At 33.1% G+C, this 112,638-nt stretch overlaps 1 protein-coding gene across 2 annotated transcripts; it reads right to left on the minus strand.

Annotated features, from left to right (window-relative positions):
- Positions 1 to 1,051: 1,051 nt before the first annotated feature.
- Nrx-IV (neurexin-4) lies at positions 1,052 to 101,482 on the minus strand. 2 transcript variants are annotated; one of them, XM_072534489.1, is made up of 20 exons: positions 101,323 to 101,482; positions 100,888 to 100,992; positions 70,652 to 70,851; positions 47,969 to 48,110; positions 46,551 to 46,754; positions 44,143 to 44,309; positions 43,913 to 44,089; positions 43,675 to 43,836; positions 43,290 to 43,587; positions 38,162 to 38,322; positions 34,731 to 34,958; positions 30,726 to 30,836; positions 30,426 to 30,639; positions 26,230 to 26,487; positions 25,841 to 26,125; positions 24,568 to 24,885; positions 22,809 to 23,050; positions 20,872 to 21,040; positions 18,012 to 18,149; positions 1,052 to 5,965 (listed from the first exon to the last, which is right to left on the minus strand). In XM_072534489.1, the coding sequence occupies exons 1-20, from the start codon at positions 101,378 to 101,380 to the stop codon at positions 5,775 to 5,777; spliced, it is 3,828 nt and encodes a 1,275-aa protein (XP_072390590.1). In that variant the 5' UTR covers positions 101,381 to 101,482; the 3' UTR covers positions 1,052 to 5,774. The 2 variants fall into 2 exon arrangements, with proteins under 2 accessions (XP_072390590.1, XP_072390591.1); XM_072534490.1 differs by lacking the exon at positions 70,652 to 70,851 and adding an exon at positions 82,994 to 83,190.
- Between the last annotated feature and the right edge of the window lie 11,156 nt (positions 101,483 to 112,638).

Here is a 112,638-nt window from a genome sequence, read left to right on the forward strand (position 1 = left end):
ATAGCAGATTATTTTAAGTTGTTTTTCTCCCATTTGGTATCCCTTTTTTATTATTTCATCCACAATCAGGTTGAATAAAGGACTCAGGGATCTCCCTGTGTTATCCCATTGTCAGTTTTACTAGGGTCAGTTAGTTCTTCTTCTACTTTTACTGTGTTATTTTGGTAGATATTTTCGATCGTTTTGATTATTCTTAGAGGTATCTCTCTTGCGTATAATAAGTGGATAACGTCCTTTAATTTGACCCGGTCAAATGCCTTTTTAAGGTTCACAAAACATAGATATGCTGGTTTTTTGTATTCTGATTTCTCTTGCATTTGCCTCATTATAAATATAGCGTCGGTTCATGAATTTCCCTACCTAAAACCTTGTTCTTCTGCTAATGTTATAATTTTATTCAGTTTATTTTTTATCACTTTGGTTGTTAATTTTAGTTTTGTGTTTAATAAACTAATTTCTCAGTATTCGGGTCCAATTTGTCTCCATTTTTGAAGAGAGAGGAAAGAGAAGAGGGATGCTTGATGTCCATTCTTCAGGAATTCTGTTTTGTTCTATTATTTTTTGGATTCGTTTTCTATTTTTAAATTTCCTTAATGCTTCCTTTACCTCCTCCTCAATACTTATTTCTTCGTTTGTCGTCACCTCTGGTGTTAGTGGTTCATTATCGTCACCTTTAGCAAATAGGAATCGAAAGTAGTCTACCCATATTTCTTTCTGAATGTGTTTCGTTTTTATTAGTTCGTTCATCTCTTTTTTTTGTCCTCTGATCATTCTCCATATTTATTTTTGTGTTCCGTAGAAGTCGCGTTCGATCTGTTTTGAGAAGCTTTGCCAGTATTCTCTTTTTATTTGTCTACTAAAGTATTCGTTTCATTTCTGATGCGTTTATAGTGGTTGTAAACCTAATTTCTAAAACACAGGAAACAATTTGCACATTCTACAATTACCTTAGCGGTATTACTCCAAATTTGTCGTATTGCGCATCACAACGATATTGTCAGCCCATGACCGGTGAAACAGAGGGTAGGGGTAAAAAATATCAAGACAATAATTCACAACTTTAGAATAACACTTTATTTGTAAAAAAGTTCTTAATATACAAGTATAATTTCTATTTACCATACGCTAGTGTAAAAACTAAAATAAAAACAGGAAAATGATTCCTTCTTTGCTTCCATTTAAACAAAATGCCAAAGGCACTTATTTTTAAAACTAATATGATTCGTAGATTTTTAGGTCTAGTCCGTTACTTTGGAAGAACGTATAATTGTAAAAATCATATAAAAAATAAATAATACAAAATAAAATTGGACGGAAAACAATTACAAACATAATACTCAAAGTTACACGGATAATTATTGATACCACAATGGATTTTGTTTAGGAATAGTCTGCAAGTCAAGTTAATCTACCTAGAGATGATTCTCCAGGTGAATTTAAAATATGGTAAGATTCGTTTCTGTTGTCATATCTAGTTCGATGAGGAAGTGCGTGTAGTTCTTTAACAAGTAAAGAAATAGAACATTTTTAAAAAAGCAGGTTTCAGAACAAATAGAAGAAACGATTGGATAATAAATATCACAACAGAAAGAAATAAAACTATTATTGTTTTAGTTCATTTAGGCATACGGGATTCCTGAGAACTTATATTGGCAGATGCACATAAAAATAATGCTGAGATCAACAATTGTAAAACAGGCCATTGCCAGACTAAAACTAAGAAGTAAAAATGCAAAAAAAAGACATTTTTAGCAAGTAAACAATGATCAAATATGAGAAGCAATTTTGTAAAGAAATATAATTTACTAATAAACTCTTTTCGAGAGTTCCTGAATTATGGAGTTACCAATAATATAACATTTATCCAATCTCTCCTTCAATATAATCAAAATCTATAAAAAAGGAAGTTAAAAAGCATTACTTTATGAACCAAGGATTATAGGAGAAGTCATTTAGATAAAAAATATCCTAATTGTCTCCAAAAAAATAGATGACATCTGGTTATCTTCAACATGGACATCTCTTCTCAATCAATAAAACATCGTCCATTTCTTACGTCAAATTCAAGCAATAATCTTGGTAGCACCCCATAATCAAACACGAAAGCGTCGATGGTATTTAAGTATCCCGGCATCGAACCAGCAGTAGTGCGGAGCATTCCTTAACTAACATGTGACAAATAATTGGGCTGTTAAATGCTTGAACTTATTAAACTGGCATCTTAAAATGCGCGAAGCTATAGCACCTTCCTCATCATCAAATTTTAAAAATAAAAATTAAAATCAAGAAAAGGACAATTAACTTTTGGCTGATTCCTCTTCACATTTATATGAACTAAAATCCATTGTGACATAAAATATCCCATACAATCTCATTAACTATTATTTGAACTTTATCAAACAATATAACTTAAAATGGATATACAGAGTGAGCCACCAGTAGTCAACTTTTCCGCTATTTGCAAATCTTATTATGTATTGAAGATACAAACAAAATCCAGTGACTTTCTCTATACATCTGGAATAAAATAATATCAAATATGTTTTACATAGATGACCCAAGTTTTTAATATTAGATGAAGTCTATCAAAATCTCGATTTTTGCGATAAATATTATATCTATGACAAGCTACTTTTGATAAGCCTAAACATTACAAAAAAACTACACACAAACATAAAAAATTGTCACTTTACTTCAAGAGATTCTAAATATTGAGATTCAAATGATCACTACTCAAACCATAAATGTTTTTTAATAATCAATGTAACAGTTTGCTTAAACATAATCAGTGTCATTCATAAATCATTGCTTTGGTTGGACAAGCTTTTCACCAACCAGGTTTCCCAACATAAATAGCTTCTGGAAAAAATCGTTTAAAGTGAAAATATGTAGGCTAAGCAATGTTTTTGTTTCAAAGTTTTATATACATCTTTCTACACCAATCAAATAACTAAAAAGCTTTAGTTTTAAAAGAAATTAAGTGAAGACAGAGCAACAAAAAAAAAAGTAAAAACCCAAAAAAGTGTTTTCTGGTTTTAAATATACAATATTTGGTTACTTTTTTTTGTTTCAGTACTTTGCTATCAAAATAGATAATGGTCTGAAATGTGCAACATTTAGACTTTTGTGATGCTATTTTTGTTCTTGTTTAATCGTTTCTACTTGTACCTTTATGATGAAATCCCTACAAGCTGGAATTCATACAGTTACACAGTCGTTCGCAGGACTGAGATTCCATTAAAGGGAGGGATCCGATAATTCGTGGTGAAAATACGAAGAGAATACAAATATAATCGGATCCGAATCGAATAAAATAAAAAATGAATTAAATTAAAAACCATCGATTCGATTCTAGAGATTCGACATCGCCCCATTCGTAGACGATAAGAAAGCTGTTTCCCCTTCTCGGCTACTCCAGGAGTGCTACATCCCCTTTTTCTTTTAACTAATTAATTTAGTCGACAAATTTAAGTGATACTACATAAAAAATTACTAAAACCGTAAAATGTATTATTTTTTAATGTTCTCAAAATGTTTTTAATTAGTAGTTGTAGTAATCTTGGTGAGTCTTGACTCGGTCATATTTGGTACTGTTCAATTTACAAATTGTTTAAATTTTGTGATGTTCACACCGCAGTTCTATAACCAGTTGATTCTATTATGAGGATTAGAATTTATTTTCATCGAAGACCAGCCACTTCTTCATCCTTATGAGCTCCTAATCACCACTTATCGAACCTGGAGATAAAAAGAACCTCAAACCCCACAAACACGTACAATCTTTCACTACGTCCATCCTGAAGTTGATATAAATATTATTATTACCATTATTATATTGAAGCAGAGGGCGTCCACTAACACCTTGGACTGACGATCTAAAACGCTGCCATATGAAAATTATGAGTGTGATCCATGTCCAGCAGTGGACAAGCGAATATTGAATAATGATGATAATTCCACGGCTGTCGCAAGTATTATGTGGTATATTCTATTCAGGAACATTGTCCCAGGCAGATTTATACGGTGGAAGTTAAGTAAAATTTATATAGAGCTGGTTTACATTTACAAAAGCGAATGAGATTGCACAAAAAATATTGAGAGAATTAAAGAATTACTTAGAAAATGAAAATTGTCTAAAAAAGTTTTTTGCATTTCCTACTAGTGCCGTTGAAAGCCAGCGTTGCTCTCTAACATTAAACAAAACTTTTTTTAGAAACACAATGGATAAAGGGCGGTTGTGAGCTTTGGCTGCTACGCTTAGAAAGGCAACTAATAGAAAAACATTCAAGACTTGAATGAAAAAGTACTTAAAATTTTGCATCACAAAAACAAAAAAAAAAGATAGAAGAATACTTGGTATGAAAATTGTACAAAGTAAGTTTTTTTATTAATTAAACAAGATGTATGTATATGAAACAAACTCACTTAACAATCAATATCGTCGTTATGAGCTGTGTAATTAAGTATGTAACTAACAAAAAAAGGGATTTATTTTAGAGTCCATTACGTTATTTAAACATTGTATAGCCTATATTCACTTACTTAACCGAGGGAAATTCCAGAAACAGCCTAAAATATTATTTAAAAATTACCGTGTGTTGCTAGGAAACTTGAATAACCAAATTAAAATACTCAATAATTATGTCTCACAACAAGAATATGAATACAGTAATAAAACTGCACAATTTTTTAATACTGTAAAACGTTACTACCAATTGCTTTAAAATTTTTGAGCTCTACAAATGACCTGAACATACACAGTACACAAGACAGAACAAACTTAAATTTATACCATATTTTTAATTCATTACGAAAGATATATTCCTAAATCTGTTTCAAAACATTAAAACAATATAAATAGCACAAAATTGGAAGAATAACGAATAGAGCAAAAATGCAGAAGTGATTTACTGGTGATATTCATTAGGAACTAAAATAATCTGAGTTATATACTCTTACAGCTTACCGATTGTGACGTGTCTCCTTCTGAGCATGTGCACACTTGGCGAAGATACGATTTTCCCACCGGCCACACTACAATAGATAAATACTTGGTACTTGGTATTACCCAAAACCGATATCAGGAGTCATTTAGAATCCCAACATAAATAATAGCAAAAGCAGTGAAGGATGGCGTCATTTGCAGTAAAAGAAGACATGACATACAAAGTGTAGCCAAGAAGGAAAAATGAAGTATCACCTTGTATGAGGAATGTATGAAACCGGACTGCCAAGAATAGTATTGGAAACAATAATGTATACCACAATAAATGCTGCTAAAGTATTTAATATATACAAAATAAGAGAAAAAAATTAATAATTCCTCAAAAAACTATTTATAAACGGTTTTTTTGGCTATTATGCGAACTATTAAACGTACTTTATTTATGTACGTCTGTGTGATTTTACGTAATTTTATTTTGAAATGTTTTTAATCATTACGCTAAGATTTAGGAAACACATCTTCGTAAAGTCCAGTACAGTACTTTACCTAATAACCACTTTAACTTTATAGGTCGTCAAATGTATACATAACTGTATGATAAAGTGTTCAGCTATCAGAAATAAAGCAAAATGCGCGTATCTAGTGTGGATAAAGTGGCATAAATTATTTTGACTATTAATTTTAAGGTGTAAAGTACGGCACTTGTTCATATTGCAACCATTATCGATAAAATATTACTTAAATCGAATACAAAACTATATTACAGCGGTACTTGTACTATTTAGGCCAATTTTCAATAAAAACATCTTAAACATAATCGATATCGGTTCTATATAAACCATTCTTTCTTCTTTTGAACGTGATGTCCGGTGGCGCCGTGCACGACGGCCGTGTCGGGATCTAAAGCAGTGTCCGCACCGGCGTCTTCTTGGGTCAAATATTCTCCTTTGTGTCGGTGTAAGTATCTGCCGATGATTACTAGAAGAAATACGAGGGCGAGGAACACGATAGCCAGAACACCTAAAATACAAAAATATGTTAAAATATGGATTGTTACATTACATGGAAAATACGTAGATAAGCAAAAAAGCACGTAAACAAAAAAGTGTAAGTAATTTTAAAATCAGAAATTTGTAATAACATTAATGTGTAATATATACAGGGTGGACCAAAAGTTTGGAAACGCCTAATTATCTCTTAAATGGCCTGAATTGTAAAAAACGGGATAGCCTATTCATCAATAGGGAGATTTCAAATTTGATGTTTACGATGTTGCCAGATTTACCATTTTTCTGATATCAATAGTCACTTTGATCCCAAGACAATCTCAAGTAAAAAGTGATGCTTCGAAGAATCTAGACAAAAATATGCTAATAGGGGAATTATAAAAGTTCCTCTGTGTAATAGCAAGAATGAAATTTCAAAGATAAAGGAAACACATTACAATCAACTGCTAATATGTAAAGAATGCAACTGCACATCATGGCAAGTAATTAGTACAGTCATTAGTAACCATTTTCCAAAACTTTCGTCTAAACTAATAAAATCCGATTTGTAGAACGTGAAAACACTCGCTACTACGTGGGGCGAATTCTCGCTGCACATACATTTCCGCGAAATCCGACGAGAATATTTAATTTTCTGTTCGCGGTATTTTGGGTTTTACTACTTTTTTGTGCTCTTAATACATCAACTACCAATGTCCTAAACCGTCAAAGCGATTGATTAAACTTAATTACAGATATTAATAAAAACATTAGACCTGGGGCGAGAATTCGTCCCACCCGGTATTAGGAAGATTAATCATATTTACCGATTAAATAATTAATAAAAAACACAGAATTCCGAGCAGAATTCCTTAAAAAGTAAAATTACATATTTTTTCTTAGGTCTTCTTTAGACGATGGTTAAATCAGAAGCGATCAAAAAGACGATTTTTTTGACACAAGTGCCACGATCCACTGTGTACGAACTTATAAAAGATGGTCCAGTGTTGCAAAAAAAAAGAAAGGATTCTGGTGCTCATCGAGTATTAAGGAATTTTCATTTATCAGCTATACGGGAAACAATATATCATATGTATTCAGTGAATAACTTACCAACTTTAAATAAACTTTTGAGTGAATGAAGAAACAAAGAAATAATCCCAGAGTGTCATAAAACTACTTTTTGGAGGTTTTTAAAATCTAATGGTTTTATGTTTAAAACAGTGAATAAACGCCAGGCAATTATGGAATGCAGCCGTTTAACAAAGTGGAGGTTCGATTAATTAGAGAGTCTAAGGTCTTTTAGGAGTGAAGGGAAGAACTTGTATTATTTGGATGAAACTTGGTTCGACACCCCCGATATAGTTAAAAAATGTTGGACCGATGGTAGTAAAAATTGCGTCACCAATGTTTCTCCCTCTAGAGGGAAGAGAATTTGTATTTTACATTGTGGAGGAGAATCAGGATGGGTAGAAGATGCTTTATTACTCTCTGCTAAGAGTGTAAGTGATTGTCGCTTAGATTGTCATCAAGATATGGACAGTACTTCGTTTGAAAAGTGGTTTGAGCAGCAATTACTACCTAAATTAAAAGGAAATAGCATTATTATTTTTGGATAATGCTCCGTATCATTGTAGACTAAAGAGTAAAATTCCAAACATTAATTCAAGCAAAGCTGGAATTCAAGAATTTTTATCAAAACATGAAATATATTTTATGGATTCTTACACAAAAAAAACAACTTGTAGAACTATTAAAATTAGTTAAATGTGAAAAAAATTATGTTATCGACAGGCTAGCTGAGAATTATAGCCATAAAGTATTAAGATTACCTCCTTACTATTGTGTACTGAAGCCAATATAGTTGTTGTGGTCTCAAATAAAAAGTAATGTGAGGAAAAATAATAATTCTCCTAAATCATTTTCAATTGTTGTAGATTTAATTAAGACCGAATGTCATAATACTTTCGTCTTTCGTCAAAGACGAAAATACAATATATATGAATCTCTCATAAAAACCAGCTTAACCTATGGTACAGAGACATGGAGACTAACAGAAAGCAATAAAAGAAAACTCGAAGCAACAGAAATGGATGTATTTAGACGATCACTTCGAATATCTAGGGCAGACAGAATTAGAAACGATGAACTAAGGAATCGGATGGGGGTAGATGGATCACTTGCAACAGACATAGAAAGGAAACAACTTATATGGTATGGCCATGTTCAAAGAATGCCAGAAACAAGACTACCAAAACTCGCCATGAAATGGATACCACCAAATCGTAAGAAACAAGGAAGACCAAAAAGAACATGGAAGGAGGGAATAACAAAGGCAATGAGCTCCCGAGACTTGACCGAAGAACAATGGAATGATAGAAATTCGTGGAAATTAGGCATCGGACAACGACGCAAGACGTTTTGAAACCGATATATATATATATATATATATATATATATATATATATATATATATATATATATATATATATATATATATATATATATATGTCATAATACTACAGTGGATAATTGGAAAAAATATATAGAGCATGTCAAAAAACTAGAAGAAAAATACTTACAGTTCCAAAATATTATAAATAGAGTAGTTATAGATTTAAACGATAGCGGTGATAGTGATACCAATTTAAATATAGACGATAGTTAAGTTAAAAAAATTATTTTTTTTTGTATTTTTTCACTATGTTAAATATATATTTTAATATAAAAGTATTACTTATATGTATTTTTCTTTTACTTTGTGGGATTGCCGTAATTTTGATAAAATGTATCAGTATAAAAGTCCTACCCTGTATACAACTATACCTAACCGATTAAATTCGAAATATCTTGCAACGAATAGTAACCATAAAAGATTCTCATATAATAATAATAATAATAATAACAGTGGGACAAGCTATACAGAAAAGAAGGTACCGAAATAAAGCAAACTATTAATTTTGAATTAGATTATAGAGAGATACAGAGAAGTTGTGAAAATCGTAATGGATAATAATATAGTAAATTTTAAAAGAAGAAAAAACTAAATAATTGAAATTATATAATGGAGTATATTAATACGTATATCATTTTAACTGAATAATAATCTCTTTCGTGTCTTGTTTTGTGCAAATTCTTTCATGCATACTAACATACAACTGCAGCTAAAATAAAAACACGCAACAAAATCATTCACAAGCTTGTAAGCACTTCTTGGGGAGTCACTGCAGATATACTCAGGACAAGCGATCTGACATCAGCCTATTCAACAGCCAAATATTGTGCTCCACTCTAACTAAGCAGTCACCACATTAATGCCCTATATGCACAATTAAATCAAACCATGATATATTACGGGGACCATAAAGAACGCGTCAACTCAACAGCTTCCGGTTTTAAGCAACATTGCACCACCCAAAACATGACGGTTAGCTGCCCTATCATTACCAATAAATACCGACATCGACCAGCTAAACCAGGACCAACTATGGCTGAAATAATAAACCCTCCAGCAAAAACAGCTAACAATTTCACGCCTCGATGAGCATTGTATAGGCGAATGGAACGAAGAAACTAACAACGCACACCAAATAGAAAATCCCACAGTCAAACCCAGTGGATTCTCCCTTCCGTGCCGAGAACTGATACCGTGTAATCTGAACTGAATCAGAGTAGGTCATAGAGTATGCAATAAATCACTTAACCAATGGGGCATTACCGACAGCCTGCGATGGAACAAATGCAAGGCTGCTAAACAAAAAGTCCACAACATCATCCAAGAATGTCACACGATTCGAAGGTAGTTTAACGAAATTAACAAACTAACTGCTGAGGCAATGCAATAATGTCTTGGACTTTTTTGTATAATGTTAAGCAATGTGTAAAGTTCATACGAATATACAGGGTGGTCCTTAAGTAATTGTACAAACGAAAACCGTAAATTCTACACTTTAAAATATTACGATTTAAGCCAACTTGCTTTAATAAAATGTTGATATTAAGAAAGATACAGGGTGTTAAAGTGGAAATTTTAAATTCTATTTTTCGCTATAACTTTTATGTTTGTAAATATTTTTGGACAAAAATTTATATTTAAATGCTTTAAAGCAGGATAATTTATAATTTTATACAAACTTTAATGTAACTGATAGAGGGCGCCACATATGCCACATGTGTGGCATAGATTTGCGCTTAACTTTTTTGCTCTTAAAGTTAGCTCTATTTGTGTTAGAAAATATTAAAGATATTATTTTTACAAGGAAAAGGTATACTTGTTGATAACCTCAAAATTTAACCGTTTTCGAGATACTCGCATTTTATAAGTCAGCTGCATAATAATTCTTAATATTGTTCTGAAGCTATTTTCTTGTGGCATTTTAAATTAATTACTATTTAACTGGGAATAAGCCACAATTAAAGGTTAAAATACGTTTATTGACGTTTCAATTTCCACTTCGGAAATCGTTCTCAAAATTCGTCCATGTTTGTATTTTGAGAACGATTTCCGAAGTGGAAATTGAAACGTCAATAAACGTATTTTAACCTTTAATTGTGGCTTATTCCCAGTTAAATAGTAATTAATAATAATTCTTAGTTGTAATATTTGTGCGGTGAAGCACTGAATACCTGTAGATAACCATAATTTACAGTTTATTCTTATTACAACAACTCAAAGATGATAATGTAACATTACAAAATTTTTGTTATGGCTGCTAAATGTCTCATGAAAATATTCTTCATCTTCTTTAGGTGCCGTATCCATATTCAGACGTTGGCCGTCATCATGTTTACATTTTCCCTTTTATATCGCTTCTTAAGTTTCTATACCTACTGGAGTTGTATTACTTTTTCCCTATTGTAAAATGCTGAAAACCCAAAATATGTGGTTTATGTAAGATGGTACACCACCACATTCTAGAGAGAAGGCAGTGAGAACATACTTAAATATAACTGTTCTGAAAATTGGATTTAACGTGGCAGTCATATTCCTTTGCAATGTGGTGAGATATTGATATAATTATTTATAATTATAATATATAATTATTTAATTTATAAAAAATCCCAAAAGAATACTTATCATTCATTACGTAAATTATTTAACCATTTTTATTAGAACAATTAGAAACTAAAGCCCATGTATTGAATAACACATACGTGTCTTGTTTCATAATACTTTTGCTACCAATCTAACCTTAAAGACTCAGCATTTTTACAAAAATATCATCGTTGGCCTAATAACCGATATTGTTATAAATATAATAAACAAACAGGTAATTTAGTTCGGCATAATAATAGTTCGTTAGTTAATCATAATAGACCATTTGTTTGAGATGTAATTATAGTGACTCGTAAGCTGTAACGTAATCATATAAATAAGTAATGACATCTATAGGTTATTCCGTGTTTATAGAAGTAACCAATGAATCAAATACATCACAGTTTAACCTCTGCCACACATAAGATGTAGTTCCATAATATACCATAAGGTTTGGATATGTATCCAAAAGAATATATTCATCCATTATACATTATAGCCACCACGTAGCCCAGAATTTAATCCGCTTGATTTTGGTGTATGGGGCGTATTAAAACAACGTGTCTATAAGAATCCCATAAACATTCGCAACCAACTATGGGAAGAAATAAATACCGCAGCAGTTTCTTTAGAACCAATGATGCTATTTAACATGAGACGATCTTTTATGTAATATATTGACAAATAAATTAAAGAAAATAGTGGACAGTTAAACTAAATAACATAACAAAAAGTTATGTTATTTAGTTTAACTATTTCTTAATTTGGTTTGTAAACAAAATGTTTTGATTATGACTTTAATTTAACATAAAACGTAAAATGTTTTATGTAAAATCCCTATTATTCTGTTTTTGTCAAATCCTATTATTAATTATCCTGCTGATATATTTATTTTATTTATTATTTCGTTAACTATTGACTTTAGTTAAAGGTATTTTATACCAAAATTTAGATTTATTAATGTTTTTGTCTATTTTTCCTTCGTTGCTTGGAGTAATTGCCTTAAATCAGAATTATGCAGCTGATTTGTAAAATGCGATTATCACGAAATCTGTTAAGTTTTGAAGTTATTAAGAAGTATACCTTTTTTTTGTTAAAATAATGTATCCTTAATATTTTTTATCAAAAATACAGGTAACTCAAACAGCAAAAAAGTTAAGTGCAAATTTATGCCACATATGTGGCATATGTGGCGCCCTCTATCAGCTACATCAAAGTGTGCATCAAATTATAATTTCTGATATTTAAAAGTAACCAGTTGTAAATTTTTATGCACAAATCTTTACAAACATGAAAGTTATAGCGAAAAATAGAATTTTAAATTTGCACTTTAACACCCTGTATCTTTCTTAATATCAACATTTTATTAAAGCAACTTGGCTTAAATCGTAATATTTTAAAGTGTAGAATTTACGGTTTTCGTTTGTACAATTACTTAAGGACCACCCTGTATACACTTAGTTGTATTAAATTAAATAGAAAGATGTTTTAGGACATGTAATAAAATTCCTTAACTTTTAATACATTTATATCTCTTTAAAGCTTAAGACACGTGATAACTAGTCACTTGGATAAAAATATTTAATTTTACTAACAAATAATATGACCTAACGATAACCCGATGTCAAAAGGTGAAATAGATTAATAATAAAAACATGAGAATGTAACATAGTTTTAATTTCTTCATTTCTTTCTTCAGTTAATCTCATTTTATATTGAAAATCAGTACATCCACGAAAATTGTTTAAGGTCAACATATATAAGACATATAAGCGACTTGGAAGGAAGCAACCCCGGCGAAAGACTAGGATAATGACGAAACATATATGTAGCAAAACAGTTAGAAAGAATATGGTTTTGAAAAGGCTTAACAGAATCTGGAACAAACTGAATAAACGGTAGCCATGATGAACACGTACATACACAATGAATGTGTGGTAAAAGTGATTATATATTAATAAACCCATTAGATTAGAAACACAACTCATGGAGATATATCGCAAAAATACCAAATCTGATCTGTAATGTGTAAGTACTGAATGTTAAGTGCTCAATATAAAAACGGTACACCATTTTGAATAATTACGTAAGTTCGTAAGTTTTCTATTTCTTATATTTTTCATGAAGTACAAGATTTGTTCATTATAATATTTACATACGTAGATGTGCGAATATATAGAAGTAAGAGTGAGCCAAATCTGGAGAATAGGGTGGATGTTACATGCAATTCGTATCTACTTTTTCATAAAACATCTAATTAAATAAGCTATTATTAATTTTCCACCACAATACATTTTACACCACATTTTACACCACAACAATTAATTCAAATTTTTAAAGTTTAATGCCTTTCATTCGTTGAAACGCTTCATCATGCATCATTCAATTCATACAACATTCATATTTTCATACAGTTTATAATACTCTTTAAAGACACTCCCATCTGGGTATGCAACCCTTTTTGTTTTAATTGCAGGTCTTTTTAGTTTATTTACAAAGGACTAGATGATGACAAGAGTTCTGACAAATCGATAAAAAAAAAACTTTTTTTTTTATTTAGAAAATCGCAAAAAATAGAAAAAAATAGAAAAAAAAAATTTAGAAAAAAAAAACTTTCTTAAACAACTATGTTACATAAAAATACAGACTTTACGATTAAGAAGAAGCAATTATGTATAGTTTATCAAATAAAAATAAGGATCGTATGCGTTTTATTTCAACCATTTATATATACATACTTTCCCACCTAATCTCATATTTCTCACATGTGTTTTTCCGTATTAACAGCCCTATCCCGATATTCCTCTATCAGTTGTCTTGACTTGTATTCTAGGTCCCCTTTCTTTTGAGCGATCACTACCTGATCGTCTGCATATCGCCCCTTTGAGATTTGTGCCCCCAATAGGCAAATCCATAACACCAGATTTTTATTCCAAGTGCTCAGAGTTTCGTTAGTAGCGTCATACTCTATTGGCTGTTTTTATCAATATCTCTATGTAATTCTTTAATAGCGTTAATTCTTCTTCTCATTGCGCCGTCTCCTTTCGAAGGTTGGCGATCCAAATGGCAATTGTAGTTTTGGAAACTGCTGCGCGAAAGATCTCTGCGGTGAGCGGTCGAACCATCTCCTCAGGTCTTTCAGCCACGAGTTCTGGCGTCTTCTGGCTAATAGCGTTGATTACGGTCACCTTTCATCATCAGTGGCATCACAGCTCGTTATGAGCCAAAGCCTACTTCAGAACAATACTTACTCCATTCGACCCTGGCTCTGACAACACTTCTCCATAACTCACAATAGATTTGAAATCATTCGCTAGGTTGTGTTGATACCTAAGTGTCGGTTTTCTCCTGGTTCGTTGTCTCATCGTCCAAAAACTTTTCCTGATAGTTGCACCTTCCCCTCGCCTGATTACATGCCCTCCATCAAAGGCGTGCTACCTTAATGACTTTTACAACGTCAGGTTTCCCAAAACCCCTGTTTAACTCAAAGTTGTAACGCCTGCGTCACAAACCTTGTTTATTCCTCCATATTATACTCTTATTAGGATTTTTCTGTCGAAACGTTTAAGCAGTTTTTGGTTATTATGTGTAAGTGTGACATTTATGTTACTTTTTTAAATATCGGAACAGTATCATATGCTTTTTTCAGATTTACCAGTTACATATGAACTTCTTGCTATCTTGCGGTCTATTTTTCTATTATTTGAGATAGGCAGAATATGCTATCAATAGTTGATCCGCCTGCTCTAAAAGCCATCTTGCTCTTCTGATTCATACGGGTGCTATTCGTGGCATATAATTTCCTTTATTATTTTTCGACATAATCTACTGAGCGTGATTGTTACTGTTGTGCCTCTGTAATTATTTATTGCTGTTTGTCCTGATATTTGAGCAGTTTTATTTGTTTGTTTTCTTAGTTTCTTTAAGGTTTTCGTAGGTGGATATTTCTTTTCTCAGTTACTCAAATCTGAAAACTTAATTATTTCCACAAAGTAACAGTTAATTCCCTGTAGTGCAATTTTACTAAAAAACCCTTTATAAAAGGTATGTATATTTATTTAAAAAGAACCCTTACGGGCTAAATCACAGAACGTTTTCGGAATAAATATTCCATCTTCAGTGCTGCTACTAGGTATACATTTTTAAGTCACTAAATATATGGGTGAAAATCCTTTAAAGCTATTTGATTGGTATTAGATTACATCTTCTTCTTTTTCTTGTAGTGCCTATCCGTTTCAGATGTTGACGATCATCATGGCAATCTGTATTTTGCAAACTGCTGATCTGAAAAGATTTGTGGTTGTTGTGTTAAACCACGTACAAAGGTTTTTCAGCCAGGAAATAATTCTACTTTTCCTTGTAGAATTAATTGAAGCAACCCATATCTTTCAGTGTTCCTCATGGTGTGACCGAGGTATTCGATTTTGGGTGTTTTTATTGCGGTTAACAACCCTTTCTGTCGGTCAGATAGCCAAGCGAGCTGGGCGGCCGGCTCTCACTCGCTTCACTGCGAGTGGTTCAGTGGTTCGATTCCCAGCTCGGTGTACAGAAAACAAAAAGTCTAACGCAGCAGTTTAAAATTCTAAATGAATCTGCGGCTTAGACTAGAATATGCTGGTGTCTGATCGTTCTATGGTGGAGCAGTACGGCAAGGCGCCTAAAAATACCGGGTATATATATACATATATATATATATATATATATATATATATATATATATATATATATATATATATATATATATATATATATATATATACAACTCTTCCTTTTTGCATTCTTAATAAAACGTCCTGGTTAGCGTTGTCGGTATAGGATATTTTCATTATTCATTATTCGACGATAAAGCCACATTTCGAAAGCCTCAATTTTCTTGCAGGTAGCACCTGTGAGAGTCCATGACTCAACTCCGTACAACAGCATATAAAAGATGTAACATCTTAGTAACCTGATTTTTATAGGTACTGATAAACCGTGGCATTTGAATAGCTTAGCCATTTTTTGAAAGGCAGATCTTGCTTTCTCTATTCTGCATTTGATTTCTAGGGAATATGTAGGAATATGAAGGCAGGTATATGTTTTTACTCTTTTTAATGGTTGGCCATTCACACCGATTCTTTTAATTTGCTGTTCCGTCTTAGAGATCATCATATATTTTGTTTTCTTAATGTTCAGTGAAAGTCCATATCTGACTCACTTCTGTGATTATATAGCTTCATCATCATCCAGCTCCATTTTCACATCCATTGTTGTATATAGGCCTCCTCCAAACGTCTCCAGTTCTCTCTATCTTTAGCTGCTGCAATCCAGTTCTATTCTCTTTAGGTCGTCGGTCCATCGGGTGGGTGGTCTGTCTCGACTTCGCTTGTCGGCTCTTGGTCTTCACTCCAATAATCTCTTCGTCCATCTTCCGTCTTCCATTCTAGCAACATGTCCAGCCCACCTCCACTTTTGTTTATTGATTCGCAGTATAATATCGTCTACGCCAGTTCGTCGGCGTATCTCCTCATTTCTCACGCGATCTTTCAAGGTCAGGCCCAGCATTGATCTCTCCATTCGCTTTTGTGTTACACTCAGTTTTTCGGCAGTAGCTTTCGTTAAAGTTAGGGTCTCTGTTCCGTAGGTCAAGACTGGTAAGATGCATTGGTTAAATGCCTTCCTTTTCAGGTGAATTGAGGTATTTGTTTTAAAAATGTCTCTCATCCTTCCATATGCCGCCCATCCCAACGTGATTCGTCTATTTAGCTGGCAGGTTTGGTTGTCTCTGGTTATTCTAATTTCATGACCTAAGTATGTGTATTTATCGATTAATTCTACCTTGTTGTTATTGATCTGTATCTCTTCGCTGGGAACCATATTGGTCATCATTTTGGTTTTTCTCGAAATTTATCTCCAGCCCAGTTTCTTGTAGTATGTCATTCAGTTCTTGGAGCATGTCTTTGATCTCTCCCAGATTATCTGACAGAAGCACGATATCGTCTGCAAAACGTAGATGGTTTAATCTTTCTCCATCGATGGATATTCCTTTCTGTTGCCATGTTAGTCTTTTAAATGCATACTCAAGAACGGTAATCAACAGCTTTGGTGACATGGAATCACCTTGCCTGACTCCCCTTTTTATCTTTATTTTATTAGTTGCTGAATGTAGACTTATGGCATTTTCATATATATATTTTTAACTATATTACAATATCTGTGGTCGACCCTGCAATCTTGTAGTGCTCTTAAGATGGCCGGTAGTTCCACTGTATCAAACGCCTTTTTAAAGTCTACAAATATCAATGCCAAGGGACGGTTATATTTGTTAGTTTTTTCTATCAGGGTTTTTAGGCACTGCAGGTGATCGTTTGTGCCGTAATTAGGGCGGAAACCGGCTTGTTCCCGAGGTTGGTAAAAATCCAGCTTTGTCTCTAATCTGTTCGTTATTATTCGGGTGTATAATTTATAAAGATGGTTAAGGAGACTGATTGGTCTGTATCTTTCCAGGTCTGCTATATAGCAGACCTGGAAAGATTATATAGCTTACTTTAGCGAATACCACCGTGTCATCCACGTATCTGATGTTATTGCGTATCTTATATAATTCGAATTCCGTCTTCAACATCCTCTACTGCTTCTTGAAAGATTCCCTCAGAGTATATGTTGAACAGCAGGGATATACATCCCTGCTGTTCAACATATACATCCCTGTCGGATCCCACGTTTGATTTTGATATTATCGGATTCTCCTGCTTCTGTACGGATAACGATATTTGATTTCAGTAAAGATTGCTAATAATTCTTAGATCACAGGTGTTTACCAGGTAATCAATGAAGTATGCATAAATACATGCAGACTACATGGTTGCTGATAATTATGCAGGATGTTAACATTTTAAGTAAAACGGGTATCTAAACGGACTTTAGGTGGCAACTACCAAATTTTTTAATCAAACAACAATTAATGACAACTAAGTACTACTACTACAGAATTGTTACATATGTAACAACTATTGAATAGTTTTTATTAGTGACAAACACATCATAACAAGAGGTAGATACTCACTTCCTAATACAGCCGAGTTAACTTGGTTGTAGGCTCTCCTTAATTTTTCTTCATCTAAAATGGGTGGTGGTCTAGTTTGAATGATATCGGGTGGATGAGTAATGGGTTCCACACCACAATAATCTTCAGTCAGATTAGCTAAAAGTTAAAGAAATAGGGTTTCCTTAATACGTTTAAAATTATAGGAATTATATAGTGTTATTAGAACACTACTAGGAGCTATTAGTGTTATCATAATAGAAATTTAACTCTTCTACATCAGTGTCAAGACTTAGGTCTCAACAAGAAAGATATTCGAACATTTTGATTGCCCCCCCCCCCCATAAAAAACATATTAGATAGGAGGAGTGATATAAAGTGCCTCTTTCAAAAGGCAGAATTAAGGACCTCCAATAGTAAAAGTGACTAGTGACAACTAGTCAACATAAGTAAGGGTGTGAGACAGGGCTACATGCCCCCCTCTCTGCTTTTTAACATTAATGTAGAAAAGATCTTCCAACTTGCACAGCAGAATGAAAAAGGTATCAAAATAAATAGAATTCCCATAAATAATTTGCTATATGCCTATGATATAGCTATCATAGCAGACAACATTAAAGAATTACAAGAAATAGTAAATAATAATAATACAGTGGGAGAGGAATATGGTCTCAACATTAACATCATAAAATCGAAATTATTGATAATCACCAGACAGTCCCATATGCAAGCACAGTTGAAAATAAACAACTAACTTATAGAGAGAAGTTGAGAAGAGAAGAACAAGAGTTGAGAAATTTAAATATATACCTTATATTTAAATTTCTCCTTATTAAAATCATGAATGTGTTGCTTATGTGAGTCCATTTTAAAAAGGTAAAAAAGAAATAATTAGACTTACTCACAATCAGTTTAATTTTACTACCAAAACGACCGGTTTCGCTTTCTAAAATTTGCAAAGCATCATCAGGTCGGTGGTACAAAGTAAATTAAATGCTGAAATTATAAAAAACCCATATTAGGGTGCTGTCTTATAAGGATATAGATCAAAAAGTTATAGATAAAAAAAAAGTTATAGTAATTATGCCAATATTATATGTCTGTGTTAATTAATATGCATAAATTGCATTAGCAGACAGAGTAACAACCCACAAATTGGTAATAGAAAAAGTCTGTTGAATTGTGATACATTAGAAATAAACAAAATACTACTTACATTCCGGCACAAGAATTACTATATAGTGATTTTTGATTAATAGTTCAAACTATCCCTTATTACTGATAATGAGTGATCTTCGGTCAATGTTGTAACTGTCTAACAACTTAGGAGGAAGTTTCTTGAGGGGATGGGTGTTAACAGATGATGTAGGAGTAAGATATATGTTATTGTTTGTTGAAAGAAAATGTGATGTTTTATATTATTTAAATTATTATAGTTATTTATATTTATTGAAGAGATATATTTTGAAATGTGTGTTAAATTATTGAAATTTATTTATAAAGAAAGAGGACAGTTATATGACGATTAATGAAAGTACTTGTACTGTTTTGTGGGTGTGCAATTGGGCAAAGGGATAGTTTGAACTATGAATCACCAATCACTATATAGTAATTCCTGTGCCGGAATGTAAGTAGTATTTTGTTTGTATTTTGTAAATATATCACAATTCAACAGACTTTTTCTATTACCAATTTGTGGGTTGTTACTCTGTCTGCTAATGCAATTTATGCATATTAATTAACACAGACATGTAATATTGGCATAATTACTAAAACTTTTTTTTTTTTGATCTATAACTTTTTGATCTATATCCTTATAAGACAGCACCCTAATATGGGCTTTTTATAATTTCAGCATTTAATTTACTTTGTACCACCGACCTGATGATGCTTTGCAAATTTTAGAAAGCGAAACCGGTTGTCTGAGGTAGTAAAATTAAACTGATTGTGAGTAAGTCTAATTATTTCTTTTTTTCTCCTTATTAAATTTAAAATATACCTTAAACAGTAAATGTGACTGCAGCAAAGAAGTGAAGATACGAGTAGCAATAGCTAGAAATACTTTTACCAAATTCAATAACCACTTAAGGTTGCTTAAAATTCCATGGGTCGACCATATTACAAATGAAGAGGTCTTAAGAAGAACTAATACCCAAAGAATGCGTCTAAACATCGTTAAATAGCGAAAGATCTCATATTTAAGCCATATTTTAAGAGGCGACATATATAATCTTTTAAAAATCATTTTAATATGCACAATTGAAGGTTGGAGAGAGGACCAGGTCGCAAAGGTTACTCATGGCTCGGAGAAATAAGAAACTGGTACTACATACCTACATAATATCAATACAATCATAAGATGAGCAGCATAAAGATCCTTACGCATAATTCAACCAGCATGAACGCCTGCATCGCGTACGGCACCAGCAAAAGAAGATATTGAAAAGAGACAAGTAAACATATGATGAATAAATGAACAAGAAATACACATAGCTATACACAAAATAGAAGATAGGAGTATGTGAGAAAAAGAAACGCGGTAAACAAACTAATAATAAGGTACCAACGCGAAACAATCGATATAGCAAACCGACCAGGAAATATGTCTCAGCTTAGAAATGCCGGATACGAGAAGTTATCATGAATGATAACCAACCCATTTTACAAATGCCTTAATATGAGAAAAACACCAGAAAAATGGAAAATAGAATGGAGAAATTCGGTAAAATTATAATCTGCCGAAAGTTCTTTGCAACTCCAGATATACCGACGTTGGAATACTATAACGAGACCATCATTGACAAACTGTATCTGTAGTCACATAAACAATATATTAAATATTTGCCAAAAACTTTCGGAACATACTATATTATATACTTACTTCCTAACGATCTGACGTTTCCAGGTCCTTGTTGTTGGAATAGCAATTTCAACGGATATATATCATCAAATTCTACCCTAGAAACACAACCGATGAAACCTTCTGTCATAGATTCGTTCTTTCCAATGTACATGTATTGAATATTGTTGAATTGAGCGTCAGCAGATGCCTACAAAAACAAATTATATTAACCAATTTCAATATTAGCCTTTTTAACAAAAGTAGTGAACTTTTGTTTTTGTGCATTCAGTATTGTTTTTTTTTTAATATAACCCGGTTTACTAGACATTACTTCTACTGTAAAGAAAGGAAATAAATAAAAAAAAAACGGATGTGGCACTCCAGTGGGACTGCCGGTAGAAGTTATACTTCTATACACGCGTTCGTCGTTACAAATTTATATGGGAGTCAATCTGCACAATCATTACATATGTAATGCTATAGGTAAGAGAGAGCAGAAAGAGAAGAAGAATTAGGTATACAGGTATATGGTGCATCGTTTGCTGTATACAAACATTTGACCTGTAATAGGAGTATAGTAAATAAATAAAGGATTAAATCAATATTTTAATGAAAATATGTATTTTTATTTTCATATATGTATAAAAGGAGTTGAATGCAAAAAAATTTTTTTAAACATACTCAGTATGTGTAAAATAATACAGTAAAATTCATTGTTAATTTTGTTATTAATAGAAAAATACAATACAATACACTGCCACATAATTCAATATTATAATACAATACAAATTAAAATGCAATAAAGTATTTAAAAATGACAATATACATAACTTACGCATATGTTTAATTTACCATGATAATAATATTAATAAAAAAATAATATTAATAAATATTAAATATGTTAACAAAGGAACATTTTTATTCCCGAGAGTGAAAGAGAGAGAAAATATATTTTCTGTCTCTCTCTTACCTATATCATACATATGTAATGATTTTGCCGATTCACTCAATATATACGAATACACACAAATCTCCAACGTCGAACGCGCGTATAGAAGTATAACTTCAAAAATTGTTTGTGGAAGATAAAAATAAAAAATCAACAACTCGGATTATGTTGTAAATTTTCATTTAATTTTAAAATTTAATTTTAAAATTTTTGCGTATATTACATATATTTAATAAGACTAACGTGAGGTTTTTAAATGTTTCAAAAATAAAAAAGAAAATTCATATTGGGATTCGAACTCACATACACCAGCGTATGAACCAAACACGTAAAATATTTGCCAATTAGACATGACACAAATGTATTTCAAAATTGACAGTTCTCGGTCATACAGTGATTTATTGAGATTATTATTTTTAAATACAAAAGACTAAAATAATTATGAACATTTAATAAATAATACAAAACATATTACATAAATAATAATATTAATAGATATTATATTATATATATGTACATATAATATCATATATATATATATATATATATATATATATATATATATATATATAAATACATATATTATTAGATATATATACAAAAAGGAACATTTTTATTCTCGAGAGAGGAAGAGAGAAAAAATACATCTGCTGTCTCTCTCTTACTCATTATCTTACATATGTAATGATTTCACCGATTCACTCCCGTACAAATTTCCAACGTGGAGCGCGCATATAGAAGTATCAACTTCAAAATCTTCAAAACTAATTACCGACCAATTACTTTTTTGCACTTAATTTTGCTACCAATCATATCATTACTCGGAGATTTCATAAAATTCAAGTTCTGATTTCTTGGATTACATGGACAGGAAATTTTGGAAGACATGGTCTACAAAAACGCTATTATTTCTTCACGGTTAAAATAAAAAAAAATACTGAATGTAACACAACCACCTTTGGATTTTTGGATTGCTTTATAAAATGCAATAAAAAACTCGAAGATAACGGTGATAATAAAACTTTACCTTAATATTGAAATTAAACTCTTTCGCGTCATATCCATCAACCTGCATCACCAATGTTGATCCTCCGTTCTTCCTGGAAACTAACAGATCGTGATATTGGCCCAGAGCAAAGTGCTTTTCTGGGTAAATGACTTCTTGACGTTCGAATCCGAAGTCGAAAACAATACGTAAATGTCCAGAATTTGATACCATGATGGTCATGTATTCGCCGGTCAAATTTGAAAATAATCCCAAAAGGAAACCTAAAAATGAATGTATAATATATCAGAAATTTTAGATACAGAAATTTTCTGAATATTATTATAAACAAAATGTTTTCGGCCATAGTTCACTTTAGGAGTGAAATATTTCTTTATATTTTTACTACTTCCTTGTCATTTTCCTCTTCTAATGTTTGTATATGTTATTAAATGTATGTATAATGAATCTGCTTGTGTGATACGGCTTAGAGAAAATCTATAACATCCTAGAATAAACACAACTATCAGAAATATCGAAAAGAATAAACAGAGGGTTAAGTAAATTCTAGAAATGATATAAAAGTATATAATTAGGTTCCCTTATATTTTGGAGTTAGTCTGAAGTTTGAGTTCGGTCTGACGGTGACGTTTTAAAGGTGATTACCATTGATGATAAAAATTGCAAATGATAATAACGCTCAACATACAAGCTTATTTTTGCTAAGTATTTCTTAAGAAATCATTTTATTCTTAAAATTTCCATTATATTTTTATCACCCAGGGTCGCTTAACTACGCGCAAATAATATCCTTAAAAACTTTTACCGAAATGCCTCCAAAGATCCCGTTAAGTTTTGTTTGCAAATATGCTAACTCATCCCTTCCAGCAAGTCGCTTGTAGGTTTTACCGAAGTACCGCAAAAATTCCGTTAGGTCAAATAGATTAGATAGCTAACAGTACTTTTTTCCGTAAATATTCTGTATAACAAAAAGACCACATTTTCAATTCTTTTTTTATTTTCCGTTTTGAAATCAAAATGTGAACGACGATTCTACGTGTGTTCCAGATTCCTGTTAGGTTGGCCCTAGTTTATTCTAAAACAGAGACCACTTTTATCCTAAGAAGGAGACCACTTTCATCCTAAAGTTCATTCGTTTAGCAAATTCCCATCTGTCAACTTAAGCACGTTTTGATATTCGCCGTCTCATTCGTCAAGAGGCTATTAAATATAATTTATTGCCTTAAGCCAGACAGATTCTCATGTTACAGATCCACACTTGCCGGCATGTTTAAATTCAAATTGTATCGTGTTGATTTTTAAGTTAATATATTGTGTTATATTTATGTTATAGTTATTGTTAAGTTATTTACTGGTCGTGTTATTTTTTAGAGTTTAGTTTAATTGTGATTTAATGATTAAATTTCAAGAAATTCTTACACTAATAGTTTCAAAAGTAAATATTTTTAAAAATCATATGATACACATCAGTACGACCCTGTTTGGCTTTCACGTGCTTCTATTGACAATTGGGAATTTGTTAAGTGAATACGGTTTAGTTTGGAGGCCTTTCGCATCCTAGTTTCGAGGCCTTCTTCCATTCTAGTAGGGGCCTCATTTTATTTATGATTTGACAGTGCTGAAGCCCACCTTCCAGCTTTAATCCGATCAACAGATTACCTAATTTATTGTAAGCACAATTCTATTCTAAGCCAAGTAAAGTGATGTTGCTTTCACGTTAAAAAAGTTTATTTATTTTAGAGACTGAACATGTGATGTTAATATAACAGTAATTATTTACCTTTAGGATTGGTAGTAGTGAATCCAACTCGTATATGTTCTGCAATAGTACTCCTAAATGAACCTTCAAAATCATACCGAATGATAGAACTTTGTCTCATATTAACACCGATCTCATCTGCGCAAATTGGTCCTTTGAATGCGGTCCAACGACAATCGCACATATAGGAATCGTATCTCTCATGACATGTACCGTTGTTTAAACATGGATCGCTCTGGCATTTTCCTACACAGCCCTCTTGTATACCGTATAGACCCATTCTTGCGTATTGACGAAGATCAATGTGAAGACCGTTAATGAGTAAAGCTCGGATGCAACCTAAAAAAATAAAAAAATGTTAACACAATATAATATGACAACTATTTTGAGTAAAAAAACTGTTTTACTGCTTATTAATGTTTCTAGTGAGTATCTGAATTTTTTAAGCAAAAATGAAGATTTTAACTTTTGTAGATTTTAAAATGTAGATTTTATTCCGCGTATAAAAGACCAATAAATTTACCATAGTAAAATATATAACAAAATTCATAAACCTTGTCTAAACCAAAAAACTTCAATTATTGGCTGAAATAATGAAGCTTTATTATATTATCAACTTGATTATAGGGATTGTCAGACAATATATAGTAGCTTGATTGTCAACCATAAACTATAGAATGTCTGTAAGATTATTTTTGTATTCGTTTTTAAAGTTGTAATGGATAATTTTCCTGCTTAAATACCCCTGCTATTATCTTTTTATGTTCTCTTACTAAGGCGTTTCAACCATGGATATAAAGTGAGGCTATTCCTGATAGGACGTGAAGCCATTGGAGTGGGGTGCATCTCAATGATACGCTTACCATATGCATGGTGCTGCTAAGTTGGATATCGACATATCGTGGGCTGTTTAGTTAGACGTGAGCACAATACTCCACAGCAAAATACACCAATACGAGAGCTGAATATCGCGTGATAGGAGCTAGAGATCCCCAAGATATTACAGAAAGTTTTTTAATGATACAGACTTTTGCAGAGGTGTTGAGAAAGAACAAAGATACTTAGAAACTTATTAAATGGAAGTATTTTGTCTTGGAGCATAACATTTAATTTCCTATGTGCCATTTTTTTCGACTGATTATTTTTAAACAAAAAATATAGATTTAAACTTGACCAATTAATTACTTTTGTTCGACAAATATAATAATATTTTATGTAACTTCTGCAATATCGAACAATTTTCTATAGAAACCAGACTAAAATATATAAACAACATAGAATGTATACTACTTACCAGTAAAACCATCCCTATAGTCTGTAGACGCTCCAATAAAGAGTTCAGATGTCAGATGCAATGCCCTTACTGGCCCTGGTGGTTCTCTTACTTCACCTTTTAGGGCGCCATCGATTACAATCATAGCTTCTTTTCTATTACGTTCCACCGATACAGAATGCCATTGGTCGTCATTTAATCTATAAGAAACCTCTCGAATCACAGCAATAGGACCTGAACCTGCTTGGTATTGGAACTGAAGTTGATTTCCGTTAACTATACTCAATTTAATATAATCTGAAGGTCCTGTAATTCAAAATTAAAATATTTAAGCTCACTGTTCTGTTATTTGTTCTAACGATTATATTCCTTGATTATAAAGTAAAAAAGACACTAGCAAAATAATTTACCCGTGGAATGGAAGAGTACGGCACTGGCTGAAGCAGTTCGGAATTCGAAATATATATCACCGCTGTGACCCATGTCGAACGTAGGTAAGTTAATGGTGGCATCTGCCACCCGGAATGTAACTACGTTGTTAAACAAATCATCTCCTTCACAAATCAGTGGTCCCAAAGTGTAACGTCCTTCCTTTTGATCGAGAGCACTGCCTGTGTCACCAAAACGAAGTTGCTTCACCGGAAGGGTCTCTTTGTCAGTTAAGTCACCTAAAAGGAAAGACAAAATTAATATACAACCAAAATTTTTTAAAAAGCTTCCTATTGTATTGTGTAGAAGTGTTTCATTGAAAAATTTTTTCATCGAATTTAATATGTTTTTTAGTAAGCCAATCCGCAATCTCGACTTTTTTCCATTTAATGGCTGATAATTGTTCTACATGACGGAATGATATGGAGCGTTATCCATAACAATAATCGATCCTGGTTCGATTTTTAACAGAATATCTAAAACCCATTTTTCATAATGATCTGCATTCATTTCCTCATGGTAATCTCCAGTCTTTTTACAAACAAATGCATTTAAACCTCCTTCAACAAATCCTGAGTCGCTATCAATATGGCTAATAATAAGGCGTTTTCCCTTTCCAGATGGGGCTTTTAAACCTGTCGACAAACCAGTTAGGAAAGCTTGTCGTTTGCTTTTCACATTTAAATCCTGCCATATTTTTGTCACAGTATGTCCTTCATTTAACCATATTTCATCTGTATATGTTTTTTTCCATCTCTTCGAAATTCTGTTATTTGTTTCAGATACTTTCTGCACCATAAAATAGTAGATTGAAGACAAGAAGCAATTGTTTTATAGTTGGTAATTCTTTTTTGAAATAAAATTCATGTACAGCAAGACGAATGGCCTGTTTGGTTGTATCATCCAATTTTATTTGTTTCCTTCCTCTTGTCTCAACCTTCACAGTATTGTGCACACACACTAGCTTCGGAAACTTTTGTCTAAATACTACATAATGTAACGACATTGCTTACATTCATATTTTGTTCTCTGGCTCGAAGTCCTTCAAACACAATTCCAATCATAGTTTTTTCTTCGCGTGTTAAATTGTGAAGTTTCTTTTTGATACAGGGTTCTCTATACTGCTGTCACTAATATTTATTATTTGTCACCAAATTTAATCAAACTAAATTGCTCGTAATTCACTCAAAGTAAACGTAAAAGCTCCTTCACTAGTAATAATACTACAAACAATTCTATTCTTCGCTTTATGAAACTCCTGTTAGTACGCTTATGAAACCGACGTACAGATAACAGACAATAAAATCGCTACCCGAAGAATGGCGTTGTTATCAGTTACATCGCCGTAATTTGCGATGTTGTTGTTGATCGCAGACATTATCTACCGTTAAAGAAAGATATTAACTACAAAATTGCAGATAACTTCAAGTTGAATAATACACGCTGACAACCTTACATTTTTCTTCTTCTTCTTCTTCGGCTTTTCCCATTATGAGTTCGCCGTTTTCGTCCTCCACAGCACTCTATTCTCCCAGTCACCTTCTCTGAGGTCTCTATCTATCATAGCATTTGACGTATGTTTTCCATCTTGTAGTAGGTCTTCCTCTCCGTCTTCTTCCCGGCGGGTTCCAGTTTAATATTCTTTTCGGCGACCTATGCTCTGGCATTCTTTATACATGCCCGTACCACTGCAGGGCTCTGTTTTCCAACTTTTTTGTAATTGAGCACTTTACTTCCATTCTGTTCCATATTTCCTCCGTTCTTATTCTTTCCGCTCTTGTGATTTGTAGACATCTTCTCATAAAGTCCAGCTCAACTGTTTTTATTTTATTTCGTATTGTTGTTGTCATTGGCCATACTTCCGCTCCATATAGGGTAATATTCATCACTATTCTTTGAAAGATTCTCTTTTTGTTTTCTTTGGTTAGAGTGTTGTTCCATATCACTCCATGAAGTGCTCTTGTGGCTTGTTTTCCCCGTGCTATTTTCATTTCTATATCTTTCATACAAGTACCATCTCGGCTAATCATTGACCCTAAATACTTAAAAGCCTTACAACTCTTAATAGTCTCTTCTTCTAAACTTAAGTTTAAATCTGCAACCTCGGGTCCAATACATAAGTATTCGGTCTTGCACATATTTATCTTGAGTCCCCAAAGTTCATATTCTTCCTTTAACTTCCTTATCATATATTCCATATCCTCCCTGTCTTGTGCAAAAATGACTTGATCATCTGCGAAAAGTAGTGAATGTAATATATTCTCTTGTACTGGTATGCCCATTGTTCCGCGTTTTCTATACCATCTTTTCAAAGCCTGATCTATATATATGTTAAAAAGTGTAGGTGAGAGACCACATCCCTGTTTGAGGCCTTTTGTTGTGGTGATTGTTTTTGTTATTTCATTACCTAACTTTATTTGCACTTGTGTTTCTTTATACAGTCTTTGTGTTATATTCACCCATTTCTCTCTAACGCGCATTCTTTTCATTGCTTCCCATAGTTGTTTCCTGGGCACGCTATCGTATGCTTTCTCTAAGTCGATAAAGGTCATATGTGTTTCAATGTTTTTTTCTTTGTTCTTTTCAATCACCTGTCTCATAATGAATATATTATCTAAACATGATCTGGCTTTTCGGAATCCGGCTTGTTCTTCGCTATAATGGTCCATGTGTTGTTCTAGTTTTTCTTTTATAACTGATGAAAAGATTCTTGCTATTGAAGGCATTATACTGATCCCTCTGTAGTTATTTGGTGACCTTTTGTCACCTTTTTTGAAAATGGAGGACATGTATGATAAATTCCACTCATCGGGAATCTTCTCTCCTGCTTCGATTTTATTGAACAACATTCATATAAAGGATACTATCCTTGCGCCTCCATATTTCAGCAGTACTATTTTCGAACTAAAATCCTTGCCAAAACATTTGAACAGTTTAAAAATAGACCAGTCAAATTATTGAAATTGATTTTATATAAAATGAGATTTCTTCTAGCTCAACGCATATTCTTTGAACAGTCAGAAAGTTTTTGTCAATTTTAAGAGATTAAACAGATTCTGCAATGATCCTCTAATTTGTTTATTAAATAATAATTAAATTTTCTCCTTTTGTCGGAACAAGAATATTTTTAAAAGGGTGAACGTCCAATTTTACTGGCCTACAAAAAATAATTAAAACATGAGTCACTTTCTACAATTTTGATCTTTGATTGTAATACTACCTCACATTGCCAACCCTTGGACCAAGGCATTATCAAGAATTTTAAAACGATTTATAGAAGCTACTTTATTGAGAGGTTTTCAACTTGTATCGACAGGGGTTGTTCTCCTCAAGAAATAGAGAAAAACATTACCATAAACAACGCCTTGATATGGGTTATAGTACTTTGTCACAAAAAATGCTTTGCTACAGCCGGATTTATGTGTAATATAGATGCGAATACTTTTGAAGAAGAGGATACTATTTCACTTGCACAACTATTTCCCATCAAAGACACATTAGTGGATTTAGATCAATTTGCCTTGATTAATAGTGATGAGTCAACAGAAAGTGGAGAATTGACCATTAACTACTGTATTGAAGAAATACAAGAAATAAATGAAACTATCCCTAAGTCTGAACATGAAATTTTTTCAGTGTCGAATATAACAAACCTATCTGAAGCCTGTGTAAGTCTCAGAGATTTAGAAAACTTAATAAGAATAATTTTGACATGTCCACAAATATTTATAAAACGCGAATCTCAATTTTTTAAAAATAAATTAAAAAGTATGAAACAATAATTAATTCCGATTATTTGAAAAAATAAAAATTTTACTATACAGTGTGTCCAAAAAAGTATGCAACCTATTCTTAAATTGATGTGATTGTGCTCTTTATGTTTTTAACAAAATGGAATTACAAATATATTTAATGTGTAAATAAACAACGTAAAATGCAGATTAGTTGTTTTGATTTTCTTATGTTCTTTCTTAAACGAAAACTACTCTTTGGCGACCAGCTTTTGATTCCCCGAGAATGGCCGCTATTGGTAAGATTTTACTGTAGTTAGCTTTATTATTTTTCGTTATTTAATTGCGCCATCTTGAGGTAGACTTGTATATAAAAGTAACTCATAAAATAACCATTCAAAAGTTTTTTTTTTATTTGGAGTTTTATCCAACATGTTACTACTAACCTGCATCCACTTGCCAAATATCGGCATTTTGAACACCATCACAGTTACACCATTTCGTGGAATCCGTACAAGTGCTTAAAATTCCACACTCGCATTTTCTTGAACCTGCTAAAGCCCCTCCCCAATAATCCATCTTTTGATTGTGTCTCGACACCCACCAGGAGAAAGGAATGAACTCGTTTTCCTGTGACGGTGAATTCATCAAACGCGCGCCCTACGAAAAGACAAATGTAATTTCATTAGACTACATTATTAAAAATTGTTTTTGACCTTGATAACTTCGACTAAAATGTTACTTACCTTGCACGCATACTGTATGTGTTGCCTACAAGTACTGCTTCTGTTGATCAAGGCAGCTATCTGGTCGTCGTTAGCTTCGTAGTGAATATCTTGTATAAAACTTCCAGGTTCCTGAAACAGATATTACTACATTAGTGTTTAGCTGCAGACATTATGACACTATAAGTGCCATTTCTGATACTCATGTTAGACATCGTTATGGTCATTTTAATTGTTGGCGTTCTTGCCCGGAAGAGGTGAACAGTACTGCAAGAGAATCATTATCTTTTTGTTTCAGAGAGCTTGGTGTAATTCTTGCTCAAAGAAGGCTTACTACTCAATATAGCACTTAAATTCTTAATGTCCGCTCTTTTGTTCAAGGTGTTCTGTGTAGATTTAATTAAACACATTTCTAAAAACAGTCTTTTGTTGTGATTTCTTTCCCTTACCAACATTTTTGCTTAATGGAGTGTGACCTATGGTGACTGAATGTTCACTTAATGCACAGGCTTGTACTTTATTCAGATTAATGTAGCTCCTGTGCGATGTTAATCTTCCCGACATATTCCTGGAAGTTTCTCCAATATATACTTTTTTGCAATTATTACAAGGTAGAAAATACACCACATTGGAGGTTTCTGTAATATTGTAAGGGTGTTTTTAGTTTGGTGTATAACTTCGATACCGTTTTTATATTTCTGCTTCAAATTTTGGTATTAATATTTAGGAATAATTAGGAATTAATTTATTGAACACAACACTGAACTTAACAACCAAAGTGATAAAAAATAACCTGAATGAAATTATATAACACTAGCAGAAGAATAACAAGGTTTTAGGTCTGGAAGATCATGCATCGACGCTATATTTAAAATGAGGCAAGTGCAAGAGAAATCATTAGAATACAAGAAACCGAAATATCTATGTTTCGTGGACCTTAAGAAGGCATTTCATAGGGTCATTAAAAGATGTTATCCACTTACTGTACGCAAGAAAGATACCTCTACGAATAATCAAAACGATCGAAAATATCTACCAAAACAACACAATAAAAGTAAAAGTAGAAGAAGGACCCTATTGAAGCTGGCAATGGGATAAAACAGGGAGATTCCCTTAGTCCTCTATTGTTTAACCTGATTATGGATGAAATAATAAAAAAAGTAAGAACTAAAAAAGGATACCAAATGGAAGAAAAACAACTTAAAATAATATGCTAGGCAAACGATGCAATACTACTCTCTCAAAGTGAAGATGATTTACAACGTATGCTGCACCAATTTAATATAACCGTCAGAAAATTTAACATGTTAATTTCCCCAAAAACGACAAAATGCATGATTACAACAGCAAATTTACTAAGATGTAAATTGGAGCTGGAAGATCAGATAATAGAACAAGTTGGAGTTTAAATATCTAGGCACCATGATCTCTAGCTACGGAATGCTCGAAACTGAAGTGGAAGATCAAGTGAATACAGCAAACAGAGCCGCAGGCTGCCGGAATGAAACAATACGGAGAAATAAAAATATCGGAAAAGGAAACGAAATTCAGAAACAAGACCTAACACAGAGAGGACAAAAAGGATGTTAGAAACAGCAGAGATAAAAACACAGAAAAATTGATGGTAAGACACTATGGGACAGAGCTAGAAGTACAGATATACGACGTGGATGCAAGGTGGAGAACATCAAGAACTGGGTAAGAAATAGAAGAGCAGAGTGGAACGATTTATAAGCCGAATGAAAACAGATAAAGTAGTAAAGACGGCAAGAGACAGTTCCCCAATAAGAAGACGATCAGTAGGAAGACCACGAAAACGATGGAACGACTACTTACTGGAGGCACATTGAAAAACAGACAAAGTCATGTCTATATAAAAAGAAGAATAATTTTGGTATTCGGTACTTCTCTAAATGTATTTAGAAGTCTATTTGTAAGCCCGGAATATATGGTATAGAGTGGTACACCGTTCGTTGGTTGTTTGTTGAGACCTCTGTTTAATCTGTCGATTTAACTTTTGAGACTGCAAAAATAAGTCTGTTCAGAAGAATTGCTGGAAATGAATTCTCCAACATGATCGTTTTTAATTTTGTGAGACCAGATGTTCTATAGACAGGATGTCACAAAGTCAGACACTACACTTCATATTTAATACTAAGTTGGTCTTCATTGTTGATGAGTAGTTGGTCTTCATCGTGCTGAAAAGTAAATAATAAACCTGTTACTGTACATGGACTTTCCTTACCATTCTGTTGTTTGTATCACGGTGCACCATCATGTCCAGAAATGGTAGGCAGTTGTTGTTCTAATTCTAATTGTGATTCTAATTAGACTTTAAATTACAAGTCTTGACAATGCTGTTAAAAATGTGTAGTGTGTCTATGATCTTGTCTTTTGGGAGTGCAATAATTGGTTCTTTAAAAATGGGTTACTAAACGGTAACCTGCTAATAGAGCTTTCAATTAAGTTATCTAATACAAAGTGGCATAGATTGGTCATATTGCGGATGCGAACATGATCAAAGGTGATGCGGAAGTGAACGAAGACGTGATTTCGTCGTTTTTTTCTTTTTTCTCTCGAAGCCCAATGATTGTTGGGTCTTTGGGACCTATTTGAGACAAAGACAGAGTTGGCGATATTTGTTCCCTTTATATTTTCATTTGTAGACCTAAAAGAGTCACTTATTTCTGAGTCCTCTTCTGAACCTTCCTTTTTGGTCTTTGTGCCAATTTTATGCCCAAAAGTTGGGATGAAATGATGTACGAAACAGCAGTGCATTCACGAACATGCTCCTCAGAGAGTTTCTGAGGCATAGCTTTTGCTTTGTACCATGCATCTGCTCAAATCTCTCATCTTTCCTATCAACGACTCATGATCTTTATCGAGTATTTGCGCTATACGTAGCCATTGTATCAGCTGCGCTATATGTAGTCGTGGTGAAAACACTTGAAACATCAATCGGGCGGTTTTGAATTTCGATGGCCTCCCTGAACATCCGTGGATAGTAGTATTAGTATAAGTGCTATTAAACATATGTGTTTCTTCGTACAACATTCGGCTGTTATCTTGCATGACAGTTCTGCTATCACTGACTTTTTGAAGTAGCCAAGGCATCAGTTCCTCTTGTTTCCAACGTTTTGTTGTTTCCAATATACACTGAACTGCAACTACAGAGAATGCGGTAAATTCTTGGAGTGGATAACGGTTTTCTCGGATCATTGGTCGGTCTTAGAGTTTCTTGTATCATCTTCGTTTGTTTGATGTTTAGTACCTTATGTTTTGCGAAGATTATGTCGATTTAATATTTACCATTTTAAAGATACGGTAAGGAAGCTATCTATACCTTTTACTACCCTTTAATTTTCGTTATTATGGTTGGTTTTTTTGAACGTATAGATCGCTTGATGTGTCATGGAGTACAATAATTCTGTTTAAACACTTTTTCTAGATATTCCAATTGTTCTCATAAATATCAGGTTCATATATTGGACTCGCACGATTCGTTAATATTTTTTCACTCTTCACTGTTGTTTAGGACGCTGATTCGAATTTTTGTTTAAAGAATTGTCATGTACGTTGGTATATACTGTTCCAAATTTTTTCTTTTGTTATTGGTGCTCTTTTCCATGGTGAACTTGTGTTATAAACTTAGCTGTATCTCAAATCTTAGGGCTCAAATCTATTTGACATAACAAAGTTAATGGAAAAATGGAAAATCTGACAACAATATAAATAAGATTCCATAAGATTTGTTGGATTGCGGAACTCTCACCAACCAAATTTATATACATTATACAAGCCGTTTCCGAGATAATTGAGGAATTACATACTTAAACATCTCTATGTAACATATTATTCTGACTGATGTAAAGATCAGAAGATAAAAAATATTAAATTTTTAGAAAAAAAAATCTGAACCTTAAGGGGATAACAAAGTCATTAAGACGAAAATGAAATGAAACTTAACCATTTATCATAGTCGCGAATTTTATAATTGTATAGAGGTATATTAATTATATTAATTACCTGGAATCCATCCACCGAAGTGGTTTCTTGGTTACTGTGATGTAATACAGTTCCTACACGGCCATCAGCATAGAACTCGCACGTTACCGGGAAAGGAGCTAGAGGTCCGCTACCGTCGACGTCAATCTTAATTTCTGCACGTTGGCCCACCGCCTGCACATTTTTGTAAGCCACACAAGAAAGTGAATTAATGGAACTGTGACACACTGCTCCTCCATAGCCGGTACCCTAAAATAAACAAATATTATCAAACCTTTTTAGTTGCCAGATAGCTCATACGAAACAATGTCTTACAAAAGACCTGTTTTAAAGAAGATGTGACAATAAGCTTTGACGTTCAGATATCCATGTGGTAACCTTGTATGCCCAATTCGTAATTTCATTACTGCACTCGATTTTCTGCACACCTGCGGAGTGGTTGTATTTCTTTTAATTTGCTTATTCCAGTAAGTTTGCCAGCAAATAAGTGTTTGCGGATACCCAGATGGTTGTAAAGACAATTCTTTAGGGAGGTAACAAAAAGAGTAGAGTTATGGATAGATTGAAAAATTGGATTTTTGATGATGAAACTCTCATAATTCGATTTGACAGATGTTAGAGTCAGCGCAGATAGCTGGAAAAATGTTATAGTTTATTTTTATGAACGAGAGAGTAATTAGCATAATTTTAACTGGTACCTCCGACCACTCCATGGGCGTGCTCAAGATTAATTGAAAAATTACTTTGAATAATTGTAAAAAATAAATGAATTATTTCAGTGTTATAAAGTGTTATGTGTATGTAAACAAAAGTGACCTCTTTTATCACACACTATATTAGAACTGACTGGCCTACATTAAAAAGGGTTTTAAAAAATTCACATTTTTTTTTAATTTTTAAAAATTACAAAAGAGAAAAAGATTTTTTAAAACCGTCTAAGGTATGTTAAATAGATGAATAAAAATATTAATATAAAACTTACAGCTACTTGTTACAAATCCAAATCAGATTCAGAAGATGAACTTTCAGAACCAAGATTTATAATAACTGGCTCGATCATTTTATCAGTAATATTGTCCAGCTTCCACATTTTTTCCTCTTCTTTAATAGTGAGATTTACTGCCTTTTCCCAGTTTTCAGGTTTTACATTATTTACGGCCTCCAAAAACAACTGTTTAACATCATGAATTTTAAAAGTGGTATTTTTTCTTGAAACTTCACTCTTTATCTGTGCCCATACCAGTTCAATAGGGTTTAATTCCCAAAGATATGGTGGGGATCTAAGTACTGTCATTCCACGATTTTTGGCAATTTCATCAATTTCGTATTTTTTAAATTTTTCTTTATGAAGGGCACACAACGAATAAAGTTCCTTTCTTATAGATCCGGGATGGTACGTAATATTTTTTGAACTCAGCCAATTCTGCAAGTCTTTTTTTAACCACTTGGTTGTGGGCAGTCCTTCTATAAGTCTGGAGTGATAACTTGCATTGTCCATTACTATTACACAGTTCTTAGGAAGAAGATCTATCATTTGTTCGAACCATTCTTGAAAGACATCAGCGTTCATGTCTTCATGGTAGTCACCGGTACGAGTTGATTCAAAAGTTAATAAACCACCTTCAACAAAACCGTCTGAACTGCCAATGTGTACTATTATCAGCCTGCGTCCCTTTCCTGATGGTGGGTTTAAACCAGTAGATAAGTTATTTACAAAAGCGTGCCTTTGGCTTGTAACAGTTTCATCCTGCCAAAATTTATTTGGTGTATGACCCTCGTTGATCCATGTTTCATCAAGATAAAATATTTTTCTTTTTTGGTTTCTCATTTCCTTTATGGTTCTTAGAAAATGTCTTCTCCATATGACAATATCGCTTCTTTCTAATAAAATAGACTTTCTGGGATTCTTTTTCCATCGGAAGCCTATTTCTTTTAAAAGTTTCCATAACTTACTTCGACTCATTTCTGGGTAATCCTTATCATCTCGAACTGAGACAAGAACTTTATCCAATGTTGGAAATTCTTGTCTAAAGAAGAATTCATGCACTTTCCGTCGAAGTCCTTCTTTAAAATGATATTCTATTTGAAATTTTGGTTTCCCTGGAGCATTACGTGGCATTTGAAAACTACCACATTTCTCTTCTTTAATAACTCTGTAAATCGTAGATTTCCCAACACCAAGTGTACTGCTAACTAACTCAACGGTCTCATCAACACTTTCACATAAACGTTTGTCTGTAAATGATTTAAAACAATTAAATATTAATGTTTTTTCATTAACTGTTAAAAGACCAATTTTTCGGCGTTTACACGGCACTTCCAAATTTTCCATAACACTAGTATACACAATAAACTGCACCTTGCAACTGAAGTACCTACTTTTAGTGAACTATTAAGAATTTTGAATACGCCACTTGGACCTTCCTACAAAATGGAAAAACCCACTATCACATTTTCTGTGGAATAAGTTTAGAAGGTAATTATCTAGTCAATTATTGTCGTAGATTCCTGGAATTAAAGAATTAAATGTTTGATTGTTGAAACCCTTACTTCGTGGAATGCACTCATTTCAGATAAAATAAAACGTTTTATTTTATCTAAAGAATTAAACTTTATTTTGCAAATAGGTAGGTACTTATTAAACTTTTATTGGTTATATATAACCAATAAAATAAACATCTTACATTTCTTGCAAATTCATTAGTACCTCTTAACCTCCATCACTCCGACACTGGCAACCTTATTTAGGGATTAGTAACCCTCACAACTATTGTATTCTATTCTGCTCCAACCTTTATACCTGGTGGTCATAGTCAATTTAAAATTGTTTTCCTATATACTTCTGTAAACTTGTTGACAAATATCTGTTTTTCATTGAGTCACCCGTATCAACAGTTTAGGGATTTGCATACATAATTTATTGTTTTATTACTCTCTCATACATAAAAATACACTATAGTGAGTTTATGGCGTGCATATCCAGTGTGTGGATTGCAAATTGATGGAAGTATCAAGAACTTGATGATATTTTTCGAAGACGTGATGGTTTATTTACTTTTATATTATCCAATAAAAGTGGGATTCGTAAACAATATTGAGAAAAAAGTGTTTAAAATAGATTTAAGAAAAAATAGATTTAAACAGTGCGTATGTGCATTGGATATTAAGTTTCAGTGGTGTTTATTTTTCGCATTACGAACTCCCGTTTCTAATCAGTAGCGCACCTTAGAATTTGCCTCTGGGGGGGTTTTGGTTGGTCATCGAATTTTTTTTTATGATGTTACCTCCATTTTGTGTCCTTAAAATGGGTGAGTAACAGTGTCGAAATAGGGCCCTGGGGGGGGGGGGTTAACCCCCCCCTGGGTGCGCCACTGTTTCTAATAAGAATTAGTTTATTCGGACAAAAAAAAAATAAATCAAAGAAATTTTGTAGGTAACATAATCTCACTAACCTTACAACGACAGAAAAATTCCATTGAATTCTGTTTACAAACACCTCCATGTTGACAAGGATTTGGATTGCATCTATCTGTCATACGACACGAGTCAAACACTACTTCCTCGCCGCAACAATATTCTTCTTGAGTCCAATCTGTAGGCAATTTACTGTTACCTGCAAAATACAGTAATAAAGAAGTAAATAAGGCATATTCATTTTAAGATTAATTAAAGTGTATTATGAAATTTATAGATGAATTAAGTTGCCCATTTTCGAGAAATATTTTCACTGGGAAGTCGAAAATTTTTATCTTCGGATGTTAAACCATTATTGGCTAGCTTTACCGTATAGTGCCAGTTGTACTTATAAGTAACTATTGTTTAGAATTGTGCTATAACCCCTACAAGAGTGATCTCATTTAATGGCCAAATACTATTGCAAGTAATACCTTTCTAAATATAATTTCTTTTGTTCAATTTGTATGTATTATTCCAAGGCACAAGAACGTTATAATATAACATTCCAGAAATCATCATTATCTCATTATTCCAGAAAAGAAACTAAACGTTTGTACCTCGACCCTCAACTTGGCATTACGAAAATGTACAATGTATATAAACAAGAATGTTTAAATGAAAATGTAAAACATGTAAGCGAAATTACTTATATAAGGATTTTTTGTACCAATTACAACTTGTCCTTCTATAAGCCAAAAAAAGATCAATGCCAGCTTTCCACTAAATATAATTCCTTAAAAGTGGGCCCGGAGAAGCAGCTGTTAGAAAATGACTACGTACAACACACTATACGGAAGAAAGAGTGTATGAATGCGAAAGCAGATGATAAGGAGAAATGTCAGCAGCATAAAGAATTTATGTGTTGTACCTTTGATTTGCAATCAGTGTTACAAATACATTCGAGTGACGTCAGTTCTATGTATTACAGTCTTAAAGTATGCATGTATAATTTTACCATTTATGAGCTACGTGAACCAAATGATGCCTTTTGCTATGGATGGACAGAGTTACAAGGAAAAAGAGGCAGTTGAAACCAAATGAAACCTGAAATAAAGCAGCTCTGTTTGTATTCTGATACCTGTGGCGGACAAAACCGCAACCAAAATATTGCAGCACTATTTTTATATTTGGTCCAAACTTCAAACCTAGAAATCATAGAGCACAAGATTCTCGAAAGTGGCCACACCTTTATGGAGGTGGACAGCGTGCACAGTGCTATAGAGAAAGCAAAGAAATACGTTCCAGTTTATACCATTCAGGATTGGTTTAATATTTTTAGAATCGCAAGATCAAGACGTGTCCGAAACAAAAAAAGTACGGGCTATAATGTTCGACAGATGAATTTTTCTGATTTCAGAGACCTTACAGATTTATCAACAAAATTAATAAAAAACAGGAACAAAAATACAGAAGGAAGCACAGTAAATTGGCTAAAAAGCAAGTGTCTAAAATATGAAAAAAAAAAACAAACCAGGAGTAATTCAGTATAGGTATGACCATACTTCAGAGTTCAAAGTAATTCAAGTATTTGGTAAAACTCCTCCAAACTCTTTTGAAAAAATAACCCTTCAAAATTTATATTCAAAAATAATTCCAATAACAGGGAAGAAAAAAAATAGCCTGCTGCAACTGTGTCGTAAAGGAGACATCCCAGAAGAATTTCACGGTTGGTACAAATCTTTGCCAACATCGAAATCAGCTGTAGACGAAGTTCCTTCCTCAACCAACAGTGATGAAGATATTGAAGACTGAAGGAATTTGTTGTTAATAGGCGAGCGGTTTACCCCTATAAGCAGAGCATCAACCGACTAAAATTCTTTTTGCATTTCTAATGCACCAAACGTTTCTTATTCGATTCTATATATTTTTCCAAGATGAAATGTATTTTTTTTTAAATTTTTACAAGTGGGCCGGCAATTGTTATTAACAAATAACTTATACAAAAAAGCAATTTCACCGAATTGTTTCAGAATCAATTTTTTGAGGTGTATCTCATCAAAATAAACACTTTTTCTCTCTTGATAATTTTTCGAAAAATGCCTCCTTTTCGAGTTATTTGCATTTTTTTGTTGAAAAAATGCCGTAATTAGTGATTTTTGGGATTTTTTTTCTAAAAAACTACTAAATGAATTGCAATTTTACAAATAGCTTTATAATCTTTAAACCGTCGTGTACAAGTTAGAATATTTTGACAAGGATAAATGGTTTCTATCTCGCTAACAACGTGGACCCAAATAATTCGAATATGCCTTTCGAGAGTATCCCGCTAAGCGTGTATAGCGGTTGAGGTGCTGTAGGCGCAAAAAAAAATGCATCTAATGAAAAATTACCACCTTCGAAACCAGCATTATTACAACATTACTTAAGAGCAAAGTGGCAAATAAATGAATGGATTCAAGCAAAAAACAATATTACTTCATCTCTTGATCCATTAACCCATGGTTGGACAATGAAAAATAATTGTTTCGATTTTAATTATTTTGAAGGCGAAACTAGTTTAGATATGCTACAAAAGTATTTCTGCTCATGTACCGGAAAATGTTCTACGAAAAATTGTAATTGTATTTCCTATAATTTAGAATGCTGCGCAGTATGTGCATGTACACCAGAGAATTGTAAAAATGTTAAAGACGACTCTATTGAAGACAATGAAATCAGCTTATTAGATGGAAATCCGGTTGCTGTTGACGAAAATTTTCAAATTATTGACAATGAAAACGATGTATAATTAATATTATATTTCAATTTTATTATATTTTTCAATGAAAATTAATTATATATTGCTTAATGTATTTCACTGTAATAAAACATTCAATAATATAGTCACGTATATTAAAAGAAAAATTACATTATTATAGCATTGTAAAAAATTAATTTTAATTGTTTTAATTATAATATGTCTATATAAAAATAATTAGAAATATCTTTTTTTTTAATCAATTGTAAGTACGTAATATTTGTATTGAATTATTTTTTAAAATTTAAACAAATATTTCTACGTGCCGCATGCCTGTATCGCCGCAACCGCTGTACACACTTAGCGGTAGACTGCTCGAAAGGCATATTCGAAATATTTGGGTCCACGTTTTTAGCAAGATAGAAAAAAATAATCCTTGTCAAAATATTCTAACTTATACTCGACGGTTTAAAGATTATAAAGCTATTTGTAGAATTGCAATTCATTTAGTAGTTTTTTAGAAAAAAAATCTCAAAAATCACTAATTAAGGCATTTTTTCAACAAAAAACTGCAAATAACTCGAAAAGGAAGCATTTTTCGAAAAACTGTCAAGAGAGAAAAAGTGTTTATTTTGATGAGATACACCTAAAAAAATTGATTCCGAAGCAATTCGGTGAAATTGCTTTTTTGTATTAGTTATTTGTTAATAACAATTGCCGGCCCACTTGTAAAAATTAAAAAAAAATACATTTCATCTTGGAAAAATATATAGAATCGAATAAGAAACGTTTGGTGCATTAGAAATGCAAAAAGAATTTTAGTCGGTATATTGTGTTTCTAAGCGTCTTTTGAGGGGTAAACCGCTCGCCTATAATACATGCTTTAAAATTGTTTTTGTGTTAGTTTAAGATTAAACTATTAAATACATTTTTGCTATTTTTATTCTGCCAAAATCATTTAAGTCCTATATTTTTTTTTTAGCATCCTCTATAAACAATAATAATATTGCGAGCAAAACATGTATTGCCGAAATATATCAACTTTCAAACTTTAATTTTTTAACATAATAATCATAAGAAATTAATAGTTTAGTATTAATGAGACAGTAAACATTAAAAGTTAATTTTCTCGAAACAAACAATTACGGACTTAACCGATTTTTGCAGTAAGCCCACGATATGTTAACGTCACTGCCACGCAGTGGAGGATCTAGATGTCTACCTGGGGGGGGGGGACTTCCAACGAAGTACATACCAACCAAAAGACATAAAAAGATAAACCCAAACCCAAACTATATAAAAGACGATAAGTTCACTTAATTTTCCTAACTAGAGAGATTATTGGGTTGAATTTGTCTGTCTGTAGTTTAAGTTTCATATCAGCTAATATATTTTTATGTTTCAACAATTTTTTCTTTCATTTTGGCCCTTGTTAGGGGGGAGGAGTTTCCCCATTACCCCGTGCACCCACCATCGCTACGGTGTGAAGTTATTCTAGCTTTCAGTGAGCACCCAGTCTGTCCTATGTAACAAGTGTTACATTCTGTACAAGTTTTAGTTTTTGAAAACACATTTATGACAGTGTTGGCATTCTTTATAGCTACTTTAAATGGTAAAATTTTAAACAATTTGATAAGTTTATCTGTAAGTTAAGGAAAGTAAGGCAGGGATGAATAAAGGGGAGTTGACGAAGTCAAAGTAGCCCCAAGTATAACTTGCAGAACAGTATTATTTGAAATTGACCTTAGTTGGTCACCATTGGGTAAATCATTAGGTAAAGTACCATAACTTAAAAAAAAATTATTTATTAATTAGGGAAAGTTGATAGGAGTTTTCAAGAATACTTTTAACAAAAGAAGAGATTCCCTTCAATGAAACGCATGTTTCAACCTGTGTAACCTAAAACTAAGGGTTTGCATTAGGTTGATTTTACATTTAAATGGATGAAAAGAATGGGAATCAAGAAATCTGTTGGAAGCCATTGGTTTTCTACACCAAATTGTAATCAAACTGTTATCGGCCCTCCTGATGACTCGCATATCCAACCATTACCTTTACCTTATCATTAGTAAGAACTAGAGGATTAGGATGGTTTTTTAAAAAGAAATCCATTTTCTTATAAATTCTATCTATCTTAGATAAAGGGTGAGTAGGAAGATCTGTATAATTGAGCAAAATATTGTTGGGAGATGACCAAAGATCAAGATCCTCATTTTTTCGATATATATATATATATATATATATATATATATATATATATATATATATATATATATTTATTTATTTATTTTAAATAGAATAGTAGTTTCTACGTAATTTAGGAATAAAAACATTTTGGAATTGAATACCATAACACGTTATGTGTTAAGGTGTAAATCAAACTTTTAAAACCGGTATTACTTTCGACAGTTACTTAGTTTAACACACTTAACACTCCTTAAGCTTACCATCGATCCTTATATTCCTCATACATCCAACAAATCCCGGGAAAATAGTATTGGTATATCCTAAAGCAGCACTAACTCCACCAGCGATGAAATAGATGCTACCCGTCACAATCTTCAACACACGCGTTGTCACCATTGGCCTATAATCGACACTGAAGATAATTTTGTTGGTTGATATCGTAAGGACCACTGTATGCCATCTTCCGTCGTTAAATTGTTCTTCATAGTTGTCAAAGGTCACTTTCGGATTGTTGGGAGACACTAGCTCCACTTTCAGTTTGCCAGCTTCTAAATATATCTATAAAAATTGTTTAATGACGTTAATTTAAAACACTCGAAATAAAAATATGTTATGTTAACAAAATATTTATTGTCTTATACTCACAGCAACATAACCGCTTGTTGAAAATGCGTGATAAAGCATAAGGCCGTTATCTTCGTAAGTCCTAAAGGCAAAAGAGGAATTCATGTTTGCCATTCCTTCATATCCCTTCAACTTCGCAAACGAATGCTGAGTCTTAAAAGTAACTGGAACAATTTGTGGTTCCTAAAAATATCAATGTTAGAAACACAAAACATATTATGTATATTGCAGCAGGGAGTATACAAAATTCAATACATACCGGGCAGTTATAAAGGACGTTGAATTTTTCAAATTTGAAACTCTGTCCGTAACTATAAGCCGCTTTAACTTCCTTGAAAAGATTCGTTGAATTAAGGTACATATTTTCCATGCATCCGGTAAAGTTTTGTACAACAACCAATCCTTCTTGAACATTCGGAACACCTCCTACATAAAACTACAACAAACAAGATACAGAAAACCGTTTTTGGTGCCATCAATAACACTTACTCCTCTATTTAAATTTAGTCTCTGGAATTCTCCTTTAATTTTTTCAGTCACAACCACTCTATCTACTGAGAATAAAATATCCCTTCTATTTCTCGATATCACAACGTCGTGCCAAATATTGTCGTCCAATAAACTTCCCACGGAAAGGCTTGTAACGATACCGGAACCTTAAAAATAGAAATTTATATATTTTATTACGAAAAAATTTTTATGGAAATCTTTGCAATTATTTGCCGTATTGCCAGATTCCAGTAAGAGCCTAAGAAGACTCCAGGGTAGTGCTGAATTACCCATGTTCCGACTAAAACCTTAACCACCGTTCCAGAGAAGTGGTCTTGCCACTCAATAAACAACTACAATAAAAAACTAAAAACTTATAAATAAATAACCATACCTATTACCGTAAATCAGAAAATATTTCAGACGTTAGGCCATAAACTAATAAATAATATTAACCATAAATTGAGATCCCTGGTTTAATTTCCTCCTCTGTCCTCCTGCTCCTTTTTCTTCACCACCCCAGAAATCAGAGAGTGTACTCCTCTCCATTCTTTCTCTCCTCTCAACATTACGTTTAGCATGTTTCTTTCATCCAGCCCGAAACCCTCTGCGCCTCTCGAAATCTCCCCTCTCATTTGCCCATGTCTGGCAGTTAAAAATGTGGGTGGGAGCGTCCGGTACCCCATAAACAGTATAGTCTGCCGAGGCAGATTTACCTATTCTATTTGTGAAGGTGCCAAAACTACCATGTCCGGTCAGATACTGCGTCAGAAAGTAATCTATTTTCCTGAACCTACCTACAGTCCCACCACGGCCTCAGATCGGAAATAAGCTCCTTCGTCCACATTGACTTTCCGATATCATTCGCCCATTCTCTCTGCCACTCTACTATCGTTCTTTCTCTCTCATTATCATCTATATTTTCATCCATCCTCCTCGCATACACCCTCGCTCTCTCTTGGCACAACAAAACGATCGGTATCACCGCTCCAATGACATATAGAACCTCATTTGAAACGCGCTAGATACCCTGAGGAGCATTCGCCTTTGCGAAGTCTCCATCAGCTTAGCGTATTTCATACTATTCAATACACTAATCACACGGGGGCAGCGTAGGTTACCACCGACAGGAAAACTCCATTTGGCACCTTTCTTTTGGTGCTACCTGGGCCTCCAATGTTTGGCATCAGCCGTATCAACGCCTCCAGATTTCGGTCCGCCTTCTCTACCGTCTTTTGGATGTGTACTCCGAACCTTACTCCTTCCGACAACCAGACTCCCAGATACTTAATCGATTTAACCCTTGCAACGTCCACACCTTCCACTATAAAGAGAGGATTTTTCCCGGCTCCCTTTGAGAACTAACACCTCAATTTTCTGAGACAGTAGCTGTAGATCGTTATCTCTGATCCACCTACTAATTTCTTCGAACCTATCATACAATCGTCAAACTTATCGACCATTTCCATTACTTTGACCAGTTTGACCACAGACAAAATGAATGTCCGACAATTTCGCATTTGTAAAATTATCCATTCTTTTCGACAAAAGAAAAATTAAATAATTATTAAAAATAATGTTATAACAAACTAAAAGATTTATAATGAAGAAACGCTAATTTGATATTTCGTATTTAACATTAGATAAATGTTGAGAGTAGTCAAATAAAATAACTGATAAATTTTGACAACTAGTCCACTAGACAATATCAAAGAAATCAAAAATACGCGTTTTATTTTTTTTGCATAAAAACGACGAATTCAAAAATGAATTTTAATTTGAAATATCTCAATGGCGTACCACTGAGTGGTTTTTTCTTTAGAGACCATTACCCGTATGCGCGCCAATGATGAATATAAACATCTTAATAGTATGTCAAAAATGCGCTATAACTACCCCTTAAAAACCATCAAATTTTATTTGCATATCTCAACTGGGTTCAGAGCAATACAGAGGAAACTGTCTTGGATGTTTTTAGCTGGACTTGACATCTTTATTTTAGTAAAATATATTTTAGAATATCCAAATTATAGTCCAACTTAATATAATACTACAAAAATTGTTGAAACTTTTGTCCATTCAAGTCTAAACATACACTAACTCTTCTCTGCAACAAACAAAACAACACCTTTTGAAACACTTTCAGAGTTTTTCCAGGTTGTGAATTAGTGGTATATAAAAGGATCATTCAAATTCATGGCACCGTGGAAATACTTATTATCCAAAGAAAGGTAGAAGGCCGAAGATCACGGGGAAGATCCCCTTCAAAATGGACGGACCAAATTACAGTAAACGAAAAAATATCTAGCAATGTTAAGTAATATAATAGTAATGCATGTTAAGTAAGAGATTAATTACGGGTTCCATTATGGATTTCATTCCGATATATGAGTAGAAAAATAAATTACCTAAATCGATATTCAACAACATCCTATTATCCCTAATTTGTAAAGCTATATAATCTCCTTGAGTACCTCTACTGTATAAGAGAATGCCATTTGGTGAGGTAGTTTTGAATCTGAATTTTATGCTTTCTTTTAGGGCGGATACCTGTTCCCTATATAAATCATATTTCAATAACGAACTACCATTGAAGAACATGTTGTCAGCCTCTGAAAAGAAAAAAATTAAATTATAATCAATTCATAATCATCTAAAATCTGTTACATTACATACATATTGCTACTAAAATTCAATCGAGATTAAAAAATGGTCATATCGGTCCATCACTAACAGATATATTGACAATAGAACCGATTTGAAGTGTCAAACTTATCTTTTTAACCCCAGTCTCAAGCCTGGTGCATTATATATATATATATATATATATATATATATATATATATATATATATATATATATATATATATATATATATATATATATATATATATACCGGTATTTAGGCGCCTCGCCCTTCCGGTAGGGATCTATGGAGGAGTATCACTGAGGCGCAAGCCCTTATCTCTTGCCGTACTGCTCCACCATAGGCCGATCAGACACCAGCATATTCTAGTCTAAGCCGCAGATTCATTTTAGAATTTTAAACTGCTGCGTTAGCCTTTTTGTTTTCTGTACACCGAGCTGGGGATCGAACTCACTTCCACTGAACCACACGCAGTGAAGCGAATGAGAAACCGGCCGCCCAGCCCGCTTGTCTATCTGACCGACTGCATCCATATCTGGTGCATTATCCCACAATAAATGAAAAAGGGGGAGGAGTAACAACCACCGGTTGATAGTACCCTGTAAGGCTTCATCTAGGGTTAAGAGCAGATGAGGTTCTACTCAATCGTCCAAAAGGCAGAAGAATATTAAAGAGAAGACCGACATTTTTAAGTCTTAAAAGATAATTGGTATATTGGAAGAATATCCTGGTTTAGTCATTAGGCCTGTCCCACATTACTTGTAAAAAATTTTAGGGAAACGAATCCAAGAATAGAAGAAATGCCGGATGGACACACATGGACGACAACCACGGCGACGAAATAGAACAATAAACTTTGCAATATGGAACGTAACGGACTGGCAAAGTAAAACAGAAGACATTACTAAAGGACTAGAATAACAAAAAAGATGATATCTCGCAAAGAAAATATATCTGGCATTACAAAAACAAAGAAAAAGACAAGGGAATCATTTTAACTGGAAAATTTGTGAATATTTTTAACGGCGTACCAAAAGATTAGAGAGTGATCAAAGAAGTATCTATACTTACTGAACAAAATTGAGTAAGCTAGGAAATTAGACATTTTATAACAATTAACGAAAAAAATATCCAGAATAATTAAAAACTAATACTTAAAATCTTTAAATGTTTACTTACCATATTCACAGCCAAACAATTCGACCCTGAGAGATATACGATCTCGCCATCGTGTAGGGTTTATTCTAATCCATTGGGCAATGATTGGCACCTCAAATTCATTTTTGTGAATAGTGTCACCGTCTACATTGCCAGGAAACATCTAAAAGCAAATTCTAGTGTTTGCAATGAATAACATACCAAATGTAATTAAAAAACGCCCATGAAGAATATTATAAAGTATTGTTATTACTGTTTATAAAATCGTTTTAATGAATATCTTTATAGCAAAAGATGCATTACCAAATGCAAATTCTGGTACATCATGATGGCTTTATTGTAGTTATTTATATATTTACAATTGAATTCATACAAATTAGATAGTATTTAATATATACTTTGACTACGGATAAATCTTTTATAATCGCAATAGGTTATGCAGCTGATTCATTGAGTCGTGTGGCAGGTTTTATGGATTATACTTCATTCAATTTCAAGATAAGCTCAAGGTAAACAATTTCAGACACGTGATCGGTGGGTGTGTCGTGTCCTTGCAGCTTGTTATTGGTTAGCACTTAATTTCTGACCAATGACAAGCTGTGACATGACACCCACCGATCACGTGTCTGAAACTGTTTACCTATAGGTTATCCTGAAATTGAATGAAGTATAGTAAGAAACCTAACCTATATGGTAGGAATGTTTTAATAATCTTTCAAAGATAGATCCATGTAATTGTCCATTACTAATTGTAAACGACTAGGTTTATCATTCAAGCCTCAATAGGCCTCTTAGCTCGAGTAGAAGAGTGCTTGGCGCCCTCTCATATTGAACCTAACCTAACTTATCACTCTTTAAACAAACTGACACACATAAAAATGTGCAAAAGAAATGACTCCTTTTCTACATTTTTTGTAAGAAAAGTGAATTAGCAGAAGCGAATTATAAATTATTTTGCACAATGCATTTGAAAGAGTAATTGGTGAAAAAAACCTCAGTGATAGCTTAATGTTTCAATTTAAAACGGCATTTTTCTAATGTCGATATAAACGGCTGGAGTAGAAAACTATAGCTGTTAGTTTTCTGGATGTTATCCAACTAACTTCCCTTCCTTGTGATTCTACGAATGTCTCCTATTAACGATATAATAACAGCGTCTTACTATAGATACATAACTGAGCCTTTGACCATTCTTAGTATTTGTGACTGGTTCTTTGTATTATCTTGATGTTAAATGGATTTGATTAATCAAAATGTACATGGATAGTTTATTGTTTTAATGCAAGTTTTGTTTCATTCTAAAAGCTAACTCAATAATTTTATTATATTGTTAATCTGTGTTTTATTTATGCGGATATATGTGCTTGTCACTACTACAACACTACTCTCTACTCAAATATCAGAAAACTGAACGAAGAAGATTTAACTAATCGATATTGGAGACTTAAGAACTCACCTCCACTTTGTGAGGCTTTTAGAAGCCTGACAAATTTTGATTATGACTTTAAATCAGAGGATAATCTTAACATCGAACATTTTTATTTGTGCTTGCAACCCATTACTGTGATACAACCGAATTACCATGTAAACTCTTCTGTTAGCTCGAATATTTTGAGGTCCTGTTTATCTAGTCTGTCAGACTCTTTAGTTATTTATACGGATGCCTCAAAGTCTATTGTTGGTACTGGGTGTGCTTTCTACATTCCATCAACTAATACAGAAAAACTTTGTCGACTAAATCCTAGTTTTTCAATCTTTAGTACTGAAGCTGTAGCAATATATGAAGCATTAAGATACTTTGAAAACACTCAGAATAAATCTGTTACAATAGTATCTGACTCATTGTCTGTTATGTTAGCCATTGAAACTTTAAATTTTCCTAGTAATAACTCAAATATATATGTCTTTCAAATTAAAAAACTTGTTTATGACCTTTTTAAAAACCGAAGAGTTGTTCATTTTTTGTGAGTTAAAGCACATATAGGTCTTAAATACAACGAACATGTTGACCTATTAGCTAAAAAGGCCATTGATACCGGAACACAAGCTGATCACCAAATCTGTAGACAAGACGCATTAACAGTAATTAAAAATAATATCAATAGTAAATGGAAACAATCTTGGCATATATATAGTACGCAGTCTTCCTCGCAATATGCTTCTATACAGCCTTTAATCCCAAGTGATTATTGTTTTAAAAATTATTCTGATCCACGAAGGTATATAACATCCATAATTAGAATAAAATTTGGACACGCGTGCTATCCTAGTCATCTGTCCAAACTAAAAATCGTAAATTCAAATTTATGTCCAGACTGTCAAAAAGAAGGTGATCTAGAACACATTTTCTTCGAATGTAAAAAATACACAAAACAAACTGAAGATCTACTTTTAGTCAACATCAAAATTTTTCCTCCGTACAATATGTGCTATCTGCTATATATCTCTAAATATAAGAGTTGTAAGTGAATGTTTGATGGAATTTATTTGCAAGAGTAAGCTTAATATTTAACTGTAATTAGAATCCTAACCTCTGTTTTACCCCATTTGTTATTACCTTTTATCCGTGACCCAATCTAGTTTGTCTTAAAAGCAATGTCTTGATGGGTCTCTAGACGAGAAACGAGTATCCATGTTTTATCTCTATCCTATCCTTAATAATAATTTTAATGCTTAAAATTTGTAATGCTACTTAAGTTTGAAATTTATATTATCTTTTTATTCTTTCTGGGCAGAAAATTTTGTGCTTGTCATATATATTTTATCGCTTAATTGCAGGGTATTTTACTCGAAAGACTTTTATGTGTCATAAATTATTCGTCCAATTCCAATGCTATTTGGATTTGTTTACTTTCTAGTGATTAATCCATGTATCTAATTGATTAAGGTGAAATTAAAAATGTATGAAAGCAGTGATAGGTTATTTGAGAACAGCAAATTTGTTGGTGTCGACAGCGAATGTAACAATTTCAATAGTTGGTTTAGTTAATCCAGCATCAATAGATAAAGGACATATGCTCGGTAGCATTGAATCTGTCCTGACTAGAGAGAAATATGTGTAAGTTTTGAGAACAGAGAAGCAGAATGTTTTATAGGCAGAATTTGTTGAATGTTCGCTAAACGTTTTCGATCTTAATCGGTTTACTAAATAATTGCGTTCCTCAATAGGGAAGGTAGAGTGTATAAAATGTTTCCGAGTTGATATTTGAGTGATTGTACTTTTAGGAATGAATTACATTCAAATTTAAAAGAAAGCATTCAAACAAACAGTTTAATAAGTTTAATAACCAATTTGAAAATAAGAGACACCTGGTGATCAAATAATAGGAAAAAAGGAAGAACAAAAGGAAAAGTAAAAGATAAAACAGTATCACGAGTAATAACAAAATAGGTCTGACACAGATCTTTAAATTTATAAGGTTGGCAACAAAAGAATCGTAATTAGCTGCAAGAGAAGCTAAAGTAGAAGTGTATAAAAATATTATAACAAATTCTAGAGAAACCAAGAGGATGAGAAACATACAAAGACAACAGATCACCAACCAGATCAACGAGATTTTTGGAATTCTTCTATATAGCTAGAATTCACAAGCTTTTATTCTCTTCTCCATAGTCTCGGGCAACGGGCTTCAGTCATAAGCTTAGATCCTTGCTGTTTAATTGCTCCATTTTATAGAAAGCAGCACTGGCTTTTTGGATTTTACATTTGATTTCCTATAAATAATCCCCGATTCCATTCAATATACAGCCTAGATATGTAAATTTTGGCACTAGTTGTAGTATGGTCTGATAAATATAATCTCTTTTAAAACAAAAACATGTTTTTCCAGAAAATTATTTTGTTATTATTCGATATAGTTTCCTTTTAGCTCAATATTAAGATTCCAGCGATTTTTCAACTTCTTCATGCCGTCCGAATAATAGGATTTTAGAAGCTCGGCGAAATATGAGTTTTTTCGTCAATTATCGCTTTATTCCAGCTGAAATTTTTATTTACGACCCATCTCTTCACATTTGGGAACACATAATAATTCCAGGAGGTCAAATCAGGAGAATGAGTCGGATGAGAAAGCAATGCGAAGCACAACTCATGATCTTTGACATTGTCATAACACTCTTGTGGGCCGGTACATATAGGCCGTGTTTATTGTTATTGTCTTGGAGAAACAACACTTTTTTTGTCAATATGGTACCGTTTCTCTCTGAGTTCCCACTCCAATTCGTCCAATCATCATTCAATCTTCGCTTATCCACTGCTGGACATAGATCTCCCTCATAATTTTCCATCTATTTCGATCTTGTGCCTCTTGCATCCAATTCCTATGACAACGTTTTAGATCGTCAGTCCAACGTGTAGGCATCATCTCTTGGTCTCCATTCCAGTATCCGCTTTGTCCATCTATTATCTGTCATTCGAGCCACGTGTCCTGCCCAGTTCCATTTCAGTGTTGCTTCTCTCTTTACTGCATCAGCCACTCCTGTTCTTTGTCGTGGCTGGCGATTTGGGATCTTGTCTCGTAGTGAAACGCCCAACATAGCACGCTCCATCGCCCTTTGACACACACGGATCTTTTGAACTGTTCTCCTTGTCATGGTCAACGTTTCGGCACCGTAAGTTAACACTGGCAAAACACACTGATTAAACGTTTTTCTTTTAAGGCATATTGGTATATCAGACGATTTGAAAATATGGTTCAGCTTGCCGAAGGCTGCCCAAGTCAGTCTTATACGACGGAGAAGCTCAACGGTTTGGTTATCTTTTCCTATGCGAATCTCATGACCTAGGTATTTATAGGCCATTACCTGGTCTATGGATCTTGTTCCTACGCATATATCTTCGCTGACTACAAGATTTGTCATCATCTGGGTTTTAGATATATTTATTTTCAATCCCCCTTCTAGCGAGGAAAGGTAGAGCTGATTTAAAAGTTCTTTGGCCTCATCTATCCTATCAGCTATTAGTACAATATCATCTGCAAACCTTAGATGGCTAAGCTTTTCTCCGTTTATGTTTATGCCCTTGTCGGTCAGTTTTGCCCTTTTACATATATATTCCAAAAGCGTAGTGAACAGTTTCGGCGATATGGTGTCCCCCTGGCGTACTCCACGTTGTATCGGGAATTTCTGGGTTTGACGATCACCCACTCTAACACTGGCTGTTGCGTTTTGGTATATATGTTTAATTATATTTATATACCGATAGTCAATTCGGCATTCTGTCAAGGCTTCCAACATTTTTTGTTGATTTACGGTGTCGAATGTCTTTTCATAGTCGATTCGTCCAATAATGCACAATAATATTTGCTAATGAGAGATCGAAAATATTTTTTTTTCATTTGCGTAATTTTTTAAAACACAACTAAATGCAGCTGTCAAAAATAGACTAGGGTTAAAAAAGGTTAGACTTTCTAGAACTAATCTTTTTTTGAAATCGCAGAGCCTAATCGGCCAAGGAGGTTACTTATCAGACCACCAGATATAGGTAATCTTAAAAGGAAAATATTTTGCCCGCAATAGTTAAAAACGAGAGCTTCATAAAAAATCAACGTGATAATTCAAGTAAATATTTCGGAAGAGAAATAGCAAATCTTAAATAGCAGTTTACATATTAAGATGAAAGATAGAACAATCTCCTCGTACAGTAGAGACCTTATAGTAAGGTACAATTAAATAATGGATCCAAAAAATGCATCCAAAGTAAAAGTTTTTCTCCAACACCAAATTGTTCTATATGGTCCATATATTGTTCAGTAAAAAGTTACACCATTTTGAGTGTCGGGTTTGGGGAAAGGGACGAAGAGAAGTCGGTAAATTAGTAGTATTTTACGTTTTTGTCAATATTTCTAAAACTATGCGGGAAAAACGCTCTTGAGGGTGAAAAAGCTGGAATAAAGGTAAATGGAGTTCCCATTAACAACATTAGATATGCGGACGACACTGTGATCTTAGCCGAAAATATTGAAGATCTTCAGAGACTGGTGACCAGAATAGCGGAGTATGGAAAAGAGTATGGTCTAACAATGAATGTCAAGAAGACACAATTTATGAGAATATCGAAAACTCAAAGAAATAACGAGAATCTTCTAATAAACGGAACCAACGTCGAACAAGTGGACAAATATGCATATCTGGGAACAATGATTAACTCCACAAATGATTACATTCAGATCAAAATCAGAATAGAAAAGGCTAGAGCAAATTTCAACAAAATGAGAAGAGTGCTATGTACAAGGGATTTAAAATTAGAACTAAGAGTTAGGTTGGCGAGGTGCTATGTTTTTTTCGACTTTATTTTATGGAATGGAATCTTGGACCTTGAATGCGACATCAATAAAAAAACTGGAATCATTGGAGATGTGGGTGTATAGAAGAATTCTGAAAATATCGTGGATAGAACACGTCACAAACAAAGAGGTTCTGAGAAGGGTGAATAAAGAAATAGAAATTTTAAATATGCTCGTAATTAAAACAAGACAATTGAAATATCTCGGACATATTACACGTAGAGAGAAATACACCTTGCTCCAACTGATTATGCAGGGAAAGATCCAAGGAAAGAGAAGCATAGGGAGGCGTAGAATGTCATGGCTGCGCAACTTGAGAGAGTGGTACGGATGTACATCAAATGAACTTTTCTGAGCAGCCGTCTCAAAAGTCCGAATAGCTATGATGATTGCCGACCTCCGCCGCGGAGATGGCACTTAACGAAGAAGATGCGGGTTAGCGTGGACAATGTTCTATACAAATATGTTCTACATTAAATTTGGAACAAAAAAATCTTTTGCTAATCCTTCTAAAACGAACAGTTACGGAGGGTGTACGTGTAAACCATGCTACATAAGATTACGAGAAATTAATAAGCAAATTATTATTAGAATTAACATTCAATGAATTACACTTCAAAAGAAAGTTAGCTGTTAAATCCCTTGCCTCTATAACCAGGTCAATGAAAATTAATACCACCCCTGTATGTGTAAACCCAAACACTCTCTTACATCGGATGGTGTGCACAGTAAGGAGTGATGAGAGACTTGAAGAAATATTTCAATATCCTCCATCTTTTTTCGACGAATCTGGCTTGATGCGAAAAGGAAACAAATCTTCAATGGTTACTGTTTTGGTTACAGACACAAAAGAATCATCATGTAGGTACTCTAGATTCAGGGACAAATGTCATACATCATTGATGGAGGTCACTTCTTTTATGGTGTTGTCTGGCGACGCCCAGCTACCCTCAAAGAGATTTACGAGCAATACAGAGACTACGTAATTACTCATTACGGAACAGCGACTGTTGTATTTGATGGATACAAGCAAGGAAATACAAACGATGAAGAACACCTACACAGAGTAAGTCCTAGCATTGAAGTAAAAGTTGAAGACTCAATCCATGTAAATATAAACCAAAGTGAATTTTTAGCTAACGCTAACAACAAAAAGGGTCTTGTTTCACTGCTTACAGTACCCTTGCAAAGATGTGGTTGCACAGTTCATCAAGTATCGGGTGACGCTGACTTAATCATTTTAACAGCTATTAATGAAGCTAAGAAAGACCTTGAATCTTATGTTATTGGTGATAACACGGACCTACTAGTTTTGTTGACTGTCCACGCACCATCAGAGAAGAAATTGAAAATGGTGGTACCAAAGAAAGACAATCAGCAGGAAAATGTTTATACTATTGCTGACTGTCAACGAGGCATTGGAAATATGAAGGATGTACTCCTTGTAATATACGCCTTTACAAGATGTGACACGGTATCAGCTATTTACAAGAAGGGGAAAATTATACATTATAAGAAAGTGCAAGCCAACGACTCTCTTCGTAGAAAAAATCTAGTCTTCAACGACCCCAAAGCTGACCACAGTGCAGTAGCTGACGCCGTAAAGCATTTCCTTCTTGCGATGTTTGGTGCAAGGAACATGGAAGATCTAGATTGTTTTCGGTATCTATTACTATTGCAAAGCAGCCTATACACTATTTGCTCACGTTAGCTGCACTAGCCCCCACTTCACGAGCTTTCTAGCCAGAATTCGATCAGAACCTACTACCAGGTACAGCAGTGGCCGAATGAGAAGAAGAATCCACTCAAGTCGGGTTGAAAGAAGATTAACGAACACCAGACACCAATTACAACAGTACGTGCTATAGCTCCCGAGGAATTAGTTTCCCGTATAGTGTCTACTTGCAAAGACGAATGCATCCGTAAATGTAGAAAGAATGGTTGAAACTGCTCAAGCATATGCAGCAATTGCTCAGATATAGGATGTGACAATAGGGACACAACCGTCAGAGAGGAAGATATAGAAGAGGAGGATGTTGTATTTGAAGAGAACTGAAACGGATGAGTAAGTTTACTTGAACTGATAAATAAGTTTGCTTAAAACTCATTGCATTATAATCATCATTATTATGCAAGAAATATTTTGAGTATTTATAATTTTAATTTGTTGGAATCTACTGTTGGATAGATTGTCGACATTGTCCATAGAAAGTACAGAGTAGGTTTCTCCGTACCACAGATTTAAATGGCCTAGCCCTGTGGAAGACTCTTTTCCCTTCAAAAGCAGCGCCCCTTGAGAAGGTGGTGAGGTTAATGTTCCTTCAAGGACTTATCGCTAACATACCACCGGCCACTGAAATAGCAAATTACATTTACAAAACACAATCCTGCTAAAAAAATTAGTTTCTTCACTAATAATATTGTAATTTGCCCTAAAACATAAAAAATATGGAAAATCTCCACTTTTACACCCTCCGTAACTCCGGAATCGTTGATTTTACAACAATTATGCATATGATCTCTCTCTTGTTTTAAATTTGACGTAGAACATTTTTATGTATAACCTTCTTCAAGCTAAACCGCAGTTTTCGAAATATTTGCGAAAAACGTAAAAAACTAATAATTTACAGAGTTCTCCCCTCACTCCCCCAAACCCGACGCTAAAATAGTGTAACTTTTTACTGAACTATATGTGAACCATATACAACAATTTGGTGTTTTAGAATAACTTTTACTTTGGATGTCAGGGTTTGGGTCTAATTATACCATACTATTAGAAAAATAAGCCAGGACACGCAAAACCATAAATACGATGATCAGATTTGCTTAAAAACTTTGCAAGCCCGAGTTTGATGCATATAGAAAAATGAAGGCAACTATAAGAGATTGAAATCCAACATTAGACAAATATAGTTTTATTATAACAAATGTTTTTAAAGGACAAACTGTATTTGTAATTTATTTACTAAACTTCTAAATCCTATTGATTTTGTTTTGGCAATATCTTCGACTAATAAAATTTGTCCATAAATACAATATCATTATTAAATATTCTGCTTTCTACATGATAGACACGGCGTCGCCCATTTTTATTACGAATAAACTGCATCGGAAAGTGTCTACTATCCGCAACATGCTCCACCACCGTTTATATTGAGAAAACCATGTCTGCATATGTTTTTTTCTCATATTCACCCTCTGAAAACAGACTGCCCCAATATGAATTAGTCCCGCTGTGCATCCACTTCATAAAAATCAATAGAAAGACCTTAAAATGTAACGTTTATAAATTCATTTGTTTTTTTTTTGTATACGGAATTAGTTATATTTTAAGTTGTTTTTAATTAGTAAAAACAGCTTACAGTTTTTTCTTGTGTAATAATAAAAATGTACTATGTGCATTTCAATCGCACTGTTTAAGTTAATTGTTTCTTCTTGCAGTATCTATCCGTTGCTGATGTTGAATATTATATGAATGATTCCCTCTGATCCCAGATGCCATCGTTTCCTATCGTTCCAGTCTCCTTCCGAGAGTCCTCTACGTTCCATTTCCGTGTGGATGATTGAAATCCATATTTTTCTTTGTAACGTTCCAAAATTCTGTTGCGTTACATCTTGTCAACATATTAATTCCTATAAACATTTTTTCACGAAATAATTTTGTGCCGCTAATAACCTTCTAACAAAACAACCGGTAACCGTTTAGCTACCTCCGGCGTACTTTTCAAACATTACCGCTCGGTTGCTATAATATAATTCCTCGTTAGGACTACACACTTTGCTCTTTTGACCAAATTGGTCATTGTTTGCAAATATTCCCAAATACCGTTTTATAACTGCCGAAAAGATTCCGTTAAAGATCACCCTAAGTTCCGTCTATTTTCGACCACCCAGGATAATTAACGGTATTTCCCTGTGTAAATGTTTCTCCATAAAAATGAATATCTTTCTATCTAATTTAATTTTTTCGTTGTAGAAGATTAAGTGAAGTTCGACTAGTGTGTTTTCGAAGACCCCTATCAAAGGGTAAGATATTTTTGATACCTTTTGTTTTTCTTTATATTTTTATCTTTCGTTTTCTTCTCATCTAATTAGGGTCCTAAGTAAATCCAGATTGTCCAAAATTAATTCCAAACGTGAATCCAACGTTGATCTCAAATTAGCTCCAAGCGTAGTCCCGAGTTAATCCGAATATGTTTCACCTCAGCTAAGTATGGAGCCCCAGTCTATTCAAGAGTTGGCTACACAGTAAGTAAACGTCCAGTTGATCTGCTCTATAGCTCAAAGTTATCGTGAGTACTTTTTCTTATATGTATTTTCAGACGATTTAATTGAAGTTATTATAAGTTAAAAAAGTAAAACTGATTTACAGCTATGATATCATCCCGTATGGTATTTTTTACTTCCATTTTTTCTCTAATGGCCTCATTTCTTACACGATCAAGTAAATGTAAACCGGAATATCTTCTCTGGTACGTCAGCAGAACTACTCCGGATTTATATGTTGTCCAAGATGGTATATTATTAAGTCCACTTATGTTTTTAAAATATATCCGGAGCGATTCTACTCTTCTTTTTATGTAGACAAACTCTGTCTGTTTTTCAATGTGCCTCTAGTAAGTTGTTATTCCATCGTTTTTGTGGTCGTCCTACTGATCGTTTTCCTATTGAGGAACTGTCTCTTGCCGTCTTTACTACTATATTTATTGTCACTCGGCTTATATGATCGTTCCATTCTACTCTTCTATTTCTTACTTAGTCCTTGATGTTCTCCACCTTGCATCTACGTCTAGATGTAATTCTATCTCTGTCCCATAGTGTTTTATCATCAATTTTTCTCCCAAAGTGTTTTCATCTCTGCTGTTTCTAACATCCTTTTTGTTCACTCTATCAGGTTGTGTTTCTGAAAACAATTTTTGAGAAAAAGCAAAGTCGTAGCTCAACAAGCTAACATATTTACGTGTAAGGTCCGTTTTTGATCCCAAAACAATTTTAAAACGCGCTTGTCAAATGTTTCAAAGCAAACTCAAAAAAGCTTGCATTTCTTTTAAATTAAATCATTGTTTTCATATTCCACTTCATCAAAAGTGAAATTACTTAATCCTCGTTTACTTCATCTATATACCAATCGAACTTTCCGTATTATACATATTACATAAGCTTTTGTCCACTTCTACTGGATTAATAATCGTGTTTAACTGGAAATTTCAAATATAGTGCAACGACGAGGTATTTAATACAGTTTCAGCAAATAATTCGGTTCGACGGGATTGCTGTGTAATTCAATAAACTTTCTACTGAATTTCTCTAGGGTAGACTGTAATTCTGTCCTTTCTAGCAAATATTGCACGGGATTCATTCATCAGGAAACAACCATTAGCTTCCAGATATAATTTTTTTCTTTTCCATAAAGTATTAAAAAAAGCTTTAAAACAATTTTTAAATTATAAAACTCTGGTTTTCTTGAATTTATTCAAACATTGTTCATAGAGTTTTTAAATTTCATATATTCCTTCCATTTGTTTGAAACCATGCACGTATAATGAGTTACAGAAGATGTAATTTGAAAGTGAATAGATAAAAATACTTTTTTATATAATATACATTTGTACAAAAATTAGGCGTACTTTGTTTCGTATTATACAAATTTCATTAAACGATTTTTTAAACAGTATGAATTTTAACGTATATATACATTTATTGTAACATCCCTATATACAGTGCGTTAATTGTTGAATTACACAAAGAAATTTCTAAACAAAAAAAGCTATATTGCAGCAATATCGACTTAAATGCCAAGAAACGACTGTGGTTCCGTTAGATTGAGTAGTCGATTCCAGTTTAGTTCCTGATTCGTAGCCTAACATTTCGATTTGCTCATGTTTAAATCAAAATTTGGAATCTCACAAATTCCATATTTCCGCGTTAAGTGCTCTTTTTAGTGAAAAAAGTCGCATTTTGGTTTGAACCACCTTGATTTAGTTTAGAACTTTACTATTCTAAAAAGCTACCGCACTAACAGAATTTACAGCTTGCTATCTCGAATGCTCTACCGAATATAGAAGCTCATAGAAAGCAAACCCTTAACAAAAAAGTCACCCTGTATCGCAATGTAAATACAGAATGTTGGTAACTCGGTCAATAGAACCGTTAATAATCAAATTGTTTACTAAAGTCATACAAACTTCTTGCAATCGCTATGGAACCAAGATTTGGTCGAGTAGTAAAGACGTGGCTATTAAGTCTTATGTAGCTGGAATCAAGTAACATTTCTGTACTTTTTCAAAACTTTACACAAAGTAAAAAATGTTCGATTTGGGTTTCTATCCGAAAATCTATAAGAATAACAGCTGCGCGCCTTACAACTCGACCAAATCTTGTTTTCACAGCGATTGTCACAAATTTGCGTGGATTGTGCAAACAATTTAATTATCAGTTCCTCTATCGATCGGGTTACAAACCTTGTTTACTTAGATTTGAAACGTAATGAACAACTTATTTTTATTAGAAGTTAGTGTAAATAGATTTTAGGAAGCCGTTGTAAAAATAAGTAAATTAATAATTTATACAAAACGAAGCGAGAGTTTAATCTAAATCTAACTTTACAGTGGTGTCAGAAGTGGGATTATTTGTTGAAATAATTTATAAATTAGACAATTCGCAAACATTTGTGACAGAAATTATAATAGTAATTGGACATTGAACTTTTGAAGTGTATTCGAGGCTATAAAACAATTCCCAATAATCGAGCGAGTTATTCGACTTTGGATAAAGACGATGCCGATGCTGCTAAAAGATCTTACTGTAAAGAAGTTGCGCCAACGGCTTGACGAGCGGGATAAAGATTCTAATAATTCCAAGAAGGTCATATTCAATACCGATTAAAAGAACTCATTTACAATGGGTTAGAGACATTAAAGTTTCAGTCATCAGAAGATGCAATCATGGAAATGATTAAAGAAACTTCTAGTCGATAAAAATCTCAATGAAACTTCTGAAATTATCAAAGAAACTTATAAAACCAATAAGAAATTGGACGAAATTTCAAGAATAACCGAAGAGAAATTCGAAAAATTCCCCAAAATTATAAAAGCTTCTAGAATTAAAAAAAATTCTAAAACGAATGAAGAAAAAATAAAACAATGCAGAAAAATATAGATGGTTTAGAAGAGAAAATGGAACAAATAGAAATCGTGATTTATCATCAACTAGAAACAGATGTAGCAAATCCAGGTCAGATAGTGAAAAAAGAATTGACAAAAGAAGAATCATTAGAGACTTAAATTGCCACCGTTTGGTGGAAAGTCTTCTTGGTCTATAAATCTTACACACAATATGGAATTATTGCGACGGCCAATTATTGACCAGAAGAGGAAAATGTTGTTTCCATGATTGTGGCTTTACGAGGTGATGCTGTCGATATTTTACAATCAATTCCTAAGGTTCAAGAAACATGTTAAGAGACTTTATTCAATCCACTAGAAAAACGCCATGAAGATGTCCATCAAGTATCCAAAGCACAACTCCGACGTATAATTTAGCGCACAAGCGTCTAGCAACACTCTGGTGTAACGCTAGAACGTTCTTTAGTAGTTGAGGATGAGAGGGAGAAAGAGTGGGAGGAGAGGGAGAGAGGGGAGAGAAAATGAGATAAAATTACAGAAAGTTTTACGGCAAGTAAGATCAAAACTATTAGATGAAGTCATCGTAGATTTTCACCAGCATCAGTACAATTAACAGTAATTGGCGGGATCATTAAAACATACGACGAAATTAATATGCCCATATTATGTACATTGTTCAGACGACATCCAACACAAAATATTAATTGCTGAGATTTCCGATTAGTTAATATCGGACCGGAACTTTTTAAAAAAATATTCGGACTACACTTGATAATAAAAATTGGGTCTTCAACGTCAATGATAAAGAAAAAAGTAGAGTTTGTATAACCTTCTGGCTCGCAAGCGCCCCTATCATGATAACGACCGCTTATGTAGCCAAGATTGGCGGCTTTACGTACCCTCCGAAGCACGGAAGCGACTCATTTAAATTATAAATCGAAAAATTTATGGTGCTAGTGCCGAGAACCGAACTCGGGTCCTTGGAATACCAACTTGGTAAGTCAGTACCATAGCCACTGAGCTACGGGGCTGAACGACAAAGAATTCTTCTTTCATGAAGACAAAGTGGAATGGACGGATGGTAAATAATTATTCTTTTATGAGGACGAAGTGGGAGACCACAGAAGGAAAATTGTAAGGACCAGACTAATGGAAACTGTAGAGTGAAAAGTTTAAAGATGGTCGAAGATGTTAACCATAGGAAGTTATTATACGTGTTCGAGACGTAGTTACTGTCAGATTTATGAACAAAGGAAACTGCTATCATACTGAATAGAAGAAGTTTAGTATCACAGAGTGTTCTTGTAACTTGGATTTGTTCTATGGTTAGGACTAATAAATCTTCGAAGTCAAAGTATCCGAAAGAACTTGTTGATATCCATGTTGATAAGTATCCTAAAGAGACACAAAAGGTAACGGTTATGATAGTACAATTTCAAGAAGTTTTTGGTAGAGATAAAAAGGATAAGGTCAAAAAAGGACAGTCATCCGTAAAATCAATACCGGATATCCTATAGTTTATTTTTATGAACGAGAGAGTAATTAGCATAATTTTAACTGGTACCTCCGACCACTCCATGGGCGTGCTCAAGATTAATTGAAAAATTACTTTGAATAATTGTAAAAAATAAATGAATTATTTCAGTGTTATAAAGTGTTATGTGTATGTAAACGAAAGTGACCTCTTTTATCACACACTATATTAGAACTGACTGGCCTACATTAAAAAGGGTTTTAAAAAATTCACATTTTTTTTAATTTTTATTAGAGAATTATTTAATTATTTTTATAGTCTAAGGTATGTTAAATAGATGAATAAAAATATTAATATAAAACTTACAGCTACTTGTTACAAATCCAAATCAGATTCAGAAGATGAACTTTCAGAACCAAGATTTATAATAACTGGCTCGATCATTTTATCAGTAATATTGTCCAGCTTCCACATTTTTTCCTCTTCTTTAATAGTGTGATTTACTGCCTTTTCCCAGTTTTCAGGTTTTACATTATTTACAGCCTCCAAAAACAACTGTTTAACATCATGAATTTTAAAAGTGGTATTTTTTCTTGAAACTTCACTCTTTATCTGTGCCCATACCAGTTCAATCGGGTTTAATTCACAATGATATGGTGGGGATCTAAGTACTGTCATTCCACGATTTTTGGCAATTTCATCAATTTCGTATTTTTTAAATTTTTCTTTATGAAGGGCACACAACGAATAAAGTTCCTTTCTTATAGATCCGGGATGGTACGTAATATTTTTTGAACTTAGCCAATTCTGCAAGTCTTTTTTTAACCACTTGGTTGTGGGCAGTCCTTCTATAAGTCTGGAGTGATAACTTGCATTATCCATTACTATTACACAGTTCTTAGGAAGAAGATCTATCATTTGTTCGAACCATTCTTGAAAGACATCAGCGTTCATGTCTTCATGGTAGTCACCGGTACGAGTTGATTCAAAAGTTAATAAACCACCTTCAACAAAACCGTCTGAACTGCCAATGTGTACTATTATCAGCCTGCGTCCCTTTCCTGATGGTGGGTTTAAACCAGTAGATAACTTATTTACAAAAGCGTGCCTTTGACTTGTAACAGTTTCATCCTGCCAAAATGTATTTGGTGTATGACCCTCGTTGATCCATGTTTCATCAAGATAAAATATTTTTCTTTTTTGGTTTCTCATTTCCTTTATGGTTCTTAGAAAATGTCTTCTCCATATGACAATATCGCTTCTTTCTAATAAAATAGACTTTCTGAGATTCTTTTTCCAGCGGAAGCCTATTTCTTTTAAAAGTCTCCATAACGTACTTCGACTCATTTCTGGGTAATCCTTATCATCTCGAACTGAGACAAGAACTTTATCCAATGTTGGAAATTCTTGTCTAAAGAAGAATTCATGCACTTTCCGTCGAAGTCCTTCTTTAAAATGATATTCTATTTGAAATTTTGGTTTCCCTGGAGCATTACGTGGCATTTGAAAACTACCACATTTCTCTTCTTTAATAACTCTGTAAATCGTAGATTTCCCAACACCAAGTGTACTGCTAACTAACTCAACGGTCTCATCAACACTTTCACATAAACGTTTGTCTGTAAATGATTTAAAACAATTAAATATTAATGTTTTTTCATTAACTGTTAAAGGACCAATTTTTCGGCGTTTACACGGCACTTCCAAATTTTCCATAACACTAGTATACACAATAAACTGCACCTTGCAACTGAAGTACCTACTTTTAGTGAACTGTTAAGAATTTTGAATACGCCACTTGGACCTTCCTACAAAATGGAAAAACCCACTATCACATTTTCTGTGGAATAAGTTTAGAAGGTAATTATCTAGTCAATTACTGTCGTAGATTCCTGGAATTAAAGAATTCAATGTTTGATTGTTGAAACCCTTACTTCGTGGAATGCACTCATTTCAGATAAAATAAAACGTTTTATTTTATCTAAAGAATTAAACTTTATTTTGCAAATAGGTAGGTACTTATTAAACTTTTATTGGTTATATATAACCAATAAAATAAACATCTTACATTTCTTGCAAATTCATTAGTACCTGTTAACCTCCATCACTCCGACACTGGCAACCTTATTTAGGGATTAGTAACCCTCACAACTATTGTATTCTATTCTGCTCCAACCTTTATACATGGTGGTCATAGTCAATTTAAAATTGTTTTCCTATATACTTCTGTAAACTTGTTGACAAATATCTGTTTTTCATTGAGTCACCCGTATCAACAGTTTAGGGATTTGCATACATAATTTATTGTTTTATTACTCTCTCATACATAAAAATACACTATAAGCCAATCAGACAACAACTGAGACGACTTCCATTTGCGAAACGAGATGTAGTTGAAAAAAATTGGTTTTTTTTACTTTTGTAAATTAATTTGTTAGTGTTAATATTAAAATACTTGTATAATTGTATCTTTACACACAACTTTAAGTAACGATTTTTAAACTTTTTTTTAAGTTAATTTTTGAACGAGCCCAAAAATAAAATGAGCTAGGTAACCTGATTCGATTTTGTCAGGGAACTACTCTGCGAACCAACCTTAACACTTCAGTCGTCAGAGACGAAAATGCCGCTGAACTTCTAAATATCATAAGAACAAGCTGAATTTTGACCCCAAAAAAATATGCAAAAAAGTTGACTACTCCCACACTATCGGCTTCCCCTTTTCCCCTTAAAAAACCTCCCGTATGGACGGGGGGGGAATGGATTTGACAAGAATATATAATGCCACAAAAAAAAAATGTTTCAAATAAAAAATGTAGCTGAGATCATTTTGAACAAAAATGTTTATTATAACTTTTTTGTGTAGAATAAACCATTCTCTAAGAAACAACGCTTGAAGCGGTCTGCGATTTTGCATGTCAGTTGCAGTTACAGTTGATTTTGCGTGCGTAACTGACATTCGAAATCGCCGGTCCCTTCAAGTATAAAAAGTGCTAATAAACATTTTTCTTCAAAATTATCTCAGCTATATTTTTTATTTGAAATCTATCCCCACCTCCTTAGGGGCGGGGTTTTTGGGGGTAGGAACGGTAAACTTTTTTGAATCTTTTTTGGGGTTTCAAAATTGACATTCTCAGCAAAATTCAGCTTGTTCGTTTCGTTTTAAGAGGTCAAATGTCTGACAAATGGACTATAAGCATTTTAAGCGTTTTGTAAGGGCTACAGTTGTAGCTTGTATGTACGGTTGCTGCAATTAATGTCATAACAATCTAACTCCTAAACGCATATTTCAACAATCAGAGCACCGAAGAAAAATAAATGTTAATAATAACAGCACAAAAAGAAGAATTAATAAGCAGAAAAATAAAGACGTGAGCGTTCAAAGCAAGTTTGTTAAAAAAAGACTTAGAATTAACTAGTAATATAGTACAATCATAAATTTCTTATTTTGAATTACCTTATAAAACAGTTTTTTACCATAGAAAGTAGAATAAAGAAGTTTGCAAAAAGCATTACGAAGTAAAAAACACAAATAATGATGTAGTTAGCGTTTTTCGCTGAAACGCCATCAAAGTAGACATTTAAATTCATGTTTAAATAAATAAGTCTATATTTTTGAAGATTATGGATTTTAGATTCTTCTCATAGTGATGGAACACTGCTGTCATAAATATACCTCCTCATTTGCTTGTTCTAATCCCAAGCAACTTTAGTAACACCATATAAAAATCCTTTTATATAATTTCCAGATCAAAAGGTATAATTTTATGTACACAGGGCTTGGTGAGAGAATCTATCAGGTGCATATCCAGATGGCCAAAATTCTATAACCAAGTATCATGCCGAAGCTAAACTAATACCCGAATCTATACAGAAGTGTTTGAAAAAAATAAATACGATCTACATACAATGAAAAAAAAAGTGGTTGATTAGTGGATTTTTAAAGGGACGCACTGGGAAAATCTGTGAGGATTTAGACAATTAAATTGTTTAAGGAACCATAAATAAATACAGGGAATAAATATAATGGCGGACACAAGAAATCTACACCTGCAGAATGATATCTTTGTTGTATAATAAGCAAATAGAGTTCGTACTTAAGTTTCAGTACCTTAGCTGTCATTGATAACAACCGATCTTGACCGTCAAGAAAACATGAATGACAACAGGAAAGGTATTAATAAGTGTAAGCAAATAAACACACAGCCCAAATACAGTGAGATTTATTCTGCTACTACTGCACCCCACAATAGTGAGGTGTAGACTTCGGCAAATATGCATATTGCATATTTTGCATATTGTGCATATTTTATGCAAATATTTCATATTTTGGCATATTTGTATAAAAGTTTGCATAAAGTGCATAAAAGTTCAGATTTTTATACTGTATTTGAAAATTTTTAAACATACCAATTTATTTCAATTCTTGTATAAAATTTTGTAGTCATTTTAATCAAGAAATGATCTAAGTACGTAATCTCTACAGGTACAAAACATTTACAATTTCAAAGAAGATCAATTTAAGTAGCCCTCAACATTCTTAGAAAGTCTCGGTCACTGAGGCATTCAGTTATTGGATAATCGCTAAGGGTTCGTTCATTTGCATTTTATGATCTAATCCCCAAATCTATCTACAATTTATTGTATCTTAACAGCAGGTAAACGGCTAATAGTTTTGTTCCTAATTTAGGGATTTTCCAAAATCTCCCAGTTTATTGAATTAGGTACCTAAACATTTCTAATTTGATGCTCAGATTTGTAAATCATTTTTGTTTTGATATTCAAAGCGTAAACACTCGTTGTGCGTAACAAAAAGGAAGATTGTGATTTTATAATGCCTAAAACAACCAGTGCTTCAACTTGGATTAAACCTTATAAAGAGCTGTCTATGGATATGGGAAAAATCTACTGTTCAGTCTGTGGCAAAAGTGTAAGTATCTAATATTTTCTATTAAATATCTAATATTTCATACATACAGGGTGTTTCCAAATGACACTTACAACGTTTGACTGTAGATACTTCTCGAAAAATTGAACAAAACGATATAGTTAATGAGGGGTCAAACTTATTTACTTTTCGAGATACAGGGTGTTAAAATAAAAAAAAATTAAATTCTTTTAGTTAATAACAACAATAACTTTAAAACCAATAAACGTATTTACTTAAAATTTAGTACTCGTAGGTTGTTTTTAAATGAAAAATAGATTCCTTTAGTGAGAAAAAATTGTCCATGGTACAATACAATGGTGTGTATTTAGAAAAAATTTTCACCTTTACTTTTTTTTATGAAGTCAGCTATTCTAAAACACAATTATTTTTATTGTAATTGAATTAACAAAAAAAAAACTTTTGTTGAATTTTAAAATAAGTTATATGATGTACTAATGGTTAGTAACAAAAACTAATTTGTGAATTAATACTGCATTTAAAACACTTAGCGAGTGTTTTTTTTTTCCAAACCAGTTATTTGATTAACCAAAAACACCTTGTATATTTTTATATTTTAAAGGTTGGGTTAAAATAAAGGTTTTTATTTTTATTTATAGATAGCATGTGAGAAAAAATTTCAGATAGACCAACATGTGAGAACTGCTTCACACATTGCAAAAAAAGGAAAAATAGGAGGAAAACATCAAACTTCAATGGCTAAATGTTTCCAATCTACTTCAAAAAAATTAGATGAGCAAGAAACTTTTAATGAAGACTTGTGTCGCGCATTAGTGTCTGCAAACATACCGCTTTCAAAATTAGCAAATGTAAATTTTAGTTCGTTTCTAAAAAAATATTGCAAACTTAATGTTCCAAGAGATCGGTCTCTAAGAAGAAATAATGTGAACGGGCTATACTCGTCGGTGTTAATTAATATTAAGGAAGAAATTGCAGATAATTATTTTTACATATCTGTAGACGAAACCACTGATTCCTCAGGAAAGTATATTGCTCATTTATTGATTGGTGTTCTTAAAGAAGATACCTTACCAAAATCTCATCTTATTTCATGACAGCAACTTGAGAAAACAAATGCTTTAACAATTTCGCGTTTTATACAAGAAACATTAGCAACTTTTTTTCTTCCGACAACTATTCCTTCTAATAAATTACTGCTTATTTTATCGGATGCTGCTCCTTATATGGTGAAAGCAGGATAAAATTTAAAAATATTTTTCCCAGATTTAATACATGTTACTTGTGTAGCGCATGGATTAAACAGAGTTGCAGAGGAAATACGAAAAAAGTTTCCTCTTGTAAATACCATGATATCCAGTGTCAAAAAAGTATTTCTTAAATCTCCTATAAGAATTCAACTTTATAAAGAAATGCTACCTAACATTCCTCTTCCACCACAACCTATTTTAACGCGATGGGGAACATGGTTAGAAGCAGCTAATTTTTATGCAGATCATTTTGTTAAAATAAAGAACATAATTGATACGTTAACAGATGAAAGTTCCCAATCTCTTTTGGATTCTAAACAAACTTTTCAGAGTAACTTGCTTCAACAAGAACTTTCATTTATAAAATCAAATTTTAGTTTTGTTCAAAAAACAATTACTCAGTTAGAATCACCAAAACTGTCATTGTTCGAAAGTACAGCATTAATAAAAGAATTTGCGTCATGTTGTCGGAACGTTAGAGGTAATATTGGAAAAGATATTTTAAAAAAATTTGAAGCTACTATGGAAAAAAATAAAGGTTACCATATTCTTTCTGAAGTAGTCAGTGTTCTAGCTGGAAATATTTTGGAAACAATTAATTTAGAACCAAATGTTTTGGTTAGTTTGAAAAATGCTCCCGTTACATCAGTTGATGTTGAACGAAGTTTTTCCATATATAAATATATGTACTCAGACAGAAGCCACAAGTTTTTGTTAGAAAATTTTGAACACCACTTGGTCATTTATTGTTACCATAATTCTAAATAAGTTTATTCATACTTAAAAATGATGTAGTTACTTAAAATAAATGTAAATCTTAATGAATAGTAGGAAATATTTAGTTATGTACACTTTTTTTTTTAAATAAAATTGTTACTATTTTACGATTTTTTTATTTATTTGTATGCATATTTTGTAAAATATTTGCATATTTTCGGGTAAACACGTGCATATTTATGCGCATATTTTCTACATTTTTATTTGCATATTTGCCGAAGTCTAGTGAGGTGGAACACAATCGTGCACATGGGATATATGGCACAGGGAAAAAGTGTTGCCTAAGCTATGCCTCAGAGAGCTGGCGACAGTCTATAAATAAAAATATAAATAGAATGCGCAGTGAGACGATCCGGAACGCGTAATATGTAAATGCCAAAATAAATAGCTTTTAATGACCCAAATCAGGTTCTAGCAGATTTGCAGAAATCCCGAGAACTTATATATTCATGGAAAACAAGATGGAACAGACAGCTTCCAGAGAGGAACAATCCTATAATTTAAAACTACTTCTGTATTGAATTGGTTCTAAGTTGACCTACAGAAAACAATGATAATATTCTTAAACCATCCAGAAAATGTGTAGTTTTCAGAAAATTTAGACCAGACTACGGAAATTAGATCTAAACATGAAATTACACGTACTAAAGCTCAAGAAAGACGAAACTTAAAATATTACTGCAGAAGCTTATCTGAAGCATAAACTATGGTTAGAGCAAAGGCAGTCTACTGATACATCTTTCTAATAACTACAAAACATAATCGTATAATCAGATCTACTTCTGTAGGAAGCTAGACAATAAACAAGTATTTTTTGCAACCGTGTTATAAACTTTCTCAATTTGACGCTCACGTCTAAAGAAATGAAAAAGTTTTTGTTAATATGCACCTCAGTCTCTCCCTCCGAATCATGGAAACTCTTCCAACCTTCACCATCGTCCGAGTATTCGATAATGTATTCAGTAACGAACTCGTGAGAGCCTCCACCTCGGCCCTGAGTCGCGATGAATCTGATCTCGTACCTGTAGCCCAGATCGAGGGTTAGTTTTTCGAAATAAGTACTTTCGCTGGGACTCCAAGCCGATCCACCTATTTGCCAAAAAGTGGCAGAAAACGAATTGTTAGTAATAAAGTTATCAAGAAAAAAAAACGTTAGCAGGTTAAAATTTTTTTCTTGTTACGTATTAAAAAATAACCTTAATAGTTTTAATTGTTTTGTTGTAATTTGAAATTGGAAAAAGATACAGATAAGATCTTTGGTCTTTATATTTTCAGAGTAACAATGCATTTTTGTGATATATTTGACTTAAATAGGTAAAATTTATGTGCTTTGAAAAGTTTTCACCAAATCAGTAATGATAAATTAAATCAAATCAAGAAGATTTACTTCTCAATGTAGTTTCCCTTTATGTCAATACACTTTATTATAAATAAATTCCCTTATTGCTGACACGCCTTTGTGCTTTTTTCCTTTTCTCTTCGAGTACTTCAGCGGCTCAAGAAGGTAAGAGAGCATGCAGTACGAGTCCAGGAAATCGTAGAAGTTATAGAAGTATCGTCAAAGACAAGAGACTGTATTGGCAACCCAAGGAGTAAAGATGGTCTGAGTGACCACTTCTAGCAAACAAATGATGAGGTACAATTTTATGAAATTCAATTGGTATGGTGTGAAAATTATCATTCAATTGGTATGGTATTGGTATGAAATTAACATGTTGCCCAATAACTTTTCTTGGGTTTGGCTTGCCTAAATGACAGGTATGTGGACTGCTCTTTCGTTTCAGCCTCATTGCACAAACCATTCATTTGTACAATGTTGAAGAATATCGAGTAAAGAGAAGAGAGGATAAACAAAAGCACAACATAAAAAGCGGCAACAAATCAATAAAGAGTTCGAAGAAATGGAAAAATTAAACAGAGAACACGAACACAGAAAATTTTAAGTTAACACAAAGAGAAAAGTTTTCAAGCCACAAGCGAACCAAGTCAAAGCTCATAATGGAATTCTTTTGAACGACAATGTAGAAGTACTGAAAAGGTGGCAGGAACACTTTAGTACGCTACTTAATGGAAAAAGTAGATCTAAAGTTATAACCTACCCGCAGAAATATTTAAGTGTTACATTTATAACCTTCTTTCACAAACTATTAATACAGGTATGACAATAGCGCGCTTTACCAGAAGATTGGAATACTGGAATTATATTGGAATAAAAAAGAGCACAGAAATAACAAAAACGATAAAAATTCGAAAGTTACAATATTTCGGTCATGTAATGAGACATCCAGAGAGACATAACCTTCTACACCTCATAATACAGGGTAAGATCGCCAGAAGGAGAGGCCCAGGCCGACGAAGAACATCCTGGCTCCGAAATTATGGTATCAAGAGACCACCGTTATTATTGCCAATATGATCGCCAACGTTCGATAATCGGACAGGGTACTGAAAGAAGAAGAAGAATACACAAAAAAGGAAACGTAATTTACTGTTCTAACTTTAGGAGGATTTTCCTTCTTAATATGGCATACAAAATGTTGTCCCTGATACTTAAATACCGATTGGTATACTATACTGACTATATAATAGGATCCTACCAAAAAAGCTTCTTGAAAAACAGATCTACTATTGATCACATATCATCCATCGGACAAATATTAGAATTTGGAATGTGCTGGACGATTGAAGGGAGATTGGAGTAAGGGGATGGAGAAGACAGACACTCGACGGAGAAGGATAAAAGAATGTTGGAAGGATGAAGAATGAGGCAGGCCAGTACTCACGAAGGGCTGTAGCGCCAACTGATAATAATGATGATGACAACATTGGTATGTTGTATAGGAGAGGGCAAGCTTTGGATGATAATTTTACCATCCTTACCAAACGATCTAAGAAAGCTGGACTCCTTATTAATAAGGAGAAAACAACAAAATATTGTGATACACCGGAATTCATTGTGATGGACAGGAATTCAGAACTTAATAAAACTAACCTTTCCTTTTTTGTCGATCATTATATTTAGCAATACTTTCAGATTATAATAATATGCATCTGGTTTGAGGATGGGGAAAGACCATAATCATACCTTCATATAAGAAAGGTCCAACAGCTAATTATAATAACTATAGACTTCTTCTTCTTCTTAGCCTACTCTCGTCCATTTTTGGATATAGGCCTCTCACAATACCTTCCATCGATCTCTATCCTGTGCAACATACTTCCGATCCTACTAGCTTTAATAATTCACACCAGTAAAGTGCTTCTTTGCGTCATACAACGTCGTCTAGAAAACTTCATAAGTTAGCAAATAGCAGGCTAGATTTGTGAAGGGCAGAGGTATGAGAGGAAAAATCTTCAATGCAAGAAACATCATAGAAAAAAATCGGTTGCCTGTAAAGTCGGTTTTACGGGCGAAGATTTTACGTGACAACGTCTTTTCCCAGAGACACAAGCACGCACCGATTCAACGCGCCTAATTCTATAGTGCTGCGCGCGCAGCGGACCGATCATGTTTGAGTGGGAGAGAGACGCAAGGCATTCGCCGGTCCGGCGGGCCTCTCTCTCGTTCGGTGACTCATCGTAACAGACGTGAGCGGGCGTTACACTTTTTCATGAGTGACTCCGAGCCACAACCTAATTTAAGACGTTGTCACGTCAAAAGCCAGAGAATATCAGGTCCTGATATTTATATGTTTTGCCGATCATACTAAGGCCTTTATAGTGTTAGATGGGACAAAGGTGGAACATACTGACGACAATGAGTGTACCTGAACACTTGACTCACCTGATTAGCCGACTATATTAAGATATCTTGACATACATTCGAATGGACGGATGCCTATCTGATGAATGCATTTTGGAGAAAGGAGTACGCCAAGGATCCGTTTACCTCTTTTACCTAAACAACTATACATAATTCATAATGTGCAAGCTTTTGGATGGTTGGAAGGGAAGAGTACATCTAGGCGGTGTCAAGATGTCTATCTTGCGTTTTGCAGACGACACTACACTTCTAGTCTCTTTTCCAGAAGAAATCACTAACTTACTAAAAAACTCGAAGTGGAAAGTGGTAAGTTTGGACTACAGCACACCACCAAAATCATTGTTATTCACTGCCAACATTTTCTTAAGACCCGAACTATCACGGGATGCGAGGTAGACTCCTCGATGATAAATCTTAGAGCTCTAGTTAACAAACCGGAAATTGCGAACCCGAAATTAGAAGACGCATACGACTTGCAAGAAAGGAAATGACTCAACTAAACTTGGTCTGGCGTGATGGTCACATTACTAAGGTAAACAACAAGAGAATCGTTCCAACTCTGGTCTTTTCCATATTTTACCATGCATACAGGACTTAGACGGTCAGAGAATCGGATAGACGACACACACGCTTTTGAAATGTGGACATGGAAACCAAATACTCGGTTTTAGATGAAATTAAACCCAATCAACGTCTTTAGTACAGTTTACTCTGTAATTTTAAAGTTCTTTGGTCACATATATGAAGGCGATCACAAAATGGAGCGGTTATTGGTCCAAGGAAGGCCTCAGAGTCAGCGTCAACGCGGTAGATCTCCACAGCGATGGGCAGGCATTACAAAAAGCTTCTCAACAAACAGTATCCTAAGGCGGCACATATAACAGTTGATCGAGACCAATGGAGAAAGATAATTAATCGAATTGTCCGAGCTGCAATGATGAACCACAACACATCTGTCGATGTTAATGACTATGATGAAGATAAAATTGTCTTTAACAAAATACTTGAATACCACGTGATATTGGAGGACTTCTACGTATCTGTGACCTGTCGCACTACCTATATCAAAGAAAACACGTTCAGTGCAGGCCTCATAATGATTATGTGATGCCTCCCATATCAATTGTGCCATATATCTCTAAGATTTTATTATGGCGCATAGAGTAATCCTCTCATCTAGTCACATTTAGATATGCTGATACCCACCTGGGCCTCTTAAAGCGACTCTTATTTTCGTCTGAGAATAGTATCTTGTTCCAATGCTGCAAGTAGCGTATTTTCGTGCAAATCGAAGTACAGTCATAACTGTAAGATATTTTGTGGCCCCAAACAGGGCGAAAATGCCGAATGGTTGATTCAAAATATAAAGAAAAGAACTCAGAACGTGATAATATGCTCGGAATGAGTCATAGTAATTTAACTCCTTGAACTAAGAGGAACCTATGTACGAAGTTTGAAGGCTTTTCCTTCAAAATTTACCGAATAGACCAAAAGAAGACACGATGTTAAGAAGAACCTGTCGTTTTCATGAGTTTTCAATGTAGCAACTTTAATTGATATCAAAGATTTATTAAACGTGTATCTTTTTCAAATTCAAACCATTGTAGTGTAAGAATTTTCCTTTCTTAAATATCAAAACGGTTTCTAAGATACTAAGTATTCAAAAATCTACTCAATCACCAATTTAGTAACAACATGCAGGTCAAAAGCCAAGCAATTATTATGTTATAACAGATAAAAAACTAATAGGTCATGCAAAATTATAAACTAACATATCGGTGTTATGACAATTGATTATATATATAATTAATTATAAGTTTTTATCATCGCCAATCAACTAATAAAAATATTTATGTTCATATTTCTGTAAATACAGTCAAGAAATAAATGTTTGTATAAATATATGACTGGAAAATAGGTTATTATAAATGTTTATATTAATTATACATCCATATTCTGAAAACATGTGTAAAAATACATAAAAACTGGAATAACTAATGTATAAATTAACAACTGTGTGAGTCAGACTTTTCACAAATAACGTGATTTATAAAAAGTAAATACTGATAAAAGTTTGGTTCCGATTTTTTGTAAGAATTTCACACTATTAGAATGATTTTTTTACAAACAACTCATGATGCTTTTATGCTAATGGCAATACAATTGATTAGATCGAATGCTGCGTCTAGTTATATGCTACACCTATCAACATCAATTTAATACAAATATACCTACGCTCCAACTGTAGAAATGAATAACAAACTAATCGAAGAATTCAGAATCGGAGGACATCGTAAGAAAATATGATGGTCTTGGGACAAGGAATGAGCGAGAATACAATTAATTGTTTGTAACACCTTTTTTAGCTACCAGCTAGGCGACCATCCACTTGGAAATCACTAGGAAACTACTCAGAACACAGAATCCACAATCAAATATATAAATATCCAGAACTGTTTTCAAAATTCTATAAAATCAGTTAAAGCATATCCCGGCAAAGATATAACTAGTTATCATAACCCGTTGGCGTGCAAATTGCAAATCAAGCTCAAAAAGGTTGATAGGCGCACTATCGATCAAATACTGGATGATACAAATCTCTGAGATGAAGAAATAAGGGCTAGGGTTGCAAACAAACTTAAAACAAAACAAAAATAATGAGCATAACACATCAAGTCGCAATCCAAATGTCCAGCTATTTAGACAAGCTGTCCACATAAACTAATTGCAAAGTAATAGCCAACATCCGCACAATGGATAAGGCACGAGAAGAAGAATAGAATTGGTAGAAATGCAACTCGGTATATGTAGTTTTCGGTTAATGGAGAGGAGATAGAACACGTAAACCATTTTACATACCTCGGCAGCTCGTTAAATGTAAATTGTGACTCTGATGAAGAGATCCAGGATCGAAATATCACGTAAGGCTTTTAGACCTGGAAACCAGATTTATGTAACAGAAACCTGTCGATGAATATTCGTAAGAAGGTCCTGAAGTGTTACGTGTGGTCTATTCTGGGCATTAAAAACCACAATATTTAACAAATTAGAAGCATCCGCATTTAACAGAAGAATGAATAAAGAAAAGGAAGTCATATTTACGATCAAAAAACGAAAACTGCAATACTTGGGACACATTACAAGAGGCGAAAGATATGACCTGCTTCGAATAATTATGCAAGGGAAAATAGCAGGAAAAAGGTCCATAGGAAGAAGACGAAACTCCTGGCTAAAGAATCTACGGGAATGGTATAGCTGTAGCAGCAACGAATTGTTTCGGTCAGCAGTTTCGAAAATACGTATAGCCCTGATGATCGCCAACCTTCGGAACGAAGATGGCACTTGAAGAAGAAGAAGCATCCGGATTGTGGTACTATTGACGGATCCTAAAAATATCATGGGTTTCACACACTTCCAATTAAGATATTCTTAACATGATTAATTCAGAACGCTTGCTTACAAACATCATAAAGAGAAGAAAAACAGAATAATTTGGCCATATAATTAGAGGACCCAAATACCATCTACTTCGCCTTATAGTACAAGGAAAGGTGAAGGGAAAGTGATTGATTGGTCGAAAGAAACTTTCATGATACTGATACATGATACTGAAGAATGTGGGATACTTCAAAACATTGGTTCTCTTTATTGTGGGATCTTTTGAAATTGCAGTGGTGTAATGAAGTTTAAGTTTAAGTTATGAAGAGTTCGCCAAGTTATGGGAAAAAACGGGTATGCAATGAAACGTTATAGTATGAAGTGCAATTCCATGGAAGCAAGGTGAATTATTATTCATGGAAAGAACCATGATACTTCAGGCTACGTCAAAATGTTCTACAATTAGTTGATGTACAATATCTTCAGCAACTAGTAAACCCAACTTTTAAAACAGCATAATGCCATACCCCATAAATAAACAGTCACTAACAGGTTTTCTCGTGTTCCTTAAAAAACTGTTCGTCTCTGGCTAGGTCCGTACCCTGTTCTTTGACCTATTACACATATCGTGGGTATACCACAAAAAGTCAAGTTTTAACAATTCAACTTCACTGTCCCAATGATAAAATATAGCCGAAGTTTACCAAGTCCAACGCTATTTTAATATTAAAACAAAGTATATCTTTCATTCATAGGACAGAAGGTAAAGTTGGATTCTTAAAACTTGATTTGGTTACTTTTCACAGCATACCCACGATATATGAAACATGATAGAAAAAAAGCGTCGTCGCTGAAGAACATTGTGGATCAACTCTTTAAACTTGCTCTGGATCGATAAAAATTCGCCAGAACGATTTCTGTTTTGGCGAAAACAGGAAATCACCAGGAGAGGACAGAATACCGAACGAACTCCAAAAGTACGGAGGACCAAATCTGACCAAACAACTACTAAAACTAATCCAAAAAATAATAGAACAAAACAAAATTCCTGAACAGAACAGAATGGAGATCAAGCATCTTAATATATCTCTTCAAAAATGGAGACAAATCTAATTAACAACCATAACAACCAAAGTAATAACAAATTAAACTAAATGAAATAACACTAGCAGCAGAACAACAATATTTTATTTCGGGAAGATCCTGCACCGACGCTACATTTATAATGAGGCAAGTGCAAGAGAAATCATTAGAATAAAACAAACCATCATATCTATATTTCGTAGACCTTAAGAAGGCATTTGACCTGTTCATGCCTAACCGTACTAACATCATCGCAAAGAATGAAAAAATTGCAATTGTGGTTTTGCTTGGCCCGTCGTTCGCTAGATGTAATTGGCTGAAGAGTTTGCGAGCTTGAGTCATCCAAACCTCTAGCGTGCGACCTTAAGTTATATTTGCGTTTGGGTGAACGTCGTGTTTCACCTTACCACAAAAACCGTCCTAGTACAGACCTCCACGTTGGTAGAGCTGGGAATCCATGTTCGTTGGATCAGAAATACGAGCACTTTTTAGAGCACGTACTCTGATTTGGCGAATAGTGGTTGCTGATTGTACAGGGTGTACCCGAATGGTAGTGTGCGCCATATTCAAGCTCTGGCTGGTCCCTGTGGGATCCTTTATTCCGCGCACCAGTAGAGTTATTATCCAGTCGGGTTTTCGAACTCCTTTAAGGCTATACACCCTTCCAGACTCCTGGAAGCCTAGTTTTAGAAGTAGCGTACATCTAAAATTATCTAAGTGATGAGTTAAGTTATTATTTCCTACTCATCCAGCTATTTCTCAAACCATCGAACGAGATGGTAATCTGCATAAGTGGGCATAAAGCAAGTAAAGATCGAGTAATATTATTACTTTGTAGCAATGCATCAGGAAATCGGACGTGAAACAGCTCTTAATAAATAAATCTCTTAGACCACGTTATTTAAATGGCAAAGATTTAAAACAACTGCCAGTGCATTGGATAATTAACAAGAAAGCCTTGGTGACAACAGCTTTTTTACAGAATGATTCAATAATTGCTTTGTGCCAGAAGTAGAAGCCTATATGAAGAAAAAATCTCTCGATTTTAAAGTTTTATTAATTATTGACAATGGAGCAGGTTATCCACACTTAGAACCATTAAGTGACCATGATATACTTGATCAAACTTAATATCTAACTTTAGATGGCATCGTGAATCTACAAGATGATAATGATAAGGAAGAAAAACCAACCCCCCTCATTGCCAAATTAATTCGAGAAGGTCTTTAACTTTGCAGTAAATTAGAAAATCATTTTCTTAATAATGACCCCAATTCTGAACGAACGCATGTCTGGATATCGTGAGCTACATAGAAATTACTAGCATCACCATCGCAAAAGTTTGTCATTGTCAGAAAAGGAAGAGCTACACAGAACGAGAATGAAGTTTGTGAAAATCCATCGCCTTTACCGCAAATATCTATTGCAGAGACAGTTTTTTCTAACGATGAAGATGATTTTGAGCCACTTCACAAACGGTGCAAACCATTATCAGATAGCGATAATGATTAACAATGTAAATGTAAAACTATATGTACCTATTACTTTTCCATAAAATAAAATTAATTAGGTTTTGAATGCAAGTTTTTTTAAGCTTTTGTATAAATTTCTATCAGATATTTGAAGTAATTTATCCTGTAGCCTATTTCTTTTAATATCTGCAAACTTTTTTGTTTTTTTTTCTTGGTTGTATGTAATTTTAGAAGGCTACGGAACATATTTCTACTTTTTCAAGGCAATTAATGTCTTTTTTGTGCGATTTTTTATATGCGTTTTTCTGTGGAACATATCCAGCGCATAAAACAAGACCTTGTTGTACTTAATACCAACTTATCATTTCTCATTATTATTCTTTCTTCAATTTTTTTTAAAAACAAACAGCTTTAGAATGCAAATTTATTTATTTATCTAATAAAAGTAATATTGATTATTATTTAATTTATATACAGGGTGAGTCATGAGGAACTTTACATACTTCTACCATATGTAGAGTCCCTCAGGGAGCATATCATGTGGCCACTAAAAAATGTCAACTCCTCTTCTTTATTAATTAACAGGGTGATTTGTGTAATTGACCATTTATTTCATTTTACTGTAGTGTTTATACGGCTCATTTGATTTTTTTAATTTTTGCATGATACAGTACATTATACTATCAAGCATTCGACTGGTATTAGCTAAACTTAAAAATTCCAGGACTGGCTTTGGGAAAATTAATTTAGGGATTCGTATTAAATATTACACCCTGTATATATTTTTTTTAAAATGCAATAAGTGATTTTCAAACTACATAAATAGCCAATGAAAACGACATATGCGACAATGTTGTCGCACTTTTATTAAATTTTTAGTGAACGATCAAATCTTACCAAAAATAGAACAACCATAATGAAGTATCAAATTATAAGGTAATTAATTTAAACAAATGTTATAAATTTCAAAAATTTTAATTGAAATGATAAACTGAGTCACTGCACAACAAAAAACAGTAACTACTAACAATAACGAAGAACAATTTAAAAAAAAACTAAAAATATGTACATAGTTATGATAAACCCATAAATTAGAACTGGAAAAGATACAATAATGGTAACAAAATAAAAATAATTCAAAATAGATTTTCGAAATTTAACCCTGCAGCCTGTACACATTTTTGTTGCCGAATTGTTAATTGACGTATTGAATTACGGATACTCTGGGAATCGTTTCTAATAGTATTACAACAATGTATAATTCTATCAATTAATTGTTGTCGGTTACTAATATTCACTGCGTAAACTAGTTGCTTCAATCGTCCCCAAATATGGTAATCAACGGGATTGAAATCAGGGGATCTTGAAGGCCACGAAATAGGACCTGCACGTCCTATCCACCTGTTGTCATAAACATTATTGAGATGTTGTCTCACTGCCAGTAAAAAGTTTGGGGGTGCCCCATCATGCTGAAAATACATCCCTCGGATAGCAACGTTCGCGTTGGCAAGCAAATTCGGCAAAATATTTTGTAGAAAGTTCAAATAGACCTGCCCTGTTAAAGGACCATCAAAAAAGTGAGGACCTACTAATTGGTTATTTATGACACCAATCCACACGTTAACCGAAAACCTTAACTGAGAACGACGTTCTCGAATGGCATGGGGATTTTCTTCTGCCTACACATGTGAATTTCGTGAATTATTTATCCCGTCTCTGGTAAATTGGGCTTCATCTGTAAATAGTGTCCTGTATAGCGTTGGTCGATTATTGTTAATCCATCTACAAAATTCCAACCTATCGATCTCATCTCCAGCATGTAGTCGCTGAACCATTTGAATGTGATATGGGTATAGATTATTTTTTTGTAAGACTCTACTTACTTTTGATTGAGTAACATTGAGTTCTCGACTTACTTGTCTAGTGCTTATTGTAGGGTTCATAGTAACGGCGTCCATAATGTCATCTTCCTGCGCTTCATCTACATGTCGCTCTGTTGTTCCACTAGGAAAAGTGCCATTTTCTCGCAAATAATTAAAAACTGACCCAAATGTTGGATGAGTGGGAGTTCGACGATTAGGAAATCTCCTGCGATATTCTCTACTAGCAGCCCTACCATTCCCATTACAGAATCCATAAACAAATATTATGTCTGCATATTCTGTGGTCGAAAACTGATGTGGCATTTTGAACGAAAGTAACAAAAGCTCTACCAAAACTAACACAATGTACTTAACGTAGATATGACAGAAGAAATATATATTCTTGTACACATAAATAACAATTGATAATGACAATAATGACAATGGGTATAAAATATCAAGAAACGTCAAACGGTCAACGTCAACCTTCATTTTAAACTTTTTTAGATTTATTTTTATTTAGTACAGTTGATGCAATGTATTATTATTCAACATAAAATTTTAATCATTTACAATCAACAAAAACTAACACATACAAGAGGTTTGACTTTTTAATCAATTTAATTTATTATTTATCGAAAATAATGCCCCAATACGATCTATGAGTAAAAATTTAAAATTGAAAAACAATTGATTCTATCGTAGAGATAATACAAAGTGACAGTAAAGATGTTAATTTTCTACGTATTAGATTATGTTGTAGGAACTCATTTTAATTAAAATGTTTGAAATTTATAACATTTGTTTAAATTAATACCTTATAATTTGATACTTCATTATGGTTGTTCTATTTTTGGTAAGATTTGATCGTTCACTAAAAATTTAATAAAAGTGCGACAACATTGTCGCATATGTCGTTTTCATTGGCTATTTATGTAGTTTGAAAATCACTTATTGTATTAAAAAAAAAAATTATACAGGGTGTAATATTTAATACGAATCCCTAAATTAATTTTTCCAAAGCCAGTCCTGGAATTTTTTAGTTTAGCTAATACCAGTCGAATGCTTGATAGTAGTGTACTGTATGAACGACTTGTTACATCAAACATGTAAGTTAATAGTTATATTTAACTTGCTATCTTAGTTGTGTTTGGTAGAGGGAAGGACACACAGTCAATAAACCCCGCCCATTTTAAAGAGATGTAGGGACTGCTTTGCATTCTTTTTCTCTGTCGCACTAGGGGAACGGGTCTTTATGGTCAAAACAGTAGAAAGATTAAAATAACCTAGTTGATGATTTAGTAGTACAAAAGCAAAACAAGAGAAAATATTTTATTTGAATTATTTTTACATAACAGAACTACCTTTTACTTCAAAAAGTTCTATGATATCTACGATATCCACTCAATTTATATCACTTTATTCTCCCGAAACAGTTGTTAAACAGAATACTTGATTGACAAAAATTAAGCATATCTAAAATTCCATTTTATTTCTACAAACATTTAATTTTCCTGAAATATATGTTTAAAGTTATAATGGTTAGATCAGATGACTTGATGATACCTTTCTGTCTGTTTGATGTATATTATAAAATTACACCCAAAAGTTAATGTTTGAAACTTTTATGTAAATAATGTTTAATGAATGTTAGTGCTGTTGATGATTATTACCATAATATCTCCCCCTGCTTCTTTGTAATCGGCATAATCCAACCCGTTGCTACCGTAACTGATACGGTACTCCATGACGTACTCGTTACTGTGTGGCCTACCCTGAGTCCATATCCTAGTCACGTTCATCACTTGGCCCAGATCGAATATCAGGTATTGGTCAAAATCGCTGTCGTGGGCACTCCAAGCATTGCCACCTTTTTTAGTATTATTTTAAAATTTAAATTTTGAAATATTATTTACTTAAATTTAACATATAACACAAGTGTCCCTAAGCGTAAAATTAGTTGACAATTTTTTAATCAATGTGATATGTTAATTGTCCAATTCAACTCATATTAAAACTGACTTTATCCTTTGAACAGGATGTAGGAAATGCAAACAATTGTAAAAATATACTATGATCAATATGTATACTTTTAACATCACGGACACTCACTGATATTTGCATAATGCCCATTATTTGGGGATGAGGGATTTTTTTGGTGGAGGTGAACCTCTAGATGTCTGCTCAGTAATCAATAGTCTCTACATCGTAGGCGTGGATCCACGATTCATCCATTGTCACTAATATTGCAGAACATTTTGTTTTGTCTTATCTATACTGCAGTAAAAGACAAATGCAGATGTGTTGTGTGCATCTGTTAACATTAGTGGTACCCATCTTACAGACAAGTTTTTTATGATCACTTAGTGTAAAGGGGTAATTATACGTCAACTATGCAAAGTATTCACGCGACCCCTATCTATTTGGCTTAAATTTTACAGGCATTTACTATAAAATATGGGGATTTACGAAATTTCAACCTTCTGGGTCCAAAACGGCGGTCTATATGGGTAATTCAATTTTTTCCAAGAAAAAAATTTTTCCGCGTATTTTACCACTTTTTCTTTCATAGCAGGTTCTAGATGCTCAAAACAATATCCAGGAATACATTTTCCATGTAAAATTTTTGTTAAAAGAAAAAGAGAGCCTACACGTAGATTCTAATGATAACGGTCTCAGAATCATAAACTTTGCGGTGTCTAAGAACATAGTAATAGCTGGGATACGATTTCCCCATAAAGATATATACAAGGAAACTTGGAAATCTCTTGATAATGAAACGATTAAACAAATAGATCACATAATCATCGATGCAAGACACTGCTCTAACTTATTAGATGCTAGGTCTTTTAGAAGAGCAAACATAGATAGTGATCGCAATTTAGTTAAAGCACGATTTAAAGAGAGAATATCGAATTTAAAAAAGGAGATCGGGAAAAGGAAAAAAAATCGACATTAATAAACTAAAAGATCCCGAAATTGCAAATGTATATAGACAGCAAATAGAAGATCAAATAAGGACAGAAAACTTAGAAGAAGAAGAAGACATTAACCAACTATGGGCAAATATACGAGATATTGTGTTACAGAAATCGGTTGAAATATTGGGATAAACCAAGTCAAAAAAAAGAAATCATTGGTTTGATCATGAGTGGAAAATGGCCACAAATAGAAAGAACTCAGTATATCCAAAAATCATCGACGCAGGTTGTAGACGAAGAAAAAAAGAAGAGTATAGGCGTCTTAGAAGAGAGGAAAAACGTATCCATCGACGTAAGAAGAGGGAATACGAACGAACACTCTCAATGAGATACAAAGTTTATTCGATAAAAATAAAACGAGGAAATAGATACTATAAATTCTTAAATAATAGAATAATAAAATATGTAAAGACACTAACGGTGAAATTCTACATGATAAAAACTCAGTTCTTAACAGATGGGCACAACATTTCAACGTCAACTACACAGTGAAGACTCAACAAGAGAAGAAGTGTCAAATGCCATCCTAAAACTCAAAGACAATAAAGCCACAGGAACCGATGAAATCTGTTCGGAAATGTATAAAAAAGGTGGTGATCAACTTTTTGTAGCAATCTATAAACTAATAGTACTCATATGGCAGAATTGGTACCAGAAGAGTGGCTTAAGGGAATAATATATCCGTTGCATAAAAAGGGGGATCAAATAGAGTGTAAGAACTATAGAAGCATTACTCTGTTAGCATCTGCGTATAAAATCTTCGACAATGTATTGTTTGAAAGACTTAAACATTTAACAAAGGATATTGTTGGTCTATATTAATATAAATTAAATTAATAAATTAACTTATTAAATATAACAAAAACTAAATTTATGATCATCAGCAAAAATAAAGTTAGAGACGCTCAACTACTTATCAATAATACACCAGTGGACCGAGTAAAACAGTATAACTATCTTGGAACAACAGTAAATGAACAATGGGATCACTCACAGGAAATAAAATGTAGAATAGAGAAGGCTAGGAGTGCATTCAATAACATGGCCAAACTCTTTAAAAGCCACAATCTTAATCTGGAGATAAAAGTAAGGCTCCTACGATGTTATATCTTCTCAATATTGTATTACGGAGTTGAATCCTGGACACTAACTGAAGCAATGGAGAAAAAACTTGAAGCCTTCGAGATGTGGCTATACAGGCGAATTCTAAGGATATCATGGACAGACAAGATAACCAACGAGACCGTATTACGAAGAGTGGGCAAAGAAAGAGAGGTGATGTATACCATTAAAAGGAGAAAGTTGGAATATCTCGGACATATAATGAGAAACAGCACTAAATACAGATTACTGAAGGTAATCCTACAGGGTAAAGTATTCGGAAAGCGAGGAATTGGGAGAAGGAGAATATCATGGTTGAAGAACCTGAGGAAATGGTTCTCCACAACAACAACGAATCTATTTAAAGCATCAGTCAATAAAATAATTATAGCCAGAATGATTGCCAATATTCGGAACGAATAGGCACTGAAAGAAGAAGAATATTAATGCGGAATTACTGTTGGAAAGTCAACTACACATCAAATTCAAGCACATAGGCCAATTCTAGAAAAGTCACTAGAATATAACATAGATACACACCATCTCTTCGTCGACTTCAAAGCAGCTTATGGCAGTGTGAAAAGAACTGTATTATAATGCAATAATAAACTTTGGGATCCTACCTAAGTTAGTTACGTGGGTGGATTGATATAAAACTAGCCTTGATAGAAAAAACAAGTTTTTTGGAATTAAATCGATTTATTTCTCAAAATGGTCCCCTTTTAGCTCGATACACTTAGTAAGACGATGTTCCAATTTTATAGTACTGTTGCTCGAGCTCTTCAAAATAGGCCGAAATTTCAGCGACGACTTCATCATTTGTTGCGAAACGGCGTCCTCCGAGCCATTTTTTTAAATTTGGAAACAGGAAAAAATCGCTAGCGGCAAGATATGGGAAATACGGTGGATGTTCAACCAATTCATAGCCCAATTCGTGTAATTTTGCCATGGCGACGGCCGATCGGTGAGCCGGTGCATTGTCTTGGTGAAAGAGCACTTTTTTATGTTCCAAACCGGGGCGTTTTCGACGCAATTCGGCATCGAATCGATCCAATAATGCTGCGTAGTACTCACCACTGATTGTTTTTCCTTGTTTGAAGTAGTCGATGTGGATAATGCCCTTCGCATCCCAGAAAACAGTCGCCATGACTTTGCCGGCCGAATGTGTACTCTTTCCCTTCTTCGGCAGCCATTCGCCGCGTTTGCGCCACTGTTTCGACTGTTCTTTGGTTTCCGGTGTCTAATAATGCATCCAGGTTTCATCAACGGTGATAAATCGGGAAAAAAATCTTTCGGATCGCCCCGTATCATCGCCAAAAGCGTCTCCGAAGTGGTCACACGTTTTTCCATTTGATCGATTGTCAGAGACGCGGCACCCATCAAGCGGATAGCTTTTTCTTGTCCAAATGATGGTGAATGATGTTGTGTACGCGTTCGTAGGAAATGTTTAGGACCTCTATTAACTTGCGGAGCTTAATTCGACGATCTGCCATAATCATGTCATGGACTTTGCTGATCATTTCCGGCGTGGTGACTTCATTTGGCCCCCCGGGACGCTCACCATCAAAAATACTCGTACGACCACGAACAAATTCAGATTTCCAAAATTTTACTGTTGCTAACGAAGGTGCAACCTCACCATAAACTTCGTTCAGGTCAGCTTTGATTTGCACATTCGTTTTACCCTTTTTGTGGAGGAACTTAATCACCGAACGATACTCGACTTTTTCCATTTCTCCGAAAACACAAAATTTGCTTGCTTTTGACGGCTGTAAAAACCAAAATAATTGTTTTTAAAACTTAAAATTTTGACAGACGTCATGTCATGAATAGCAAATGTCAACACCGAAACCAATTCGGTATCAAGTAGCGCCATCTATCAAACGCTAGTTTAATATCAATCTATCCTCGTAAGTTGACCCAACTAACAATGCAAAACGTAAGTTCATGCATTAGAATTAAAGGAGAAAACTCTACGTTCTTTGATATTAATAATGGTCTAAGACGCTGGCAATGCCAGCACGCTGGCGTGTCTCCTCTTTAATATTGCCTTGGAAAAGGCAATCAGACAATTCAATATTAGAATGAATGAAATTATTTTTAATAGATCGACGCAAATTCTCGCATTCGCTGACGACATAGTTATAGCGAGCAGAAGTATGAGCAACATGGTGCAGGGTTTTACAAGGGACAAGTGAATTAGGAGTTGTGATAAACGAGGAAAAAACCAAATATATGTTGGTTTCTAAAAAACTCCGAAATATCCAACAGAGAATTCAAATTAACCACCATACCTTTAAGCAGTCAATGAATTCACATATCTTGGATCGCTATAAGCGCAACAAACACAACAAGCTACGAAATAAAAAGACGCATAGCAAACAGAACTGTTCACGGTCTCCAGAAACATTTAAAAAATAAAAATACAAAACGTGAAGTAAAGCTCAATATATACAAGACTTTATAAGACCGGTTTTGAAATATATTGCTAAAACGTGGACCTTATCTCAAAATGATGAAAGACTTCTTGGTATTTTTGAGAGAAAAATTCTTAGAAAGATTTTTAACTATATCTGTTGTACACCGATCCAGATATTGTGGAATTCGTAAAGTGCAGAGACTTAGATGGACTGAACACATTGCTAGGATGTCAGATCACAAATACACGAAGAGATTAACACTTTCAAAACCAGAGGGCACAAGAAGTAGAGGATGACCACGAAGGAGATGGATTGATGATGTGGAAGAAGACCTACAGATTCTAAGGGTCAGAAAATGGAGGGAAGTTGCCAGGAATCGACAGGAATGGCGACTTCTTTGTGGGCAGGTCAAGATCTACAACGGATTGTCGAGCCACTTATGATGATGATGATGTAAGGCCATTCTGAACACAGATTTGGATTACCCAATTCTCCATAAATATTTACATAAAATAGTGTATTTTAGTATGATTTTGTTGCAATGTCTTGAGTCATTGAAAAAATCATTGTCTTGGAATTTTCACAATTATAATTTATTAGTTGTAAAGTAATAAACCTATTTCCAAGTATTTTAAATATTTCTGTTGGTATTTCTTCTTGTCCTGTTGCTTTTCTCTTTTTGGATATATTTATTGCATTTTTTAATTCTTCGATTGTTATTGAGGGACCTCTAATACAATTATGTATTTCTTTTACTTGTCGTTAATCGCTAAATAGTTCTTTAATATACACTTCACATCTTGTCAGTTTATTAATATCGTTTATGATAAAGTTGCCTTATCGAAAAGGTGGTACAGTAAAACCTCCGTTAACCGAAATAATTGAGGGGGAGGCAGTTTCGGATAACAAGAATTTCGGTTAAAAATAACATTGTTTTTTTATAATATTCTTGATCAAACTATAGGTATTAAAAAATACTATGAGTTGATTTCGTAATGTTTTCTAATAAGTAAATCCAAAATAAAGTAATAAAATTAAGGAAAATGAACAAGTTTAACATGCTTTTTTAAAGAAATCTTGTATTTTTTTTGCGTTTTCGTTTGACAACGATGTTTCTTTCTCCCTCCATCGTTCATTTGCAGAACGTCATGAGTTTGCCCCATTTGATTGTTCGACGAAACGTAAAGCAATCTGAAAAGGACAAAACTTTATGCAATGACAACAAAAATTAAGAACCTAGTCGTGTCCCTAACTAATTAGGCCTACTGTATAAAATTCTTTCCTCTAAAGCATTGAAAATCTCGTCGACGGTCTTGTGCTGCCTGTTGCCTCTTGGGTCGTCATCTTTGTCGTCTGATATGCTCAGTTTGTCTTGATAAAGAACCGTATCAATGATGTCCTGGTCGATGAATTCACGTTCTGATTCATCAGCTGCTAACCACTCACGTATCTCTTCTTAGTTAATTTCATCATATCCCGGCAAATTTTTAATGAAAGGTTTAATTTCTTCTGTCGTTTCCTTACCGTTTTCTTCTTCAGGATCGTCAATCAAAATCTTATCAAAAAGTTTGTTCCAGCATTTTTCCAAAGTTGAAGATTTGGTCTTGGCCCACGAATCAGCTCACCAATAAACATGTTTAATTGTTAAAGATTTGAGAATTTCGGGAACACTTTTGGATTAATTCGTCTCCTGTAATAACAGATGTATTAAGAATGCTCCTCTATAATGTCTCTTGAATGTCTCTATGACTCCCTGGTCTAACGGCTGAATTAAGCTTGTGACATTCGGAGGAAAAAATCTGACAATTGTCACCATTTTGTAGATTTTGTGGGTGAGGGCGCATTGTCAACAAGCAACAATGCTTTGTACACAACAATTGCAAAATAAAGTGGTCGACATCCATGAACTTTTTTGGCTTCTATAACTGAAAGTGCTTTTTCGGAAATATCTTTTAGAGCTCTTGGTTTTTGTGATTTCCCAACATACATAGACATCAATCGGTGAGTGAAATTAACGGAATTGTTTACGTTTTGCGACAAACATTTACTTTTTATTGACGAAATTATTGAAACTGTCAGCCGTTTCGGTTAAACGATGTTTCGGTTAAGGAAGGTTTTACTGTATAAACTTTTTTATTTCGTATACCAGCAGCCCTTTTATCTTTTATGGAAAGATAATGGTTTCTTAATATTGTTCGATTACCTATGTATATTCTTACATTTCTTGTTGCCTTTTTGCCAGTCTTGAACATATTAATATCTACCTTTCATTGCCGCTTTCTCTGAGCATTCTGCTGTCCTGTCAAATAATTGATCGAAGATTTTTCCCAAAATATATTTTTAAAACCTTGTGACATAAAAAAGCTTTGGAATGATATAATATTGTTACCGGGAAAAAGCAAATCATTAATTTAAATACTAGTTATTAACAAAGTAATAAAATGGCAGCGAATGTACTAAAAATGAATGTGCAGAACTAGTTTTCGTAGGATATAACTTGTCAATATAAAAATATTTCACCTTGTACATATATAATCCTAAAAACCTACAGATTTTATGAAATATTTAACGACGTATAGTTCATAAAAGTAAACCGAAATAACACAATAAAACAGAAGTGAAAGTGTATCCTATAAAATTGATACAGTCAATAAAAAACTCATAAAAACATTTGATTTGATACCAGTAGTGCAAATCTTAATATATATATATATATATATATATATATATATATATATATATATATATATATATATATATATATATATGAAATTTTTTATTCGCAATTTCCTATATCATAATTAAATCAGTCTTAATATGCATTGAATTGAGTTTGTACACCTAGCTTTCATTCTTATACACAAACGATCTGATCCCCTTTTGTTACTTAAAGTAACTGTACCGAAATCAAGACATGTGTTCTTACTATGTCGAAAAGATATCTTAGCATATGGGTACCCACTATAATGTCGGCACTGAATATGTTAATATTGTATTTCAAAGTGAAACCACCCAACAATAATCTCTTCAGGAAATGCTGTGAGTGAAGGGATCAAGTAACCTATATTGTTGGAGTTCAGTTACCTTAAGACAGCGTTGCCAGATGTGTATGTATTTGTAAACATTAGTAGGGGACACGATAATTAAAAACGTACCTATAATATGCACAAAATAAATTTCCGCTTTTATTTAGAAGATAAGTAATTGATAGTATACCTACGTTCCTTTATACTAAGCACATCTAATGCTTCCTATAGTTTATTTATACCAATGGTATGATATAACCTCTAGGAAGCATTAGTTATGCTTAGTATAGAGGACCATTCAAGAATTCTATCAAGACAATGATTTTGTTAATTAATTAAAACTAAAAAATGAAAAAATATATTACGATTTGCGATATCATAAATATTGTGGAACTTCAGATATAGAAATAACTTGGCAACGCTGTCAAGGGCGAAAAACAAAAAAAATCTAATCAAATTTCACTTATTTTAACTGTATTATTGATCAAACAATATTGATAAAACATAAAAAATCGCAAAACATTACACAACATCATGCAAACCGATAAATACAGCTACACGGGAATTTGATTCATGTATTCCTACACATTTCCACCAAAACCTTAATTAATGGCTTTAGTTTGGATGATACTAAAATGCACTCATGGACACAAATATGAAATATTTGAAATTATCGTAAATATGTTTAATATGATGGGCTCATGTTACCAAAATACTTTTTTCTAAAAAGAAAACACGTTATAAGTGAATAATTAATAAAATGAAATGAATTTTAAGTAAATAATTAAAAACAAATTAAAAATTATAATTTTTGGAATGTAACAAAAATAGCTGGAAGTTGAGTATTATTTACGACGTCGTATTTTAACGTTTTCTTTAACAGATCAATACAATTAATCGAGTACTCCGTCCTCGAGCGAAAAAATGTAACATTTCAATTAGCCCAGTCTGGTTAAAAAAAGGTGGAAAAATGTTTCGCAGATATCTGAAGTTTTTAAGACATAGGTGGGGGATACTAGATGATGAATAGATGAAAAGATACTCCTAGTTTTACCTTGCGTTTTTTTTAAGCAATAATTTATGGTCACAATTTGATTTTTTGTCTATAAATTTTTTCCCTTATATTTTAAATAAACAATATTTATGTCTTTTTTTATGTCAAGAATATCTTTATTTTCCCGTTTTTTCAATTAAAATTGATAACTAATTTACGGAGATATTTGCAAAAAAGCAGTTTTTTTGCACTAATTTATAAATTTAATTAATTTTTTTATTAACAAAATAAAATGGTATTAATACATTTAAACTTGCTTGCTTGTTTAAATAATTAGTCCCAGGGATAAACAAATTGAATAACTTTTAAAATATTTGACCGATCGGGGGGAAATTTCGCACAATTTTAAAGGACGGTAATTCCTCAATGTTGAAATGTATTAATAACATTTTATTTTGTTAATAAAAAAATTAATTAAATTTATAAATTAGTGCAAAAAAACTGCTTTTTTGCAAATATCTCCGTAAATTAGTTATCAATTTTAATTGAAAAAACGGGAAAATAAAGATATTCTTGACATAAAAAAAAGACAAATATTGTTTATTTAAAATATAAGGGAAAAAATTTATAGACAAAAAATCAAATTGTGACCATAAATTATTGCTTAAAAAAAACGCAAGGTAAAACTAGGAGTATCTTTTCATCTATTCATCATCTAGTATCCCCCACCTATGTCTTAAAAGCTTCAGATATCTGCGAAACATTTTGCCATGAAATCGATGATTTTTGTATAACCAGACTGGGCTAAATGGACTACTTAGGTTATAGTCTTTTAGACTAATGGCGGTAGCTGTCTGCACCTAAAAATGTTTTTCTTCTGACCAATTCTTAATTGATACACGCATTATAATATCAATAATTGATCCTTATGGTTTTTCTCCAGTGTATACAAGTATCCCTTGACTGGTGCATGTCTAGTAAGACAGCTTGTTGTTCTGAGCTGATTTCAGCTTGTTTTCAATATTTTATCGAATTTTCTACCGTACTTACCAGATTTAGACCAGTACCATTCAAGGAGAGGCAACATCAGTAGGCCCAGATCAGATACCCAATGAGCTAATTAAACGTATTGACGAAGAAATTTCCTTAATAAGCCACACATTTAAGTGGCTCTCAAAATAATACATGGAGGACTATACAAAAAATTATAGAAGATATAGATGACACCCAGTTTGAATTCAGAGGAGGACTAGGAACGAGAGAGGCTCTGTTCACTTTTAACGTTCTTGCGCAAAGACGACTAGATATGAACCATGATCTCATGTCTGCTTTATAGATTATCAAAAGGCTTTTGATATAGTACGACATCAGAAACTCGTAAAACTGTTAAAAGAAAAGAATGTGGATAGTCGAGATATACGGGTTATTGTCAATCTGTACTGGAACAAAAAGCAAAGGTTAGAATCGAAAATGTAGATACAGAAAGTATAGAAATCAAAAGAGGTGTTAGACAGGGTTGCGTGCTGTCCCCATTGTTATTCAATCTGTACAAGGAAGCTATTTTTAAGGAAGCAATATCAGAGGAACAACAGGGTATATTAATAAACGGAAAAATCTTGAACAACATAAGATTCGCAGACGACACCGCTGATTTTGAAGACAGTCTAGAAGCACTACAACGCTTAGTAATAGATTACGTCAAGTCAGTATAAAATATGGACTACAAATAAACGTTAAGAAAACCAAGTGCATGATTATTTCTAAGCAACATACAGTAGGAAGACTAGATATCGAGGGAAAACAAGAAGAAAGAGTGAATAACTAAAAATATCTGGGAACCTGGGTAAATGAAAACAATGACCAAGGTAGAGAAATAAGGACACGCATTGAAATTGCAAGACAAGCATTTATAAAAATGAAAACAATGTTTGTTAATCGAGACCTTCCTCTGGTGTTGAGGATAAGAGCCTTAAGATGCTGCGTGTTCTCGACTTTGTTGTATGGAATGGAAAACTGGACACTAAAAGTGGATAATATAAAGAAGTTGGAATCATTTGAGATGTGGTACTATAGAAGGATTTTGAAAATACCATCGACCCAACCAGTTACAAATGCAGAAGTGTTAAAAAGGCTGCAAAAGGATTGCGAGGTCATAAAGCACATCAAAACAAGAAAGGTGTAATATTACCGTAGACGCGAAATATGAGATCTTAAGGCTTATAATGCAAGGTAAAAGATCCATAGGAAGACGAAGAATTTCCTGGCTAAGAAACCTAAGAGAGTGGTATAGTTGCAGTTCAGTAGATCTTTTCAGAGCAGCCGCCAATAAGGTACGGATAGCTGTAATGACAGCCAACCTCCGATAGGAGAAGGAACTAAAAGAAGAAGAAGACCATTCAAGTTTAGAGGACCTATTTATATTTCTATTTTAACAGCCTTAAACATCCATCTTTTAATATAGGTTTAGTCTTCCTTTTTCCATGCCTCTTTATCATAGACAGTTTGCATCCTTTTTGCGCCAGCGTGCTGTTCAGATCATTTGTCCATCTCATTTGCGGTTTCCCTCTTTTCCGTATGTGGTTCCATGGTCTCCAATATATACATATCGAATTTTCGATTTCCACCAGATTCTACAGGAGAGAGGATAAGACTACCTCTGGTTACCTGTTTCAACACTGTATCTCCCAGTAATACAAATACGTTTGAGCCGATCTCTTCGTAGGAGGTGTTGACTAATGCTTCCTTTATATTAAACAATGCCCCCAGCATCTCCTCTTGGTTTTCCAGAACATACTCCATCCTCTGTAGATGATGCAGTACGTTTTGTGTAGAGAATCCTGCTCTTTACGCATATTTTCTCTGATATATCGAACTTTCAAACAATACACCATCACTTATGTACCTATAGAGCAGTTTTTTCTAATCTTGGAGGCGACGTGGTTTCTCCGACTATTAATGAACTCCGAGAAAAACTTTTCAATTGATATATAATTAATTTTTAAATATGTAATCATATAATTTTATCGAGTCCTAACACTTTTCACAAAATGTTGTATACACTTGTTTGTGTTAAAAGGTGGAAATGTCTAGGAAACAAAACTAAAAATCAATGGACACACACAAACTTTCGTGCATGCTAAGATATACTCAAAAATAGTGCCATACTACTCGGTGGTACAAACAAGAATATACCTAGATAGGTTTAATACGCTTTTAGCACACACAAAAATAAAACAGGTGGTTCATATTTATATGCAATGAATATTTGTGGACTAAAAAGGCGATTTTTGACAGATCCTAAATTGTTTTGAGTTTAATTATTAGGTATATTAATATTTTTTATATACTGAACTGAAGTATACTTAGTGTATAAGTGAATAAACACTTTTTACACAAATATTCAAATATCAGTTGTTATAAATTTTAATTGCAAATAATCACTGTTTGATTTTTTACTTTTTTATAGTAAAAAAAAACAATAAAGTAGAGATTCACAAACCCGACCTAATGTGGACCCAAAGGCGGCTGAGTAATTGAAAATGCCGAGTTATCGAGAATAACAAGTATTAAACATAACAAAAATTTTCCCATAGAATATTACTCCAGTAACTGACCGTTTTGGAGTGAAATTTTTCTAGTCACAACGCATTTGCTTGAAAATTTGGATTTAGGTTCCTCTACTTCACTTGAAGTAGACTAGGACTTGAACCCAAAGGTTGATTTTACTTGGGGCAGGAGGGGGGGGGATGAAAAGAAAAAACGCGTTCAAAATAAGTCCGAAAGTGAATAAATTGATTAATTTTGAAATAATAAAAACCACACACTATTTTTCACAAATAACTCAAAAAGTAAGTATTTATCGAAAAAAATATTCTTAGCAAAAATGTAGCTTATAAAAAAAAAACAAAGAAAAGGTGTTCTTATGAAGAGATGTAGCTCATGAAAAGTAGGTTCTTATTTCAAATTCCAAATCGAATATTTCAACATAAAATAACCAAACAATGAAGCACTTAGAGGAAAACTCATCAAAACTTTTTGAAAGTGTTATTATTGTATTTATAGTTTCAATGGAAAAAAAATACTACAACTAATTCAATTTCTTCGCAAGGGGTGGTTTTTATAAGGGTAGAAATTATGTGGTAAAAAATTAAAACAGTAAAGAAATCTAAATTTAATGGCACTGTATATAAATGTAAATAATTCCAAATTGCTTGATTTTACAATAATATAATTTTTTTCTGATAGGGATCGTTTTCACCCTTAAAAAATAAAAAGAAACCAATGGCACAAGTCCAATTTTGATGTGGAGGGTAAGTATAACCTAAATCCAAATTTCTATGCAAATCAGTGGGGACAAGGCATTCAATGATATTGTTTTAATTATAACTAATGTAGGGGGTGAGATTTAGGGGTTAAACTGTGATAAAATATTAAACTACGTTGTTTATTGTTAATTAATATTTCATTCCCTTCATTAAAAGATGATTTGAGTCAGTTCCCCGCTTTAACTTACAATTACACGATTTTTTCTAATAGGGGTAGTTCTCACCAGTAAAAAATAAAAAGCAACCAACGACACAAGTTCAAAAGTGAAGTAGATGGTAAGTAGAACCTAAATCTAAATTTTCATGTCATTCGGTGGTGACACGGAAAATTACAGGTTTTTGCCCTTTTTCAGGTTCATTTACTAGACTATAATATAATGTGATATTATTTATGAAATATGTCACAGAAGTCGGTAAATTTGAACTTAAATCGATATAAACATTACAGTACTAAGTATGTAGAATATACTTTAACAACATTAAATCGAACAAGGAGCAAAACAGCTTTCGTCAAAATAGATCAACGAAGGATAACCTAGTTGATCTTGAATCCGAAATTCACACATCACTCATTAACAAACAACACTGTTTAGCTATTTTCTGTGATATAACAAAAGCCTACGATTGCACATGGAGATATGGTATAATAAAAGAGCTTCACTCCTGGGGTATTAATGAAGAATTGTGGTATAATGATACCAAAATATTTGGAAAAGAAAGCAATTTGTGGTGATACTTCTCTTTTAAAGCAGTTAGAAAACCCTGGTCGATAGACTGGCAGAGTCAGTTACAGTAGGATGGGGGAAGGTAGGAGCATGGTATATAATTCATCTGTGTCTGGATGTAAAGAGGCATTGTCTAAGATTGCATTGTTTAATAATGTCTTTCAACTACAGGTATAAACTGATCCACTCTTTAAATATTGCTTTTTAATTCTCTGGTACATGCAGTTGGGTTATCTGAACTGCTGAGTTATTGAGGACCAAGTTTGTGAGACTCTACTGTAACTGGATAATGGTCAAGTGTCACACATTTAACATAACAAATTGGGTAATCATAGAAAATAAACAAAAAGTCTAACAATGAATGGTTAATTCATTTTAGAATTTTATACATACAATGTCGTATTGATGATAAAAAGTGTAATTGATCTTTAATTTATATTTGAAGAAATCTATGAACAAATGAGATATTTCTCAGATGACTATCGTCATAAAACTATTAGGTTACATTGACGTTTAAGGGACATTTAAATTGACTGGTGATAAAGAAAAGTAAATGGTAAAAGGTTTAGAGTAAATATGTATCCATACGATTATTTAGCTAAGAACTGAAGGTGTAATAAAAATGCATGTCAAAATCAACAGAATTGTATTTATAAACCAAACCCTACAACCAAATTACTAACATAAAAGTAAACATTTGAAAACACATATTTCATTTATCCATTTTTGCAAAATACCCGTCACAAAATGACTGATCAACATCAGTTAATGGAACACAATTTTTAACCAATTCTTCAAAACTTATTTCTCTAAATAACCCGTCACCACCATCATACTCTACATCACTTAATGCGACAGAAACACAATGGTCTTCATCCATTAATGATTCGTGAAATTTGAAGTTAACTTTCTCTCCTTTAATGTAGAGTTCTGTGTCAGTAACTATTTTTGTGTCCGATAGATTGTTGGTGTTGACTTTAAAATCAAGATCCTGGAAATTTAGTGTTACACCAAAACCAATGGCTTTACCATAGCTTTCTTTTAGTGCCCAATGCCTAAAACATTATTGCAGATATAATTTCTTATGATACTGTGTTTGAATGATGTGACAAGTAATTTTCAAGAACATGATACAAGTTAGATTCCATAAATTATCGATTACAAGGTAATATTTATTGTTGGAGAAATTCTAAGAGAGACATCAATGTGTATCACATGTGGCTGATTTTGTCGTTATAATGAACTGAATTAAGAGAAAAGACAAAGAACTAGGAGTGCCTGAGGATCAAGATCGATAGTTAACTGTATAACAGTAAATGAAAAATTACAAAGCCAAGTAGAGATACTCGAACATAACACAGAAGTAGCGGATTTCAGCCACTATCTAGTAGTTGAAAAAATTCAAATATGGAGTCACTGAAAGAATACCAACAATTTATTACCACTTGGATAAGAAGCATTTAAGATTATTTGTTAAACATTACCTCAAAAATGATATTTTAATGACGGCATCATAAAAGAATGTGGTAAAACAATACAGAGAGTTTAATATTTTTTTAACTCAAGTTCATTAATTAATAAAATCTTGGAAATTTACCAATACTTTTACCATATGAAAGAAGTTTTTGACTCTGATAAACAACACAAATGTTTTACACAAGAGTTTTAATTAAAACCGCAACTCACCTACAAAACATAGCTACTTGCTCCTTTTCAGATCCAGCATTTTTAATATTAACCCATTCTTGAGCAGAGCATTGCCTATTCATAATTCTAAAAAACTCGCTTAGGGTTTTTCCACCTGAATATTCAAATTTCATTACATCTACACCCAAAAGGAAGTTTTCTTGACTCTCACCAACACACACAGTATAATTCCCATGATGTGATACATTAAAACACAAATTATTGGTATTATTTTCAAGTAGAGGTTTTCCCCTTTCGTCACGCACAAACTTAATCATGTTGTAAGGTTGATTTGATGCTTCAGCCACATATTTTCGCAACATTAAGTCACCAATTAATGAGTATTTAAGGTCTTTTTTAAAAACGAACTTATTGAGACGCACTTTTTGATCACTTTGTAAACATGATGAGGCAAGAAGAATGTCAGAAGCAGTGGGATTCCACTTAGAAAAGTTAAAAGCCCAACGAACACTTTGTTTGTTCATTTTGCAAATGTCTTTAACAATTTGGTTTAAAAACTTTCTGTCTTATTGACTAATGTTCTTCACCTGCATAAAGAGAGAAATTATTGTATAAAGGGTTATTTAAGTTTAATGAAATATGTATTTTAAAATATATTTTTAAAAAACATAGATAGTGATATAGAATTTATCCAGTTTTATCGCCATTACTTTCTTACTGAAATCTAAGGATTTTTTAAAATTCAATTAAAATAGGCATTTCTATACTTTATATTTATTAGAATTTTCCCTATAAGATTTAAAAACCTGAATTTTTAAAATATGCAATGTTTTTGTTGTTGCAGAAGAACAGTAATCCAATTTCTTAACAACACTCTCACAACAAGACTTTACAACTGTGTGGAAACAAAAAAGGCATAGAATAATCTAGATAAAATGAAGATAAATTAATTACAGAAAAAGGATTGGATTACGCTAGCTCCTGGGATGACAGATATAGTTGACAATTAGGAATTTGAATTACAAATTAAGTACTACAAGATTAAGAGAATAACAAGATGCTACAAAATAACCATAATATGTAAGGCAGCCAGTTCTTCAGAAAAGAAATGAAAAGTTAGCTATAATAAACAAAAATTTGTCCCTCTGCAAACCAGAACATTACAAGATAATTTCTGTAACATCTGCAAGACATATCTGGAATAACTGTGAAAGTCACAAAAAGTAACTAGGAGACATTGGTATGAGTATAGTTGGCACATATTTTGGTCAGAATGCACAAAAATGTTTAATATTGGCTGCAATAACATTATTGTCATGGACTATGCTGCATATAATTCTTAATTATTCTGAAAAATTCCATCCTAATTAGAACAAACCACAAATTTTTAATATTCAAATAACAGTTGTTATGCCCATAGTAAACAATGGGAAAATGAATATGTTTTTGATCACTGTGCTTGCAATAATAAGCAAACCATGTAATTTTTAAAGTAGATGTTATTCCTATATCACTGTTCGAGATAATAATTCAACTTTGGGTTTTAATATCGTTGCATTTTTTTAATATCTTATACTAACGTAGAGAGAGATTTTCTACTGTAGTCGACAGTCAGTGCCGACTTTATATCATAAGGGAAGAAATAAAATGAGGAAATTCATAAATCAAAAGCTTTTTTGGAGAAACCTGTGCACTAGGCCACTCATATAAGGAACATTACCTCTTAATTGTACTAATCTCCAGTAAGGGGAATTTCAATACAAGAGGTATAGGCAATGCAATGATATAACTTTTGATCTATTTTAATCTTGTAGATAATACATACAAATAAATGTATTCTCTGATGATTTATTTACTGTTTAGTGAGTAAAGGATATTGCACTTGTTAAATATAATACAAAAGAGAACAATTTCTATCAAGAAAATACCAAAAGTATGCAAAATTCAACCGAAGATATGATAGAAAACAGCTGTATATACTGTTAAACTTCTCCATTGCATAATATTGTAAAGAATATGTTTCGATTTTTTTTAATATAGATATACAAAAACTACACAAACTCAACACTTTTGGAGCATTATTTGAACAAAACAGCCTTCCAAACATGCACAACTACTCCAAAACAATTTTATGATTATATTATGATCAATAAAGTTAAATATGTACTAATCTGCATTCATTTTATATACCTAATTAACTCAAATTTTAACACAACACAACAGTATTAAATCAACAACAGTGTTAATATTACTAAATATGCAGACCTAATGTTACATTTTCCATCCACAAACATTTCATTGCATATAAGTCTAGCTTTAATTAACAAACCATAAATTTAGTGACTCACCATATAGGACTGCATTCTTGGGGCCCCTTTCATTCATAGCCGAAGTAGCACTAACTGCTGCTTTTGAGAATAGAGGTGTGTTGCATTCGTAGTATTCATAGTACTCTAAAAAAGAATAATTAAACATTATTTATCAAATCTATTAAGAAATGTTATAAAATTCTCATAAAACATGAGTCATAAACAAGGTTTGTCATAATTAATGCAAAACAATTAAAAATCGGTAAAAATGTTATAAAATGCCTAAATTTAAAGAAATATTGTTAAAGAAACTCTTGATTTAAATAAATTGTGCTTTAATACTTATCTATCATACATAATTTAACAAAAACTTTCTTAAAATTTTGTTATTATTGAAAATACTGGTTAACTAGGCGGGGTTTGTAACAATTTTTAATAATAAAACTATAATAACTAAATATGTAAATTTCTCACCTGCTAAAGCTAATTTTGTTGAAGATAATAAAAATAAACAAACATTTATTAGCATCATCTCGAGATCATGTCACTTTTTCAAATAAAGGTATGTTAAAGTAAATGTCCGTCTATCAACTACTCACATCCACCATGTTTGTGTTTGTTGTCATTTTAAATGGTCTGTTCGTTTGAAGAACTTGACATGACAGGTTTGTTCGGAGTACAGTGCCAGCAGTGCAAGGTTTTAAATTTTAAAATATATTCTTAGTATATTGTTAGAATATAATCACAGATACTGCTGGATTACAATAAATTTAAATATAAAACAAAGATTTTATGTGATAAATTAACATAGTTTACGCAAAATTTAAAATACAAACATTTTACTTAAAAATATTTAACTTTAAATTAGACAATCATTTATACACATACGTGAAATGTTAATTGCATAAATAATAGAATAAATTCTGAATTAATTATATAAAGTACTTTTCTTCGCACTTCACTAATACTTTTGCAGCTTCTTTTATACCTCAATTATAAATCCACCCAATCGTCCAGTTAAATTTATTGTGATAATTATTCTTTCTTCTTGATTATTACTTTTGAAACAGACGAAAAAAAATTATTTTTGGTTTTTACAAGTTTAGATCTTTTTTTCTTAATATTCACCTTTCCTTGACTTATCCCAAAATTAAATGAAATGTTTTCCTTTATTGTCCCACGCATCTTCTGTTGATTCGGCATGCTCATCCGAGACAAGAACTGTCCTTATCCGAGACAAGGAACATTCTTCCTCCAATCTTCTTTAACTTCAATAGTAGTATTACCTTTGGGGATCTTCTGGAACTACATCTACGTCATAATTTTCTGCAGTTATGACGTAATGCTCTGACGTACAACTTCTATTTTTTAATGAAAACATTCTTTGGCACTGGAGTAGGTAGTTTGAAATATTCTAAATAAAAAAAATATGTGGACTTTCTGCGATGACGTTTTTTTATGTAACCTGTAACAAGAAGTATTGGCATTCTAGAGTTTAATTAGCTTAACGCTCTTGACAAAAGATTTTGTTAGTGCAGAGGAACTAAATAGCGTTCTTCTTCAAGGGTTGTCTTTATTTCAAAGGTTGGTAATCAGCAAAGTTACAAGCAGATTAAATAATATTGTTGGCGTTGAACCATTTTCACAGATTTCTTAACCAGGAATGTCTTTCCCCTCCTACTGATTCTATTCCACCTATTCCAATATTATATGTAGAAGTAAAAGATATTTGTCCAAATAGTCTTCTTCTCACAGCACTACAGCCTAAGGTGGGTCAACTCGCTTCCATCTCGAATGATCGTCCATGATGGTTGGGCCAGTGGGTAGCCCCATTGTTTTTAATCTGACCATATGTTATCTCTCCATCGCATTCGTACACTTCCTAAGGGTCTTCTCCTTGTCGGGGCTTCCTCCCAGATTACCTTGGTAAGGCTGTTATTAGGGAGTCTGTGGACATGGCCAGCCCATCTTAGACGTTGGGATTTAATCTCTTGGACTTCATCGCTAGCTCTATAAATCTGCTTGACCTCGAAATTTGTTCTCATTCGGTATTGGTTAGTATTCGGGTCGTGATAGGGTCCAAAGATTCTTCTGAGGATTTTTCTTTCCATTGCTTTTGTCAGTGTCCACGTCTCGCACCCATACATGAGCACCGGTCTAATTACTGTTTTATATATCGTGATTTTTGATGTTCGTTTTAAGCTCTTGGATTTAATAGTGTTGTGGAAGCTATACATACATCTGTTTATACCCGAATACTCCCTTTTATCTCTTCCGTGATATCGTTATCTGCAGTGAATGACGCTCCTAGATATTTAACCGTTTCATGGGCGTAAGTAAATTAAATAGTTTTAAACAATTTTCTTTGATTGGTTAACAATAATATAACTACCCCTAATAATTCTTATTGTCCAAAGAAATTTTTGCCCCCCCTATTTTATTATGGTGGTGGGAATAATACTTTCCAGTGCCCATACGCGAAAAATGTAAATTCAAAAAAAGTAACATTTCAAACTAATTTTACTTTATTTAGAACTCATAAAATACACAATATGTATAGTTTGTTTCACAAAAAATGGTTGAGTGCTTAATGGTTACTTGAGTTGATCCTATTGTGTATACAAGAGTCTCTCAATAAACTACCGAAGTACACAGGGTCGCACTTCAGAAAGTTTGTTATTTAATATATTTCATTGGTAGCTGTGTAATACACGATTATAAAAATTTATTAAATTATTTCATATGGTATTTTCAGGTTGTTCAAGTGAATATACTTGATAATTGAACAATTTTTAACATGAAGAAAATAGTTTTTTTGTTCTAGGTGAATAATTGTAGTATATGAATCTAAATTCAGAAAGGTACTTTCCTTCACACTTTTTACAGGCTTAGGACTGTCAGCAAAAAACTGGCGTGTTTAAAAGTTTTTGCTCTTCCTAATCGGATATCGTTAAAAATGTATAGTAATAATAGTTCTATTTACAGTATATACATACAAACGAATACATAATGTACAAAAAATAGATGAATTAAAAAAATATAGAAAAATATATACAAGTTAATATTTACAAAAAAAAAATATCGAAAATAACCAAAATATATTTATGAATTCCTAAATACCTAATTCTGTTTCGCTGTGCTATCCTCTTCAAGATTAATAACAATTGGTTTAATTATGTGATTCAAAGTAACATATGAATTTTCTACGTTCATTACATGGCGTACTGAATTTTTCCAACTTTCTGGGGAGATATCATCAACACATTTCCTTATTAATTCGACTACACTACCACTTAAAGTCGGAGAAACATTTTGTAACCTAACATTTGACTTTAGTTGGTGCCACATATGCTCTATGGGATTAAATAAACAATAGTAGGGCGGAAGTCGTAACACTGTATGTCCCATGTCCTCGGCCAATGCGTCACAAACATATACTTTTTTAATAGAAAATGATTTTAACACTTCTAACAGTTCATTTTTTAAATAACTTCAAAATATAAATCGTTTTCTAACAGGTAGTTTTGAATTTCAATTTTCGTGTTAATTGCACTTGGAGACTTATGTAATTGACGACTGTGGTAACTTGCATTGTCCATTACTATCACACTATTTTGAGGAAGGTTAGGTATAAGACAATTCTTAAACCATCAAAAAGCTCTGCCGTTGTATCCTCATGGTAGTCCACGCAGGAGTCTTTAATGTTCTTTGCAGAAAGCCATAAGGCATTTGGGATCCAACCATTTTCTGATCCTGCATGTAAAATTGTTATTATTTTCCCTTTATTTGATGGAGCTTTTATTTGACACCTGTTGGAAGAATCGGACCATCCTTTGGATGGTGTTTCATGAGTGTCAAACCATGTCTAGTCCAGATAAATTATTGGTCGATCTTCTGTACGGTACTTTCTTATGGAAGTTATATATTCAGTACGCCACTTTTGTAAACGATGGGACTCCATAAGCACTTGCCTTTTGTCAATTGTACGATATCTGACGCCCATTTTCGACAAAATCGCCCAAAGACTAATGCGGCTACAGTTTATTTGTGTATCATCATTAGTAAACCGTTGTTTTAAAGCATCTAATGTAGGTATCCGTTGCTCTTCGTACATTGTGTAAATTTTTCGTCTTATTAAGTCCTTATCACTTTCGTCAATACATTTGGTAGAACCGGCATCCTTATGCTTCCTTCTTGACTTAATGGGATTTGATGTAATTCTTTTCACTGTGGTTAGAGGTATTTTCGTTAAATCAGATATTTCACTGGCAGCAGTATTAGCAGTAAGTCCTCTTGTAAGTAAAGAACTATATATTGTTTTTACCATTTCTCTAGCGTCAGCAGATAAATGCTTTTTCTTTGCTGGAACACTGGAAGAAGCACCATCAATGTTTTTCCACGGATGCCACATAATGCTGTTTTATAGGTATAAATAGGTAACACACATATAAACACTGGTAACACTTGTAACACTTTCAAGTAAATAAAACAAAATGTATATTTAAAAATTTCTCATCGGTTTTATATACTTTTACAAATTATACAGAATAGAGGGAACCTGTATAATTATTTCAGGAAATACTTAACGATCAACAAATATATTGTGGTCATTAAAAGATCAACCATTGATACTGAAACTCACTGTTAAAATGTTTACAACTGTATGAAATAAAATGTATTCTAATCGTTTTTATAATTTTATACGATTTTTTATTCGTTTTATATTACCAGGAATTTATTATACAAACAAGATAACGACACTCCACAGTAGCTTCAATTTTACCTGAATACTTACCTGCTCAACTAATGTTGACTAAGCTGGGGTACTTGCGGTCGGGTTTTATTGCAATCATTAAGCACTCAACCATTTTTCGTAAAATAAACTATACGCCTAAACGAGCAAATACATCTCATTGACCATGAAATTTCTTAAAACGGGGTGTAATGCATAATGGAAGATTGTATTAGGTGCAGATATACGAGTCCTTTTATTATTTTGCTTAGTACTGCACATTCTACATCGCCTGTAATTTTTCTCCTTGTTTCGCAAATGTCTACCAACTTCCTCTAATCTCACTTCATTTGGAACTAAACGTTTATTTGCTAAAAATATTACGGAGTTATTTCTACGTTTCCGTGAAGTAAAGCCTGAAATCAACTGTCTTGCTAAATTTACGCATAATGATAATTGGTTGAGTTTTTTCTATCTACTTATCTTCATCAGTATACACGAATTGATCATAGCCATATCGACTATATAGTAGAAAATTCTGAACCACCATTTGACATATCTTCGTCCAATGGAATATCTTTCGTGATATTGGTCGAACTTATCGACACCGCCCATTATCTGATTATAAACGCGTACAGCTTTAGGGCATGACACATTTGTTGTGGAGCCATCTTTATTTTTACGAGTGACAAAATCTGTATCTCGTGGAGAGAAACAGTTGCTCAAGATATTGACTGGTTTATTATCCATCCACTTTAGTGCAGCTACCTTTTATTTTGTGCTAAACATAAATTCTCCACAGCACATCTTCGTTTTGCTTCCATACATATCTGGTAATCCCTTTTTGTGTGATCTCACCGTACCAACAGGAAAAATCTTATCGCTTAATAACTTTTTCATAAGAGAAAAGGATGTAAAGAAATTATCAAAGGCTACCAAACATCTCTTGATTTTAGACAGTTTGCAAGGTTTATAACAACCTTTTCTTCTAGGTTTTTTGCTTTGTCAACGTCTGCCAACTTTCCAGTGTAAATATGAAATTTGTATATATAGCCTGTAATTGATTTTGCCAAACATCGTTCTTTATAGCCTCGTTTGACAGGTTTCATGTATTGTTTGAGTAATAATCTGCCCTTAAACGCTATCATCGATTCATCAACAGCTAAGTAAGATAAGTGGATATACGTAGATTGGATTGTACTGTTTAGTTTTTCCACAAGGGGTCTCATCTTATGAAGTTTTTCATATCCAGGTTTTTTTCTAGGGAATGCATTTTCATTGTTTTTAATGTTATAATAAATATTATGGCGCACAAAACTGTAAATATATTATTTATAATTCTTTTCTATTCTAGTATTTTCTCCGAGCCGCTATAAAAACTAGTCTGGGACAGGTCTTCCCCCATAGTGTTCGAGCCAATTCATGTCTGCTTCGAGGGGATTCCAGAACTAACGGCATTTTATATTTAAAGAGGGAACTTGGCTGAGAACAGTTAGTCGAAAATAAATTGTTGTATCGAATAAGTTGTATAATAAATTATTGTTTTTTTAGTGAATTAGAATAAGTGTATAAGACTGTAATAAATTAGAATAAGTGGAAATAAAGAATAAATAAACTAAGTGTTAGAACATTTTAATAATAAATAAAGACAATAAATTAGATTTACTAAAAATACTACATTAGGATGTAAATTTTCAATTGGTTTTTTGTATCTTTTGGATCCAAATACTTGCGAAACTGCTAATACGCCTAAATATGGATCAGTGGAAGTAATTGGAACTTCCTCAGTGTATGTATTCCCAATATAATCATTACTCCAATCAGGGTCTTCACTTCCTGTAGATTTGTATCTTGCCAATTATTAGATGGACCGGGTTGACTTGTCTTATTAGCTCTTCTAGGCCAATTCTGCTTTGCATATAAATTAGTCTGATAAACTATCGTATCAAGAATATCTAAATCAAAAATTTTGGTGAAATAATCGTTTTTTTTTTGTCTTCAATATTAAAATCGTATGTAGAGTTGGCATCTTTAAAAATCAAGTGTTAGATTGTCAAAGTGTTTTGTTCAAATTCCTCATCATTTTCTTTATCTTCACTATCTTTCCACACAGATGGTTGAAAATGTAACGGAGATGTAGGGAGAGAAAAATTACCTGAATATTGAGCATGTGAAGATTTCAAACAGGCTGTATTTACACCAGAAGAATCTGAACAGTTATCTTTCAAATTTTCAAGTTCTTCGAAAGCATCTTCATCTACCTCCTCTTCTGAATGTTCCTCATCTCTGGAGTTATCTAGATCCCATACCACCTCAAACGGTGGAAAAATCGATGTACACTGCCTATAGACGTGATATTATATGGTAAGAATTATACTTTCCACTGCCTATGAAAGGGTTAAAATTCTTCACTCTTTTAAAGTTATATGGGTCTATCGTTACATTTTGCCCTATTCTATCTCGTCTCTTTTGTCTGTTAATGCACATATATTTGAGTTTCTCTTAATTTACCCTTAGACCGGTTTTTGACTTTATCTCTAATTTATTATGTTTCCTTTACATTGGTGACTGTGTTTCCCACAATGTCAATGTCATCCGCGTATGCTAGTTTTAATTTTGGTCCATTTACTATCAGTAGTTCTGTCCTAATTTGTGCTGTTCTTACAGCTTTCTCCAGAACTCTATTAAAAAGGAGGAGCCAGGCCACTCTTTATTTCAAACGATTCTGAGAGTTTGTTACAGAGTATTTATCTGTATTCTGGATCTACAGTCATTTAGACATATTTTAACGAGCTGGATAAGTTTTTTGGAACTGAAAGTTCTGCCATTGCATTCCACATCTATCCCTTTTAGTACTGTCGTATGCTTGTCTTAAATCTATCTCTAAATAGTCTATATGACTTTATATAAGGTCGTGTAAGAAACGGTGTTCTTTCCTTTATTAGATTTTATAAGCCGTAGATACCCGCATCTATTTTCTTAATCAGTAACAGCATAACTAATAAACCAAGTATAAAACTTATACTCAGAATAAATCAGGTATAGGCAAAACCACTAACAATAAACATGGAATAACTTAGATATAAGTTATATGTCGTTGTTCTATGTATTTGTGCAAAATATTGAGACATTGCCAAACTATTATTTCGGAATAAAGTGGAAATACTTATAACTAACATACACCGAGTTTATTTGTAACAATATATTTTAGTATTATATTTACCTTATACTTAGGATAACTATTCTAGATATAAATACGGAATAACCTTAGAATACGAGTGTTTTATTAGTAAGACAGTAAGTTTATAAGTTTTTAACTTTCAAAATTATGTTTACTCATTTGGGTTTACTCAATGTATCTATCTCTAATCGGTGAAACATTCAATCATCACTTACGAGTATTATATATGATCTCATTAACTCAATCATGTAGATACGCACAAACAGTCTACACTTCTTTTATACTAACACTCCTTATTCATTACTTTTACTTCCAGTCAATTTCTGCTTAAATTAAAAGGCCCTCAGGACCCTACGCCCAATCATTAACCTATTTGTATTCAGTATTTACAATTGTATCGTAGTATAAGGGGACTCTACAATGTATCTGTGCAAATTAGTAGTGTATGTGTAAGCAAGAGAGGGTGAGTTTTGGCCAATTTTCGCTTAATTTGTATATGATTGACGCGTGCTAAGGGATGCTTTTTGTATTAAGGGATAATCTGAATTGCAGATGGTCAATTGTGGGAGTTTAAGTATTATACTTTATACATATCTTTAACGAAGACGGAAATTTGTGAATAGTATTCGGAGGACAAAGAACTGTTTTAGCACATAATTTAAGTAGGTAAATAAGAACATTTTTAGTTGATAACAATTTAATATAGTATTTTTCATATAAAAATGCGTGCACGTCACAATTTATATAAAGTGACGTCACTTATATTTAAAATTTCCAGAACGTCAACGTTAGAGTTCAAATTTTCCTAACACAGCTAATAATACGATACCCATACGGAACTGCTCGATCTTTCATAGGCGTCAACATGATATAATAATCAGGAAAATCTAATCATCATTGTATTGGGAATTTTAGAATTATATTGATTAAATAACCAAAAACATTTGTTATTATTAATAATATAAATTTTATGAAATAACTCTTTAAGTCTAATATTCCACAAAATAATAATTTTTAATTAAATATATTAGACAATTGTAGGCAACTGATACGGAAATACTTCAAATTTTATTGACAGTTCAGCGTGTGGTAAAATTCTTTAAAGTGTTGCAGCTTTTTTAGATAAGAATTTTGTTTATGTTTTGCACAATTTGATCATAATATAATATATATTAATAAATTGTATTTATAAATAGTTATTTAACCAACAAGTGTATTAATAAGGGCGATTAACAATTGAGATATATTAACGCGCGAGCGAAGCGAGTGCGTTAATGTTCGAGATTTTTAATCGCCATTTTAATTCACGAGTTCGTTACAAAACTTTTCCGTCGACCGAACTTTTCAGAAATAAAAATATCTTAGTTTAAATTTTTATTTACTTTACGATAAATAATGACATACAATGACAGACAGTACTTACAGCGGCTATGTCATTTTAAATAATTTTTTAGTGGGAATATAAATAGGTACCTATATGTTTGGTTGCCTACACCACAGGTCACTGCCAATCACAGAGCGTTAAATGTGGTTAAATTATTATACAACCAATGTATGTTGTGTTGCCTATAATAAAATCGTTCATTAATAGAAAATCATTCATTAATAGGGGTCATTAATCAATGATTTTGAGGGTGTTAAAATTAATCATAAATGGATGGTCAACGACAATACATATTAAATTTAAATTAATAGCGGTAAAAACTAATTATTGTGCATTGCCATACTGTGTATTGCCATTGTGCTATCCCAAAACAACTAAATCGTCTGTAGAAAGCTGATAAGCTTTCATATAAGATAGATTATTTTGAATAAGAAATAATGGCGGGGCGTTTTTATTATTAATGCTCTAAAAGTGGTAAGTTTAAAATTTAGAATATATAATTTTGTATTAAAATGTTTTCTTTGTATTTTAGTGTGTTGCAGTAATCTTAAAACTAAGTGTATTTACTGTTAATATAATAGTTTGACAAATAGTTGACATTTTAAAAATTCCTCACTTACTAACTATTCTGATGTTTTGGCAACGCTGTGGGGTTCTGATGTCGTAAATCTTTAATGACGTGCACGCATTTTTATATGAAAAATACTATATACCAGCAGAATGTCAAATGCACAAAAAAATCGTTGTTAAAAATGACCCTTACAATCGTTAACTTTGTATATAGGAGGTTTTTTGTTATTTTTTCTGTTGCTGGGAAGTCGTACCTATAATATGACACGCGATAGTGGGTTGTTGCGCGTTGACCCCATTTTATATTAATACATAATTCATTTCTTCTCTGACTGTCAAACGGAAGGGATCGAGCTTCTAACGTTCAATTTACTGCAGTGTTGTCAAGTATTTCAATATTTATTTGGAGCAGACATAGTACATTTTAGAATTAAAATGGAAAGTTCAGTGAAAAATATAAATTTAGGATCCCAAGCAGGAGAAATTATTTTTAATGTGTTCAAGTTTACTACAGAAGAAGCTAATTCAGATAGACTTTTAATAGAACTGAAAAAGTACAAGAGCGTGTGGCTAATTTAACAAAAAATTAATCAAATAAGTAATTAAACATAATGCATCATTATAAAACATAATTAAACTTTAATATGGGGGATAAAAAGAGAGCCTAAGAACATGGTAATAGCTGGGACACGATTTCCCCATAAAGATATACGTAAGGGAACTTGGAAATCTTCTGATAATGAAATGATTAACCAAATAGATCATATAATCATCGATGCAAGACACTGCTATAACTTATTAGATGTTATGTATTTTAAAGGAGCACGATTTAAAGAGAGAATATCCAATTTAAAAAAGAAGATCAGGAGAAGGAGAGAAAAAATCGACTTAATAAACTAAAAGATCCCGACATTACAAATGTATACAGATAGCAAATAGAAGATCAAATAAGGACAAAAAACTACTGAATAAAAACTTTTTGGAATTTGAAAACTTCATTGATGAGCAAATTATGGCCACCATTATCTAAAACAGTTTATTAGAGGAAAACCTCTCGGGTTTGGGTTAAAACAATGGTCTTTATGTTAATCTGAATCAAGCTATTGCTTTCAAATAAATCTATATAGTTAAATGCAAAAATTCAAAGTAAGACCAATCATCTCTAATGAGACTTGAAACTTCTGTTTTACTACCATTATTACAAATCCACAAGATTATAAATTTTATTTCGATAACTGTTTTTCAAGTTTCAATCTAATGCTAAAACTGAGCAACAGATACAACCACTGTCAAATGTCAGATGACAACGATATGCAAAAAAAAGTAGCGAGGTGAACTAGACCACAGGATAAACAAATCTTAGCAGCAACATGGATGGATAACAACGTTATGAAGGTATTATCAAGTCATGAGTAGTTGGAACTACTATGTTACGTGAATAGATATAGGCTCGCAGAAAAGAAAGATGTCCGCTTACTCCAGCCTAAACTTTAGGTAAAGTATACAATAAAAGGATGGGAGGTGTAGACAAATTAGATTGAAACATTCAAAAGTATAGGATTAAAATGAGAGAAAAAAGTGATACTTCCCATGTTATTAATGGTATAGATGTTGCACTAATAAATGCGCATTTACTTTACAATATTGGTCACGAAATGTAATTATCTCCACTTGAATACAGACGAAAAGTAGCAAGAGCTTATGTGTCTATTTCCTTGGAATTTTCCGATTCGAAAAATGTAGGACCTTCATCATTTATTAAGCCATCCACATTACGTGTGTCTGATGAAGTTAGAACTTCATACCGTTAGAATCGATGACCAGATATCATATTAAAGACAATTTGTGAGACAAATGTTCGAAAACAATGTATAAAATTCAATGTCGGACTTCATATTGAATGTTTTGTGCAATGGTAAAATA

The sequence above is a fragment of the Diabrotica undecimpunctata genome, chromosome 6 (genome assembly GCF_040954645.1).
Source record: "Diabrotica undecimpunctata isolate CICGRU chromosome 6, icDiaUnde3, whole genome shotgun sequence".
Classification (NCBI taxonomy): Eukaryota; Metazoa; Arthropoda; class Insecta; order Coleoptera; family Chrysomelidae; genus Diabrotica; species Diabrotica undecimpunctata.

What these genes read in the sequence shown, in the direction of transcription:
- Nrx-IV (XM_072534489.1), bottom strand. Translation starts at nt 101,380, where the DNA reads ATGATGCTAATAAATGTTTGTTTATTTTTATTATCTTCAACAAAATTA. An exon ending in CAAGAATGCAGTCCTATATG is followed by an intron (nt 70,852 to 100,887) that starts GTGAGTCACTAA and finishes TTTGGCAAATAG; the next exon opens with GTGGATCGGCTTGGAGTCCC. An exon ending in AAACGTCAGATCGTTAGGAA is followed by an intron (nt 18,150 to 20,871) that starts GTAAGTATATAA and finishes TTTAACTTTTAG; the next exon opens with CTAATCTGACTGAAGATTAT.